Source organism: Canis aureus, chromosome 1 (genome assembly GCF_053574225.1).
Source record: "Canis aureus isolate CA01 chromosome 1, VMU_Caureus_v.1.0, whole genome shotgun sequence".
Classification (NCBI taxonomy): Eukaryota; Metazoa; Chordata; class Mammalia; order Carnivora; family Canidae; genus Canis; species Canis aureus.
Window position 1 is genome coordinate 3,204,971 of NC_135611.1, and position 121,896 is coordinate 3,326,866.

The window sequence follows — 121,896 nt, forward strand, 5'->3', positions numbered from 1 at the left end:
CCTGAATTCCTGTTCTTCTATTTCTTGAAAAGAGTTCCCAAATTTTATGAGCTTTGGGCCCCACGGAATTTGCACCCGTGAGTGTGAGAAAAGTTTAAATGAGAGACATTTACAGACCTTGAGAAGTATTTCCAGACAGGAATGCGGGCGGCTAGGGGCTCTTCTCTCCAGAAGGTTCCATCTGGGTTCACACAGGCTGTCCTTTCTCACATCCCGAAGAACGACTGTCTCCTGACTCCTCCAGCTGCCCCCTACCCCTTGTTGCTTTACCTCTTTAGCAAAGTTCCAGAAAGGAGGGTATGCAGGCACCGCCCCTGACACTATTTCCAGGGCACTCTGCCCAGGCTGTCACCCTGGCCCTGGTGAAAATGACCCACAGCGGCCACCTTCCTGGGATTCCCTGCCTGGATCCTCCTCCCACATGATCCTCCTCCCACCTGCTTATCTGGAATGTCAGGTGGTGCTCCTGCCAATGACTCCCCCGTGTTCCCATCAAACACACCGCACTCCATCTCCACCCGGACACCTAATAGGCATGTCTAAAAGAGAGCAACGCTCCTGACTTCTCCCTTGTCAGAGGCAAGGCCATTCCTCCAGCTGCCCAGACCCGCTGGGGTATGTCCGCAGGCCCGTCTCCCATTTCTTATTCTGAATGTGCTCCCTCTGCTTCTCTCTCCTCCAGCCACAGTGGGCTCTTAACGATTCCTGGACCACTTAGGTCTGCCCACCCCAGGACCTTTGCCCTTACCACCCCCATGTCCTGGAATGCGCGCCTCCACCCCCACCTCTGAGATATCTACACGGCTTGCTTCCATCAGCACCCACTATGCCCCTTCCCTGTCTTATTTTCCTCCTTGATTCTTCTTTATAAGCGGCAGGTGCTTATCTTCCCCAGGCAGCCTGCCAAGGACCCTCAGTCTAGCTGTGATCACAGCACTGGGATAATCCCTGAGACAATGGGGACACCAAAGAGAGGCAGACCCACCCTCTGGCCCCTGCATGGTGGAGGCATCCTTGTGCTGAGCACGCGGGGGAGGGGACCGTGTCAGAAACATTCTGCCAGGCTCTGGTCATCCACCTCCTAACACAGTGGGTTATCTGAGCACCCAGACTGCCCTTGAGGGCTCTCTCTCTCTCTCTCTGTCTCTCTCTCCATCAGGCCACCTGGGCAGAGCCTCCATATCAGTGAGACCACTTGTCTCCCTCAATGTACTCCCCCACCCTGCCTGTCCCAGCGGGCAGCGCCTTCCGCCACCCGCAGCAGAGGGACCGGCGTGGGTCAGCCACTAGCCTGCCTGTCACCAGATTCTGACTCTGGCCCCGCCAATAGACACAGCAAGTTCGATGCTCAGGCCTGCTAGGCCGGGCACCCTTCTGCCTGCTTAAAACACAGTGGTGACAGAGAGGCATGTCCCTGAGGACCGTCTGCCCCAGCTGTGCCCTTGCGTGGTCCCGACCCTGTGGGGCATGGGGAGCAGATCCCATCACGGCCTTGAGGACGCAGCTGATGCCTGGACAACCCTCAGTGCCCAAACCCACAAAGGCCCAAGCAGGACTTACTAAGTATTAAGGCCATATTCCTTCCAGGGTGCTCTCCGCTCTAGAGGGTGGAGATCACCAACTGGAAGCTTCCCAGGCCCCCTCCCCTTGGCAGGCTCCGGCTCTGGGAAACCCTGCAGCTCTGGGGTGGAGCTGGAGTCACTCTCCCCACTGCGCCTCCCCTGCTGCTGGCTCTGTCTCTCTCTTCTGCACTAGCTGTTCCCAAGCCCTGTGGTTCCTCAGCAGGTCAGGCCCCCAGAGCTTGTGGGGCTGGTGCCTGCCTGCCCCCTCCCTGTCTGGCCATGTGCCCTGGGGAGCACGTAGGGGGACCCTCAGGTCTTCTGCAGTCACTGCATTTCCAAGTTCCATGCAAACAGCTATGGGGCGGTGAATCTGAACAGGGGCTGTGTGAGCTTGGTGGGGGGCGGGGGCGGGGTGGGGGGGCACTCAGGTGCCTGGAGCTGCCGTGGAGGCTGCAGGTGAAAGGAGTCTAGGAGCACCGTGGGGGTGCCGTGGGCATGGGTGTGGTCTAGAGTCCTCAAGTGTTTCCTTGTTCACATGGGGGTTTTTGTTGCTTTTTGGGAGTTCATGCACCTAATTTACTGGTATTTGTGACCTGAGCAGAGTCTATCCAAGTACGAACCCGAACTTTTCTTTAAAGATTTTATTTACTTATTTATTTGAGAGAGAGACAGAGAGACAGAGAGCACAAGCAGGGGCAGCGGCAGAGGGAGAAGGAGGCTCCTCGATGAGCAGGGAGCCCCACACAGACGCGATCCCAGGACCCCGAGACCGCCACCCAAGCCAAAGGCAGACACCCAGCGGACTGGGCCATCCGGCGACCCTATTAACTGGAATTTATGGCGAAATAGTCAACCTTCAACCCTCTGCGGGTAAACTGCCTGCTTTGTGACTATCACCAGCAATTTGTTCATTACCAACCAGGGTGAAAATGAGGCTCAGTCAGTCCTCATCTGCGCGAAAACATAATTACAAAGCTTAGTCTGTTGATGAGGAAAATAAAGAAAACTCAAAATGCAAGTGGTCTGGTCGACTGGAAATCATTTAGGTTAATTTACCTACTTCCTTTAGCTCGGGTTAATCAGAAGTTTGGCTCCATTGAACAAAAATTACTGAGTGTGTACCATGCATAGCCTATTGTGTCACTTGCTGCAATGTGATGTGCCCAAGGGGCCTGCCCTCATTATCAAGTGTGCGAGTGTTGGACAGAAGGCCAATAGGACTTTTCTTAAAAATGTCAAAGAGACGAGTTTCGGCTCATTTACTCCTTACTTGTGAAAAGACCCCTTTCAATGTTATTCAGCAAAATGAATCTCTGTGTTTTGTGAAAGGGGTGTGGCCATCTCTACATGAGGTGTGACTCCCACAGCGAGGGACCCGCCACTGCCTCTGTTCCTTACTGAATAGTCTTCCTTACTCCCTTGCACACAGTTTCCTTGAAGAACTCATGACTAGGATTTTGGGGGCACCATGTCCCCGCACAATAGGCATAGTAGGATTTTATAAAGAGTCTTTAAAGAGAATTGTTGCTGGCAAGCCTGACATTTGCAGAGACGGCTGTTGGCATATGTGAAGTTTCTCGAAACCACGAAAGTCCTCCGAAACAGTGGGAAACAGCGTGGCCTGTGGGCCTCCCCACCGGCCAGCCTCCACTGAAGTCCACAGGGCAGGACCCCAGGCCCTCCGTGGCCCACTCACCCTGGGACATTTGTGGGGATGAGAAGCTGTTTGTGAGGCTGACATGGGCATCCAAATGGTGCCTGGTTTCTGGGTTGCCCTGGCCTGAACTTGAAGAAGTTTGGGGTGGGGGTGAGCTATGATGAATGGTTTGAGTCAGGGCCCTGGAAGCTTCCTGGGTTTGATTCACCACCCTGCGCACCCCTGCTGTGTGTCTGACTCCCTAACTCCCACTCTGTTTATTAACCATTTCTGAAATGGAGCCTGAATGCAAGAGAGAAAAGTTAGGAAGTTTGGCACAACCAGCAGCCCCTTCCCGCTGGCTGCCCCTGCTGACCTCACTTCCAAGTTGGGAATCCATGTTCTCCCCTCCCCCAGTGTTTTCTGAGGAAAAGCATCGCCTCAAACCCTTGAACACCGTGGACAGTTCCTCTTAGAATCAGCGGCATTGGCTGGAGGTGGAGATCCCTGGGGAATATGAGGGTGGGGTTGGGCGGGCAGCCCTGGAAGCAGCAGGCCCAGCCGAGGGTCAGGGGCTCGCTGCCTCTTGCCAAGCACCAGACTTCCCCCCACTCCTGACACGCTCCATGGGGTCCCCGCAGGCTCAGGGAATGTCAGATCCAATTCCTTGACCCAGAATCCAAGTCAGGAAGGAGCCAGGACCTTGGCACTCCCTCCTCCCTTCCTACTGCCGGGAGGAGGCCTAGGGGACCGGCCATCCGCCACCACATCTGTGCGTCCAGATGCCTAACGTCCAGGCCGGCACATGCCTGGGGGCAGCAGGACCGGGGCTCGGCCCCTCCTAGTTGGGCATTTTCTGGTCTGTTTACCTGTGCCCCTTGCCTGCCTCGCGGGGGGCGGGGGGAACGCGCCTTCTGGGGGCGCCTGTCAGCGACGCTCCTGTCCTGCAGCTCCCAAAGGCGGACCGCGGAGGGAGCACGCTGACCCGGGTCAGTGGGTGGATCCGGCAGTCCCCGGCGCTGCGGCGGGCGGGCACGGGGGAGATGTTCTCTCGGTGCCTCCCGGCGAGGTGGCGGGTGGGGCGGGTTCAGGGGCCCAGCCCCGGGAGAGGTCCGCAGGGCAGCGGGTCCAGCCGCGCCCCGCCCGCGCCCACTCTGCGCGGGGCCCCGGGCGGTCCGGGCGGCGCGGGGCGGCGCGGCAGGTGGGCGGGCGGCGCGGCAGGTGGGCGGGCTCCGCGGCGGCCGCGTTCACCTGGCCCGCAGGAAGCCGGCGGCGGGGGCGGGGGCGGGGTGCGCGCCGAGCAGGGAGCCGCCGTCAGTCGGCGCGGCGCGCCAGCGAGGACGAGCCTCCGGCCCTGGCGGCCCGCGTCTCCCGCCCCGGAAGGCGGCGCCGGCGGCGAGCTCCCGACCCGCTGCGCACCGGCGGGGCCCGGGCTGCGGAGACCCCTCGGCCTCGGAGCGGCGAGCGCGGTGGGTGAGCCTGCGGGGCGGGCGGCGCCCGGAGCGGGGACTGCGGGGACTGCGGGGACTGCGGGCACCGGGGCGCAGGTGGCGGGCAGGTGGCGGCCCGAGGCCTCCCTGCGAGGAGCGGGCGCTGGTGTGGACGCCGGCCTCGGGCGGCGGACGCTGGAATCGACGGGTTTCCAGGTGTGGCCTCCGGCCAGGCCCGGCGACCAGGTCGCAGCTAGAGCCGGAGGCCTGGGGTGGCGGCGAGGGCGGGGTTTAGGGGTGGGAGGTGACAAAGGTCAAAAGGGGCGGCTCCGGGCGGTGCAGACGGTACCGGTGTGGAACCGAAGGGGGCCGGGGGTCCCTCCAGCTCAGAGCGGGCTACCTGCAGGCTCAGCGCGCGGACGGCCCCGGCCCCGGCCCCGGCCCCGGCCCCGGCCCCGGGCGCAGCAAGTCTCTCTTCGATCAGCAGGGGGCGGCGACGGGAGACTCGCCTGGCTTCCGCCTTCGCTGGGCCTGTCCCAGCTGCCGCGCCGCTGCCTGCAGCCGCCTGCGCCCACCTGCAGCCCCCTGCGCCCACCTGCAGCTGCCTGCAAGCCTCCTGCAGCCCCTTGCAGCCCCCCGCACCCACCTGCAGCCCTCTGTGTCCCCTGCAGCCCCCTGTGCCCGCCTGCAGCCCCTTGCATCTACCTGCAGCCTCCTGAGCCCACCTGCAGACCCCTGCACCCACCTGCGCTCCTGGCACCTATGACCCAGCAGAGTTGGGCCCCCTCCTGGGCCCGACTCCTAGTGGTGGTGACGGCTCCAGTGTCTGTGCCTTCTGTGGTCACTGCACCGACGCCCAGGCGGCTCTGGGTCTGGTGGGATGCTGGTGGCGCCGCTTGACTTCTTTTGGGGTCTACTTTCACCTTTTGCTTCGGAAGGCAGAGTGGGGTTTGCAAAACGTTTCGGTTTCTTGGGGGGATCTCAGTAAGACTCTGGCAGGAAACAGGCGCGTTCTGGTTCCTGTTCTCTGTTTTCCCATCGCGACAATGTGAGAATCAACAACATGTGTGCCTACAGCTCTGCATCCGCGGCAGGCGTGTGAGGTAGCTAGGGTGTCTGCTGAGGGGTGTAGCCGTGGTCCAGGGGGCGTCTGGCTGACCTGGCAAGGGACACCCACACTGGGTTAGAGAGTTTTTCAGAGGAGCGGGAGCTTGGGGAGCACCCTGTCCCATACCTGTGCTTATTTGAGATTTTAACCCTCAGGGTCAGGGAGACATTGCACAGACTGTGGCCCCCACGTCAGGGACCAGCGCCATCTGGGTACCGCAGGCTCACTGGCCCCCTTACACACTACGGTCTGCACCACCTGGAGCGGAACAGCTGTCTTGGAGGGTGGGCCACGCCGCAACCTGACCCAGGCCATCGGCCTGATGGTGCGTTTCTACCAGACAAGGAAAAGTGCCCATCAGGAGTTTTATTTTTTTAAGTGGAATGAACAAGAACCCGGAGCGAAGGAATCTTGTTAAAAATTACCGTGCAGTGTCAGTTAGCAAGAGGAACCCGAGCAACAGGCAGCAGCCAGCTCTGTGATTTTTTCGGTTGCCACCTGAACTTTTATGTATTTATTTTTTTTAAGATTTTATTTATTTATTTGTGAGAGACCCAGAGAGAGAGGCAGAGAGAGACACAGGGAGAGGGAGAAGCTGGCTCCCTGCGGAGAGCCTGATGCAGGACTCAATCCCAGGACGCTCCACTGCCGAGCCCCTCAAATGGCCACCCGAACTTTTAAATGTTAGTTGAAGCATGTGGTCACCCAGGGTGCAGTCAGAGGTCCTGCCCCGGGTGCACACTGTCCTTTCAGCCGTGGCCCACGCCCTCCCATCCCCCTCCCGGAGCCTCCAGCACCACTCATCTTGGTCCCCAATTTCTATTATTTCGTCATTTCAAGAATGCTGTATAAACGGAGTCATACAATATGCAACCTTTTTCAATCAGCTCTTTTCACGCAGCACAGTTCTCTTGAGATCTTGCAAGTTGAGTACGTGTGCCACTCATTCTTCTTTATTCCTCAGTTGTGTTTCATGGTATGGATGCACCATTCTGGGGTGGTTTTTTGTTTGTTTGTTTTTGTTTTTTTTAGTTTTAACCATTCACTCTTTGAAGGGCACTTGGGTGGTTCCCAGTTTTTGGTTATTATGAATAAAATCGCCCTGAGCATCAAAGTACAGGTTACCCAGGCATGAGCATGGCTTTCATTTTTTTGGGAACAAATGCCTGGGAGTTCAGTTGCTAAGTTATATGGTGAGCACGTTTAATTTTATTAAAAAAAAAAAAACAAAAAATCCCCGCCACACTGTCTTCTGGAAGGGCTGCACCATTTTGCATCCCGCCAGCAAGGGTGGGAGTGACCCAGGATGTGCGCAACCTTGACAGCAGTTGGCAGCGTTGCCACCTTTTATTTTAGCTGCTCTATCATGAGATGTATGGTGACATCGTGATTTTAATTTGCATTTCCCTCACGGGGAATGACGTTGAAGATCTTCACGCGTGAATCCGCCATCTGTACATCCTTTCGGTGAACAGCCTGTTGGTGTCTCTGCCTGCATTCTAATTGGATGTTTGGTCTCGATAGTTCTTTCTATGTTCTAGACACTGGCCCCGGGGGTTGATGCTTAGATGCTGGTAGCTGTCTTTCATCTTCTCCACAGGGTTTTGATAGAGAGGAAATTTGTCATTTTGATGAGATTGGTTTATCAATCTTTCCTTTCATGGATTGGGATGGTGGGGGAGGGGAGGGTAAGAACTTGGCCTCTCTTGAGGCCCCGCGGATTTTTCCCGTTTTTTTTTTTTTTTTTTCTTTCTTTTTTCCCCTCTGCGTATTTCTGGTTTTGCTTCTTGCACATAACTCTCTTGTCCATTTTGGGTTAATTTCTGTAGGAAACATGAGGCGTAGGTTGAGGGCGTTTTGTTTTGCTTTGATTTGTTCTTGCCTAGGAGTGTCCTGTTGATGTGGGGCTATTGCAGAGCAGATCACCCCTCACTCAGGTTGCTTTGCTCCATTGTCAGAAATCATGTGTTTGTGTGGGTTGTGGTTCTGGGTTCTGGGTTCCATTCCAGCCATCCTCATGTCTGTCCCTTACCAGCAGCATGCTGGTGACCGCAGCGGAGTAGGAAACCTTAACATCGGGTAGAGTGAGTCCTCTTACTTTGCTCTTCGTTGTTGAAGCCGTGGCGGCCCCTCCAGGCCCGGCGTCTTCTGGCGCAGGGGTTCGAACAGGTTGTTCACGTCTGCGAGCTCTCGGTGGGATTTTGATTTCCTTTTAAATCAATTCACTTTCTTTGAGATTGAAAGTGTTAACATTTTCCAAAATAAAAGAAGGAAGATAAGGTTTATTTGTAACTGATTGAGCAAATTGCACGCTTAATGTTCTAGTAGAGACTCATGCTGGACACACACGGCAAGGCGCGTAACCAAGGGGAACGAGCGTGGAAACGTGGGCGGAGAGCACAGGACAGGAGACAGTCCTCAGTGTCTGAGAACTTGGGCCACGGTCCCCCTGACACACACCCCCTGACACACACACACCCTGACACACATGCACCCTGTCACACACACACCCTGACACACACACACACACACACACACCCGACACACAGCCCCTGGCACACACGCACCCTGACACACATGCACCCCCAACACACACTTACTCCCAGCACACACATACACTGACACACATACTCCTGACACATGCAACCCCTGGCACACATGCACCCTGACATACACACCCAGCACACACACACACACACACATACCAGGGCACATACTACAGCCCCACACTTCTATACACATACCCAACACACACACCCTGACACATACCTCCTGACACACACACACACACACACGCCAGACACATATTACAGCCCACACTTCTACACACACACCCTGACACACACTCATACCCTGACACATACCCCCTGACACACACATCCTGACACACACACCGTGGCACACACACACTCTGACACACACACCCAGACACACTGCAGCCCCACACTTCTACACACAGACCCTGTGACACACACACCCTGACACATACACACACACACTTGGACACACACACACACACCCAGGTATATACTACAGCCCACACTTCTACACACACACCCTGGCACACACACACGGGCACACACACATGGACACACACACCCAGACACATGCTATAGCCCCACACTTCTGCACGCAGACCCTGACACACACACACACTGACACATACCCCCTGACACACACACACACAGACACATACTACAGCCCACATTTGTACACACACACACCCTGACACACACACCCCACCTGCTTACACCTGGAATCAGTGTATATGCTATTGGGGCACTGCTCCTGGACACCTCTGTCCTCAGGAGAGTAAAGCAGCAGTCTGCACAGTAAGAGCTACCACTCTGTTCCCCAAATGTTATTTGTGTTATTTTTTTTATTGCTTTATTAAGTGGACTCCCCACCCAGCATGGAGCCCAGTGCAGGGCTTGAGCTCACGACCCTGAGATCAAGACCTGAGCTGAGATCAAGGGTGGGACACTTAACTGAAAGCCACCCACATGTCCCCAAATGCTATTTAAATAAAGTTTAATCCTCTGAACTTCTCAACCCAGGAGTTTATTTTTATGTGCCACTGTCTTCCACAATAGTATATTTCCAGGACACACACAGAGTCCGTTAAGAGGCCTGGCTAACCTGTCGCCCCCCCAGACAGATTGTTTTCTAAAAGGACACAAAGGGACCAATGGTACCCATGGGGCTCTGGAGGAAGGCAGCATGTCGGGCTCCCAGGCCCTCCCTCTGGAGGCCCAGTGTGTTCCTTCTCCATCCCTTGCTGACTGCAGCAGTGTCCTGGCCCCCCTTTACACACCAGCAGTGTCCTGGTCCCCATTTACTCACCAGCGGTGTCCTGACCCCAGTTTACACACCAGCAGTGTCCTGGCCCCTGTTTATACACATAAGAAACTTGAGTTTTCTAGGGGTAGCAGGCCTGTCGAGTGACATGTGTGAGGTCTCTGAACCCATGTCCCGAATCTCTGGTCCTTACAGCTCCACAGGACTGGCCTTCACAAGTCAGAGGCCCCTGGATCAGGGGATGTGACTGCCCTCCGCCCCTCCTGGCCACTCCCGAGGGTGCCACCAGGCACCTGGTCCCAGCAGGCCACGTGAGTCCAAAACTGGGGCCTTTGCAAAACAGTTCCTCTGGGAGGGAAAGTATTAGATAGGAAATAGATTTTTCCCCTGCAGGAACTCAGGAACATCTCTCTTGATGGCCACACAGCACACCACATCAAAACCAACACTGGCTTTGGAAAGGGGTCAGTGGCTCATAGATAGTGACAAGGAGGGTGACGCTTTCGCGTGTGAGGGGGTTTCTCGGAGGCCTGAAACCTCAGCCTTCTTACAGGAAGTGAGTTGCTACTCAGAGCCCCTTGGCTGTTTTTCTGAGGGTAAAGTGTTTCTCTTTAGTAGGTATTGCTAATTCAAAAACACACACAGTTACAAGAGCTGTTGAGAATATTTTATTAAATGCAGTGGTTCTTACTTAGCAGCACACAGATTTTGCTTATGCGTAATGATGGCTTGGATTTGCTTTAAATCTCCCCAATTTGAAAGCTGGCTAGCGAACCAAGTAGTGTTGATGTTTCGTTGGTGAGCAGACATGACTTGGTTGGACTTGCACACTGGGTTTGGTTGTGATCAGTGGTCAACATTCAGTGCCAACCATCCTGACATTTTGGTGACTGTGTGCACTCTGAGCACTCCGCTGCTGGGGCCCACGCTTGCTCATGGAGCTATAGCCGCCCTGTAGTGTGGGCCCCTGGGGACAGAGCCCCAGCCAAAAGCCACGCTGCCTGCTTGTGGACCCAGCTCCCAGTCTCCACCATCCCGCAGCAGCCCTGTCTCCATCACCCCACAGCTCCATCTCCACCACCCTGTGGCTCCCTGGCTCCTGGCTGGAAGCCAGCAGCACAGTGACTTCCTGTGAGTGGGGCTTGCTGAGACATGGGCCCTACTGGAGTGACACCCCTCCTTGCAGAGCAGTTTTCTGAAATTCATGTTTCAGAGAATGACTCCTCTTTACTGCAGTTATATTGGGTGGGGGGTTGGTTTTTGTCAGAGGGTGGGGAGCATGGCGACCCCACTTTTAAGTAGGGGGAGAGCTCCCGATGGCCTTGTCCACCTTGTCCACCGCCTGAGAGCCGCCCTGCCTCATGGGGTGACCTGCACCACCCAACCCCCGCTGCAGGGCGCCTGCCCCGGCCACGCCCTGCCCTCCCTTCTAGTGAGGAGCGTCTGTCAAAGCCCGCGGGAGCAAAAAGCCAAGTGCAAGCACAGCTCCACCAGCAAAGATTGTGTAGACACAGAGGCCACCTCCACATCAACCACCAGCCTAAACAGACAGACAGAAAGACTCACGGTCACTCTTCCTTATCCAGAGTCTGATCTGGAAACCTAGAGGCAAAGCACACACGGAACAGAGCTTCCCGCATCTGCTTAGCGGGCTGGTGGGGGGCAGTGCTGGCTTGGTGGCAGGCTAGCCCATGGCCCACCCAAGTGTTTGCCACGGCCATCTGGCCCGGCTCCGCGGGCTCTCTCGAGGCTGCAGGATGGGAGGGCTGGTGTCTGGTGCCCCTGGGTGCTCTGCCAACCACCTGCATCGTTTCCTCCAGAATTCTTACTAAATGCAGAGTTCTGGGCCCCCAATTCTGGGACACCACCCACATCCCTGGTGCCTGGGGGCAGGAATATGTATTTAATGAGCTCCCAAGTAAACTCCGAGGACTCCAGCTCTATGTGAAAGAGGTGATGGGTACCAGGTGTCGGAGCGTAGGTCACCTCTACACAGGGTTATCCGAGTGGACATGCACATGCTCACAAACATGCATTTTAATCAGGTCAACAAAACCTGTACATATCACTGATAAAAAATGGCTTCATGTTAGAAGGAGTGACTCATGGAAGATATGGTTCTCTACTTTTATACTTTTATTTGTATCGTTACATTTGCTACCCTGTCCACATTCAGAGACCAGCATCCCTGTCCTGCCCGGTAAGTGCTAGCACCTCCGGTGAGGAATGTTTGTGGATGCTCCTATTCTCTATCCAGATTCTCCCATGTAGTTGAAACCTCACAGTTTGGCGAAACTTGCTGCAAAAGCAAAGAGTACAGAGCTGTGTTGCAGGCATCCCAGATATGGCAAAATGCATGATTCATTTTTAAAATGCATTGACTGTGATGTGCAGACTGCTCTGCTCTGGGTTTCTAAGTCCAACAGGATAAAATGGGTGTAGGTCCTGCCCTGAGGGGCTTTTCTGTGTTATCAGGGGACTCAGAAGCACACAGATGGGTTTCCCACTGCAAACCGTCCGCTCAAGCCCCCGCATTGTGTGCAGACACCCCCACCACGGGGCTCCTGATGGGGGGGACCACCCGGTAGAGAGAAGGAGAGGGAGGTCGCCTCTCTGATGGGTCAGTACTGTGCAGTAGTGAGGTGGATCCTCCCTCCACCCAGTACCCCCTTTTCAGGCCCCCAGCCACCCCAGCAGCCCTATGCTGCTCCCCCGGCCTGGCTGCCTGCCCTGCAAGTCCCCTGCTTCCTGACAGGCCTGCTTGATCTCTGGGCTGGCCCCAGGATGCCCACCTTTCCTGCTCAGTGTTTAGCAACGCTGTGGTCTGCTAGCATTTTGCATGTAAGATGCTTAAATGCTGCATCATGCATATGCATCCAGGGACACAACATATAGGCACTTTGCCTGGTGTCATTGGCATCGCATGGGGGGCTCATATCTGTTGCACCCACGGATGGATGGGTTCTGCTCATCCTGAGCATCATCATACCACGGATGCATAGCAGGGTCTGGACTCTCACGAGACATGCACCTGGGTCTGTTCGTCACCACTCAGGTGTACGGGGGACGTGATTGCTTTGGCTTATGTGGTGCCTTATAAGACCAGATAAATTAAAGCAGGAATTTAATAAAGTAAATATGCTACTTATATTTTAGGAACTAGGTTTCTGCTTCTGTGTGTGTGTGTGTGTGTGTGTGTGTGTGCGCGCGCGCATGTGTGTGTGTGTGGCAGTAGGGGAGCTTTGGTGGCTTTTACTCTGGTTCTTTTGGTGTCTGAAAATGCAATAACCTCGGAGTAGCTGAGACCCAGGATTTATGAAGTGTGAGCAGCAGCTGCAGTTGTCTTCCCAGGAATATAAAGAGGATAAATCAAATGTCGGAGGCATGCAGAATGCGTCTATAGCTTCACTGCATCATGTTATATGGCTCTGTGAAAGGTGGTATCGTCCCAACGGGGAGATGATGGTTCTTTCATTCTGTCATTATTTCCATGTGTCAACACTTATTTTTAAAGAGAGAGGGATTTAAGGCAGCTCTTGAAAGCTGACCTTACTCATGTCAAACTGGTGGTTGGAAATTGTTCTATGAAGGGAGGTGGAAGTGTGCAGACCCAGCAGACAAACTTCCTAAAAGTGCAGTGAAATGTCACGGTTAAAGCCACATGAGGGGAAAAAAGCCACCTGAGGTAACAGCCCTAACACTAAATGTAAATATAAATATATATTTACAGAGGATTAGCAACATCAAAATAAAGTGTCCTGCATGGAAAGGATGTTTTAATGTGAAGGTAGATTAAAACCTGGACAAAATTGCAAAACATTCTAAACAACAACAATGACAACAACAACAAATTTGCTCATGAAGATGGAGAAGGTCCTGGGTGGTGGTCTCGTGACGGCCACGGGGACACCATCCACTCAGATCCTAAATCTCTGAGACTTAACTTCATTTGCTTTCAGGACATGGGCTGAGAGAGGAATCTGAAAAAAACATACCCTGGCCTCAGTGCCCAGCCAGGCTCATCCCTGACCTCCTGCAGTGGAGCAACTCTTCCTGACCGTGATGCCTGTCACCAGGTGGGAGCCGGGAGGCAGTTGCCCTGGGCTCTGAATCCCAGCGTCTCCCCATCCTCTCCTTAGGTTAAATGGGTCACTTGCTCTGGAGCCTCTGCACAGAGCCGACGTGGGGGTTTCCTGCCCAATCACAGAGGTTTGGTCATGCCTCGTGGAGGGAAGGGGACGTGACAGTGTTCAGAGGGGGAGCAGGATGTGTCTGTTCGTCCCTCAAAGCAGGTAAAGCCCAGGCCCTTCTGAAGGGCAGAGTCCCCGACCCTGCGCTGGATCCCCTCCCGGCCTCTCAGGAGTCTGTGTGGTTTGCCCTTGACTGTGGGCCCCTTCCCACCACGTGTGGGGGGAAAGCCGCTGCTTGGGGGCCTCCTGGGCCCGGCCTCAGGCTCCACGCCTATATGTGGGCGGCTGTGCCTTTTGCTACATCTGCGCCTCCTGATCCCTGTGCAGCCAGGTTTTGTTCTGGAGCTGAGAACAGGGAACCGTGACTCTGGCTCCCACCTGTGTGCTCTGCACCCCTGCCACCTGTGCTTCCCACACTTCCTGTCTGTGGGGTCCTGGGTTCTGTCTGGGCAAGGGCTTCCATTCTCAGGGTCTGTGCCCCTTGCTGGGCCTTTGGTGCCCCTGTATCCCATACCCCCCTTTTGGTGTACCTGCTCCATGGATCTCAGCTTCTCCCCCAGCTCTGCTAGTCCTCCTGGCCATGCCCACCCCTTGGGCTTCCTCACGGTTCACACGTTGCTCTGGTTGGGTGCGATGCTATAAATCGAGGATGGGTCTGCAAACACACATGTGCTGCCTCTGTGTGCCCTGTCTCACTCTATAAAGGGTTTGAGGCAAAAGTACGTTAGATTAGGTATAAGGAGCCCCCCGTACAGAGTGGCAGGCTGGAGAACACGGGTGGATGTCCCCCTAGCGTCCCAGACCTCAGAAGAGGCAGAGAGGAGTGTGCACGTGTGCCCGGCCGAGCATGGGCATGTGCACACTAGTGTGGGTGTGTCCGTGCCCACAGGCCTGAGGGAGTCCAGCTCTTTTTGCCCTGCTCCTTCCAGCACTGGGCACCAAGCAGATACTCTCATAGTGCATTTTCGTAGCATCTCATCCTGGATGTGGCCTCTGGCTTCAAGAGACCGGCAGTGGCTGTGTGACACAGTGTGGCCGGCTTTGTCTAAACCCTGTCAGGGAACGCTTGAAGCGTAAAGACACTGGGCATGCGAAGCGGGTGCAGGAGCCCGTGCCCACCGCTGGCAGACCCAGAGTGCTGCCACCGGCTGCCGGGCCCAAGCCACCCTCGTGCTTCCCCGGATGGGCGGCAGGTGGGGCGCCGAGGGGCCAGGGGACAGCAGATGGGCCTGGAACCCAGGTTTGCTGTCCAGGTTCCTCCACACCCCGCCCCCCGCCGTCACCCAGTCCATCGTGCCCTTTTCCTCTTTACAGTCGCTTCTGCTCTGCCTCTAGGAGTTACCACGCCTCACCAGGCTCTGCGAAGGAGGTCGAGCGGGAAACGCTGTGATAGTAAGGAGTATAAAGGGTGCAGGCGCTTTATTATAATATTATAGCTGGGCTTCAGGAAAGCCCTGGGTGTCCTTAGAGCACCATCCCTGACAGTCTTATTTTGGTGGAGCGAGAAAATCATAAGGCCTCAACCTAGAAGTACTAAATATTGGTCTTTTAAGATACCGTGTAGAACCCAAAGGTCACACAGAACCCGCTTGGAAAGCTTAAGTTCAAAATGCAAGCTTCCGGCAGTCAGTCTTGTGTTCATACTATGCTTGTACTCTCGGAGCTTGGTATTTATTCATTTAAATGCCTTTTTTCAGTCACAGGCTTTTTTTTTTTAAAGATTTTATTTATTTATTCATGAGAAACACACACACACACAGAGAGAGAGAGAGAGAGAGAGAGGCAGAGACACAGGCAGAGGGAGAAGCAGGCTCCATGCAGGGAGCCCGATGTGGGATCACTACCTGAGGCGAAGGCAGTCACTCAACCGCTGAGCCACCTGGGAGTCCCCTCAGTCAGTTTTGAAAGAGACTTCGTGGCATGATGTATCCCTGTAAAGCTTCATCATTTACTATTGCTCTGCGATGGTTTTCACCCAGAAGGGAATGAGGAGTGGAGGCTGGTGAAGTCGTCACGAATGTACTTTTACCAGGAGAGCAAAGGCTACGAGGTGTGAAGTGGAGGACGAGGTACCCCCTCTGACCTTTGGATGGAGCTCATTTCCTTAGTAAATCCAAGACTCGATGCATCAAGAAACCCTTTCTTAGAAGAAATTAAGTGCCTTGGTCACGGCCAAGTGAGAGCCGCAACTGTGGGGATGGCTTTCCGTGAGGTTGCCACGTGCATGCCTGGGGTCAGATCAAAGCCAGTCTGCCCTGCCAGGGCCTGCTGTGTGACTTGGGGTCCCCAACCTCTCTGTACCTCAGAGCTTCCCCATCTGTAAGGTGAGGAGCACAGCGTAGCCCCGTGCCTCAGTGTAGGGACAGCGGATGAAGAAGCCGTGCCCTGAAGTGTTCCTACTGTGTAGGAACCATGTGGTGTCGGCAGCTATCCACTTCCTGAGTCCAGACCCCTGGCCCCTGCCACCGTGTCCTGCTTTCCTGGACGCGTCTCCCTCTCTGTTGTGTAAATCTAACTCTCGCTCACCCACACCCTTTATCTTTCCATCATATCTCAAGAATTGCAGACCCACCCTGTAAAAGGTGGCATGCCCGGGTGAGCAGTGGGACCCGCTGGGGGCTGAGCCATGTCTCCGGCGGGGCTGATGACCATGCAGAGCATTCTTGTCCCGGATCGGAATCTGGGCGGTTCAGGGCTACGTGCCTGCGTGAAGACAAGGTGCCGGTGAGATCTGCTGTCTCCCACAGGACCACGTAGGGTTGGTGATTGGAATCTGGAGATTTTAGATCGATAATTCTAGGACTTAAATGTTTTATGCATCTTCAGAAAGAGACGCAGTTAGGACTCAGACCCTAGTCTTTTGGCCACAGGCCTGAGCTGACGCATTTCTTCTTCCCTGTGCGTAACTATCAGGACTTGTCACACCCGGTGTCAGGGAATTTATGAGCCATTCGGAGGTGGGCTGAGATATGCGGGAGTCGAAGAAACATTGTTCTGTCCTTTGATCACCAGCCCTGGCCCCGAGCGGCCCCCAGAGTGTTTGTGTGCGTCCTCATGGCCACGGACGGTGCCCTGGGTCACGTGACACACGTGGCCATATGGTCATGGCACAGGTGTCCCAGGCCATGTGGCTCACCTGGGCAGCCCTGTGACAGTCCCTGCCGGGGCCCAGCGAGGAGATGCCGAGGGAGAGGGCCGCGCCCCTACTGGCATTTGCTGTCCTCTGACCCATGGTCTCTATCTTTAGGTGCTTGTCAAAGATTAACAGCAGCTCCAGGAAGTCGCATTTACCATCCTGGCTTTACAGATAAGGAGGAACTGAGCCAGAAGCCTCTGGGCAAGGCGGGAGAGCGCCGGCAAGAGAGGGCCTGCCCAGGCTCCAGGCTTCCACGCCAAGCCCCGGCGCCCCGGCCCAGCGCGGCCCCCGGTCTGGCCGCCTGCGCCCCGCCTGCCGCTGCAGAGCGTCCCGGAGCCCGTGGGGCGCAGCACTGGTTCGCGGTTGGCGCCGCGCCCTGTGTGCCCCTGCCCCGAGCGGGTTTTCTCCCCACGTGTCAGGAAGGCCGGTCTCCACGTGACGTCGGCCCGGCGGGCCTGGCGGGCCCGGTGCTGGGAGCCAACTTCCTAGGACCTGTTTGCACACGGGAATGTTCCCTCTTCCCCCGTAAGAGCAACAAAATCTAAAAACCTCTCTCCCCGTCACAGAATCGTGAACGTGTGAGCAGAAGATTCTGAAAGCGAACCTCAGGGGATCCCTGGGTGGCGCAGCGGTTTGGCGCCTGCCTTTGGCCCAGGGCGCGATCCTGGAGACCCGGGATCGAATCCCATGTCAGGCTCCCGGTGCATGGAGCCTGCTTCTCCCTCTGCCTGTGTCTCTGCCTCTCTCTCTCTCTCTCTGTGTGACTGTCATAAATAAATTTAAAAAAAAAAAAAAAAAAAAAAATGAAAGCGAACCTCACGTACACATTACAAGCTTCGGCTCCTCTGCCTCTTTGCCCCCAACCAAGAGCCTGTGGGGTGAGGCCACTGCCCCGGCTGGGCTGCCCGCTGCTCGCGGCCCTGCTCTGATGGCGCTTCGCTCCAGCCGCCTGGCCCTGTGGGCGCACGCTCGGCGGGTGTCCTGCACACGCTTTGTCCGCGAGTCCCCGACGTCCCTTTCAGGTGCTTTGGACGACTTTGGGGCCGTGTCCTTTTGTGCTGGAAATCTGCTTGAATCTGTGAAGCCTGGCCTTTTCCCCCTACACGCGCCCCCCGCGGCCACATTCCCTGCATCTCCCGACACCTGATGGGGGGTCAGGCGGGTGCGTTTGCCCTCTTTACAAGGGGGAGCCCAGGCTGAGTTTAGGGAAGGTGCTCAAGGTCAGAAGAACAGGTCACGGCCTGCCTGGGGCCCAGTGGTACTTTCTTCCTAAACAAGCTTCTGAACTGGAGACAGCTGCCCCTTCCTCCCACCTCTTCTTTTGTGAAATGCCTCAAAACCTTTAAAATATTTTCCTGACTCTGAAGCCTTTAGACCTTTCTTTGGAAAAATCACAGTAGACACTCTTGGCTCTGGGTGAAATTCCGTCAGGCTGTGTGGCTTCACTGAGTTGCATGGGGCGGCTGGCGATTCTCTCTCCGTGCTCAGTGTGCCGTGTTGACGGACAGGTGGGTGGTGTGTGCCTGGGAAGTGTTGGGAGCACCGCACAGGTGTCTGAGGAGGAGTGTCGGGGGGCACGGTGTCCAGGAAGTTGGGGTCTCCTAGGTTAGCAGTCTTCCCTTGTGGGGGAAGAGCTCCCATGGAAGGATCAGCCAGCCAGCAGCTCCCCGGTGAGTTCCTTCTGTCTAGGGTTAGCATTTCCCAAAAAGGGAATAAGGATGCCCCTTTGGAAATTTCCCCACTTCCTGTTTTTTTTTTTTTTTCTTAAAGATTTTATTTATTTATTCATGAGAAACGCACAGAAAGAGGCAGAGACACAGGAAGAGGGAGAGGCAGGCTCCCTGTGGGGAGCCCGATGTGGGACTCGACCCCAGGACCCCGGGATCATGCCCTGAGCCAAAGGCAGATGCTCCACCGCTGAGCCACCCAGGTGTCCCACACTTCCTGTTTTATTACCTTTATCAGGTTACCTCATTCCTGAGATATCCTGACTACACTCTGTCAATCTGAATTCTAGAGCTTTTCCCTCAATATCCAACATTGCCACAATTCAGAGATCAGATAAACCTCTTCTTTGCAAATGCACGAATCCACCATCTTTCCCTTATGTTCCTCTAGAACATATAATTCCTCTAGAACGTATTGTTGAACCACCTCCAAAATACGACGAAATGCTCCTGACTGCCTGGTGGCTCCTCAGCCAATATGAGTGACCAATGCACGCCATTCCCAGGATCCCAATATCTGCCCCCCCCAGCATGTGTCTGCACAGCATTTCCTGGGTGCCACTAGGGACCCCAGTGACCAGGTGCTGGGGCCGTGAGGACCCAGGTGATGTGGGAACTGCAGTAGTGATAACAATCAACGCTGTTGACCTGTAAAGTCTAGTGAAAGGCAAATATTCCATTTATGGTTAATGGCAAAGGATGTTTAATTGATATTAAAAATTGAGAAAGCCAAAGTTACCCCTCTAGTGGGATTTTTAAATCCTGCTCCTGTAAGTATGTGTCAACACCCCTCTCTGCTGGAAATGACTCACAGATTCCAGCAGGTGGATTTTAGCAAGTTCTCTGTGGGCTTGGTGCTCGACCCACCGTGGTGCAAACCCCACCCCGTCCTTCCCAACCCCCAGCCAGTGGCCTCCCGTTGGGGTTCCTACTGGCCACGCCCACACTGTGGCAAGTGCACACAAAACAGGGGAAAACATTGCTCTGAATTAACATGTGTGGATCATGGCACCAGGGACCAATGACAGGGACAGATCATCCTCTGGCTCCCTACTGAGTACAGAGCAATTATTTATTTAAAATGTTATGAGAGCCTGGGTGGCTTGGAAGTTGGGTCTCTGCCTTTGGCTCAGATCATGATCCTGGGGTCCTGGGTTGGAGTTCCCTGCAGGGAGCCTGCTTCTCCCTCTGCCTGTCTCTCTCTCTCTCTCTCTCTCTTTTTCTCTCACATGAATAAATAAATAAATAAAATCTTTTTAAAAATGTTATTAGAAGACAGTCAAATGTTTCTGGTTACGATATGTGGAAGATTAGCTCTTTTGGGTCAGAATGAACTCCCTATTGGTCTCATTCTGAGTCTGGTGCCTTGTGTAACATACAAGCCATTCTCTAGGGAAGGGAAGACAGGGCAGCTGTGTCAGTGATGTGTGGTCAGGGCCTGTGGCCATCAGGTCCATCACCTTCCTGGACCCTGTGGTAGTACGATGTCCGTTTCTACAGAAGGGATTCTAGGAGCTGAGAAAAGTTTGATTTGCCAAGGATGATCTATGATGAACAGCTGCTGGCAGGCAGGGAATTAAAACCCAGATCAAAATGATGCACTTTCCACCGGTTGCTCCTGTAAGATACTTGGTAGAGAACTAAGGTCATCTCTGCTGTTCTCATTAGTGAGCTTGTTATCCCCATGCAAGTGTCTGTAAGAAGCAGGTTCTTACCGTTCGTGTGTTTTTTAAGGGTACTTGCTACAGTTAAGGTCTTATTTCTTTTTATTGTGCTAATTAATTATATAGAAACATATCACATCTCAGACCCACTATAATGTTTTTTTTTTTTCCACCTAAGACATATTGATAAAGTACTTTCCTAAAGGCCTGATACACTCAAAGCTAGATTCAGGCTTCTTCTTCTTTTTGATTGTATTTATTTATTCATGAGAGACCCAGAGAGAGAGGCAGAGACACAGGCAGAGGGAGAAGCAGGCTCCCTGTGGGAGCTTGATGCAGGACTTGATCCCAGGACCGTGAGATCATGACCTGAGTTGAAGGCAGACACTCAACCCCTGGCCACCCAGACATCCCTAGATTCAGGCTTCTAAACGGTACTCTCTTGGCTATGAAATGGGAATAGAGCTTACAGGCTATTCCTGTAATTGCATAACTTAGCAGGTGGTGGTTCTGAGCCCCCCTGCACCGTGAAGGTTGTAACATCCCCACCTGACCCCGCACCGCGGCCCCAGCCTCCCTGGCTTCCGGGTGCTCAGGGAAGTCCCTGTGCTCTGGACGATGTCTAGGAAGACCAGTAACAAGACCTTCTCTGTCTCACAATCGTTACCCCACTGCCTGTAAAAATGCCCTCGGCGGCACTTCACCAAGAGTGGATGGTGTCTTAGAATCTGAGGGCTCCTCTGAGGTTGGGGAACACTGTCTCCTGAGGCCCGGGCTGGGAGACTCATGCTCTCTCGCCGCCCCGTTCAGCACAATTGCCTCACTTCCTGTGTCGGGCTGGTCCCTGCAGGGCCTGAGCTCTGGTTTCCGGCTCCTTGTACGGTGTCATTCCTGGGCTTCTCGGGGGCACTGGTGTTCTCTCCCCTTCTCTGCCCTGGACCTTGTCGGTTTGAGTGGATGCCCCCGGAGAGGTCTGTGCATTCATTCCTACAGCTGCGTGCCTGCCCCTGTCCTCTCTTCCTGGGGTCACATGCACCTGCTGGGAGGGACCAGAGGATGGAAATGAGCAGCGCCCAGAGCTCACCCTCACCCTCACCAGCCCTACTGTGTGCTTCCTTCAGTGCAGGACAGCCAGAGGGCTTTTCTTCCTTCTGCCTTAAAGGCATCTGAGGCTCAGAGAGCTGGACCCGTGGCCCTTCGTCCCTAGCCCAAGCCTAGATTGGCACCCAACTCTGACTTGCCTTGTCTGCACTTTTAAAAGTTAGAACTCCAGTAGGATGTGGTTGGTTAAAGTACCTGGTGGCACTCTGTTTTCACCTCCGTGCCCCCAAGCACCCCAGCCCACGGGGCACCGGTACCCCCAGCCACCCATGGCAGGGGGTTGGCCTGTGCGGGCTCCCTCAGGATCTCCACCAAGGGACCAGCTGGGAGTCTTGCTCAGTATGGGTGAACTCTGAAACACAAAGTCTGCACCAGCAACGCTGGATTGCTACCTAGAATGGGATATGCCAAATTCTAGCCCCCTGGCTCGTAACAGTGTGGATGCTGACATATACGTGATGCTCATGTACATGTGACGGAAATTTCCAGTAACCGCGGGAGCCTGTTTAGGAGTCCCCTCTGGAACAGGCTGTTCCCCCTAAACAGTGTGTGGCAGCTCCTGCCAAACCAGAGGTCATTCTGCTTTGAGCTCCACCATCCTCCCTTCCCTTCCTCCATTTCCCCTTTTTATTATTTCACAAGAAACCTCTCGGATTACTCAAGACGCTTCAGAGTCAGCTGGCTTCCAAACAGCATTCCACAGGCTCAAAATCCTGCTGTCTCAATTCAATTAATCTCAGAAATGGAATGGAATAGGGGCGCCTGGCTGGCCGGGTCGGGAGAGCATGGGTCTCGAGGTCAGGGTCTCAGAGTTTCCAACCCCATGTTGGGTGTAGATTCCTTAAAAAATTAATCAGGAAACTTAAGAAAAAATGAAATGGGATAAAGATGACCTGCAAGCGTCCTGTTTGTTGGTCTGCAGCTGGTTCTTCTCAGCCTGCGGCCCCACCTGCTGGCTCCACATGCACAGTTAGACCCAGCAGAGCCAGTGCCCGCCGCTTGGATGATGATGGCCCCGATCGACGAGTATATGTTCCTCGTCACCTTGTATTTCTCATCTTTCTCTCCTGGCCAGTATGTACGTTGTGCGTTTAAGGTGAGAATCTGCCTGCGTGAAATGACACGTGTAAGATCTCTACTAATCTGAGAGGCCAGTCAGATCGAATTGCTTCTGTATGCATTCATAGAATATTTCATGGACTTTTGTTACTTCGAGCTATCTTGGGCTCGGTAGTCTTGAGTTTTCTAAGTAGTGATTAAATATTTCAGGAACAACCCTCCCAAGGATGACCTCAAGTTTTGCTTTAAAGTGTGATGAAGTTTTGATCAGGACTGAGCAGCTTGGAAGAAGCATTACCTTCTCCAAGGCGGGGGGGGGGGGGGGGGGGGGCGGGGGGGAGGTGTCTGTCATTGGATTCCAGCCTCAAACGCCCTTTGCTCAAAAATAGTTCTACTTTTGTCCACAAGCAGCCCCCAAATATTGACACACACCCCCACCCTCACACACACACACACACACACACAATTGTGATTTAGGTTAAATCCTTAGAGATGTGTTTTCTGGAAGGAGAGAACATTGCTCTGGGATTTGCCTAATACCAACCGAGAATGTAGCGAGGGGGTGTTGGACGCTGGTGGAAGTAGGGGTGCGGAGCAGCCAACGTTGGGCTGGAGTGCCGCCCGGGTGCAAACATTCGTCTTTATGCTCAGAGAGAAGAAACTCCCGAAAGTCCAAGTTGTTGGCTTTAGAAGGAGTTAACTCTTTTTGCCTGTGTTTCATTTTTTTTCCCCATCCCATTTAACCCACTCCCCCTGCTCGCCCACCTCCCCTGTGGTGACCATCAGTGTGTTCTCTGGCATTAAATGTTTCCTGGTTTGTCTCTCTCTCTTCTTTTCTCCTTGTTCACCTGTTTTGTTTCTTAAATTCCACATAGGACTGAGATCATATGGTATTTGTCTTTCTCGGATGACTAATTTCACTTTGTATAATAGTCTCTAGCTTTATCCAGGTTGTTGCAAATGGCAAGATTTCATTCCTTGTTTTTTTTTTTTTTTTTAGATTTTATTTAATTACTCATGAGAGACACACAGAGAGAGGCAGAGACACAGGCAGAGGGAGAAGCAGGCTCCCTGTAGGGAGCCTGATGTGGGACTCGATCCCAGGACCCCGGGATCACACCCTGAGCCAAAGGCAGATGCTCAACCACTGAGCCACCCAGGCATCTGATTTCATTCTTTTTGATGCCTGAGTAGTAGTCCATTGTATATATACCCCATCTTCTTTATCCACTCACCTGTCGATAGACACCTGGGCTGCTTCCATAATTTGGCTATTGTAGATAATGCTGCTGTAAACATTGAATTAGTATCTTGTATCTTTGGGTAAATACCTAGCAGTGAGATTACTGTATCATAGGGTAGCCCTATTTTTAATTCTTTGAGGAAACGCCACACTTTTCCGGTTTGCACCGGTTTGCATTCCCACCAACAGTGCAAGAGGGTTCCCCTTTGTCTACATCCACACCAACACCTCTTGTTTCTTGGGTTGTTGATTTTAGCTCTTCTGACAGGTGTGAAGTGATAGCTCATTGTGGCTTTAATTTGTATTTCCCTGGTGATGAGTGATATTGAGCATCTTTTCATGCACCCGTTGGCCATCTGAATGTCTTCTTTGGAAAAATGTCTACTCATCTGCCCATTTTGTAATTAGATTATTTGGTTTTTTTCAGTGTTGAGTTATATCAGTTCTTTATTTATTTTGGATACTAATCCTTTATCAGATATGTCATTTGCAAATGTCCTTAGGTTGTCTTTTAGTTTTGTTGATTGTTTCCTTCTCTGTGCAGAAGCTTTTTGTTTTGATGTAGTTCTAATTGTTTATTTTAGCTTTTCTTTCCCTCGCCATAGGAGATATATCAAGAAACATGTTTCTACAGCCAGTGTCAGAGGTATTACTGCCTGTAGCTCTCTTCTAGGTTTTTTTATGGTTTCAGGTCTCACATTTAGGTCTTTAATCCATTTTATTTTTGTGTATGGTGTAATAAAGTGGTCCAGTTTCATTCTTTTGCATGGAGCCAGCCAGTTTTCCCAACACCATTTGTTGAAGAGCCTGTGTTTTCCCCATTACATCTTCTTGTCAAGATTTGATTTGTCAAGATTAACTGATCATATAATCCTGGTTTTATTTCTGGGCTTTCTGTTCCATTTCCCCTTGATCTATGTGTCTGTTTCTGTGCCAGTAACCTACGGCTTTGATTATTATGGCTTTGTGGTTTATCTCAAAATCTGGGCTTGTGACGCCTCCAGTTTTGTTTTTCTTTTTCAAGGTTGCTTTGGCCATCCAGAGTCTTTTGTAGGTCCATACAAATTTTAGGATCATTTGTTCTAGTTCTGTGAAAAAGGCTATTTGTGTTTTGAGAGGGATTGCATTAAATCTATAGATTGCTCTGGGTACTATAGACATTCTAACAATATTTGTTATTACCCATGTTTAGTTTTGCATAACCAGTTGTTATCGCTAAAATGGAGGTAGGGGAGATCCACAGATGTTTACTGCATTGTTATTCTGTGTATCCTATACATCTTACAAGTCCTTGATATTTAGTTAAAACCTTACATGGCATCAAAGAGAGGGGCAGGTGTTCTAACCTCCATTCAGACCTGTGTCTCCTGGGAGAACACCCACACACTATCATGTGACCATTGTATAGACCCCAAGAGGACAAATACAAGTTCTCTCTTCCCCCTTCTATGCCATCAAGTAGAGCACCATGTGCACCCAAACCTCCATTTTTCCCGTGCGAGTTTTTGTGATGGCCACTTTAAATAAATTGGTAGATAGATGATAGAATCACATTGGAGGCTGAAATTATCTGCAAAGGTAGACTTGCATCTTTACAAGTGTACATTCTTAAACACTGGGGTTTTTTGGTCTCATGCATGAAACATGAGGAATTCACCGATTGTTCTGCTAGTGATGTTTCATCGCTCCTCGAGCTATGTCTTTGATTTTACCGGAACTCATTACTACTACTATCTTTCTCTTCCCAGGCTCTCACTGGACATGTGAGAAGGAAGGGAAGTCCCCTTCCCCGACTTCCATTTACAAATTTTGGGGAAGGAAGGGTGTTCTCTCCACATGTGGTTGGCTGTTCACGGTCTCCACTATGTAACTGCTCACGTACACACACACACCCTGGGAGGTGATGCTCGAAACTGTCATTGCTTCTTTCTCACCCATCCCACCATTGGTTGGAGTCCTCATGACCAGGATTATATGATCAGTTGATCTTGACAAATCAAAGGCAAAGGCATCCTTCACGGACACTCAGAGGTGCCTGGTGCTGTGGGAGACTGGAAAAATTCAGATTTGAAGTATTTCCCCTTTTCCTGAGGAGTGCCTCTTGGGGGGCAAGGCTTGCCTTTTATCCAGGCAAGTGTTATGTTTTAGAAATCCTCCCCATTTTTAGAAGACAATTCATTTTTTATCTTTCAAGGAAAGCTGTTTCATGTTCAGCACAGAGTTGGCTTTCACATGTTCTTTAAAAAGAGTTCCTCATGGACAATGATGCTTTGTAACTGTCCCTTAAGACTGGCACCTGAAGCCAGGCAATGGTCAATGGTGATGGAGTGAGTGGTCCTAGTGGTTCACACACATCCACGGATGAGAGTGGATAAGCGATTGGTGTAGAATGAGTTTGGCTAAATTCTCCTGTATTGTGCCTTTGGCAGGAGAAATCATGAATTTGCTGCTAAAGTTTATGTTAGAAAAAACAGATGAAGATCAGATGCTTTTTTAATCCAATTTTATCTTCCTTGCAAATTCTGCAGATTCCTGGGATACTTGTGAGATAAGCGGTCTCTAGTCTGCCCTTGCCATTTCTGTGTTCCCGAGATTCTCTGAACAGCAAGCCCAGTAGTCTGCCTTTCATTTTTAGGAGTGTCACCCTGTTGTGCCTCTCAGCACGCCTCACCACAGCTGGGGAGGTGGGAGGCCCCTGTGTGCGTGCCGTGGGGTGGACACTGTCCGCGAGAGTGCTGGACTCGGGCCCATTGTCCAGGATGAGGACACATGCGGAAGGGTCTTTGGTACTGAGCAGAGCGTGGGTACCGGCAGCAGTCCCGCCTGCTTGCGTTTGCTTGCAACTGGAAGCCAACAGGCCTGCGCTAAGAAGGCTTCTGATGTGTCTTGATTTGGAAGGTTTTGGTTTTCTCCTCTCAGAAATGAGCCAGTTGTTGTCACAGGACTATTGCTCTGATGGATGACAATGTAGAAAATTCTGAGAGTACTAGCTTTAAGGCCAATGCCTTCTGTTTTTCTTGCAGCTTCTGACGAGCTCGGCGGTCCAGGATGGGAAACCATGCAGGAAAGCGGGAGTTAAGTGCGGAGAAGAGCAACAAGGTAAGAAGTCAGCCTGGCTCAGAAACTCCCTCAGACACAATTCAGTTTTGTCATTGAACATAATCCTCCTGACATGTACTGTGGCTGCCAGGGTTTCCCGCTAAAATGATTGGGGTGTTACCTGCTGCCTCAGAAATGTCTAGAGTGGGCCTTGCACACAGACCACGACCTGTGTGCCTCAGCCCAGACCCCGGGCCACTACAGGCTTGCCGTGCTGGCCTGCTAGGGGCACCTGCCTCCTGTCCCTGCCCCCACCGTCACCACCGTTGCTCGCTCAACCTGTTTGGAAGGTACAGATAAGCCAAAGGGGAAAATGCACATAGAAACGGTCGGCATCCTTCCAGGGTTGTCAAAGTCGTCATCCTTATGTTTCCAGCATGGCATCCACCTCAGTTTTCAGCGCTCAGTTCCTTCTTGATGCAGGTTCTCTGCATAGCCCTAGATGCCCCTGGCAGCCTTTTCCTCCCCACCCACTCCAGGGGGGGCAACCTCAACGAGCCTGCCACTCACAGGCCCCCGGTTGCCTCATGCTCTGTCCAGGGCTTCCTCTACCACTAGGGGGTCATTTCAGATGATGAAAAAGCAGGGCTGACGTTGAATGTGCCCTGATCATGGGGACAGGGAAGGGAAATCACTCTGTGCCTTTGATACTTTACCTCAACTTCACCTTATGTGTGTCCCAGCTCAAGACGATGGTGCTGGCCCAGGGTGCTGCACTGAGGGTGGAGGACCTCCACCGCCACCTGTACATGGATGTGCTTCCATATGCAATTCATGGCACTGACTTGGCCATAGCCGTGACACCCCCTGAACCGTGGTCTGTGGTGTGGTTTTTATGAATAGCAATGACTTCAGCAGCCGTGGGTCCTTCTACTCGGTGCTTGGACTCTGTTTCTGTATCAGCCAAGGGGGGTGATTTGCCATAATTTGCTTTCAAGTCCTCCTTGTAAAGTAAACGTGTGAGGATACACTGTCCTTGGTCATATTTATCTCAGTTAGTTACAGTGTCATCTAGTTTCTTGACTAATGATTTCAGGCCCAAGATGAACTGGAAGGGATTTATCTGTTGATAATGTCGTGATTGGTTTGGATTCCCCCCTTCCTGCTAAAAGGGGGCTGATTTATGTATTTTGTAAGTACGTAAGCAACTCTAGTCAATGCTGAACAGGGGGATGACTTGTTAATTTTTAGAACTTCAGCCATACCACCGGTCACCTCATCGTCGTCACAATGGGCAGTAGCGTTGAGCTGTGTGTTCAGGTGCTGCGAAGCCCAGAAGTGTGGACGGCATCTCCACCAGAAGTGAAAGTGGAGATGGGCCCCTGGCAGGGAGTTCCCACCCGTCAGCACCAGGGGAGTGCAAGTCTTGTAAGGATGGATCTGAGGCTCCAGTTTTAAAAACTGCTCTGTGGCTTTCATGTCTTCCTTGTTGTCTGACGTTATAAAGCCATGAAACACACTTTTAATTTGTGTGATTCTCCCAAAATGAGATTGTTGAGCAGCAGGAAAGCCTATACTTGCTCTCCTGTTGTCCAAGAGCTGGTGGTTACCATTTGGATGATTTTAAAAGTTGGGAATTTAAGAACACTGGTTCCTGCAGATGGTTGTTATATGTAAAATCTCTTTAAATTTTGGGCTTTTTTTGTAACTGGATGGAAAAGGGTTTGACATGTTTCTGAGTGAGTGTCTGAGATGTTACCCGGCATTTAGGCATGCACCAGAGAAGAATAATATGGTGTGAGCTCCTGCCCGACTGTTGGCCATTCTGTATGTTTCTGCAGGCAGTTCCGTGATGCACACTTTGACTCGTGGGAAGGTCACAGGACAGCTGTTGTTGGTGTCGGGGCCAGGTCGGCCTGTTAATGGGGAGGGTAGATGCAGAGCAGAGTCACCTCCATTCCCCCACAACCCTGCCTCATGCACGAGCTGCTCCCCTGCCTTCCCACCCCTCGCCTCCTGCATCCCACCTGGGACCTGCAGCACCACTGGGTTGCCATGACTTCCTGCTCCAGCCCGGCTCCCAAGGGAAGGAGACACAGCCAGCTTTCTTCCTGTGACCCAGCACCTTGCAGTCTTCTCACTACTTTCCCTCTCCTCCTGAAGAAGACAGGTTAGGATGCAGGAGGCGGCGGCATCACGGAAGAGATAGCTTGGACAGAGAGAAGACCCCCTTTCCAACCTCGCACGGCTGGTTATAGGTGGAGCAGGATGCACGGCCAGGTAGCATGATGACTGATAGCCTGTTCCTGCAGCCCCAGCACAAAGCAGAGTATCCCAGGGGGAGCGGGAGCAAGAGAGACCCCAGCTATGAAAGGAGTCTGGTGACCTTCCTGTAAATCGTTCCCCTTCTTCAGACACAGAGAAACCTCTCACATGCCTCTGTGACCCTGTGTTCTTGAGTCCAGGGAGAGTTTGGTTGGCATTTAGTACTGGCTCAGTAGTTGCTCAGCACTTCATCAGCCAGGCCATGTTTACCTTGTGACTTGGCAGAGCCAGGAAGGATGCATCCCAGCTGCCCAGGCGGATCCAAAGGACACCTGTGCCTGCTGCCCAAGGCCCCAGGCTCTGGGCCCAGACTCACAGGGCTCTCAGCAGACTCCACCCGCAGAGTCTCCAGGAAGAAACCAGTTCCACAGGCTAAAAATAGACTCCCCTGCCTTTGGGGAGGCTATGTCTGGTGGATGGCACTTGGGAGCAAGGTAGGGAAGCCGGCACAGGGAGACAAGACACCTGAGACCTGGCTAGCATGGGGATTCGTTAGCTTTCCTCAGCTTGAATAAAAGGTGTTAGACCGACTGTCCCTCTGGAGAAACTGTCCATTTGCAGCAGGCCCTCGGAATAGGGTCCTTAACTGATGTGCCCACTGAGTAGGATCCGTTGGTGATGGGCCCCCAGGATAGGGTCCAAACTTGATGTGCCCACAGAATAAGATCCATGGGTGACAGGCCCCGGGGACACGGTCCACATGCAACAGGTGCTCAGGATAGAGACCACATATGTTACGTAGGCTGCCCTGGGTTTTTGTCTCATTCAGCATGGAACTTTGCATTTCCCTGCTCCCCAATTTCCTACCTACCTTAAGGAAGTAGGATTTCCAGTGCCCTTGAACTATTTCTTAATATCTGAATTCTCAACCTTGTTGGTTTTGGGTTTTTAATTTTTTTTTTTTTTTAATTTTAACACTGCCATCAGTTCTCTTGGGGATGAACTTAAAGTCTCATGATTTTTTTTTTCTCCTCTGAAAGCAGAGGGCATTGCTGGTTAGAATCATTACAAATAAAGACAACCCACAGTCCGTCCTGGCATACTTGCATGTTTTCCAAAACGAGTGACATCAAGCGACGAGTTACTTGAAATGTTGAAGACCTAGCAAACCACAGTCATCCTGAAAACCTGCCTTTCATCTATGGGTGGCCTGGGAAAGGCTCCTCCCTGGACTTCTCCCAGACCTCAGATCTGGCTCACAGGGTTCCCCACAGGTGCAAAATTTAGGTTCACATCCACATTTTACAGCGAGGAGTCGCTTTGTGATCTGGCATTTCAAATCAGACTGAGTTGTTATTCAGGCTGTTCTTCGGGGCCAAGTGTGCGCCAGGTGGGATCAAACACAAGCACATTTGCCGCCTCTCCAGAGTAATCCCACCCCTGAAGAAGTCATCCGTGGATTTAGTCATCATTAAAATCCACTGGCTTGATGAGACCCCCTAGATGATATTCGAATGATGGTCTGAGAAGTAAGGCATTAGTTTTTGAATATATCACAAAGGCATGGGAGTGATCGGCTCCTCTCATTACCACGTGGACCATCTTTCACTTTGTTGGGAGAATATGTTTCCTGTGCAGGTACTGACATCAGGTCTGTGGACGGTGCTGCCCTCATCTGACCACAGGGTGATCTCTCAAGGCCATTCCTCTGTGGGGTCCTAACTCCTGCGACTTGTCATCCCAGCTGTGGGTGCCCCCAGGGCACCTCACCCATTTAGAAAGCTCTGTTCCATCATACGATCCCCAAGAATGGGAAGTCATTCTGTTTGATGGCCATCATTAGCCGGAGCTGCTCCGTGCAGTCTCCCCTCTTCTCAGACAGAAATTACACTCACCGAGGGCCAGACTTGCAGCAGCTCTGCTCCTGGATGTGTCCCAGCATCCCCTCCACACACAGCCCAGCACACCCATCCCACCACCAGCCCCAGCCAGGTGACAGCTGGTGGGCCCCCTTGGGCAGGGTGCTGTCCAGCCCACCGCAGAGTAAGGGTGCCCCGGGACCGAGACCGGGCCCTGCAGGTCTCCAAACACACTGGCGCTGTTTTCTCCCGCTGCCACTCTTCCTCCTGCACTTCCTTGTTCAAGTGCCGACTGTCACCACGGCTGTTTCACAGAATGGGGGGAAGTGGGATTACTGAGAAAGCCACTTCCTGCAGTCACCCCAACCCCAGCCTGGAGCATCGTGCAAAGGGGCTCTGGTGCCATAGAGGCACTGAATTCACCCAGAAATACTGACCTTTCCAACACACTTGCTGTCAGTTGGCAGTTGTTGGACCCATATGTGTATAATTTCTATTTTCTTGGGCAAGTCGCATACAGGAATTCTTTTGAGAACTCAGCTAACTCTTCAGTAAATCATATAATGTGCCTTTAAAAGCTCAGGGAACTGAAAAATGGGAGGTATTTCCTCCCAAGCATGGAGCACATAGTCTGAGGGGTGGAAACACCTCGACGACGTGTAGTAAGCTCTTAGTGAGGTGTAGGCAGACTGCATTGTCTCTTGTCTTCTGCAGTTTCACAGTCCGTTCTGTCTCCCCTGGCCTCCTTCTGTATCTCTAGCTCACACACACATGCACATGCAGCTCCATGAAGATGTCCTCTTGACCCCTCACATGGAGCACTGAACTGTCTTCCAGACACATGCGGCTAAGGAGCCCGTGATACGTGGCCAGCATGCCTGAGGAACCAAATTTTAAATGTTTGTTTTTATTTTATTTTTTTAAGATTTTACTTATTTATTCATGAGAGAGGCAGAGACACAGGCAGAAGGGGAAGCAGGCTCCCTGTGGGGAGCCCGATGCGGGACTTGATCCCAGGACCCTGGAGTCACGTCCTGAGCCGAAGACAGATGCTCAACCACTGAGCCACCCAGGCTTCCCTAAATGTTTGACTTTAAATCCTTCAGACTTACATAGCCACGTGTTTGGAGGGGCAGCCTGGCCCACGGGGTGCTCCATCCATGTCTCAGGATACCTAAAACCCTCCTAAGTAAGCATCAGTACTTTTTTTTTTTTTTTTTTTTGTCAGGGAAACAAATTCTGGTCTCTGTCAAAGTTGTACAGTTTCACACAAAAGCTAATACTGGACACAGAGGGTGAAATCCTCTGAAGAGCACAAACACACGTACAAGTACCAGAAACGGCAGCGGAGGGAGTGGTGTGCTGTGGGAGCGCGTCCCGTCCTCGCACACGCAGCTCAGCCCGCTGCTCCGCATACCCCTAGCGCCAGGACAGAACTCAGACTCGCGCCTTTGAAACCGCATGCGCGCCTACAGGCTGCTTCAGAGCTCGATGCACCCCGGAGCCTGCTCTCCTGACTTGCTTCCAGAAGAACTTAAGCGAGCTCCTAAAAAAAAGAAATAAAATCATGCGGGAAAACGTGCCATTTGAGAGAAACCTTCCAAAATCTGCAAAATCATCAATAACCTTCTCATTACACTTCTGGAAGCCTCCGAGCGGATCTGTGTCTGGCTTGACAACACGCCAAGGAACGTAACGTGAAACATCTCCTTGCACTTGGGTCTTGTAGAGTCGTGTTTGCATTGGGAACCCAGAGCCGCCCCTGGAGGGGGAGCACGCTCCCAGCCCGCCGGGCAGGTTCCGGCCCCACGAGGAACAGCCGAAGCACCTGCCGGTGGGGACGTGGGTGCACCTTGTGTTCCAGAGGCAGAATCTTTTACTGACGTTAGGGAACAGTCTTTCTAAGCTTTTACTTTGTAGAAGATTCTAGACATGCGGAGTCATAGTCTCCAGTGCTTCTGCCTTTAGGATGGACTCAAAGAGGAAATCCCGCATCAGTTTTGTGTAGACGGGCCCTGGGGCCGATTCTGATGTGGGCATCTTGTTTCATCTGATAAACGTACAGCGCCCGTACCTCCGTAAGTCGGGCGGCAACACGTCTACAAACACAGGTAATTATTAAAGACATGAGTCGTAATTAGTAACAAAGCCACCCGTCAACAGCCCTTAATAAAAATGACGTCGGGCCGTCATGAAGAGGTGCCCCAAGGCAACACACACCTGCCTGCAGTCAGCAGGCCCCGCGGTGGCTCGGGAGCTCGGCCGCGGCCCCCACCGCCCCCTCGTGCACTGGACCACGCGCCACGCCGGGCGGGACCCTTCCCCTCCGCCAAGCCGCGGCCTTGGGATCTGGGGCTGAGGTCGAGGAGGGCTCGGGACCCGAGGGCTCCGGCCTCCGGTTCTGGGCTGGTGTCTCTTCTCTGACACCGCAAAGAGCTCCTGTTGAGGGTTCTTTCGAGCTACCAGAGGTTTTCTTAGGTCTGGAAGCTCATTGCAAAGTTAGTTTTTATCAGGAACTGTGACCCAATGTGCAAGCTGCTACCTTTGGACGACAGCAGTTGTTAGGCCTAAGTGATATATAGTAACGCTGCTTATTAAATATAAATGATGGGACAATAAAATAATTCTTTGGATAAAACCACAGAAGAGGCAGTATATGCACCACGTGTCGCCCGGCCCACACGCCTGGCTTCTCTCTCACACTGGCTGGTGCTGTGAGACCGGAGCCTGGTGATCCCACAGGACCGGCCTCTATCACCGTGGTTTTAGCTGCACACACAGGGCTTTCAACCACCTCTTACTGCACCGTGTAAAATTCCCTGGTTACTCTTCCCTGTGTCTGTGATACCCAGTTATTGTGTGAGAGCCGTCAGGGGAGGAAGGGGGGGTCCAAGGTCTTGCCCTTGTATCACAGCGTGGCCCAGAGTGAGTGGAAGCGGGACTCCTTTTATTCAGTGGGTTTTTTTTCAAGTTGACAGAGTCTTTGAGCTTTGACGGGTGTGCTTTATGTGAAATGGCTTTCAAGTTTGATTTTGGATTTACCTCTGGCGGAGAACGGAATCTCGGGTATGGCCGAGCAGAGAGTTATTCATGTACCATCAGTGACTCGGTGAGTGTTAAACGGGGTGCCCCCCCGCCCCCCCACCCAGGAAGATCGATGAGCCCTGGTTTACTGGAGTGGAAGTGCTTACGGGAGTGGAGGCGTGCGGTGCCCTCCCCCGACGGCCCAGGCTGGGGCTGGGGCTGGGGCTGGGTTGGGTGGTGAGCTGCTGTCATCACCAGCAGTGACTCAGCTGCCTGCCGATTTGGTTGCTCGCAGCATGCTGGTTGAACCCCGTTTTTCAGCCCACACCAGGTCAGCTCAGAAATGCCACTGAGTCACTTTATCTTTGAGGGCTTTACTTTAGATGCTGGCAGTGAAAAGCATGTCCCTTCATATGAAAACCCTGCACCTGTTTGTTATTAATGAAGAATTTCTTTATATATGTGATACAACCCTCTTAAATATTTTTAGTGACGCAAAACCTAAAAATCCTAATTTTCAAAAGTCATTTCCTATCTTTTCTCACTTATTATGTTTGGCACTGTGGTTTTCAAAGTTTAAATTTGGAAGCAAGAGATGTTGTATGCTGGAATGTCTGTGAAAAATTATCTTTCCGAGTGTGTGTGCACGTGCACACGTGTGTGTGTGTGTGTGTGTGTGTGTGGTGTTTCAAGCCTGCTAGCCCAAACCCTATAAAATGCAAATCAGCAGCTGCATGCTCACCTCTCCTGCTCAGTCTGCACCTAAGTGATTCTGACATGTCATCCTCCTAATTGGGACTTGGTGTCTGCGTTAATTTAATTATCCTGTAGTTAAACAGAAGCCTAGATAAAATTCATTTTCATGTTTCTGCGGCTTTTGGTGCTTGCAAAACAGAGTCTTATTAAGGCATCCTTAATTACACTTTAGCACAAGGCGTATGGAACCAAGCCCAAGTCGCAAGTGAGTAAGGCGCGCTGGTAACATTAATTACACATGGCGGTGGAGGGTTACAGCCACACGGGTGATTCACAGAGGTGTGTGCTGGCTCATAACTGCATTAAGACACTTAAGAAAATACCAACGTCCTCAAGAACAGAAGGAACGGCGAGCTCTGATGTTGTTCTTGCATGTGTTTGAGCAGAGGCCCTGGAGCACAGCTTGCGCGCTCTCGCCCTCGAGCTGGCTGTCCTCTCCTGCCCCCGACCCACACAGGCCACCCTGCACCTGCAGGCAGCCCCTTCCCTTCCTCTGCCCTCCCTGGCCCTGGCCTCCCCGCGGACCCCCGTGGGCAGCGACTCAGTCTTCAGTCCCTGTGCAGCACCCCAACCCACCCCCAAGGTCGGGTTATGCCCGAGGTTCCAGCGTCCGCCCTGAGCCAGTTTCCTGCCCCATGAGGGGTGCTGTGGGCGTGCAGCTGGTCCTGAGCTCCGAGCCACTGCGGATTTGGGCTTCTCACTTGTCGGGTTCCGCTGTCTCCCCGGCTCCACGCTAGGATTTAGGGATGCCATTTGCATGCAGAAAGTGGATTTAAGGAAGGCACTTCAGAATTCCTGAGCCCCGCATGCAAGTGGTCCCAGGTGAGGGCTCAGAGTCCCTGCGGCCGCAGGAGTGGCTTTGCTGGGACTTCCTGAGCACCCCCTCTGGGGGGCCCAGTGCTGCTAGCAGGAGGGACCTGGGGCCAGGGTTGGAGGGTCCCCTCCTCTGCCCTCGCCCTGCGCCCCCATTCCTTTCTCGTGAGGGGCGCCAGCTGGCTCTGCAGCCTGTCCCAGGCCTCCCTGTCCGGGTGCTTGAGGAGCATGGAAAGAGGCCAGCCTTGAGGCCAACACAGTGAAGCAGGGGCGCAGGGGGCCCTGCTCAGGGCCTTCTCAGAGAGGCTGGGGGGATCCCAGCCACGGGCAGCCTCAGACCCACCAGGTCCTGGGAGCCCTGGGCCTTGGGGGTGCAGAGGCCCTGGCCCAGGCTCATCTCTGGGAAGGAGGAAATGGGAGGAGATGCAGGAGCAAATGCACATGCAAAGCAAGGCTGTCATGAATGCGCATCTGAAGTGCCCCCGGTGAAGTCGGTCCATCCCGTGTGCTATCCTGGTCACTGTGCTCAAGACACCAAGAGGGCCATGGTTGGGCTGGGACTTAAGTCTTCCAGATCGAGTAGGAGGCATTCCTGGTTTCCATTTGCAATGGCAGTGGTTCTGGGTGTGCCTTGCATCCAGAATCATGGGTCCTAGGTGGGGTTTTTTTTGGTACTAAATTATTAAAAGGGCTATAGTGACTACCACTCATACATCAAATAAAATAAATTGAATGCAAAGCCTTTTTTGTTTTTGCCCTTCTCTTCTACTTTGTGACAATTTGAGTTTTTTTAAAAAGTGGTGTACTGCAGTGCATCGCAACATGAAATATGACGAGATATTTGTACGATATTCTAAGAGCTTATGACACTTTCCTTTGATGAGCCATTTTTAATACCCAGACTTTTCTCATTTCATTGTTGGGACACAGACTAGTTAGTTAGTTACTCCATTTAAGGAACATTATATTTCATGCCTTCTCAACTTTTCGGGGTTTAGAAGAAAACCCATCTTTGATTTTACATTTTTGTTCCTGATCATGTAACAGAGCTCTAAAGACAAGGAGACAGAGTGTGGGTTTTTTTAAGTCACAGTTCCCGCCGTGCTCAGAACAAAAGTATGAGCTTCGTGCACGACATAGAGAAACCCATCTGATCTGCGTGCTGGGTCACTCAGCCACCACCTGACCTGTAGGGATGAGTTACACGCCCCTTAAAGAGGTGTTTCTAAATAGTTTTATGACTCGTGTCATCACCTAACTACACTCTGACTTGATTTTACCTTCAGTTATGAAACAAGAGAAGGTCTGTGGCCTGAAAAACAAAATTTCTCCTAAATGCACCTTTGCAGAGGGCAGGACTGTTCAAACGCCTGATAAAATGAGGAATGGGGCTTCCTGCTCCTGGTGATCGGACCTGTCACCACGTGGATGCGTGAAAGTCTCTGAACGTATCTAATCTCATAATGGAGTCCAGGTGACTCATCCTGGTGCTGAATGGGGACAAGCTGAAGGCATCTTGATTTGTTCTCCAGCTCTGAGAGCACGTTGGGGCAGGTTTGCTACCTTGGCGGCCCTCCCCACTGATCACAGGCAGAGCACAATCCAGCTCTGAGGAAGAGCGGCTGCAGAGACAAGTGATCATTCCATTTGCAGCACGAGTCTGTTCCCTTAGAGCATGGGCACCAAAATGCCAGGTACAAACCCAGTTCTGGGGGAGATTTCTCTCGTTTTCTTTTTAATCTTACTGCATTAACGTGCTCGTTAAAACCTACCTTTTACTTAGAGCGATTTTACTTTCACCTTGTCTCCCATATGGAAAATCAATAAGGATTTGTAAAATAAGTGAGGATGGAAGATGACATGGACTGTGCCCTCGGAGGGCCAGACCCCAGGGCAGGCTTCCCTGGGGCGGGGCCCTGTGAGGTCGACCGTTATGACCTTGTGAGCAAGGGGGTTGCGAGGCTGGCGGGGCTGAGGGGTCCAGTCAGAAAAACACAGAAGCGTTAGACCTCCTTGCCCTTGGGCTGCATCTGCAGGATAACTGGCAGTTAGAGAACCGCCTGCCAGCACAGGGTCATATGTTTACAGAAATCAAATAGGACCCTTGGGTTTTTATGACCTGAAACTAAAGGAAGTGTATTCAGCTTCAATTTAAGAAGATCTGAGTTTTCCATCACCTTATTCTCTTTTCAGTAACATAGATTTTCCCTTTGAAAGGAAGGAATGTCCTCACCCAAATTACATGAGTGCATTTTAACTGAACTTGCAATTCCCCGCCAAACTCTGGGAGCCACCCTGCACGGCCCATCTCTCCCTCTCTCTGCCTGTCCCTCCCCCCACACCCTTCCGTTTGTGACCATCCTTCTTATTTAGGACGGGACCAGCTGATAGAGCAGTAGCTTCCAGGAATAAATGGCAAGATATTTGTGTCCCTAAAATAGATGTTAGTATGTCCGGTTACGCAACAGGCCTCGATAAACACTTTTACCATGACGCTAGTTAATACTTGTTTTGCTGTGACTCCTAAAAGTCAATGTTTAAATAAAACCTTGAGCTCATTCCTTTGCCTTCATTATTTGAAGAACTCTGCAATCCTAATTGCGCTGCAAAATGATCTCGGCGGAGACGGTGGTGTTGACATTGAGTCGTTGCAATAGCCACTTCCTCAGATCAGATAATAGTTCATAACGACCTCAGATTCGGAGTTCCAGACTCTCCCGCAGGGACTCCGGTGGGACCTTTCCCTGGGAACTGCCTGCACGCTGAGCTCCTAATGCTTCTTAGAAGCTCCTTTATTGAAATGTAATTCACGTGCATACAGTTCACCCATTTAAAGCATATGGTTCAGTGTTTTGTTTGTTTTTGTTTTGTTTTGTTTCTAGTATCTACACAGGTATGCAGGACAGTCCAACAATTTTAAAATATTGACCTCACTGCAGAAAGACACGGTGCTGTTGCCACTCTCAGCCTCCACCTCCAGCCCTCGGCAACTGTGAATTTTTCCTGTCTCTGGGTTTCCCAGGTCTGGACATTTCAAGTGAATGGAATCATACGCTGTGTGGTCTTTCCTCTGGGACTTCTCTCATGAGCAGATTGTGTCCACATCCATCCCTGCAGCACAGGCCACTGCTTCATCCTGTCTCCTGGCTGAATGATGTCTCTCAGCGCACGGACCACCTTCCTTCCGTGCACCCATTTATCCACTGATACGCGTTGGGGCTGCTTCCACCTGTTGGCACTTAAAAATACCACTGCTATGAACAAAAGCCCGTGTGCAAGTGTTTGTGTGGACATAGGTTTTCATTTCTCTTAATATGGTTTCTCAATGGAAAAACAAAACCTGGATTTTCATGTACTCTCGTTTTCAGAAATGCTTGCTGTGTTTCCTTTGATGCCATCCAAACAGGTCTAGAAAAGGAGCCCCGGCTTTGACATCTCACCTCCCGGAGATGTATAACATCATTGTTCCTTCTTTCTGGGGTCTGCAGGACTGAACAGGGAGCATTTTCCGTGCCTTAATCCTTAAATCCATTCAGGTTAATTGCCACCACCAGGTGGAGAGTTAACCAGCCTCGGAATTAGAGAGGATAAAGTCTCCCAAAATTTTAATTCCCCACATTTCAAAAACCAATCTGGAATCTTGATACTGAATCCTGTGCAGTCCCCAGCCAAGACTTCGGGTCCTGGCTATTAGGTACATGTTTATTGAGATAAATTTGCATACCATAAAATGTGCTCATCTAAAGTATACAATTCAGTACTTTTTAGTATATTCACAGGATTGTCCAGCCGCCACCACCAGTGTCTGATTTGTAACCTACTTGTCACCTCGAAAAGCGACTGGCTGCCACCAGCAGTCCTGCCCGACCCCCCACCCACCTCCACCAGCCCCCACCACTAAAGTGGTAGTGACTGCTGACCACTCTGAACGCCTCCTGGTGTAATCATGTACCACAGCGTTTGGCGGCCACCTTCCCTCATGCAGGACAGCGTTCTCAGGTTCATCCACGTGGCAGGTGTCCGTTATTAACAGATGCTATTCCACAGCAGGGATATACTGCAATGTCTTTATCTGTTCATTCACTGGTGGACCTTTGGGTTGCTTCCACTGTGTGTTGTTATGAATATGCTGCCATGATCACTCTCACACAAGTTCTTGTGTGGACATACATTTTCATGTCTCGTGGGCATATACCCAGGAGTGGATTCCATGAGTCCTATGCTGACCCATGATTAACTTTTTGAGGACCCATCAAACTATTTTTGCACAGTGGCTGCACCATTTTGTGAGCAATGTCTGGGAGTTTCAGCTTCTCCATACCCTGATCAACTACTGCTATGGTCAGCATTTTGGCTGTATCCATCCTCATGGATGTCAGGTGGTATCTCACATTGTTCTTTTGATTTGCATTTTCTTAATGCAGAATAATGTTGAGCATCTTTTCATGTGCTTGCTGGCAATCTGTATGTCTTCCTCAGAGAAATTATTCAGATTCTTTGCCCATTTAAAAAAAAATAAACTTGGGTGTTTTGTCTTTTGTTATTGAAGTATAGGAGCTCTTTACATATTCTGGATACTAGTTCCTCATCAGATAGATGATTCAAAGGTATTTTCTCTTCTTCTCTAGGTTGTTTTCCTTTCTTGATGGTATCAATTGCAGCACAGTTTTAAATTTTGATGAAGTCTAGTTTATCTTTTGTTGGCTGTTCTCTGGTGTCCTATCTAAGAGCCGTTGCCACAGGGGTGCTTGTTCTAAATTAAATCAGATTCTCACCTTTGGTCTCCAGTCTGATCATGCTGTCCCTCCTCTTGAATTAAACCCAAATTAAAAGAGTTTTGATGACTTACAAAGTATTTTTGTACAGAATTTACTGCCAGCAAGTCCACTAGTGGATGGATTTGTAGTTCTCTCTCCCTCTCTAATACTTTTCTTTGTCTAGACCAACGGCTCTCAACTAGGAGTGACTCCTGTCTCCCATCATCAGGGACATTTGTCAATGCCTGGGGACATTTCTTGTTGTTACAGGCACAGGGTACCATGAGCATCTGGTGGGTAGAGGCCAAAGATGCTGCAAAACATAGTCTGGTCCACAGGAAAGCCTTAGCCCATGATGTCGGTAATGCCACATCGAGGACTCCTTGTCTGCACTGTCCCAGGGGCCTGCCCTTTGCCTCCACATTCTGTTCTGATTCTGCGTAAGAGGGGACATGGCTTTAAGATGAGCCATGATTCTGGATTTCATTTTTCTTCATATTCTTTGCTTTGATTCTAAACGCTTGTAATGTTTTGCTAGTTACTTATCCAAACCCAGCCCGGAGCAAGAGTAACAATGATCCTCTTATTTTTAAGAAAGGGCTAAAAATGCTGAGTCATTAGTGCAAGGTTATAAGAACTATTTATATTACCCCACACACACAGATACACACAGAAACACACACACACATACACTCACACACACACACTCTCATAGAAGTTTTTCCTACACTGATTCCTCAGTACTTTTATGATTTCAAACAAAGTTTATTCTCACGTCTGAGTAACAAGAACGTACAGGAGGATGTTTGCACGCACATGACGCAGCCGCCATCTGGTCTTCACGCTGTGTGAGCTAGTTGGTGAAGAGAGATTCACCTGGGTTGAGCTGGCGGGTGGGACCTCTTCAGGTGCCTCCCCTGTGTCAGTGGCAGATGCATCTTTGAGGTGTGGTTGAAAGGCTGGGCTGTAGGAACTGAACGTGTACATAGCCAGCCCACATGGCGCCTGGATTGACTCTGAGTGTCCAAAGAACATTTTGCCTCTTAAAGAAAATAGAAGAGAGTGAGGGAGCGAGTTTCCCTTAAAGCGAGTCCACGGTTCTCCGCACATTCATGCTGTGCCCCCCCCTCCCCCCCACCCCCCGAGCCAAGAGTCGAATCACCCACAGCCTGGTCTCCCCATTCCAAGCACTTGTGCACGGAGCCAAGGATGGGGAATCGTCACACTGCCCCACACCTGCCCGGGCCATGTCCCCCCACTCCGTGTCCCCCCCATGCCATGTCCCCCCCACATCATGTCCCCCCCATGCTGTGTCGCCCCAGGCCATGTCCCCCCAGCCTTGTCCCCCCCCGGGCCATGTCCCCCCTGGGCCATGTCTCCCCTGGGCTGTGTCCCCCACCCCAGGCCATGTCCCAGTAGCCCTCCCTTCTCTGGAGGCCCCACCACCTGCCACTGCAGCAGCACAAGCCCCTGTGGGGCAGGGGCAGGGACAGGGATGACTGCTGTCTGCGATGTGCTCTCCTCACTGGCACATCCCAGGCCCTGGGAGCTCTGTCCATACATCCTTCTCCCCTACACTGAGCACGTGGGAACCATGCTACATCCTTCTGCCAACTCTGCAGCCTGGAGCCGAGCAGCACGGGCGTCCTTGGCAGAGGCGCACATGGGGAGAGATGCGGGCCACTGCTCCGTGACAGTCCCCTCACAGCTCCTCCAGCTCCAGCAGGCTCGCTCCATGCGGCCAGCGCCTTTCTCGGCTCCCAGAATCACTTTTCTGGGAAGCCGCTGAGCCAGGCGAGTCCTGGGCAGGTCCCAGGAAGTCCCAGGCAGGGTGGCTACTGACTTCTCCACATCAGGGGGCACAGACTTGGGTGTTCTGGGTGACAGAGCCATCCTAGCCCCAGGGAGGCTGTCTGGGCCGATGGAGGTTGTTGGCTGAGGGGGCTACATTCTAGCACGTGGACCAGAGCCCTAACCTACCCGCCAGGAATGCTCAGCTGCCCCTGACACCTCCCCTATGCCCTGGTGTCCAGAGCAGAGCCCCCCTTCCTGCACATCTGTCTCTAGCCTTCTATCTGGGCTCCAACCTAAGGACATGGTCAGTGAGCACTGGGCATCGGAGCTTCTGGCTCCAGTGACCTCAGTCAGAAAATGAGCTGGTTGAGTTGTCTCTGAAGTCCTCCTGAGTTGCTTTGTTGCCTTCAAAAGCATCTGAGAACAGCTGTCCTGGTGATTTTTTTTTTTTTTTTAGAGATTTTATTTACTTATTTGTGAGAGACAAAAGTAAATTGTGTGCTGAGCAGGTAGCCCAAGGTGGGGACTCGATCCCAGGACCCTGGGATCATGACCTGAGCCATTTGGGCGCCCTCAGCCCTGGTGAACTTTTAACTTGAGAATAAAACATGTCAATTTGGGTTGAACCGTGAACGGGTCAATACCAAGAGGGTGTGCGCCATCACGTAGCTGGAGAAGAGTTCCACAGGTCAGTTTCTAGCCCGCTGCCTGGTGTATGACCTGCATTCAGGAGGAGGCCCCAGGACTCTCTTGTGTTTCTAACATCCAGCAAGCAGAGTCTTGGATGATCTGTTCCAGAGTGTCTGCATAATGAGCAGCCCGAGCAGATGGAGATCGTGTCTCCCTCTGGAGCAGGCGGGTGGCAGGTGTATGTTCTCTTATAAAGGACACAGGTTCCCTTAAACCAAGGTCCCTCCCCTGTAGCACAACCACACATGCGCTGATGACCCTCTGGGCCCGATCCCATTGACCTATAAGAGCTGAGGCTTGGCTTCCATAGCCTCTGGGACCTGTAGGAACTTCATATCCAGACAATGAGAGGCTGGGACTGCTGTGAGCTCTACGCCAACCACCGTCTCTGACCCAGGAGTCTCCTGTCTCCTGTCAGCACCCATGGTGCTGGCAGGCCAGCTTGTTAGCCTGTGGAGGTAAGATCTCAGATTCTTCTGCTGTCAACACCAGCCTGGTGTCAGTCCTCTTCAGAAAAGTAGATAAGGCCAAACTTTCTATTTGATGAACCCATCATATACACTTATCTTGCAGAAGATCATAAGCATTGTAAATAGTTTACAGTGAATCACTGTGACTTTTCTTCTAGGGATCTCAGAAAAGGTAGATGTGATGTGTTTCCTACGCTACCTACACACTGTGGTGGGACTGAGCTTACGGACCCCACACTTTATTTGACTGAACACTGGTCTGATGTCAGTTGGCTTGATGGTTTTCTGATATTGTTTCTGAAGTGTCCGCTTTGTTTAACACTGTGAACTCCTCCAGGCAGCTCTCCATCTTGCTACACCCCCAGCACATTGTTTGAGTGGGAACCAGTGAGTGGTTAGGAATGTAATCAGGGAACTCAAACCAGATAATACTCCCTGAGTCTAAGCCCATGGTTCCCAACTCAAGTTTTACAGTTTTTTTTTTTTAAGGTACTGCAAACTTCTCAAAATCAGTTCTTCTTTTTTTTTTTTTCCTTTTTTAAGCAGCCTATGATAGGCCTTTCCTCAAAATCTCACAGTTTAAAATGGTCTTCCAGTTTTAAATGTCACTTTTAAAAAGTTCCAACATATTTCCTGTCCTGTTATGTATTTTTTAGTTTGAATCAGACCTTTGTAAATTTTATGACTTTTTAAAAATGTGGCTACAGGATTTTCCCCTCCCATAGACTTTTTAAATTATTTTTTTTCAGAAATTAGTACAATGATTAGACACTTGTCCTCTGAGCCATTCCTTCTAAAATTGTCACCTCCAGACCATCTGTCTTTCTAAATTTTGAGGCTGACTAAAAGCATATTTGTACTTACAATTTTGTGTATATGTACATAGCTATAACCTAAGAAAATCTTTTACAGTGACTGTGATACACTCAAATGGTGGGTTATGTCACCAGGAGGTTACTGGATAAGATGAATACTAAGTCACAATCAGCTGAGCAGACCAGCGCCTAAAAAACTGAAACCCAAATGCCTTTCACCAGCATTTTGGTTTGTAAATGGCTTTGGTAGGTTTTACTCAATTTCGTCCTTTCCTGCTCCACTTGGAGCAGTGCTGATGGGTGCAGCACTGATTCATACTTTCTGGGTGGTTGGAGAAGATGAACCCTATGAATTCCCAGGTCCCTCTTTCCTCACGTGGAGCCTAGTACAGAACCCTCACTGACCCCTAGGGATCACTTTGCAGCTTAAAGTTTAGAAGTCAAGGCCAGATGAGATGTTTTGTGTGTGTGTGTGTGTGTGTGTGTGTGTGTGTGTGTGTGTGTTTTATTCACAGAAAAAAAATGAGAATGATTCCTGGTTTGTACTAGGTTAGAGGACTGGGAATTCCTTACTACCAAAAATGCATTTTCTTTTCTTTCTCTTTTTCACCATTCAAGTCAACATCCAGAGCTGTTTGTACTATATATGGAGGGGTGTGTGTTCATTTCCTGTGGCTTCTGCAGTGAAGTTCCACAAACTGGTGCTAAAAACCCCAAGAATTTATTCTTTCACACTCCTGAAGACTGCAAGTCCAGAACACAGGTGTCAGCAGGGCTGGATCCTCCAAGGGAGACTGTGTTCCAGGCCTCTGTCCTAGAATCTGGTGGCTTCCCGTGGTCCTTGGCTTTCCTTGGTTGGGGTCACATCCCTCTGTTGGCACATGGCCCTCTTCCTGCGCCTCTGTATTCTGCATGTCAAAATTTTCTCTTATGAAGACACTTGTCACTGGGTTAGGGACCCACCCAGTGCAGGATGACCTCATCATAATGAATCACAACTGCAGTAACCTGATTCTAAACAGAGTCAATATTCCCAGATACCAAGGGCCAGAGTGTGGATGTATCTTTCTAAGGGGCACAGTTTAACTCCGAACAGGGAGTAAAGTTGGTGGCTGACTGTGGGATTTGAGGGGCTTGAGGACGTATGGAGCTTCCTCTACTCTCAGCCAAAGCATCAAGGTGGGACATCAAAGGTCACCCTACCAGAGGCCAGAGGCCCCTGAAATAAATATATTTTGTTTAAAAACAAAATAGCAAAGATTCCATGTCTCAGATAACATGATAAGTATGCAGACAGTTGATTGTATGATGTGAAACTGGGTGCTAAATTTGTGTCTTTTAGTATCTAAATAAGCAAAAACATGTCAAATACATACACGTAAAGGTAGCATTTGTAAATCGGTCTACACGGAGGATTTATATGGGTTCCCCCTATCCTAGCCCCAAGGTAATAGATGCCCAGGGAACCTCGCAGAGCTGACCCTCCCACACTGAGTGGTTATTCTCCTCTATCTCAGCCATGGGGGTCAGAGGGCATAGGTCAGGATCAGCAAATGAGCCGGTGCCAGATGGCAGAAATAGGATTGGAGAAGGACATTGCCTGTGCCTGGGACTACCGCCAACAACAGAGGGAATAGTGTGGTGGCCAGAGAAGATCAGAACCACCGGCACCCCCAGAGCAGGCTCATCTGGCTGCAGAGGTGGCCCAGCTGGGTTAGCATGGGAAACCCACAATTTCCCTGGACCAGAGCAGTGGGTGGTGGCTGGTCCCATGGCACACCTACTTGAGTGAGAACTGGTCAGATCATCTGGAATGTGCTCAGAGGACTACCTAGCTGAGTGCGGTCAGGGCATGGAGCGGGGGGATGCAATGCAGAGCTGGAGACCCCAGAGAGTTTTCTCCACTGGGAGAGAGAAGGGGCCACACAATAGGGCTTCAGTCAGAGGAGGGACAGGATTGCCTCCCAGGATGTGGGGAAGAATATCCCTTCCATATCCTGAGACCTGGGCATTTGCTGCCAGAGCCCCTCCTGGCCAGAAGCCCCACCTTCTCAGAGTGGGGAGCATCCCATGCTCCCCTGCCAACCCCTCTGGGTGGGTCTCCCCTCCCATGTCTGCCTCCTGTACCTGCTAAGAGATCCATGCGTCTGAGAGTCCCCAGGAGTTGCCCTACACCCCGACAGGTGTTTTCCTGAACTTATCTTCTTTCTGCCACTGTCAAGGAGAAGACCATGTTCGTGGTTCAAAAAGAAAAGCAAATCATGTCTTTGAGCCTTCAGACCATTATGGTTAAGACACAAAACAAAGTGTAAAAATAAAGTTCTTCAGCCAGTTGAAAACATTGTTCTATTCTACAAGCATTTTTGTTGCTCAGTTAAAAGAACATTTCTTGCAGAGCTAAGTATTTGTCATGTATTATAAGAATGGATGGTGCCCAGTGATAGAAACCACCCCTAGCACACCCCTGCATCAGTTTTAAGATCTACATTGCTCTTTCTCAGCTTGTCAATGCGAGACTGTCAGGGAATCTCAAAGCCACAGCAGCGAGAATTTCAAGTGATACCCAGGAATTCATAGCAGTTTGTGCTTTTTTTTTTATTGATGGCTCCCAAGCCTTGCAGTTTTCAGAGTTATAATAAGCCGTAGTCTCCCCACCACAACCAGAAGATGGCCAGGATTCTCCGACCCCACGCCACCACTTGTCTGGGGCAGACTTTTCTGTGTCCTTGTCCTTGCAAAGAGAAGAATCTGTCCCTCTGTCATGATGACTAGAGAGCCACAGGGCTGGCCTCTCAGCCACGTGCTGCCACCTTTGCCTCTTCTCCAGCCTTGCTGCCTTTTGGCTGGATACTTCTGGAATACTCAGGAAGTGGGGAGTAAGCAAACCTGCCGAGGGCCTGGTGTGGTGTGGCCAGGGGTTATGCTGGCGGCCATAGGTCTCCCTCCAGCCCCTGGGGCGTGAAGATCAAAGCCCATCCAGCTACGAGGAAGGGCTCCGACTGGGCATGGGCATGTGGACCCGACAGCCATGCCAAGGCATGTCCCCTGACCTCCTGCCTCCTAGGCAGGGGCCCTGGACTCCCCAGACCTTCTTAATTACACTGCATGCCCCACGAACAGTGCCAGACAGTTTAACTCCACTCCCCCCAACATTGACTGCTTCAGGTCCAGGTTGGGAGTCAAAGCAGCCGACCAAGCTACCCAGGCACTCCCATATTTCTATTTAAAGAGAATTTAAAAACCCTCCCAACACTAAAGTCTGTTCTATCCCTGGGTTTCCAATTCATGGTGGTCGCCCAGAACCAGAAAAGAGAATCAGGTGCTATCTGCTCTGCTGCTCCCAAGAGCAGCGTGGACGAGAGACTCAAGGCCCTGAGGAGAAAGGGTGGATAGAGTTGCACAGGCCCTGCTGCACTTCTGCATGAGGATGGGAGGGACCAGATGCCTGGTGGCGTTTGCATGGATGTGTTGCTCAGGGGCATCACCCAGGGAGCACAGGCCGGTTGGCTCGAAAGGAGGTTTTATAATCACACAGGAATGATGCCTGTCGAGTGACGAGATTAAGTACTTGATCTAAGAATGCAGCAAGTTGCTTGATTTATAATGAGTACTGTTTCAATGTTGTTGAATAAGAGATCTCATCTATATTTAGAAATATTTTTAAATTGACATTTATGTGAGTTTTGTCTTGTGTTTTCCCCTGAATTAATATGAAAAAGTCAGTGGATTCTTACATGAGTCAGCTCTCACATATTTAGGCTGCTGCAAGTGAAAATCAGTACCAATATTGTTAAGAAACCATAATCCATTGAAATCCTTTAGACACTTGGGAGTCACAGACATGATTTGAGAATCAGGACATGTTGGGGCAGTGACACTCTGGGTCCTGGGTCGTGGGGACTGACCCTCTTTGCATATCTTCATCTACAAGAAGCTTTTATTTCTTTACCCTGAAAATTCCGTTATGTTTGACACACATCATCTTGATTGTGTTTGTTTTGCTTATGGACATTTTGCTTATTGAAAATGTGTTATTCATGAGGATATATTTTCTATTCATGGAGAAGCAACAGCATCAGGTCTCAGAAGAATCTTTTTATTTGGACAGAAATGAGTCAGTAGATTTCCCGGGCTGCTGGGTACTTTCCACACACCATCCTGCACAGCCCGTGTGCTCCTTGCTCACTAGTCGGGTGGAGGTGAATAAAATGGCAGCTAAGTCATGTTTACTTCAGTACTTCTCCAGTAATACTTATTTTGTACTTAGTGAAGAGCAGGACACTGAGGTCAGCCTCAAAGAGAGATGTGAAACCAGTACACATGACACAAGGCTCCGGCTGAGGCACAGAGGATCCAGAAGGGCTTCCTGGGCCAAGCTTTATTCCATCTAGAATTAAAATGGTAGATCTGGAAAATCCATCCTAAACCACCTCCCACTGGAGCAGAAGTTACCTGTTGCAAACATAACAACTGAGCAGCTTTCTCTCCAGCACTTGGTGGGGGTGCCAGGCATGGGCGAGGTCTGTGGACAGAGAGGGTTATGGGGCAAGGATCTGTTCGCACTTTACAGTGTAAAGTGGGGAGAGGAGTGCACCCATGGGGAGTGGGAGCTGCCTGGCATGCAGAGGGGAGGAGCTCAGGCCCTCCCTGGGGAGGAGGAGGAGGAGGAGCTGAGGACCCAGGCAGGGAAGTGGCCGAAGGCTGGCAGGGTGAGGTCCTCCCTCCCACACACTCTGACCCACCTGGACCCTGAGGGCAGGAGGTTGGGAGGTGTCCAGGCCCAGGGACAGCTTGGTTTCTGTAACTCTGGGTCCCACACAAAGCCTGTGACGTTGCTCCCGTTCTCAGAGACCCCGATTCCTGATTCCCAGCAACACGAAATAGTTTCTTCCCCGGTGTTGTCCGTAGGATGGACAGCACCGTCTTGCTGCTTTGGCTCTACCTTTCTCAACTGCTCGCCAGGTGGAACCGCCCCAGCCTGGGATCTCCCGCGTTCACCTGCTCCCGCCTGCCCGGGACGGAGTAGAGACCCCACACTCATTCGGTGTGGAGGCTTCTGGCTTCCGGAGGGCACTGGGGACAGGGGCAGGGACAGAGGGCCCGCTGTGATCCACAGGACTGGCCTTGGCCTCCCCAGAGCCAGGAGGTCCCCTCCCCCTGGGCGTCGCCTTCTCTCCCACCTGCGGCTGCCTGCCTGTGCCTGTCCCTCCCTGGGAATCTGTCTTTCTGAATCAGACCTTCCGTTGATGTGATAGTAATTTATGGCTTCCTCACGGGAAAACACGTATTAGTCAAGATGGGTTTTGTTGCAAGTGGCAAACCTAGCTCCGAGCCCTGAGGCTCGGCGGGGAGGGGAAAGTGCAGAGACAGGATGTCTGGCTGGGTGGGTGGGCGCCCCCGGAAGCTTCTGCAGGGCTGCTGCCGACCTGGGGGCTGTGTGCCCACTCTCCAGAGCAAGGGAAGCTGGGCCTGGCAAACACGCCCCCAAGACATGGCATGGGGACGGAGCTAGGGAGAAGGCAGGTAGGTGCAGGAGCCACGGCAGGAGGGAGGATCTTCATCTTTTTTTTCCCCAGAGTTTCCATTTTTTTAACACTCAGTGCCTGTGTGCCTCCTAGGCTCAGAGCGCTTATAGATACTGACTTGATGAACCCTCATTTCAACCAGCACATGCAGCCACACAATACCAGTATTTCCATTCTTTTATAGCGAAGGAAACTAAAGCACAGACTTGTCCAAGGTCACGCAGCTCATAAATAAAAGCCAAGCCAGAGCATACTCCCAAGCCGTCTGGCTCTGGGGTTTAGTGTTGCTTACTGTGCCTGTCCACCCCCCTTCAGAAGAAGAGTATAAAGTGAGAACAGTACATATCTCTCAGCCATAGCTAGAGACTCAGGGAACGAGAGAGGTTAGGGTGGGGGAGTGATGCAGAGCAACGGTGGAGCCCAGAGTGAGGCCGCGGGGAGCACCTGGAAATGTCCCCTTGTGCCTGTGTCTCGCGAGGCAGCAAACCAGAGCCTGCACAGTGCGGGTTATAACCTGGAAAAATGCAAACCCAGTAAATGGTCCTGCGCAGGAGCCCGGAGGTGCTTGTGGGGGTAACTGAGGCGCAGGGCGAGCTGTGGGCCCCGGGGAAGCCACCGCCAGGGTTCCTTGTAGGGACAAAGGTGAGAAACAGAGCAGAGTACAGGGCTTGGCAGGGGTGCCGAGGTCGTGGGGGGATGCGAGGGGTGCTGGGGTGGTGAGAGGTGGGGAGATGTGGGGGCGGTGGGGCCTGCGGGGCGCACGGCAGGGGCAGGCCTTCCCACAGTGCTTGGGGCAGGGCCTCTGGCAGCTGCACTCCCCGTCACACTAATGAAACACAGTTGATTAAACAAATAGAAACTAAACCATATAGACTTTATGCCCTTCAAATTTTAAACTTAAAGAGAACGGGCACCCTGGTGCCGCGGGTGGAGGGCGGGCAGCTGGGTGCCACAGGTGGGGCTCAGGACAGAGCAGAGGGCCTGGGGGCGCCACCTGGCGTCGGCCAAAGCGCCCGCTCCCCCAGGGCGCCCCACTCCCCGGCGGCCAGGGCGGGAAGTCGGGAGGTCCGGGAGTCAGGCTCGGTGCCGGCTCCTCCTGCGCATGGCTTGCAGCCCACGGGCCTGGCAGGCGGGGGGTGGGGGGGCTCCTGGGACAGGCACGGGGTGCGACCTGGGGCGTTTTATCCCAGGTGCCTCCCCTGGAAGTAGAGGATGCTTGTGGGCCCGGGCGGAGCAAACAGGCCGGAACTGAGACTCCTCTGCAGAAACCGCCCTGAGCCCAGACACGGTCTTACCCCTGCGAGGTGAACGGGAATGGGACTGTCGCAAAGTTGAGACGCACCACACAGTGTCTAGCGACTACCTTGTTGATGAAGCACCACCTCTCACGACAGGGCCCTGTTTTGTTTTGTTTCCAGGCTGGAGGGACTCCCCCAGGAGGAGTGGACCGGAGGGGCGTCCGCCAGCTGGCCCGGGAGGCCTCGGAAGACAACGAGGTGTTCGGTACGTGACAGGGGAATGCGAGGGCGTAGCTTCAGGCGACAACCCTGTGCAGCTGCACTCACGTGGGGAAGGTTGTAATTTTTTAATTACGCGACTCGTCTATCAGTCTGTTCCCAGCATCGACAACGCAGACGCCGCAGAACCGTGGGGTAGGTGTCCTTGGCCGGCCTCCTGCTGGCGGTTCTCCCCGGTGGGGCCTGTCCCGAGCTGTCGCGTGCCTTGCACGGTCGCTGGACGCTCCCCAGAGGCGTCCCTACAGTGCGACACTTCTCCAGTCATCTCTGTGGCCATTCTTGGGTGGAAAACCTAACGGTGCCTCTACGACATGACTGACAGGGAAGTGAAGCTGTCCCAAAGCGCAGATAGCTCAACCACAAAGAATGACTCAGCGAGTATTGGAAAATAACTGTTTTCTATAAAAGTTTCCTTGTCTGTGGTGCCCTGCTGACAGTCATTGCTTTTACGTACGCGGTTCAGAGTCGTTTCTGTGCCCACTGGGGAGAATGAACGAATGCGTTTTCATTTGGTTTCAACATTAAAAAAAAAAAATCACCTTTCGCATGTGACTACGATGCTCAGTGACTTGCCCACGACCACACAGCGAGGCTAGACCCCATGCAGACGGGTCCCTGTGCCTCACTCTGTTCTCTTCTCCAAGAGTTCCCAAGGAGGCAGGAACAGGGGGGCAGCAGGGCACCTGCCCAGACCAAAAATCCCTTCTGTTTCTGTGATTCTGTCCTGGGTAAACACCCGTCATTCCAGAAGTACCACTGCCCACTATCTCAGTATCTTAAACTGTCCTGAAATGTAACTCGAGGGCCCCGAGACTGGAAACAACCAGGTGAGTTTAATGGAAACCAGTGGGGTCAGCGCAAGAAGAATCCACAGCCCCGCTCATACTGCAGCATGTTGGTCCCTGTGGGAGCTGGGATCGGGCGGGGGGTGGGCTGCCAGAGCATAGTCACTGCCTTCCATAGCGGGGGAGGGGGGGGGCCCATTCCTCGGCGGCAGAGGTGCTGGAGGGACCAGGGGCAGCACATGAGGCCAGGCATCCACGCAGGCCTCCCAAATGCAGACAGAAGGCAGTCTGCGGGCCCGAATGGAGCATCTGAGTGTCGATTTCAAGAATCAATCCGCCTGTGAGCCTGTAAAATAAAGGCTCCTCTAGACGGCTTTCTACTCCCATAATCCAGATGATGAACATAAACACATCAAAGAACGACAGAATAAAAATGTCCAGTTTCAGGTTTTCCATATGACAAGAGTACCTTCTAGAATGATTTTGGCTAAGCTTACTTATTTTTGTAGCAAACATCATCTCACGATTCCCCAGGTGAAATGCTGTCAGGATAGTTCATAACGATGCCCGTCATTCTCCTCATCAGACAAACATGTACACGCTGCACATGTGTGCAATGGGAGAAGGGTCTTGTATCATGAGCGTTTCCTTCAATCGGCGTGAGCACCATGTGATCTCTGAAGCTTGTTCAAAGGCAGCTTCAGTACAAATAGATACTCAGTTTGCAGATGGATTTCTGTAGTTGGTGAAAACCAGGGGGCAGGTGCCCATTTCTGTTATGTCACAAACTTAGGTTTGTCTTCTTTTTTTTATATAAATTTATTTTTTATTGGTGTTCAATTTGTCAACATATAGAATAACACCCAGTGCTCATCCCATCAAGTGCCCACCGCAGTGCCCATCACCCAGTCACCTCCACCCCCCGCCCACCTCCCCTTCCACCACCCCTAGTTCATTTCCCAGAGTTAGGAGTCTCTCATGTTCTTCTAATGGAAAGAAATGGGGGACACAAGCAGACTCTGCCTGTTGTGTCTACTGTGATGGAGATGCTCGCGTGCGCCCTTGCGTGCAGCCCACGTGGGGTCAGGAAATGACTAGTCATCCACTTCACAGCATGTGCCACAGACACTGAGCCCAGGCTGAGTCACAGCAGAGGGCGGGTGTGAGGAGCCGTGCCAGCTGACCGCATCCAACCTATGGGGAGGCCGGCCAGGGGGGCCTCGTGGCTCCCACTGTTCTGTGCTCAGCAGGCCTGACTAATACAAACCCAGAGGCCCCCGCTGAGCTGCCTGGCATCTGCTTTTTGAGCTTATGGTCATCTCCCCCTCCTGCATCAGCAGGAAGAGCAGGGGAAAGTCTGCAACCCCATCCTTACCAAGCTGTACCAGGGTGCAGGAGGCATGCCAGGAGGAATGCCTGGAGGCTCCCCTGGTGGTGGAGCTCCTCCCTCTGGTGGTGCCTCCTCTGGGCCTACCATCGAAGAGGTTGATTAAGCTAACCTGACATTAATTAGGTCTAGTTGTTCCACACAACATTTGAAGGACCCAAATTTGTAGCAAATTCCACAGCAGTTGTAAAGTCAAGTGCTACAGTAAATATCCTGGGCATTCCTGATACTTGAATACAGAATATGTGCACAGAGAAAGGAAATAAACATTGCACTTTATAAACACTGTATTGTTAAGTGGAAAATGCAATGTCTTAAATGAAACTATTTAAATTTAGTATTTAAAATTAGCTAAAAAAAAAAAATTCCTTCTTGGAATCCAGAGAAACCCCAGAGTGATGAGGGGAGAAGCAGCTACATGGATCTTGACTGTCGATCTTGACAGTCTAATCTCAGAAAATATATCTGAGCATTCCTTTTCAGTTATGAAGTGTTCTACAAATGTCACTCCACATGGAGCCAGCAGCTGCCTCCCACTTTTCCTGACTACACAATAGTTCCCCGAGTGCGATGAAAAACACCATGCTTTCGCAATTCTCTGAACACCCGTGTAGCGACCGTCTCCCAGCTCCTAGCCATCACGCTGCCCTTGGGTCAGAAGCATGGCCCTGTCTCCTTCATCCGACATGTATGAGTCTGCAAGGTTTCCATGAAAGTCAGGAGAAAAGCTGTCATGCCTCAGCTGGTCAGAGTCCAGGCTTAGGGACAGAAGTGGAGGGGCCGGGAAGGCTGCATGGTGGGGGACAGACTATGGGAGGCTTCCTCCCTGAGGGCTGGAGCCAGTCCTTTCCCAGCAGCACATGGGAGACTTTGACCTACCTTTTCATTTCATGGGAAAATCCCAGGGAAGGACTGTTCTTAATCTAAGCAAATCACTGGTTAGAGCACACTCGCAAATCTCTTTGTGTAATGTTTTTTCCGACGGTGTGTGATTATGCTTAGGACGGTTTGCCTGGTTACCCAGAAAGGAAGAAAACACGGTAGCCCAGGGAACCACGTATCGTCAGAGCTTTGGGGAACCGGGTTATTTTGTGGTAGTCCGGTGAGCGAGCTTTTTTTGAGCCATGCACCCACACATATGTCATACGTGATCCTCATCATTTGAAAAGAGTCAGCAAGGAAGGCAGCTCATTCGTCCCCACGCCCTCCCTCCAGAGTTCACTGGCAACGGAGCTAACGCAAGGGCAGGCCAGGTGGTTGAGGTGAGCGGAAGCCTTGGGTCTCCCTAAATTGTAGTGACAAAGGAGCAAAATCCCCCAAAGAGGGCAGCCCTGCTCTTTCCAGAATAGTGTGGTTCCTTCCAGATGGGACCCACATCTCCAGAGTCAGAGCAGAAGAGATGAGTGCCCCGCACATCAGGTGAGCTCCAGCACAGCTCTGCAGGATTGCAGGGTCGCGAGAACATAGCCTCCCTGCCTCAGTGCATGATTTGCGCATGGCTCGTGCATGGCAAGGTGAGGTGCACGTGGCTAAGTGAGGTGCACCCTGCCTCGGTGTGTGACACATGCATGGCTAAGTGTGGTGCACCCGGCAGGTGGGGACAGACTCCTATGGAGAACCATGGGGGGAATCCCTCACTACTCAAACACTGCAGGGAGAATTATCGATGTATACTGTTCCGCAAGAAAGTATTCACCCTGGGAACATTTCAGTTTATACGAGTACGACATGTTAAGTACATATGTGTGTGTGTGTGTTTCACAATGCTTGAGTTAGCTCACAATAAGAAAATACACAGGGGAACAAAATAGAAAGAGCATGAAGTCGAGGTCAAGTCAAGTAAGACCATGCAAGTCAACTGAATGGCGGTTGTGAATATGTTGAACCTGGAAATTCCCAGCTGCCCAAATGGAAAATGAGACCCTGTCCTTTTTTTTTTTTTTTTTTAATTTCTTATTTTACGTAAGAGGTAATGCCACTGCACCACCTATTAGCTGTGCCATTTCTTGCCCATGTGCTCATCTTCATGGGCCTTGGTTTCCTCCCAGGTCAGCAGGGGAGATGAGAGAATCCACCCACGGCTCATGAGCAAGCCGACCTACGTCCACCTGGAGGGCACCCTGTCCCTCCGCGGTGACCGTCAGCGGGAAGTCTGTGTGCATCCCTCAAAGGATGCAGCTGTGTTTAGCCCGTTGTAAGAACTTTTCTCCTACTTAAATTTTTATCACCAATAATCACGTGGCCATGGACCACCACAGGGTATTTTCAGAGCAAACGTAGTGATTAGTTTCATAGGTGGGTTATCATTATAACCTACTGGTTAATGACTTCCTCCAACCTGGGCACACAGTTTAAGGCACATGTCCTGCTTATGACCTGGCCTTGTCGGTGTCATGTGTGGCTTGTGCACACCCTACCAGGACCTCCAGGGCATGGGCTGGAAAATACTCTCTGCCACAGACATATGTTCTGTGAAAAGTTTAAAAACTCATTTTTGTTTGTTTGTTTCCAAGACGCTTCCATGAGGAAATCTTGTTGAGATACTATTTCAAGAAATATTTATATTTGGTCAGTCCTGATTACTAGACGAAGCCACCAAACTAGAAGAAGCAGTCATGACTGATGCAAAGTTCTATCTCAAGGCGGTAATGACCGAAGGCCGGGGACGCGCTCCGTGGCTCCTATGGACCCCTGGTTCACGGACCCTCCGCATGGTCATCAGTGCCCTCCAAGAGTGGCTAGTGGGCAGCCTGCTCCTGAGAATCGTGGACGCTGACTTTCCTTTATTGCTAATCACGGTTTGATTGTGCTGCCTGAGCCTGTTATTCATCCCTGGGCCAGCAACGCAATCAATATTGAGCGTGTCATTGGGGCAAATATAAATCTTAGAGTCAGAGCCACAGATCGAAAAGGAACTTTTGACTCCCCAGTCATAGAGGTGAGCATGTGCCGGCCAGGACAGAGCCCCAGAGGCCACAGAGACAAGGCCACAGCTCCTGCTCTGGCCCTGCCCTGAGCCCCACCAGGGCACAAAGGCTGATCCCGGGGCACCCAAGGGGAACAGAGGCCGCTTTCATTCTGCATTTGGTGGGTGTGTTAAAGCAGCAACACAACAGGAGACGTATTATTCCATGCATTTGCCTGCCTGTGAGTGGTGCTTTGTAGCTTGGGACCCACGTGCACCTGCCTCCCAGTTCCCAGGCAGCCCTGGGGGTCCACCCTGTTTGTATACTGGGGCTTATGTATTTCCAGCCAACACCCGCTCCTGGGTAGCTCTGGAGCAGGGGATGCCCCAGGGCCCTTGCGGTCAGCGTGGGGCTCAGGCCTGGGGAAGCCTCTACTTGGCAGCCCTGCCACAGTCTCTTGGACAAACAGCGTCACCAACTGACTCGGAGTTTGGGACCAGGCCTCTGGTAGGACTCACAGCCCCGGGTGCCCCTAAAGCTGACCTCTAGGTTGTTGTGAGGGACAAATGGCATCAAGAAAAGTAGCCCCAGGGGAGCATATGAGGGAGGAGGCAGGGGCCATGTGCAGGGCTGCCACTGACCAGCGGTAGGTGGCACTGCCACCCACTGTCTCCACCCAGGGCACATCCCGGAAGCCTGGCCTCCAGATGAAACCCCCCGCACTTCCAGTAGCCTGCCCACTTGATTGTACGTGTGGTATTTGAATGTAGAAGTGTGGATGCGCGTGTGCCCCCTTCCCTGAATCTTCTACCCTGAGGCTCATTTTGCAGACAGGCCATCTAAGGAAGGCTGTGGGGGGTGGGGGACAGTAAAGGCCAGTGCCCGGAGGAGACTGACCCATGCTCAGGACCCGGAGCATCTCCCCTTGGCCACGTGGCAGCAGGGGGAAGTGTTGCTGGTGCTCCTCAGCTGGCAGCACTGGTCTCTAACGCTCCCGGGACCCCCAGGCTTGTCTGGCTCATGGACTAGGCAGTCACCACTGACCCCTGCACCGCAGTGTCCGGCCCACCGTCAGCACTCCCCTGGAAGATTCCAGGAGCCCACCTGGCTGCCGCTTCTGTCTGGACCCCCACCCTCGCTCCCAGCCAGCCTCTTCTCAAGACCTTCATGGAGCGCATGGCCCAGGGCATGCACTCCCTGCCCAGAGCCCCAGCACCCTTACCACAGTCTGTGGCCCCCGTGGGTGCCAGGAGCCTCTACAGCTCCCCCTACACTCCCCTGCCTCCCTCACCCACCTTATCTCTGTTCCTGGAGCACAAGGCCTTTGCACAGCTGTGCCCTCCCTCTGGAACACTCTTCCCCAACATCTGGGTGACGAGCTCCCCACCCCTTCCGGTCTGTCCCCCAGACATCTCCTTAGTGAGGCCTCCTCTGACTAGCCTACGTAGAAGAGAGCTGCATTAGGACAGGGGGCCGAGCTGCCCTGGGACAGGGAGGGAGGGCCCAGCCGCGTTAGGGCGGGGGTGGGGGGACCTAAGCCACGCTGGGTCGAGAGTGGGGGGTGGCAAGCTGAATTAGGACGGGGGCTGCCGAGCTGTGCTGGGCCGGTGGGGGGGGCGGCGAGCCGCACTGGGACCAGGGGGTCCCAAGCTGCATTATTAGGATGGGGGGGAGCGGGGGGCCGCGCCAGCCTACCGAACACTAGAATCTCAGAGCTCCACGTCATCTTCCCTGAGTCAGAGCCCAGCGAGGCCAGCAGTGACTCAGATACCCAAGCTGCTTCCACGGGCGACGTGGGGAGCCAGAGGGGGGCACATCTGCAGGGAGACAGCGTCCATCATGTCCACTGAGGCTCTGTGGGTCACAAGTAGTCCCATGGCCCCAGCACCAGCACACAAGCCCATCTCAGGGCCCTGTCTGGTCAAGAGGATGGGAGCCAGGATCGAGTGACACTGCCTCTTGCTGGGGCCTGTGTCGTCGTCTGCCCCCCAGTGCCCCTGGGAGGTGGGCTCCCCATGGCAGACACAGGGCCGTCCGTCTCCTTGCCGAGGGCCTGGCCCTGGTGGCTTAGGGTTTGGTGTTAACACAGGGATCTGCAGGACCCCGCCCCACCCCCTGCACTGTCCTCTCCTCTCCCTGAGACAGACTTACAAATTGCTGTGTTCTGAGGACACTGCCATTCAGACAACTCGACCTACACTTGAGCTTTTTGCTCTTGAGAATTTCTGCCTCTGGCTGCTGCTGAGCAAATGATGTGCCTAGAACAGGTGCGTGCACCTGCTCCCGTGTGCACGTGGGTGCATGGACACATGCCCGTGCAAGTACACGTTCTTCCCACTGAAAAAATATGCCTGATACTCTGAGAGCTGCTTTTTTTCTTTGAAATTATAAATGCTACAACTATCTTCATTCCGGTATTTTCATAAAAACAGCTGTCCATAGATACGGTTTGTGGTTTTGGGTCTAGTTGATCTAACGTGTTCCATGGAAATCCCCCATAACGGTGAAGCCCCTGTGGGAGAGTGGCTGCCCCCACCTTCTGAGGCACCCTGCAGAGATCACCCCCTGCAGGACACCCCTGACTGCACAGAGGCTGAGAGCCCCTGCAGACACAGGTGTGTGGGGCTGGGCATCTCCTGGCCATCAGGGCTTGTCCACTCCGAGGCCACACCGACCTGTCACAGCAGAGACTAGTGTGGGTGGCTTCCTTACCTTGTCTAAATTTAGGAAATGCAGAGTACCCCCTCACCCCCATCACATTCTAGGGAGGGTCAAGGGAGGCTCCTCCAGGGTGGGCATGGGCTTGAACAGGTTCTCGACACCTCCTCGCACCATCTGTAGGTGAGGTCAGGTGAGGAGGGAAGGAGGCTAGGAGGCGGCCCGCTGCACCTGAGTCAGCAGAGCAAGTCCAGCGGAGGCTCGCTCCGAGAGGGAAGGCCGCTCCTGTTCCTGGACGGCCTGACAGTGGCTGCCCCAAGCACTCAGCCCCACTGGTCCTGGCCTTCACTGTAGAAGGGGCGGCTGGGAGTCACTTGAGGCCATCAGAGCCACAATAGGATGCCTGAAAGCCTTCCAGAACAAAGAGGGGACACAGACTTCACAAATGCACAAATAGCAGCTGCAATGGGCTGCAGCCAGGGGCAAGCGGCAGGTCCCACTAGAGACCCAGGGACGTGTGGCCCTCCCGGCCCCTCTCTGTGGAACCCCACATCTCACCTGCTACTGTGCACCTGATGCACAAGCCTCGGGTCTCGGGCTTCCAATCTGAAAGCGCCCATGGTGGCCCCTGTCAGTAAGGGTTACTGTGTCCCATTCCCACCTCATACCTGAGCGTGCAGAGTAGACTGTGCTCCCAAAGCCTCGGCCACCGAGAGCACATCCAGGAGCCCGGGGCCAGCAGACAGGACCCGCTGGCAGGCCAGACGGCACTCACACACACCCCTCCCAGCTGCCATGACTCAGGAGGTGCCACAAACCTCTCATCCTTCTCTCCCGCTAAGGCAAGGGGCATCGGGTGTCCCCTCCGTGAACCTCTATGGGGTGAGCCTCCCCACTTGCTCACCTCTACCAGGAGCGTTACTGTCAGTATTTTTTAAATTGAAGAAATGAAGTGTTTAGAAAGGAAAATAAAACAGCTCTGGATTTAGCAGCACTGTAGGCCAAACACAGCCAGACTCACGCTGTCCTTACCCATCACGCCGACTAACCCTGCTCCTGGCCACACCACGGCCCTGCAGAGTTCCACCTACAGAATGCAGTTGCATTCTGACCAGTTTTCCCTTGAGCTGTGGTGCATGATGTGCCAGGAAAGTTGTTAGTGGTCCTGACTCCTCGCTGTCCCTCCTGGGGCTCCCTGGCTCGCAGGCACTAAAGGGTCGAGTGAAAGGCAGGTCCTTGCTTCAACCCAGGCTTCCTCCTCTGAGTGGAGCATCACCACCCTCCATCAGCAGTGCTGCTGGGCTCCCAACCTCCCCCTGCACATCTGAATCCGGAGAAGCAGCCCCACATCTGTCTGGCAGGTGACCTCTTGTACCTGTGATGGTGGTGGCAGGTGGGCTTCTAATAGATGTGATAAATGTGGCATGGTGCCAGCTGATTTGAGGTTATTGTTTGGAAGGTCAGAGGCAGGTAAAGATACTCATGTTTGGGAGGTCAGGAGCAGTTAGAGATGCTCGTGTACAGGTGGTCAGGGGCAGTAGAGATGCTCATGTTCAGGTGGTCATGGACAGTTAGAGATGCTCGTGTTCAGGAGGTCAGGGGCAGTTAGAGACGTTTGTGTTTGGGAGGTCAGGGGCAGTAGAGATGCTCCTAGACAGGAGGTCGGGGCAGTAGAGATGCTTGTGTACAGGTGGTCACAGGCTGTTGGAGATGCTCATGTTCGGGAGGTCAGGGGCAGTTAGAGATGCTCATGTTCAGGAGGTCGAGGGCAGTAGTGATGATCATGTTTAGGTGGTCAGCGGCAGTTAGAGATGCTCGTGTTCAGGAGGTCAGGGGCACACATGCTCACGTCCTTCGCCAGCAAGTAAAGTCCAGGTAAACTGATGTAATTTAGGCACATCCTAATTGGAATGTTTTGTTAGGGGGACATGGTGCATTCAGGCCATTCTTATTTCAGGACTTTCCAAATTCTGTGAAGTGTACACAGGAAGGCACTCCTACCTTTCTCCCTTCTTTCTAACACCAAGGGGGGCTTACCTTCCTGCCTCTAGCTGAAACTTTTAAAATTTAAGTTACTTCAAAACATGATGTCTAAAAGCTCAATATATTTTTCCCCAGAAACTTTTTAAGAGGCAAAGACATGAGCAAGTGTTACAACCAGTGGTCCCACAACTGGAACATGACACTGTATCAAAATCCAGCATGCCACAGGTGGAGGAGTGAGGGCAGTGGGGCACCTGCCTCGAGGTGGTAACATTGTGATGTGAACACAACAGAGACTCCTAGAATGCTGTGTGATCCCAGGGGTCAGGGGGAGATCATGGGATAAGATTTGTCCATCTTTGGGGAAGACAGATGCAGCCCCAACCATAGTGGCGTGGAGTTTGATGCACACCCTCATTCACATATGCACAGGTGCTCAGGCTCACGCACAGAGAGAGGGAGGGAGGGTGGAGGCTGTCGTCCCCTCGAGCTGGTTTCCTTTTGGGAAGGTCTGTCTTTCTGTCTATCCTTGTGGCTCCATGTGTGAAGAGCAAGGGCTTTGGTACTTCAGTGAGATCAGGATGGTGGGTCCGGATCTGAGGGGTCTGGATCTGAGGGTCTGCTAAGCTGGCGCACACTGTCGCAGCTGCTGTTGCTGGGAAGTGATGGGCAGGACGCTTCCCCTGCAGGACTTGGGAGTTCCCTTGGGCGTTTCCCTCTTACGTGGCAGGTTCTGGTTCTGGCTTTTCCTGTTCACAGGAATCCTCCTCATTGTGTCGGGGGTGCTGCGCGGTCCCCAAGTCATGCTTACTCACGTTCATTAAAATTGAATTAGAGAAAGAAATACCAGAGTGATGTAGGGGTGGAGAGCCACTGTCGGGGGAGCAACCCAGGAGAACAAAGGGAAAGTTGGGGAACTCTAGGCCTTCCTGCAGGTCGGGAGGGTGGGAGCCCAAGGGGAACACAGTCATGACTTATACATAGGCTCCTTGGGTTCCAGTAAATGATCCTTCAAGGTTTAGAGGCCTGAGACAATCAGAAGGACTTTGACGGACTCAAACAGAGTTATTCCACCCCACATAAAGTCTTCAGAGGTGGGGGTTCCTAACCTGCTGACACAGAACCTTCTGCTGAGCAGTGTGAAGCTGGGTTCCCATCACCGAGGGCGCAGAGGACAACCTGGTCGCAAGCTGTCGGCTCCAGCAAAGCTTATAGAGCAGGGAAAGGATGTCATTTGACATTTAAAATATAAGTAGAATGCTATTTTTGTGTTTCAGAACCCTATTTTCAAAAGTTATGTGAGTTTTCACGTCTTTATTTTTGCAACTGCTTCTCTCTCCAGCCAGACACTTGAGCCAGGAGGGAAGTGTTCTTTGCCAGCTATGTCCTGATGAGTCAGCAGTTCACAAGTCTGGAGCTGCTTCCGTGGAGCGGTAGTGCTCTGGGGGCAATTAGCTCCTCCAGGTCACAAGAGGACAGGAACATGGGAGCAGAACTGCTCCTTGCAAACGTGTCCATTTTGTTGTTGCTGCTGTCACCCTGTCAAGGCTATCGGCAGCGACAGTATCCACACTCAGCAAAACCCCAAACAGCACTCGTTTCCATGGCTATGGGAGGGGGCGTCCTCTGGGCAGCCAGAGGTGGTCATTGGGTGTCTGGTGGCAAGTATGTAAGCACACCTGCCTGCAACCAGAAATAATGGCCCGCAGAGGCATGCGTGGACAGCAGCAGTCACCAAACCCGAGCTCCGACGTCCTCAGATGAGCAAGATGCCGCTTTGGAACCATTGCCCCACAGGAACTTCCCCCTGCAGCTCAGATCCTACCCTCCCGGGAACTTGGAAGACAAGGAACAGACCAGTGTTTTCTTGGTCAGGGTTTGCATGGGGACCAGACAAGGATGCTCACCCCATAGACGACGGCATCTTCCTTCTGCATCTCGTGTGAGTGCCGGGGTCCAGCTGTGAGCCAAACCACTGACACCCTGCCCTCCTGAGGACAACGGGCCTCGAATCCTGACTCTCTCTTAATAAATGCACGTTTTCTGTTTTGACCTGTTCGGGCCTCCCTGTTGACATCTATACGATGAGGACTGTCATACCCACAAGGGCAGCGATTTGGGGGGAACGACACAGTGGTCTCGGTATGATAGCATTGGCTTTTCCTGCCATCTCGTGTTCCCTCCCCACATCCTTAGGTGCGGGTCACAGCAAGTTTGCTGTGATATGCTCCTGCCTTTTCTCCACTACCCTGTAATCTCCGGAAGGCTCCGGAGGCAGGGTCACAAAACACTCCCAGGTGGAGGACACCACCTAACGGTTGAGCGCCCAGGGCCACCTCTCACCCGCTCCTTGTTGAGCACGTGCATCCCTGCATGGCCACTTTGGGTGGAAGGAATGTGCTCCCGAGTGGAGACGAAGCAGTTCAAAGGAGAGAAGCCAGGATAGATGGGGGTTACTTGGATCTTTAATTCTCAAACTGACAGCATCCTTCTTACCAGCACCATGTGGTCACATTTTAGAAAATTAGATTTCTAGACTTTGAGTTGTTTTTAGTAGTTTTGTGATTATAATTTTTGCTTAGAATTTTCTGACGAGTAACTATTTCATTGTGTGACACAGAGGTATTCTGATAGATACATAAGCGCCAATTAATTTGCTGGCATTCGGAATTAAGTACTCAACATGTTTCGGCTTCTTGCCCTAAAACCCTGAGTGTGTCCCCTTTCATCTTCTGGTTTCTTTTCAGTTTTCTTAAAAAGTTATATTGAAGCAACACAACAGTAAAATGGAGACACCCTTCATTGTTTCCATTTTTAAGAGATTTATTGAGATACCATTTCTATGCCATGAAGCTCACCTGTTTTAATTGGACCAATTAATGGTTTTAGTATATTTGTAGAGTTGCGCCGTGTCTGCTCTAATCTAATTTAGAACATTGTTGTCACCCCAGAGGAAACATCTCCGGCTGGCAGCTCTCCATCCTCCCCGCCACCTGCATATCCTGAAACCACTAATCCACGTTCTGTATGTGGCTTTGCTGACTCGACACCCGTGGCCCTTGTAAGGGGCTTCTCACACCTCACACAGTGTGAAGTGTGAGAAGGCCCATCCCCCGCAGTGGCGAGTGTCAGTGCTTCGCCCCTTCTTTCTGACACTCTCGATTGGGTGCTTCCCCCCTCAGTGGGCGAAGGCGAGGGCTGCTTGCTCACCCCACCTGTCCCGCCCATGCTGCCCACAGCTTTGCTGCTCACAGTCTCGGTGGCGGTGGCGGCGGCGGTGGTGGTGGTGGTGGTGGTGGGGTGCAGGTGCTCCCTTCTCATGGGCAGACGCCTACCGTGATGGCTTTACTTCGTCTGTAAGTTGAGCTGCAGAGGGCTGGGCTGTCTGCACACTTTCACTTTTTGGTCTGCCATTTGCATGTGGGTGCTTATCAAGCATCATTCCTCCACCACAGCGGAAAAGTGCCTTTCAGTGCCTGATTCACTAATCCATGAAGATGTCAGGCTTGTAGGCAACTGAGGAATGGAGGGGCCCCAGATACTTTGTTGCAACAGGGATTTCTTCCCCCACCTCCACGAATGGTGGTCATCGTTGGAGGATTGATCACCTCCGCATGCAGTTTCTCTGAGCCGATACTTAGCCACACTGCAGACCTCTCCCCTGCATCTTCCAGAGCTGACTCTCCCTCTACCCATGGAACAAGAGGGTCATTCAGAGTCCCTGGGGACCGAGATCTGTCACATGCCCCCCAGGTGCCCCCCTAGACATGCCGAGTGGGTCGGCCCACCCCAGACTCACAGTCAGGAGGCCGGCTGGTGCTAGAGGGAGGGGCTGGCGTGTGACCCGCACATGCTCTGACCACTGTCCCCCGGGCCCGTCCTGAAGCTTGCCCTCACCTCACCTCAAGAAAGCTATGCTGCTGTGTTTCATGGGGGTGAGTTGTTTGCTTAGAGTGGGGGAGAGTGGGCCGGTGATCGAAGGCACTCCAGCGAGATTGGGGATTTTGCTCATGGTGCGGTAAGTTCCCATGTCTGTGAATGTCCCAAAATAGGCAGACAGCCTCAGATGTAAATATCTGTGACGTTCCAGGGACAGGAAGTGGCTGCAGGCCTTCCCATCACCACTAGGAAAAAGATGACATATAAAAATGAACGCCCGTGCCTACCGTGCAGTTTGGCCCAGCCCTGCAAATGTGTGGATTATGAAGTTTCTTGTATGTGCAGCTGATAGTTTGCATGAATGAAAAATGAAACATTCTCCTCCGGGTGTTTCCCTAACAGACGTCTGGGCCACTCCAGGCTGGCCGCCAAGCCACGCTTCCACTTACGGCGGAATTTTCACGCAGCGCCTTAGCCCCTGTCAGCAGCCCGTCCTGAGAGGCGGGCCCTTGGATCCACCTGTGGTCCGCTTCTTATCCACTACAGCCCATGGAGGGCTTCCTTCTCCTTCGTCCTGCGTCAGGACACGCTAACCAGCTAGGCAAGCCCACTGTCCACTGGCACTTTTTCTAATAGAAAAAAGACGATGAAATAAATTCATGACACTTGCTCTAATCCTGGGAAGGCTTTTGCTATGGGAGGTCGAGATACTGAGTGCTGCGGGATTCCATAATAGTCCGTGTAGGTCGTGACCCCTGCCCTCCGGATTCCCAGGCGGGCCTGAGTGGTTCCCAGACAGTACCCACAGGCTGCAAGGCCATCGGTCACACACGTCTCTGCAGGTGGCTGCCTCACATATCGCCGACCTGCTTTGTCCGGCACTGACGCAGGCAGCAGTCAGTTCTCTCATCTGTGGGCTGTGGTATTTTCCTGGAGGTTACAGGGGCCGGGCTGTGCACCTGCCGTTCGCTGTTCTGAGACCACATTGGGTCCCCCTGTCGCCTGCACTTCCCAGAACACAGTGTTCCTGATCCAACGGGAAAGAATAAGTGGACTGACTCTGGGAACGTGAGTGGATTACTTAGAAGAGCAAGCCTTGCTCACAATCTATATGAAGATCAGAGACACCCACTTATCAACGTATCTGGACGTACCTTGTCCAGTCTCCAGTCACACACATACACACACACACACACATACACACTTGTACACATGTGTGCACACAATACAACACAGAAACCTACCTCCATCCTCAGAATTGTCTTCAAGGGGACAGATACATCCATTTCCTAGAAGTAAATGTATTTAAACAGAAAAAATGTATGGCCGTTGCTTAATGAATGCTTTTTTTTCCTCTTATGAGTTGGGCTTAATTTGATTTTCAGCGTTTCAGATGTGATTTTGTTCTGTTCCCAGAGCAGACAGTTACTGGGTGCTTCACGATGTAACCACAGAGCGCCTCCATCGGGAGGAGCATGCTCAGGGGGCACCAGGCAGGAGACCCGGGCCCAGAGGGGCGCGGTGCCCTCCGGGATGGCCTCGGGCCAGGGCCAGCCTCCGCCAGGGGGATCCGCGAGACCTGGGGCCAGAGTGGCCTCTAGGCTGACCCCAGCGTGTGTGGACAGTGCAGCAGCTCATGGGCTGCCAGCAGGGGAGCCCGGGGAGACAAGGGAGCACGTGGGAGGACAGGGCGGCTCTGCCACACGCAGGACGGTCACAAGAGGGTTTTGCTGGCGGTTCTCGGAGTGCAGTCTTGGTGCGTCAGTGGTGGGTGAGTGCAAGGGGCCCTGAGAGACCAGGCTGCAGGGAAGCGGCGTGGTGGCTACGCATCCAGGGTGAGGCTGCAGAGCAGATGCTGAGACGGGACCGCAGGCCTGCAGAGGGGAGGCAGGAGGGCAGCGCAGCAGGATCAGTCCTCGGCTCCTCAAATTTGCCTTTCCAAACATTTCCCCGTGTCATTCTCGGGCCACACAGCGCCACCCCAGGGACCTGCCCTGCCCGCTGTGCTGTGTTCACTGGCCGCCCTGGTGGGTCCGTGTGGCCCTGGGTCCTCAGCAGAATAGGCTTCTTGCCCCCGGGCGGTCGCAAGCAGGTCATCAGGGTTATTACATGGAGCACTCTGTCGCCTGAACGTGAACCTGGGTGGCCTGCCAGGTACAGCCGTCGTGGCCAGATCAGCCCAGGCCACCAGCATCCAGAGAACGGATGCACATCCTGTGGGGGGCAGGGGGTTCGCACGGCATGGAGGGTGAGGGCAGAGGTGATCAGGACGCAGGCCCATGCACATGACATGGGGGCTGGGGGCAGAGCCTGTAGTGGGAGTCTGGGTAAGCAAAGGGCAAAAAGAGCATCTGAGGCCTTGAATGCCGAGCGAGTCCATGTGGGAGATCCCTGCCCCAAGTGCTCCGACGTAGGAGTGGCATCCGGTAAAATGGTGTTCCCAGCAGATGTGGAAAGATGGGCTTTGATGCGTGTCCGTGTCTGTCCTCTGTGGACTCTGGGCCCACGTGGCAAGCAGGAGGAGAAGGTAATGCGCTCCCATCACAAGACAGCATGAAATTGCTCGGTCCATTACAAGGCAGGGGGCGTTCATGGAGATTAAAAGCTCTGTCTCCGATGAACCACTTTCTAAGGACGACGTTTGGGGTCCTGCGGAGATAAAGACCAAGGGGCCTCTGGAGCACCCCCAACCCTGCTGTGAGTGATGTTGGCCTTCGATGATCATGGTGAGTGGCGACTGCCACCCGCCAGGTTACATCACACAATGGAGCCTTAGACACTCCAGGACCAGCAACCAGGACCCCTGAAATGACCCAAGACAGGTGGGAAACGTCACCACATTGTCTCTGTGATGAAGATTCAGATGTTATTTCCCTTAGAGAACTTGGTAACACACGCCTACATCTGAAGATAGATGTGAGCTTCTTTTCATGACATGGAAATGCTGACTTTCTACTTAGGATAATTTTCTTATGAAATGATCAGTTTGTTCAGGATTCATGCAACAAAACATAAAAATAGATGATCCTAAGTACCCCTGGTGGTCAATTTTGAATTTTCATAAGTAAATCTTTAAAAGTATCTTCTTCCCCTGGATGAGAAGTTAGGGGATATTTTTGGTTTCTTGGGCTGGATACTCTAGGAAATTAAATGGTCATCTGACTGTAGGAGCATGATAAATGGTCTTGAAATGATTTCCAAAAAACAAAATAAACCCCTCAAAGAGTGTATCAGTATGCACTGTGCTCTAACAACATGCATCTAAGCAGCAAGTGAGTTGACAAGAGTTCACCTGAGGCCATTTTTATAAATATCTTAGAATGTCTTATTTTCTCCCCATTATCTGGCACGGAGTCACTTTTTCTCACTCTAAATAGTTGTATTTTATTGCTTGAGTTTTTTTAAAGTATTTCACTGAATATTTCTTAACCTGAAGAGTCTTCAAGTTATTTTTATCCTTAAAAGCTCGCAGCAGCTATCACGAGCTGGTACGAGGCTGGCACGGCGCAGGCATTTTCTGGGTGCCGGATCGCCAGTTGTGAAAAGCAGACATTGTGCGAAGAGCCCCCATCTCTGCTGCGCCAGACATTTGACACCATTGTTCCTTGGCTTCCAGGGACAGAAAGTGCTACCGTACAGATCTGCGACTGTCCCCAAGAAAAGGCCTAAAAATAACCCTCTCATTTACTGAAGTGTAAATGTATCGATTATTTCTGTCCTGCCCAATGGAGCAACTATACAAGGTTATCCTTTCTGACCAGATTTTTCTGGGTCAGGAAGGATGAAAGTATTCTCTGAGTACTGACAAAACAGCACTAATGTTTCTAGGTGGGACAGTTAAACTGAAGTTGTGTTTCAGCTGAGAGAAGGGATTGCCAGTCAAAACAGTTAAATCCTGGACTCCTGCTTCCTCCTTCCTCTGTTCCCGGCAAACACCATGCAAGGCGGTCCCATCCATGCCAAGTGTCAGATCTTTCTGGAAGACTGAGGACACAGTTTCTGAAACAGGTGTCTTTGGCTGAAACCACGAGAAGGCAAGCCGCTTTCTACGCACCTACTCCCTCCGTCCTCTGCGGGTATTTGATGTTGGATATTTGTGCATTCAACAAGCAAAAGCTCCAAAAAGATCACAGGAAGTGATAGTTATTTCCATTTTATTGTGGATGCATGTTCCTTCATCTCTACATCAGAGAGTTCCAGGTCATATATATATATATATATATATATATATATATATATATATATATATAAATAGTGCTATGATTAGTAGAAACTTCACATCTTTTCACTGGTTTCAAATAGAGAACGTAGGCTGGGCCACTCTAGGCTCCTGTGTTCTACAGGCCTTTTGTCGGTAATTCTTCCAAAATAAGCAGTCTTATGTCAGCCAATTAGTTAGGAAACAAACTTGAGAATTGAAAGGGAAGAGAAAAGGAGCTGAGAAGGTTATAACATTCAGTTTGTTTTTTTAAGATTCTATTTATTCATTTATTTAGAGAGAGGAGCAAGGGGAGGAGCAGAGAGAGAGAAAAACAAGCTCAAGCAGATTCTGCACTGAGCACAGAGCCCGACACAGGCTCCATCTCAAGACCCTGAGATCGTGACCTGATCCGAAACCAAGAGTCAAATGCTCAACGGACAGAGCCACCCAAGCACCCCTAATGTTCAGTTCTTACAGATGAACAGCACACACGTGAATGGCCAGCTAGATGCGGACTCAGACACGTAACTGGAATTTCATCACTTATAATGTGATTTTGTATAGAACGTTCCTCAGTGACCAGAGAAGTTCCGCTGTACTAAGAACAGGGGCAGTGACGTCCAGGCGCAGGCAAGCAAGGCACAGGTGCCAGGACATCCTCTTAACTCAGAAGTCCCATGCGAGACGTTGGTGCCACAGCACAACTGGTGCTGTAGACGTGCCCGCGTGCTCCCTTCCTGCCCTCGTCTCCTCCGCTTACAGGTGACGAGGGCTCACCGCCCTTTTCCTCCTGCCCAATCAGCGCACAGCTCCTGCCTGAGGGGGTGTTTATTTGTCTCAGAAACAGCTTTCATGTTACACCCAGGCCAGGCAGGTCTGGTGGTGCATTCTTTCCCTGCGCCTCCTGCGTCTGGATTATTGTTCTCTGTGTCCCGGGTCCCTGCGGAGGTTCCAGAGTGGCTCTGGGGTGTGAACTGAAAGTAGCTGACTCCAGAGAGCCGACGTCCTTTTGGCAGGCATACACATTCAGCTTCTTTGAAGACAGTCATTAATTCTGTTCGTTATATTAAAACCAAATCCATTTTTTAAAATGTCTCATGAGTCAAGCTACAAAAGCTTCAACAGTGCAAGGAAGGAGTTAAACAAACTCTGGTCCTCCAGGCTCATGGTGCATTGACTTCTCCTCAGTTTGTCTGATATTTAGCTGTTTTGTGTCCTATGCCGGGTGCATGACTGAAACTCCTGTTCTCAGAGCTGGAAATGCTATTGCAGATCACCGAGGTCAACAAACTCTCTGTAACAAGGGGCAGATAGTAAATATTTCAGGCTCTGCCGGCCAGATGGTCCCCTTGGTGCTCACTCAGCTCTATCTTTGGAGCATGGAAGCGGCACCAATGATTTTCTCAGTAAAGGAGCGTGACTGGGTTCCAGTAAAGCTTTATTTATGGACCCTGAAATGTGAATTTTATATCTTCCATGTGTCATGAAATACTATTTTTTAAAAACTATTTAAGAACGTAAAAAAAAAAAAAAAGTCTTAGCTCACAGGCTGTACAAAAACAGGAGGCGGGCCAGATTTGGTGGTGGGCATTGTTTGCCAACACCTTTTGCATCATCGATGATGCGAATGCCTTGCTAACTCAATGAAACCATGTTGATTTCTGCTCAGTACGGAATAGAAACAAAAAATCTCTGCTTTGTAAGCCAGTTGTAAAATTTCTTGCACCTTAGAAATATTACATGAAAAGCTAATAGTAGCACCCATCATGTGAATTAACTGCTGAATGAATAATTCCTTCATTAAGGAGGGGGTATATCCAGTCCCACTTCCTGGGTGCGTCCGTACGTATATTCGCACAAATGCCCACATGCGCACATCCATCCATGCACAGCGACTCCTCTCTTCCAAGCCCTGGGGAGGTGAGACTGTAAGACAATACGGAACAGACACAGCCATGGATCTAGGACCTTACAATCTTGTCTAATTCCCAGGACTAGTTACCATGTGGTATGAAAAATGCAGTATGATATCAGAAAACTTGGGTTGGCACTTCTGCTCGCTGTGTGCTAGGGGGTCAGACTGTCTGGGCCTGACGGCCTCACTTGAAAAATTGGAGTAGAGACGTGTGCTCTCTGTGGTCCTGGCACCCAAATGTGGGGATGTGTCAGCACGTCTGTATGCTTCAGATCTCATCGCCTTCGTTCTTGGGGAGGCTGCGTCTCCTCTGCTTCTGAGCTGTTGTTTTGGATTTTGCCCCCTGTCCTGTTATTGGCCACCATGCTTCTTTTCCTTTAAACTGAGCTCGCATTCCTAAACCTCCATTCGAGTAACAGCATTAGCTTTCCAGCCAGGCACCCCCAGTCTCCCCCTCCTGTCCTGTCCCCCCAGCACACGTGCACACACGTACATGGACACACATGCACTCCCATGCATGTGTGCACACATGCACGGGAGGACAGAGAGACTATGGGAATCAGGAGCAGCAGAAAGGTGCCATCTCCAAAGTCCACATGGTGCCCACATGGTAACCAGTGTCACATGTCCCTCTGCACCCACTGTCCCCCAGCAGGTGACCATCTTCCCACAGTCCCACAGCAAGCCAAGCCCAGGGCAGCACCCAGAGGGGACTCACTCCGAAGCCTCCTACCAGCAGGATGCACCTGCCCTCCATCTCCTTGGACCGTTGCACTCGGTGCTGGGAGATGCTGCCCGCAGCTGCCCTCCGCCCCCCAACCCATCTGTAGCAGTCCTGCCACATTGCCTCTGGGAAAAGACATCTCCTGTGCTTTCACGATGCTTTCCTCCATCCCCCACGGTTACTGTGGCTGTGGCATTGTGCGGACTCAGCCTCGCTCCTGGTGCACATTCATGGCCCTCTCAGTGAAGCCTCTGCACGTCGGCCTGATGCGTCCCCTGCCCCGATTGCTGCCCCCACAGGTGCCACTTAGACAAGTTGGTGCAAATGTGAGAGGGCAGGTTGTCTAGGCATGCTTGCACTCTGCTCCACGGCACCTCTTCTATCTCGTGAAGGAAGGAAGAGGCTGTGCATGTCTCCCAGGTCCCCAGGACAGACGGGGAGCAGGGCGCCTGGTTGAGGATGGACCTGGGCCCGCCCAGAGCCAGGCCAGGGGCTCCACTACCCTGTAGGGTACCCTGGACGGGTTTCTTGGCTCAGGAGGACCCCAAGCCACACTGGGACACAAGCCTGAGCTGAGCTGACCATCCTATGAGGTTTCAGGATGCGATAACTCACATCAGACAAGGTAGTGATTTTCACACAAATCAGAGATGCGGTCACAGCTTCTTCGCCTTGCATAATGAGAAACGCTGCAGGTCACAGCCCACGGCTGGGGGATCTCGGGCCGGGTTGGAGGGACAGCAGGGATGAAGGGCTGAAGTGGGTCACAGCAAAGGAAGTGACCTGGGGGATGCGGGGTCAGGGCCAGCGGGCTGGGCCAGGAAAGGAGGGCTACTTCTCTGTGGCTGCTGCTGATGGTCACGAACTAGGGGCAGACCGCCTCTCTCAGGAAAAGGCCTTCAGCCCCCCAAGGCCGTCTGCACAGAGCTTGACCATTGTGTACACCCTGGAACTCTGGCGTCGAAGTCCCTGTTTTGGATAAAGGTAACCAAGACAGGTTTAAGGGCGACACTCTTAAGGGGCATCACGCTGCTTTGGTGTTCTGAGGTCTTTCCACTTTTCTTTCATTTTGCTGCAATGCTGGTAGCTCCTCAACACCTTGCACCTTGTTACCTTCCTATTTATTTCCAGGCATCGAACTTTGGGGGTGGAGGGACATACAGGAACCTTGAAGAGACTGGCCCCACATTTGCCCCCACGGCTTCTGTTGACATACAGACACACACATTAAAATCACTGCAGGAACCAACCTGATGCCCGCACCCCTCCTCAGTCGGCCAGGCTGGCATGGGCTTCAGCACAGGCTGGTCTGATGTTCCCCGGGGTAGAGGACAGCCTGGGCACTCCTTCAGTGACACCCAGACACCTGCCACCTGGCTGGCCCTGTGGCCCCGTAGGCAGCCTCTAAGGTACCCTCACCCACCTGGATTTGTGTGGACTCAGTCTGGGGGGCAGTGCGTCCAGGGGCTTGAACGTGCAGCCTGGATCGAGAGCCTCTGTTACAGCCTCGCAGGGGCTTTTTTTATCTGGCAGACATTCATCCGTATGCTGGAGCGGTGCTGGCCCACTCGAGGTGCCCTGCGGTCAGAGTCCCCGCAGGGCTTGTCACCACACAGACTGAGGGCCCCACCCCAGTTTCTCGTCAGCGGGTCTGGCACGGAGCCAGAGAATTTGCACTTCTGGCAAGTTCCCAGGTGATGCTGATGCTGCTTGGAAGCTGGTCATGACCCCTCTCTCCTCCTCCATCCCCAGAGCTTTGCCAAAACCAGGCCTTTTTATCCCCCCAGCCTTCGGATCTGCACTCTCCAGCTCCAACACCCTGACCCCAGCCCAGGCCACCGTCGTCCCTTGCCCAGGAGGCCCCACAGCCTCTCTACTGATCGCTGCCACTGGCTTTTTTCCTCAGTGGAACCAGAAGGACTTTCTGAGAATGTACATTTGATTATGTTGCTTCCTGGTTAAAAAGCTCTTCTGGGTGTTATTCTGTATGTTGGCAAATTGAACACCAAAAAAAATAAATTTATTATTTAAAAAAAAAAAAAAAAAAAAAGCTCTTCTGGGGCTTCTCGTGCATTTAGAATAAAGAGCAAAGAGCACACCACATGGCCTTCAGCACCCAGTGCGCACGCTCAGCCTGCTGGGACCACGTTCCCCTTGGCGTCCAGGCCCCGTCCCACCTCCGGCTTTGGTGCCTGCCGCCTCCTCTGCCCAGGGCCCCCCACCGGCGGCCCCTGGTATCTGGCGAACCCTTTCCCACCAACAACTTCCCTGACCCCGAGGCCCTCCCACTGACCCTCTTTCCTTTGTGTAAAGCTGCGTGTATTTATCTGTGAGCTTGTTTTGGTAATTCCTGTCTCCTGATCTGCAAGCACGTGAGGGCAGGAGCTCTGTTTTGTTCCAGCTCCTTTCCCGGACGCACAGCAGCCATGTGTCTGTTTGCTGCTGCTGCGTCCCCGATTACTACACACTTAGCGGCGTAAAACAATGCATCTGGAGCTCCTGGCCTGTGGCGAGAAGTCCAGGCTGGCTCCAGCGGGTTCTCCGCTCAGTGTCCCCCAAGGCTGATGTCAAGGTGTCTCTGCCAGGTCGGACACTTATGGGGGCTCAGAGGGGAGCGTCCGTCCTGGCTCATGCACGTTGTCGGCAGAATCCAGTTCCGTGTAGTTGTTGGGATCAGGTGTCCAGGTCTTTGGGGACTGTCATCTTGGGTCACCCTCAGCAACTAGAGCCCCGCCTCTGGACCCTGCAGGTAAACCATCCATCTCTGCAGCCTACGGTGCTGCTTCCCATCGTTCGGTGCTTGCATGAGAGTCTCTCTGCTCTCACCTCTGCTATCAGCTGGGGAAACTCTCTGCCTTCAAAAGGCTAATGTGATTGGATTCAACAGTCCCATGTGACATAATCACAAGGGATACCTCATCATCTTTACAGGCTTTTAAGGATTATACACGGGTGAGAATTATTGGGGCCATTCTTAGAATTCTGCCTAACGTGGGAATGAAATGACTATTGGGTGGGTGGATGGATGCATGGATGGCTGGGTGGATGGATAGATGGACAAGTGGTTGGGTGAGTGGGTGGTGGATTGATGGATGTGTGATAGGTGAGTGGGTAGAGAGAGGGAGGGATGAATGGATGAGTGGATGGATCGAAGGAGGGAGGGAGGGATGGGTAAGTGGATGAGCGGATGGATGGAGGGATGTGTGGCTGCATGGATGGGTGGTGGGTGAGTGGGTGGACAGGTGGATGGACAGGGGGATGGAAATGCATAGGATCTTATCACTGTGCAAAGTATTCCTGGGGTCGTTTTTCAAACAGTCTAACAGCCACAGTAACAAAAGCCCTGATGGATGGCTGGTCACTGAACCAGTGCTAAGAGCCTGTATCACATGCACCTCGGCAGTACTGGAGGGAGCCCCAACAATATGCTCCACTCTGCAGCTGAGACACCTAGGACTTGAAAAGATGAACTCACGTGCTCAAGGCCACAGAGTAGGTGGTAGAACCAAGAACCAAAGTCAACTGGATTTGACTCACCCAACCTTGAGTCTCCCAGTCTGAATTCTGTGTGATTCTAGCAGCGTCTGCTGAGCCCCACTGTGTAAAATAGATGTAGAAGCAGGAATACTTTTCTTTCAGCTGATTTACTCCCCAGTGAAAAGCAGCTCTGTGTTCCTGTGATGCCACTTCCTTGGGAGAAATCTCGTAGCCTCTCCGGGCCTGGTCATGGCCGGTACAGAGCTACCGTGACGATGGGCAGAAGCTGCTCATGGCACAGGACCTACGTGGAAAGTGGGCTTTTTTCGTGATCTCTCATCGTGTCTCCAGCTGTGTTTGGGAAGCGGGCTTCTGACAACGTGGGTGTCTACGAAGTGCAGACTCCCAGGGGAGCCCGGCCCAGCCCTCGCGGGTGGTTCACCGCACACACAGGCTGCCTGTCCCGTGACCTGCTCCTGCTGTGGGAGGGCTCGACGGGTGAGCTATTTAGAGCAGATAAAAACTATATGTTCTCGGTACACAAAGGAGGCATTCGTGCGAGATGGGTGGGTTGATAAGATTCGTTGGTGGAAAAGTTTGAAAGAAATCTGTGCGGGTAGCCTGGAGGGCGGCTGCATGCCTCTCATAGATGCAGAATTTCTGCCATAGCACATCCACAGCCACAACCATGGCCTTTTTGTTTCCTTCGCCCTCCCCGGTGACCCCAAGCACAGTGAGCCAGGGACAGAAGTGCTCCACAAACAAGGAGGGTCCTCTTCAGCCCTAGCCTACACTCGCAAATTCCATGGCTCCGCCCGCCCTGGCCACCCCCCACCATCCCCCCGGGTCCTCTGCAGAGAGGGGCCCAGCCACCAGGTCAGGGACGTGCAGGGACTCCCAGTGCCCCTTCCTTAAGCCGACGGTCAGCCAAAGCATGGGCATGGGGCTCCTGCCCCGCCCTTTACTCCTTTGGATGGCATGCTTGTCACGGTCTGTTTATCTTATTTTCTATTTTTTAAAATATTTTATTTATTTATTTGAGAGAGAAAGAACATGAGCAGGGGGAAGGGGCAGGGGGACAAGCAGGCTGCAAAGTGAGGAGAGGCCCTGATGCAGGAATTGATCCAGGACCCTGAGTCATGACCTGACCCGAAGGCAGATGCTTAACTGACCGAGCCACCCTGGTGCCCCATGTCACCGTCTTCTTCCAATGAGGTTCTGTCCAAGCCTGGTTTGGGGCGTGGGGATACAAGGCACCCCCTCGCAGGAAGGGGGCCCCCACCTGTCTCCATCTCTAAAATTGGAGTTGGGGACACGGGCAGAGGCACTGGTTCCCAGGTGGCTATCCCTGCAACAGAGCCTACAGGCCCCTCCCTGCTGCCTGCCCTTGGCTTCTCCATGGGGGCGCTTGACTCGAGTTCAGTCAGAGCCTGACAGAGCCACACACTTGGTGGCCAGTGTGGCACCTCCGGCCCCCGCCATGATGGGCACTGGTTGATGGGTCACACACGCACCTGGCAAGATGCTGCTTCTTCTTCTGGGATGTATCTTATTAGTGGGACAGGATGCTTTTCTGTCAAATGACACATCTGCAAGCCCAGTGTTAAGAACTTCACTTAGAAAGTGGGGTGCTGGGATCCCTGGGTGGCTCAGAGGTTTAGTGCCTGCTTTCCGCCCAGGGCATGATCCTGGAGTCCCAGGATTGAGTCCCACATCAGGATCCCTGCAGGGAACCTGCTTCTCCCTCTGCCTGTGTCTCTGCCTCTCTCCCTCTCTCTGTGTCTTTCATGAATAAATAATAAAATAAAATTAAAAAAGAAAGAAAGAAAGTAAGGTGCTTCTGGCCAGAGATGGAGACAGAGGCACTTTGCCTGCACCTCCTTGTTCCCACGCCACCCCCTGCATCCGCAGCTCATGTTTTCAGACCTTAGGTGAGGGAGCAGGGCCCCCCCTTCCCCTGGCGGCCTGGTCCTGCTTGGAGGTGGTTCAGGGTGGGCCAGGCAGCCAGGCCTGCAGTTGTTATCTCCAGTGTCTGCTGTGAAGCACACCCCCCCATTAAGAATTGCATTCCCTTTGCACACTGGCTGGTTTTTATTTTTGCACTTGGTTATAGCAGGTCTGAGGAGCTTTAATTATGCTTCTCTACTGTCAGAATGCTTTTATCTTAAACAGTCCTCAGAAAGACTCCCAGGAGAGTCTATAATCTAGACTCTGGTGGTGGGACCCGGGGTGGGGGTGGGGGTCCCTGCCCCCACTGCAGAGGCCCCCGCACCTTCAGGCCCAGAGTGACGAGGCAAAAAAAAAAATTAAAAACAAGCAACAACAATAAAAAAAAAGAAAAGCCTCCCTTACAGAAAAGCACACTGGACCTTTTGTTCCGATAGTATGTGACTAATTTAATACCTTTAGGGAAAATGAGAATCTGGCCCAGCCTCAGGTCTAAACAAAGGTAACAGGCTCTGCCTCCTGTTTCTTGGGGTCTCCTGGAATCTCTGCGCCGGGGAATCGAGCGTGTTCCTGCCGAAGGAGCTGGCGCAGGTGGGCAGCCCCGGGGAGGACCGGCTCGGAGGCCGGAGGCCCGAGTCCGCGGCAGGTGCGCAGGCACGCTCTGGGGGTCGCGTGCTCACCGGCAGAGCTGCCTCCCGTAAACCCTGAAGGGCAGACCGCACCATCGGCCCTCTGGCAGAAGCGACTTGAGAATCAGAATTTAGGAAGACTTCGGGGTGGGGGGTGGAGAGTTCATGTTCTCTTATTTCAGTTTCGAGCCCTGGGCTGCAGGAGACGGTACCACCTTCTGGCGGCGGTTCGGTTCGGCAGTGGGAGCCGAGGGCCTGAAGCGTCAGGGGACTTTCCTTGGGCTCTTGCAGCCCTGTCCGCATCTCAAGATCTTCCTGACTCTAGAGAACGGCGCGGGGCTCCGGCTCGCTCGCCCATGGGACGGGAGCTGCGGTGTGCACGGCCTTGCCTGACCACGTCCACCTGTCCCGGTGAGAGAGGGCCCGAGATAGGGCCAGTCGTGGTATTCTAGATGGTACCATGGCTCCAGTGTCTTGGTAATCTTGAAGATACCACAAGATGAAAATATATGGGGGGGTGGGGGTGGGAAATGTAAGTTAGAGCGTGAGTTAAAAAACAACCAAAGACCAAATAATTGAAGATTTCCTCCATTTTGTGGATTCATGCTGCTTGCTGCCTTGAGTTAGAAGCTAAGGATGAATCTGAACAATTAGGAAAAACAGGGTACACTGGTGCCTTGGGATATCTGGGCTTATTTTTGGATAATACTTCCTAAAGGGACTGTAAGCTAGAAAAACCGGATTGCAGATCGCTCAGGAGAAAACGGTTCAGCGCACCAGGACAACAGCGCTTACAGCTCCTCTGAATTGTGCCATTGTACATTTAGATGAAAGTCACCAAGTGTCCCAGCGCCAGCATCCCCATCACTGTGCGGATGCCCCGTCCAGCCCAGGGAGGTGACTGACTGCCCCGTCTAGGACTTTGTCCGTGCACGGTCCCTTCTGCCGCCAGCACCAGACAATGCTGCAAGTGGGGGTCCCCGAGGTGCACGATCCAGGGGGAGACAGGGCGGGGCTGCGAGCCGTTTGTGAGCCTCTGGCTGGTGCCTGGGCACCTAGGAACACTCATTTCTAGCCGCTTGTACTTTAGCTCTCAGAGCCCCACCATTTCCTTATACAGTCGTCTACACCGTGGGCCCTAGACAATATTCAGAGGCAGTGATTCTGGGGGTCTCCTATGGGGCCTCGGAGATTGTGTCCGGGTCTGTGGTATATGAGGCCCATCACAAGGAAGTGGCATGGATGGTAAGCTGGGAAACCATGTTTTTGAACCAGGAAAAATCCTAGTTCCTTGGGTGAAAAATCCCAATGATAGAGGACAGACTCATCAAATCAGTTCCGTTGGGACTTTGTGGGGTTCAGGGCCATTGATGGGATCTTGAAACAACTCAAACAAACTAGATTTGTACTCTAGGTTTTGAACCCAACTAGATGTGCCCCTGGAATAGATGCTGTGAAAGCCAAGATTTTGATGAGTGACACCAGTCTGATCCCTCAAAATGAAGAACAAATTTTTATTTTCTGCCCAAGGATTTGAGGATGTCACATAGAAAGAATATATGTGGAAAGGGGTTCACAAAAATCCCTCTGTGGGGGTATTTTAGTAGCTGGCAGCAGAATGACAATGATGAGTCCAAAGTAGAAGCGGTGCCATGTGTGGGGTTTGGAGCCTTTGCAGGGGCAGGAGGAGCTGGATCGGAGTCTCAGGCATGTTCAAGACCCAGGGCCTCCTCATGCTTTCCCAGCCTTGACCTCGCCAGGAGGTCCCTCAGCAGAGCTGGACATCAGGGCCTCCATTTGGGGTGGGCCTGGGACACACAGGAGTGCCAAGAAGTGACCCAAAGGCATTCCACAGCCCCTTCTTCTGAGATGACACCTTTCTTGTTCTCTTGATACCAAATCCCTTTTCTTTCTTTAGTGAAATTGTGAGCTCGTTATACTGTGGGTGTGTGTTTTCTCTTAATATGCCAGCAAGGTAACAACTTGCCCAAGTCCCAAGACCGAAATGTGAAGGCCCATTCCTTCCGCCCATAGCGTTCACTATTTCCCCGGCCCGTGAAGTGTGGACACCCATTGAGACGGGAATAGCGCATGTGAATAAATTAAACCAACAGCGATGACTTGGGTGGGCTAAGTGTCTGCTGCACGTGTTTAGGTGTAATATTGGCAAAACCCCTAATTGGCTGAGTGATGTTCATTTTTCATTGTTTCCATCTCATTGGAGATTTGACCGGCCGTGAATTTGAAATTTTATTAAATGGCCTGGGTGAATCGCTGATCCCTTTGGTGTAGCGTTTTGAGATTTCCACTCATAGAAGAAAACATTATAGAGTTTGCACTGTCCCATCTTATCAGTAGAAGATTCTTATTTAATTAAATATAATAGAATGACTTGCATTCACACAGGTGATTTCTGGATCATGCTTTATTCTGCTTTGGTGAGCAGTGTAGTCATGCTCTGAGTAACTAAATAAATACTATTATTTGTGTTGACCTGAGAGCCTCTGGCATTGGAAGAAAAGCGCAGACCCAGGGGGCAAGCCGAGGCCGTGCCCACAACGACCTCACCCACAGACTCAGCACACTATACAGCAGCATCTCAAGTCCACCCAGAGAGGCAGAAAGTGCTGGGTCCCAGTCCCAGCAACGACATTTCCACAGGCAAGAAGCAGACCCGCACTGCAGCGGGCTCAGGATGCTCTGGGTCTTCCAGGTTGGGCTCTCCTCCCAGTGACCATGCATGGTGAGTGGAGGTGAGGGGGAACAGTGCACGCAGTGCTGTCGTGAAGAGGTGAACCTAGCTATCTGGACAGAGACCAACTCACTCCACTGACCTGTTTTAAAAAAAGCAGAACCAGGTGCTAGGTGCTATCCTCTGCATTCTTATTTATTGGGTCTGGACTGTGGCTTGACATCCATATTTTTCTCATGGACAAGCACACATACACACGCACACACACAGAGGTGATTTTGATGGAAGTTATTCATGAAATTTGAGTTCCATGGGTGTAGTGGCCTAGAGCAAAAGATATATGCTCTACATTAAAAGTAGTAATAAAGGGGCCCCCAGGTGGCTCCAGTGGTGGAGCGTCTGCCTTCAGCTCAGGTCATGACCTCAGGGTCCTGGGATCGAGCCCCACATTGGGCTCCCTGCTCAGCGGAGTGTCTGCTTCTCCCTCTCCCTCTGCCCCTCCCTCCCCCTGATGGAGATCTCTCTCTCTCTCTCTCTCTCTCTCACTCACTCCTTCAAATAAATAAAATATTAAAAAAAAATAAATAAAAATAAAAAGTAGTAATATTTAAATATAGAACAGTCATCACTTTGTCATGACATTATTTGAGACAATCTTAGGAGTATTTGGGGTGTGTCATATTCTGGGTACAGGTTGGGGAGTTTTCTGAACAAGCATAGAGACTACATTCTGGGCTTCTAAACCCTCAGGGGTGATACTTCTTGCCAGAGTGGCAATACAGTGTTCAGGATTCCTGAACTCAACTTTTTTGGGGTGTTTAACAGTCATTACCATGTTCTGCAGGTGTGGGTGAGCGGGGGCACGTGTGTAAGGACACAGCCCCTCCCACCTGCAGAGCACCTGGGCCCATGGGCACATCTTGGTCTCTTGATTGCAAGTGCAGGTCCTGGCTGAACTCTGGGCTCAGGGCAGGCGGCTTTTTCCTCATCAGTCCCTCTCTGTTAAGCAGCTGTGATCCACACGTGGTGTAGCCGCCAATTATCTGCAGTGAAATTTTACCCTTGGATGCAAATGCCTAGCTGCAGCTAAAGCCAGTCAGGGCAGGAGAAGACGGGCCACGAGGCACCCAGAGCTGCGATGTGCCGATTGCAGACCTGGACTGACATCAACTCCTCCGTTGATTCCTATTTAACTTTTCTATATCAGTTTCCTCTGTATGAACAGAGGGGCTCCTAGAATGATCCGCTTCTAGGGTTGTCGATAATGCATGCAGAGCACCCAGCATGCAGGCAGCAAGGGCCTCTGCTCCGGGCTCTGTGTGGCCAGCTGTGGGACGGGGTGGGGGCACTGAGTAGGAGCTCAGCCTGCCATATCCTAGCACGTGCCGCTGAGAGGGGCCTTGCGAGATTTAAGGCAAGAACGTGGCTGCGTCTCCCCGTGCCGGGGCAGACACTCCAGTCAGGGACCTGCCTAGGGCCGCCAGCTAGTTAGAGACCAGTTCAGACTGGTCTCTGGGGCTCCTCTCTGCTGTGCCTCGCAGACCTCTGACCGTCCTTGGCTCTGACTCTGGATGCAGCTGGTCAGGTGCCCCTCAGCGGTCAGTTGCCCTCCAGCGGTAAGGTGCTCTCCCCGAGGTCAGGTGCTCCCCCTGAGGTCAGGTGCTCTCCCTGAGGTAGGTGCCCTCCCCGAGGTCAGGTGCTCCCCCTGAGGTCGGGTGCTCTCCCCGAGGTCAGGTGCCCCTCAGCGGTCAGTTGCCCTCCAGCGGTAAGGTGCTCTCCCCGAGGTCAAGTGCTCCCCCTGAGGTCAGGTGCTCTCCCTGAGGTAGGTGCCCTCCCCGAGGTCAGGTGCTCTCCCTGAGGTCAGGTGCCCTCCCCGAGGTCAGGTGCTCTCCCTGAGGTCAGGTGCTCTCCAATGGATCACAGAGCACAAGTGGACAACATGGCTTGTCAGGTCAGTCCCACTCAACGAGCTGCAGTCATTATGAGCACCCAGGCCTAACACTTGAACTTGGACTTGGAGTTTGTGAAAGAACAAGCAGGGAGACTCCATTGTGTATTCTGGTAGCTCAGAGCCATGTCAACTGATTAAATCTAGAATATTACAAAATGTCTCATAACCAGAAAGAATTTGATTATCCGACTGAAATCCGTTTCTAAGCCAGAGCTCCTTAGACCTGATGTAGAGCCCTCCAGGACTGAAGGGAAGTCTTCACTTAAAAATAAGAATATCAAAAGCAATTTAACAGCTGCCATGCCAACAGCTAAGTTCTTCTAGCAAAGAAGGGGCAGGAGGGCAGGCGGAGACCGGGCGTCTACTGTGTCCCTCTGGAGGAATGGCCCAGCCGACATCGGCGTGTCAGTGATCGGACGGTTGTGCCGGGCGCCTGTGCAGACTCACTGTGGGGTGAGGTAGAGGCCAAGCTCGGCTGGACCCCTCAGACTCACGGCCGCGCTGTGCCGCTGACCACCCTGGAGCTGCGTCCCAGAAGCTCAGCGCAGGTGCCCAGCACAGGCCTGCGGGTTAGGACATGGACCAGGGGGGCCGGCAAGCCCGTCCTGGGTGTGCATGGCACTGAGGCCCGGACTGGGGGCCTGGACTGTGCCCGCCCTTCCAGCAGCAGTGGGTAAATGGAATCCCAAGAGAGGAGCTGGGCTCTACAGGACCAGCAATGGCGATGTAGCAAGACCCCAGCACAAAGTGGCCAAAAAAGAAAAGAAAAAGGAAGAAGGTGGTTGTGGTTGGTCACATAAGAAAGACTCCCAGGGGCAAAGCCACAGGCATTGGGACACCCCGCCTGCCGGGGACCGAGTGGGTGGGAAGGGGCCTGACTCCCAGGGGTAGGATGGGGGACCGCCTGGCTTAGGTCTGCATCTGTGAGCTCCCTCAACAGTAGACATGGTGCCCCCCAGTGTCATCCTCTGATTTGGGGGTGTCTCTGCCCCAGGAGCCACTCTCGAGGGAATGACGTCTCTGTTCCGCAGAGATGTCCCAGGAAGCCATTCCGCGATTTCCACAGCATCGTTTTCAGAAGTTCAGCTTATTTCCCACCAAAGTTCTCTAGAGGTTGTTCTAGCAATTAGATGGAGGTGAGCCTTTCTTTTTTTTTTTTTTTTAAGAAGTTTTATCACAAATTCCTGTAGAATTTGAACCATAACCGAGCATTATAAGTGCATGTTCTGGCCAGAACCAGGTCCATGCCTCACAAATTGTGTGCTGAATGCTATGCTCCACAATTACTGTCTAAATAGAAACTCCACATTGGGCTTTAATTTGGTGAAAGCTGATATTAATTGACAAATTAAAACTGCGCTTGTCGCTACCAAAAAGGCTGCACATTCACAGATTCCGACCTCTCCCCATGCCCCTGTGTGCTCAGAGGAGCTACTTTCAGGACACGGATGCCCTTCTCCCTGTCTCACAAACAGCCCTATTCAAGGACACAAAGCCCAACTGTTATACAAATATTAGTATTCAGATGCGCTTGTGTTTTGTTAATGCGTTTAATTTTGTACAATATAGCTTGTGTTTCTCTTCCACATTTGCATTAATTGATATTAGCCACAGAATATAAAGCACAGCTAGAAAATCAGCCTCTATTTCTTTGTCAACGTATAAATTAGCAGCACATCCCTGCAAAAATCCACGGTTTTCTGCTGGCCATGGTGTTCTTCACATTGCATCTTCCTGTCGCCCCGATGCCGTGAGACATTTGGTAGACACACTCTAAGTAATGTGTTCTTAAGGAGTTGGATTCCGTCAGCGGTCAGGGAGGACGTGCCACGCGCTAAGTGATGTATTCCTAAAGCATTAGGCGTAGCCACCAACTGCTGTCTCCTCGGGGCCTAAATGAGGTCACGGTGACCCCGGGTGCCAGGTGTCCCTGCCATGCACTTTGTCCCTGGCGGGCACTGAGGACATATGCTGGAGTGACTCACTCCACCTTGGAGACGCAAGTGAAGGTGCTGTCTGCCTAAAGAGTGTCATTCGGGGGGCAGCCTCCTGACCACTGCGGTTCCATCAAAAGAGCATGAAGTCTTTGGCCCTTTGCTCCTGACGTGTTAGCAAAAGCGTGTGTTGTAGAGACATGCACTTCGAGAACACGTGTGACACCCGCCGCACCGCAGCTCTGTGGCCTCACCTCTCTCTCCCGTGGCCTGCAGCCCCACCCACCTGGGTCCACCTGCAGGTCTCTCCTGGGCGCCCTTCCTGGGCTCTGAGGCCTGTGCCATGTTGACCGGGCCCCTGGGCCTCCCTGGCCTCTCGTTCCCCCCACCCCTGTCCCCGCTGCTGACCTCACACTGGCCTCTCCTTCACACCAGGCCCTCCAGCTCCAGACCTTTCTACTTCTCCCTGCCAGACCCGCGCTGGGTGCCCGCCCCTTGGCAGAGGCCCTCAGCTCCGCCCCAGTGTGTACGTTGACCCCTCACGCCATCCCTCAGGGGCCCCTGAAGCCCCTTATCCTGCTCTGTTGTCTTTTCTATCACAGGTTGATAGGAAATTATACATAGTAGTTGTGTCCTGTGGCTGCAACTACAAAGTACCACAACCTGGGTGATTTAAAACAACAGGAATTTCTTCTCTCAAAGTCTGGAGGCCGGGAATCTGAAACCAAGGTGTCAGCAGGGCTGTGCTCTCGCCACCAGCTCTAGGGGAGGACCTGTGCCCTGTCTCTTACCTTCGGGTGTTCCCACGTCACTCCCGTCCCTGCCACCATCCCAAGGTCCCTTCCCTGTGTGTCTGCGTCTGTATCTTTTTATATCCCTTTTGTTTTTTTTTTTTTTAATTTTTTTTATTTATTTATGATAGTCACAGAGAGAGAGAGAGAGGCACAGAGACACAGGCAGAGGGAGAAGCAGGCTCCATGCACCGGGAGCCCGACGTGGGATTCGATCCCGGGTCTCCAGGATTGCGCCCTGGGCCAAAGGCAGGCGCCAAACCGCTGCGCCACCCAGGGATCCCTTTATATCCCTTTTGTATCTCCCTCTTTTTATACAGACACCAGCCAGTCACTTGGTTAGGCCCACCCTCAGCCAGGACGACCTCATCTTACCTGGATTATATCCACAAAAGATCCTATTTCCAAATAAGTTTACATTCACAGGGACTGAGACTTAGGATGGGGACCTGCCTTTTTGGGGGATACTTCATTTCCTAATATTCATTTCCATTAATGTTTATGAGACAAGGACCACATCTTTTTCATCACTGCAGCCCAAACATTTAGCTCAGTATATGATGGTTATTAAGTGCTCCATAAATAATGAATGGGTGGCCAGGTGGATGGATGGGTGGCTGAGTTGGTGGTTGGGTGTGTGAGTGGATGGTTGGGTGGGTGGATGGATGGTTGGACTGTTGGGTGGGTGGTTGGCTGGGGGTGGGTGGATAGATGATTGGACAGCTGGGTGAGTGGGTAGTTGGGCAGGTGGATGGATGGTTGGGGGGCTGGGTGGGTGGGCGGGCAGATGGATGGGTGATTGGGTGGGTAGGTGGAAAGATGTGCAGCTGACTGGGTGGAGGGTTAGCTGGGTGGACAGGTCAGTGACTGGATCAGTAGCTGGATTGGTAGGTAGGTGGCTCAGCAGATAAATGGGCAAGTGGGTGCTGTTGCTGGTAAATGTCAGTGAACAGATTGGTGCTGGTTGGGTGGATGGATGGATGGATGGATGGATGATATTAGAGGAAAGCATGAGTAAACCCACATTTTCTATAGATATGTAATGAAGGGGGGAGTGAAGTAGGGTGGACATACCCTCAAACCTAACTTGTAACTTGAGAGCAAAATGGGTGTGTTGCCATTCTGGAAGGAAATGCGGTATTTTCCCGTACATGTGTGAAAGCTGGGAGAAGGTCATATGGCTCACAGAATACGCCATTCCCACTTCACACTTTGTAACTGGGGCTGCTTGCAGAAGAAAAGCCAAATTAAAATACCCTGAATAAGCAATTCTCTAATGCAAGAGGCCTCTTGTGGAATCTGGAAACTCAAGGATTCTAAATGCCCCATTTCTTTAGGGCATGAATTGCAAAAAGATGTGGGAAGTTCCATTTTTATCGAGAACACTGAAAATACCTTTGATCAAACCACTGCTCCCAACGCGCTTAGCTTGTGCACCAGTGGAGTTGGAGGGATTCGATGTCCCACAGAGGCGCCTGCAGCCCTGGCCCCTCCACGCCCAGCAGCAGCAGCGGCGGCGCCCAGGGGTGACTGCTGTGTCTGCTTGGGCCTCCTCAGCAGGAAGCTGGGGTACGCTTTATCTAGGGCACCAGGTGTCGAGTAACTGAGGCAGCCCCTGGGGTTCCCCGAGACAAGACCTGCAAGTAGGACTCTCAGTCCAGGTTGGGTCCCACCACGAGTGATCTGGGGCTACCAGGTAGCTTGACGGCCCCGGGCGCGCATGCATTCTGTGGGTTCGGTAGGACACAAGCAGGTCCCCAGCCCTGGAAGAAAGCCGCATTGTCCCTCGCTCTGCTTTGCACGGCCCGTGTTCATATCTCACTGTTGTTTGCAGGGGAGGCAGATGTGGAGCAGAACAATGGGACCCCCTCTCAGGACACAGCGGTGACAGACTCCAAGCGCACAGCGGACCCAAAGAATGCCTGGCAGGACGCCAACCCAGCTGACCCAGGGGGCCGCCCCCACTTGATCCGCCTCTTTTCCCGAGATGCCCCGGGGAGGGAGGACAACACCTTCAAAGACAGGCCCTCGGAGTCAGACGAGCTCCAGACCATCCAAGAGGACAGCGCAGCCACTCCCGAGGGCCTGGATGTGATGGCGTCACAGAAAAGACCCTCCCAGAGGCACGGATCCAAGTACCTGGCCTCAGCAAGCGCCATGGATCACGCCAGGCATGGCTTCCTCCCGAGGCACAGAGACACGGGCATCCTTGACTCCCTCGGGCGCTTCTTTGGCGGTGACAGGGGTGTGCCCAAGCGGGGCTCAGGCAAGGTGAGCTCTGAGGAGTAACTAGGGGCGCACACCGCGTGTGTCCACTTTAGTTGACAAGGAAAAGGAAGGAGAGTGAGCAGGTGAGCTAAGCCCCAGCGGGGATGCTGTCCCGCTACTGTCCGTCCTCGCTGGCGACGCTCACGGGCCACAGGCGCGGGCGGGGGGCGGGGGGCCGGGTTGCTGCTTTGCCGCATTTCCACACAGCTCAGCCTCTCTCCCCTCCTCACAGGGGATGCAGGGACATCCTGAATTCCGCATCCGTAGGGGGGCCCGGCACGGGCACCGCGTTCTCGGGTCACCGGCATCTCACGCTTGGGGGCTTGGGGGCTGATTCGCTTCTGCGCCCGCGCTTTTGGGTTCGACGTCGCGTTGTGCTCACTTTTCTTGGTGTCAGCGCTGCTAGCTTCGCGTTGTCTTGTAGCTTCGCGTTGTCTCGGAACAATCATGCGATTGAGGACTTTGGAACAAACTCAAGATTGAAATTCGCCTTGAGCAGATATGTCTTTTATCTGAGTTATTGAGGGGCAAGGGGTGGAGGGATCCTTGAGAGTGCCTATGAATCAAACCTGTATTACTTTGTTATTCCATTAATTTGAATAGAGAATCTGTGAGCTCTCATTATGTAATTATGTAAATGTTCTGTAGATAAAAATTGTATTGCAAGGGAAAAAGCTCCCATTGTTCCCGAGTTTCCAGCAGTGGCTCCCGGAGTCGGTGTGAATGGGGCATCTGTGGTGACATCCCATCAGGGAGCTGAGTCCCGAGTGGCTTTGCCGTAGCAAGCACATAGAGTGCTGTATGCCTTTTCCGGGTGTTGCCTGGCTGGGTCATTGTGGAAGCAGAGGGTCTTTTGGGGAAAGCCTGGGTTTATTGGCTGTGCTCACAAAACACCTAAGTTGTCACTTTTCCTCTGGCTGCGTGCGTATCATGCTGACTCTGAAAGTCTTGGGAATGTAAAGAGGCTTCTGACCTGTGGTTTCTAAAGGGGTCTCTAAAACTTGCTCAGTCTCTAACTACAGAATTTAGAATTACTGCTGATTGTGAAATCGTTGAGCGATTTGTGTTTAAACAAAGGCAGTTTTGCCACGTTGGAATTAGGGGACATGGCGGCACAGGAGCTGGGGATGTCGCAGGTGCTGGTCGTGAGGTCCCCAGCATCTGCCCCCAGGTGCCATCACTCACATGTCACTGGTCATGCCTTCTCGTGACTAACATTTGGCGCGTCTTAAGTGCTGACAGCGTTCACCTTCTGCTTGGTCCTTTCAGTGTCTGTGTTTGTAGACATTTGCTTTTCCTTTTGGGCAGTCTTGTGTCACCCCAAAATGTCGGGCATCTGACCTATTTCCAATGTTGATTTCAGTCCGAGGTGCTTTTTCAGAGCACGGCTATCAAGCCACACCAGACCCTGGCTGCCTGTTGAGTCTTGCTGTTACTCTAAGTGCTCCACATGCATGCAGCACCACCAGTCCGAAAGCTTAAGCTACTCTGCGTAACTCAAGGAACAGGAAAAATAGAATTACACTGGGCAGAAAAGATTAAATTGCTGTATAGCACATATTACAAAACAGGCTTCATTTCAGTGGTGATGCTCTAAGTCAAAATAAAATTGCGAATGCATTTATATCAATCATTGTGACTTTATATCAGAATGGACACATATACATGGATATGTACGTGCATACGTGGCTTTTTTTCCCTTGGTATAGAATTACAACCTTTGTTACTCTAAGGCTCTTCTACTCTTTCATGCTTTCAAAGAAAAGATTCATCACAGAAGTAGGCATCAACTTTGTAAAATACTGTTGCCAGATTATCAAGGATCCAGAGAAATCAAAATATTTTCACAGGATTTTTAAAAATGAAAACAATGTCTAAACAAGTTGTTTTAGAACTTTTTGAAGTTTCAATTCTGTTCACTATCGAATGTTGAATAAAGAAGATTTAAAAATGAACAGCCTTGCCTTTTGATACCAGAGAAGTTTGCACATGTGGTCACGTAAGTTGCCGTCATGGGTCGCGTCTTTGCTGAACGTGCTGCGTTTTATTTTATTTTATTATGGATTCTTTGCTCTTAAACACTGGAAATGTGAGCTAAAAACCCTCTCCGCCCAGGCACGCGTTCAGCTCAGCCCCAGGGCTCTGGGGTGTTCACTCTGTGGGCTGCTGAGGGCTTCCTGTTTCGTGTTGGTTTGGTACTTGCTGTGCGCTGTGTGTAAACCCACAGAGCCCTCGTCTCATATAGAAAGATCTCCGGAGCGAAGCTGGAGAAAAGAAGAGAAGCAGAAGGCCCTGATGATCCTCCCTAAAAACCCATTTGCTGTTTCCACAGTTTGTCATTCCCGAGACATTTGTCTCGGGATTATAGGACCCTAAAGGGCACCCCCAGGCCTGCACGACCTTGAAAGGTGGGTGGCAGGGAGCAGCGGCTCTGCTTGTCTGTCTGGAGTATGTTTCTCCTGGTGGAATTGCGCCGGGCTGAATGCAGGGCCCCTGGGGGAGGGGACTGTGGGTCCCCGGGCCGTCTGCTGCGCCCCAACACCCCCCACCCCATTCCCCCAAGGCGGCATGGGGCTCCCCACCCCCAGGTCGGCAGCACCCCCCACCCATCCTCGGAATGCACTGATGACACCCACCCCTGTGCGGCCGGGGCACTGACATTCAAGCAAAGCGCATTATGAATTCCTTGAGGACGCATGTTCTGTGAGAGCCCTAAATGCAGAGTGTGTTCCTGGAGAACATGCTCCTTGGTGGCAGGAGGAAACAGGGCTGTGTTGTTGCTTCCAGAACAGGTTTCCCAGTGCCCTGGAATGTGGGGCCTCAGTGGGAACGGGCAGCCCTGACCGGGAAGGGTAAAATGCATGTGCACTTTGGGGACCGGGGGGTCCACCAGCTGCTGCCAGCCACCCCACCCACTCCCTGTCAGACCCCACGGCCCACCGTGACCGAGCCCACACAGCTGCAGTTGCCCAAACCCTGAGCCCTTTGGAGACCACCCTTGTTCCTTTTTATCTGGAAGGAGTGAGGCTTTATGAGGTAACCAAGCTGGACACAGTGATGCACGCCAGGCTGGCCCCAAGGAAGAAGGCCTCGAGAACTCACCCCTCGCGGATTGCTCCAGGCCAGGGTAGTTTAAAGGCTATTTTCTGGTCAAGCCAGTCCCCCCGATGCCCGCACCTATCTGTACCGACTCTCCAGCCTTGCTCCATTTGTAACCTGCTGTTCTCCGTATCCCATCATCAGCACTCAGGATCATTTCTGTGCCTCTGATTTTGATTGTACGGGATGAAAACCGTTTGTCATTGACTGCCACGGGGTAATACTTGTAAATTAATCACCATAATCCGTTCCCTGGGTTTTCCCCCTCCACTGCCTTTTAACTTCATCTAATGCATTTTAGTCCTACCATCCCTTAATTCTTCATTGTCACCCAGTAGCCCAGTTTCATAGCTGTATTCTGTAATCTTGGGGAGTGTAGCATTCAGAGGCGGCGGCAGGGAGGGTCGCGGCAGGAAGCGTGGGGGGCGGGCCATGTGGCGCCTGTGGGCCCCGAGTCCCAGGCTTGCAGACCCCCGGACACCCACTCAGTAGAGAGTTTCGGCCCCCAGGGGCACAGCCGTGCACACGAACCCAACCCCAATCTCTGTGCAAGTCCAAGAGGTAGTGATGTGACCACCCGATGCATCCATTTGGGGCCACAGCTCTTTCTAGAGAACCTGCAACCAGGGCAGGTATATTTCAAACACTACTTTTTGAGCTTTCCCACAGGAATTTCTTCATGAAGTGTTTTTACTCTGATAGATTCTCACCAGTAGCTTTGTCTGCCGGGCCACTGGCAGTTTGCTGTGCCCTCGCACTGTCCCCGGGCCCTCGGCCTCCAGGGTGCGGTGGCTGCAGGAGGCAGGAGCTGTTAGGGCGTGTGGCCCTGCACTGGGAGGTCCCTCCACGTCCTCTGCGTGAGCGACACGTCCGTGCTTTATGTCACCGTGTTTGACAGGACTGCCTTCTGGTGAGCATCTGCCTCTTTGGTTTCGTGATGCACTTTTGGTCCGTGTACATTTCTTCCTTCCGCACCCGTTAGACATTGTCACAGACCAAGGGTGCTGTGCTGACTGCACCGGAATTTCGAACTTGCCTTCTCTGGGGTCCGTCCTCCATCCCTCCCCTATGAAATGCGTTTCTTGCTGGTGTTCTCGCGGGCTCCTGATATGACAGCCAGCAGGCGAGTGTGAGGCCCGAGCGCCTGCTACCACAACACACACAGGTCTGTGTCTCACTCGGGTGCTTCTGCATGAAGACACTGAGGTGTTCCTCTCCATGGGCAGCTCGGCGTCCTGGCCTTTCTGTTCTGGCTGTTCTCGTCCTGCTCCATGTGTTAAGTCTCTGGGGGTGCCATCCCGTGCTGGCAGGGACACCTGTGCACGGCGTGGACTCTGCTGTGTCTCTGTGTGTGCGCATGTGCACATGTGTGGTGGGGATGCGGCCTGCTCAGCACAGGGAGGCCCACCCCGCCTGGGCGCCCTGCTGAGGCTGCGTCCCAGGGAGCCCGGGAAACCCCCAGGGAATGTGGATGTGGAGGTGGCCCAGCTTGTCCCACAGATGCTGGTGAGCATGAAGGTCATAGATAAGGTTGGGTCGAGGATGAACTAGAAATAAAAGCGAACACAGGATTAATGGATGTGGTCACCTGCCCAGTGTGTTGTCAGGAGATGCTGGTCCTCGCTCACCTCCTGCCATGTCTGTTCATGCACATAGAGTGACAAGCGTCGCTGATTTTCTTTTTGGTAGAAGGATTAGGCGTTTGGTGACAGGCGAGGCTGCCTGGATGGTGGGGAGCAGGGCCTGATGCGGAGGGCTGTGTCCCAGGAGGGGAGACGCCCCAGAGCTCCCGTGAGCCTCTAAGTACCATAGACATCTGTCCTTAAGCTCTGGCTTCATGTGGGAAGAGCCTCTCCATAGGTCTACACTCCACTCTCAACTGCCCCGAAGTCCAGCTTTGGAGGACACAGTATAAAGTTGGGGAGGGTCGCAGAAGCAGGGACTCTGCTGAGGAAGCCCCATGAACGAGGGCTCCTCCGAGGGGCACTTCTTGCCTCTATCCCCTGGCCCCCGTGGGCACGCCCAGTCACGGCACCTGTACGGGAGGTCAGGTGAGCGCAGCCACTGGGTGACTCGTCCCTCTGCCTTTGGTCCCTCTGCCATCACCCTTAGGGAAGACACGCGTCTCCCCTCACCTTCCCCTACCAGGTTGGGCGGCCTGCCTTCCTGGCCACCCCTCCCCGAGCTGCATGGCCAACAGCCTGTGGAGCAGCCTGGCTCGGGGGCAGCTTGACCCAGGCCCTGGGGCTCCTGGAAACACCTCCAGGAGCTGGTCCCCTCTGTGAGGACGGACAGTGTCTCAAGCAGGGAAGACATAAATTAGAAAATCCTTCCTTGCCTTTGGCCAGGGTATAACACGGACTCAGCAACCATTGTGGGGGTGTCACACCCGCAGAGAAGACCAGGCCTTAGCAGAGCCAGGGCCACCGCAGGCTTGCCCACCAGATGCCCTTTGCACACAAATACACAGTCACCGTGCTCCTCTGGTACCTGCCTCGGACTGAGGTCACTGCTGCTTCTTGCAGGTGTAGAAGCCGCCCCTTCATGTGGGGGACCAAGTATGGGAGGGACAGCCATGCCGGACCCCCCACGTCTGCCTCTGGAGACCCTGTGTTTACAGTGATTTTCCTTGGCCCACTCACATCCTTCTGTGTCTTTACCACCATCACTCCACACTGAACCAGCCGGGGATCTGGGCTTAAGAAATCCACATCATCTGCAGCCACCCTGAGACAGCTCTTGAAATCCTTTACATTGATTTTGTCTCTTGACCGCTGTAGGTACCCCCCCCATCTCTATCTCTCTCAGTCTCTGTCTCCCTCCCTTTCTCTCTCTCTGTCTCTCTCTACCCCCCATGCACCCCCCGCCCTGCTGCACACAATCAGACAACAGGGACTTCCTGCAGGCCCCTTATGCTGGCCCCAGAGTGAAGCTCTCTCAGCCACACCACTCAGGGTGATACCTGGGTGATACCAGGTACTACCTTACAGCGAACGATTCGGAAAGATGCCACACTAGGAGCAAACACTACAGGGGCATGTAGTAGGCTCAGCGTTTGAGTGTCTGCCTTCGGCTCAGGCTGTGACCCTGGGGTTCTGGGATTGAGTCCTGCATCAGGCTCCCCGCAGGGAGCCTGCTTCTCCCTCTGCCTGTGTCTCTGCATTTCTGTGTCTCTCTCATGAATAAATACATAAAATCTCTTTAAAATGTTTTTTAAAAACCTAAGAAGGAGCAGACATCACTTAGGAAGCTGTACAGCAGAACTCAGGGTCACGGTGAACGCACGCTCACCTGTAGGGGTATTAAGTTGATATTAGTGTTGAAATCCCTGAATCTCACCAAGAGCAGGAGCAGTGTGAGACCGTGTAACCCCGAGGGGCTGCCTGGCGTGACCTTGGCCACGGGTGGCTCCTAGAGCCGATTCCTGGCGCACTGTTGGTGGCTGGGAAGGCCCGAGGGACACAGCACCGTGACCCCTGCAGAACGGACAGGGCTCCTCCTGGGGATCCCTACAGAGGCTCCCACAGCTGCACTGAGAAAAGGGAGTCTCCTCAGGGGGAATGTCCAGCTCATCCACCCCAGTGTGGACCCTGGGGGCCTCCAGCAGGTGTCATCGTCCTGGAAGGTGCTGCTTCCACTTGCTCCTCCCAAAACCCCACAGGTCCTGTGTCCGCTACAACCTTAAGAGAATCTGGCCACATCTCTGGGTCCAGGGCTCCAGAAGGTTTCCCTAGATCTGTCTCCTCGTTCCTGTCTTCTTCCATCCTCCCCCACAGCGCTGGGGGCCCCATGCCCTCTTGTCCTTCCTCTGTGCCTTCCGTGGTCGCCGTCCACCACCCTCACGCCCTCACCCTCTGACCTCTGTCCCCGTTCCCCCTCCTTGCCGCGTGGGGGCTCACCAAGCCCGCTCAGGAGGGGACGTTTCTGGAGGACTTGGGGGCTCTGCTGGTGGTGCCGCACAGACTCAATGGCCACTCTGTGTCCCCTGGCAGGTGCCCTGGCTCAAGCAGAGAAGGAGCCCTGTGCCCTCTCATGCCCGCAGCCAGCCCGGGCTGTGCAACATGTACCAGGTAAGATGTGCGCCGACCCCGCCAGGCCCCTCCCGTCCTCGGCCAGCGGGGGCCACCCCCGGGCACGCTCCTGCCCGCCGGCAGCAGCAGGTGTTACGTGCATGGGGAAGGCACATTTGCCAACTCGAGCGGGGCCGCTCCTGAGGGGAGACAGGCAAGGGACAAGGTATGAAGACGGGGAGCTCTTGTTCAAGAGCCTGTGAGTGCTCAGGTAGGACCCTGCACAGATGAACCGCATGGGGCCGGCTGTGGGGTCAGGCGGTGGACCGGCCCACAGGGCCAGCGGGACCTTGTTGGTTCCAGAGGCACCGGAGCATGGAGTTGGTGGCAGCCGTGGCATTGACCTGCCCTTGAAGGCCGTGCCTGACATACACTGGCCACCGCTCATTGAATTAAATTGTCACATGACGTGTGTCTATGGGAAATGTAGCAGCAGGTGCTGTCCCCCCGCTCCCCAGGCTTGGCAGAACCTGCGTGGGGACAGAAGATGAGCCATCACCTGCCCTCATGTCCTGCTGCTCAGAGCACAAAGGTCCCACAGGGTGTCTGGATGGTGGGCAGGGGGAGTCCGGAAAGGTGTCACCTCCCCAGAGGAGGTACTGAGTCAGCCGGGAGCCATGCCGCTCCCTACACACAGTGACGGCCACGGGCATAGGCTTCCAGGTGACCGCGGGCGCAGGATGCAGGCACCTGAGAGTTTAACCTGGGAAGATGCAGAAGGTCCACCAGCCGTGCCTGAAGATGACGGGCAGCCTGGTAAATGTGCTGTCCCGACACGCTGTGGAGAGTCCCCTCCTGAGGCGTCAGCCCGACTGGCTGTGTCCCCGTTCCCGGGGACACTCACTCTCTGAAGGCCTCTCTCAGCAGCTCGTTGATCACCGCCAACCCCCCACCCAGGAGGCCTGTGCTCCCCGACACTCAGGGAGGCCCCCAGAGCGCCTGGGCCACAGCAGTGTGTGGTACATGTGATGAGACAGCAACGGGCCCCACGCCTGGGTTTGGAGCTCCGAAATGGGGCAGGTTTGCCCCCTGCACCCTGGAACCACTGTATGCTCTGGCCCCAGTATCTCTTCCACCGGCCAAGACAGTTGCCATCAGAAGCGGGCCCCCCTTGGCGAAGAGGCAGAGACTTTGCCAGAGCTCCTGAGATGTAAAGTAGAGGAAGGCAGGGCTGTGCTATTCGGGTCACTTAAGAAACTGTCAACAGAATGTTGATTATTTTTTTTACAAAACCACTTGGCAGAGAAAAAGCAACACCTGTCGCCCCCACCTCTTCACCCCAGACAGACGTTTGCACGTGCGTTAAAATAACCCGGCCTAAGAGACACAGATACTCCACAGGGCACCATCTTTGTGTGGCCACCAGTGGACACACTGCAAGGTTCAGTGGACACGCTGCGGGTGTCTGGTAATAGGTTCTTGGCATTTCTGATGTGTTCATTTATGGTTACCCTATAAATACTTGGAACCGCCTCCCCTCCTCTGTGGTTCGGGAACTCCAAAAGTATCAACGAGTGATGCCGAGCAGTTCTGTACCCTGACCTTCCCAAACACTACTCCTCCTCCTCTCTGTCGGCCTCTGTCTGCAGATCCAGCGGGGAGCTGGGGACCCCTGGCCACCGTGACATCAGGGTAACCCATCAAAGGATGGACGGCTTCCGGTGCTGTCCACGGTGTTCACGAACCGACTCCCCAGCATGAAGTCTTTGATTCCAGGAGGTTCCATATAGGTCCTAGAATGACCAGAGTACGACTTCTCCAGGGACGGAATGGGATGACTGCAGGTGGGGAGAGGGGACCCACAGACAGGTGGCATCGTGTTTGGGAACCCAAGCACACGTTGGAGAGGCAAGAGTTCCAAGGGAGAAACAGGGAGCAAAGCGATGCAAGGCAGTCCCCTAGGAAAAAGTCAGATCTCCGTTCTTGCCTGTCCTGCTCCACACAGCCGGGCATGTCACCCAGCATGGGGCCCCCATCCGGACATCATGGCCTGAAGCACGGGTCCAGCCCTCTGCATGTGGTTTCCACAGGAGCCCTGGGGGCAGGCGGGGAGCAGCGAGGCTGCAGCGTCCACCCTTGACTGCTCTCTGGCTCCTGTGCCTTGGAGTCTGCAGGCCCTATGGCTGGAGACGGCCCTGGGCAGCCACCTCGCACACCAGAGTTTAAGGAGCCGAAGACACTTTGTACTGTGGAGAGGTGACGGGAGGAACCAGGAACACGGGCTGTGGCTCTGCATGGACCATGGGCTCCCGTCCTCACCTGAGAGCAGGGTGCGTGCTGCCTGCAGCCTGCAGGGCCCACGCTGCTGCAGAGGAGTAGAGAGGCACACGCGCTGCCCCTGCCCCAGCACCCTCGGCTGTGCAGTGCTCAGCAACTGGAAGGACAGCCAGTGGCCCTGGGAGCCGTGGGCCCCCCTCCACCTCCACCGGCTCCCCCACCACCAGGCCATTGCATTTCTGCTCTCAGACCTCAGCTTCTCAGCCATAAAATAAACGTGTGGGATGAACGACTGCAAGTATTTCTTTGAAGACAGTGGTGCGGAGGTGTTCAGGGGACATCTGTAAGTGCACACCGAGCTTGCCACCCTCGCGGCGACTGTGTCCTGCGCACTAGGCTTCTTAGAGCTTGTAATTGCTCCCATGGGGGGGCCTCCGGAGACCACCCTCACTCTCCGCCTTGTCCCATCAGATTTCCTCATCACTGCCCAGCTCTGGCTCTGCCTGGATGTGAGTCTGGCAGCCACACACTTGGTGGGCGCCCTAGGTCTGGCCGTGGAGACCCAGAGCGCACCAAGCTCCCCGGGGAGTGTGCCAGCGGGATGGGAGGCCGCCGCTGCGCTGGGCCCAGCCTCTCCCGGAGCAGGGCCGGCGGCCTGTTCCGCCCCCTGACAGCCACTTCCCGCCACTGCTGAGGCAGGGGCCTGCCGCCCACCTGCTGGAAAACCCGTGGCAACGTGCCTTTTCCTCCCGGAGAGAATCTTCCAGACCCTGCCCCCCCACCCCTGAAACTGCTTGTCTGCGTTCTGTGCAGAGACAATGGATTCCAAGCCGGGAAGGAACACTGGGGTCATGTTTGGGGTTAAGGCTCTGCTCTGCTGTGATGTTAGCTTGACAATTATGCCAAGGGAGCCTTCTGTATGCGTCACACAACTGGGGCCTTTGAAAATCAGTACCCGGATGGACGGAGAAAGATCAGAGCGGTGCAGCCTGCGTCCAGCCCTGCTTCCCGCCGTTCTGGGCAGACGGCAAGGCAGCGTCGGGAAGCTGCGGGGCACGAGCCCCACTCCAGCCCCGCTGTGGGTGCAGCTGCCTCGACTCTGGGGGGCGAACTTCCCCACGGGGAGGACCCGCGAGCTCGGCCTGTTTCCGAGGGAAAGGGCGGGGACGCTGGGGGCTCTGGGGGGCACTCAGGTGGTGGTAGCCGCGCTCCTGCTCCCACGGGGATGCCTCTGCAGAAGGGCCGGGTCGGAGCTGGGCACCAAGTCCCCATGGAGGAGAAGGGAGAGCTGCCGGCCAGAAAGCACAGCACCATCCCGACGGTGTTTGCGCCCACCTGAGAGCCACTTCCAGCTCTGGTAGGTGCCCGGCACCCCTCCGCACCCCTCTGCCCGCCGCGCCCACTTCCCAGGATGATAGAGCTGGACACGGGGCACCGGCTGCGACACTGGGCTCGCTGTGTCCTTCTGTACCCGCGGTGACAGCCTCGGGCTCGCATTTCCTTTGTCATTGCCCAGACCTCTGACCGGGACTCCATCGTGGCCACTGAGGGGGGCAGAGCCATCCCTTAGGGGATGGAGGTGGTCAGGTTCCCGATTTCCCAGAAGAAGCCGGGATGCACTGCTCCCCCTCTGCCCCCAGACAGCAGCTGTTGTCTCCACCCCAGCTTCATGGTTGGCTGACAGCAAGCAAAGCCCTGGACGTGGAGCCGGTCCCTGTGATCACAAGACCAGGGCACGGTCCCTGCTGAGCTGGACGTCAGCAACAAGAGCACAATCGCAATCCACCCACAGGTTGCACCCCACAACCCGCCGTGCCCACAGGCTGCACCCTGCAAACCGCCATGCCTGCAGGCTGCACCCACAAGCCACCATGCCCACAGGCCGCACCCCACAAGCCACCGAGCCTGCAGGCTGCGTCCTGCTGGCTGTCTCACCCTCCGGGACCCCAGAAGAAATCTCCTATCAGGACAGGCACCGGGTAACCTAAAATTGCCCTCTACATCAAAGGTCTGCCTGCAGATTCCTCCAGAAATAGACAAGACTGCTGTTAACTCCGCTTTCTGTCAAGAAGCTCTAATCAGACTTGCCCAAGTCAACATTTCAGGAACAAATATATTGTTCAACTTGCAAAGAACAAAAGCACACGACCAACTGCACGTGTCATCTAGACAGAGAAGAATTCTCTCCCGTCAGTGAGAGTGAGACTGTCTTGACTTTGCCCCCCCCCAAAAAAAAACCCCATACTAACCAACCCTCTCCGTCCAGAGGCACATTGGAAGTCAGAGCAAGACCGGTGCGACGGCTTCCCCCGAAAAGCACAGGGGGCGGAAGTGGGAGTGTGGCCCCGAGGCAGCGGGAGCGCCTGGCCTGCCTCCTTGGCTTCCAGGAGCGCGGGGTGCAGGGTGCGGTGGCAGCCCCGCCCCGGCTCTCTCCTCGACACACCCGCACCCGCTCCACAAGGGCCCGAGGCCACAGCTCAGACCCCTCCCTCGCGGTCAGGCGGCTCACTTTACCCAGACGCGTGGGCCTTGGTCACACGTCAGGGGCATCTCCTTGGCACCTGGGGGGCGGGGTTACGGCTGGAGGTCGGTGCGGCCCGCAGGGTGTAAGGAAGTGTCTTGGGGGAAAGAAGGAAGCCTTGCGAGCCCCGGACTCTTTCAGGAGGAGGAACCGTCGAAACAAGATCACTCCTGGACACGAGGGGTTTCTAGAAGCCGCAGAAGACGTGAGGCGCCACTGAGAGGCGGAGCAGTGTCTGGGTTTCATCGTGCGCTGCGTTCCTGGTCCGTCGATACAAAGAGCACAAGAACCATACACGACAACGTATTTGGGCCAATTACCACTTTGATGGGAGAAAAACATTTCAGTGACCCCCAGTCTTGCTCGGGTTTTTCAAACAGACACAGAGGTCACAGGCATGGCTCCTGGACCGGAGTCTCTCTAGAGAGGATGCCACAAAATCAAAGATATTTTGGGGGCAAGAAAAGGCAAATGCAAATCCCTTGATGCCATCAAGGCCCCTGGTGAAACCCTCCGAGCACACAGCAAGTGTCCCCATCACCGCTCTGTGGCCACGCGCAATCTCCGGTGGCGATAAGCCTGCCTGGTGCAGGAGTAAGGACCCAAGATGTGTGTGCCAGGTGCATGGCTGGGGGTCTGGACGGGGACCGTCACACAAACAGAGTGGAATGACGCCGACCGTGTGGTCTGCGTGTCCGCAAGGAGCCCCAGCTGCTCCGTGCTCAGTGGGAGTGGACGGGCCCCTAGCTCTCACGACATACAACTGCATCCTGCAGAATGCTAACTGCTCTCGCATTTGCTGTCCCAACGATCCGTGTTCACCCGAGTGGGAGGGACTGATTTTCTAGAGGAGAGCAGCAGCCACATGTACCCAGCCCTCCAGGCGTTAACATACACCTGGAGCTGACTCCATCCACAGACATTCGTTTCTCCTTATACACGGGAACATTTTTGTTTCTAGCTCGTCACACATGCACAAGTCAATGGAAGGTAAGTCTACAAATGAAAAATAAAATAAAATAAAATAAGCCCTACTCTTTAAAAACAAACAAACAAAAAAACCATTCTTCCTTCTTACCTTTCTCTTCTGTCGTACGGCTTGCCCGTGATTTCTCCATCTACTGCCCCATGTTAGGTTTGGAACATCAGCCCGTGTCCCACACGGAGCCCACACGAATGTGGCGTGGTGCAGTGGCCCACTGCATTGGGCCCCAGATTGAAAGTCAGGACACCCGACCTGCACACCCTTGTATCCCCTCTCGAGGAATGGTTGCCGCACCTGTTAAAGGGAGTGGTTGCTTCAGAGTGTGCAGAGCAACATTTCTTGTTCTCCAAATGGTGAGGGCGAGCCTAAGAATCATACACCCCGTGTTTTAAAAGCAAATAGAATCACTCTCTTCATTCCCTTTGTCAATGGAATCTTCTGGGTGCACAGGGAGACGTTTCTAGAACTTGGATGACTTGGCTAAATAGGACCGCACTGGTCAGGAAACCATCACTGTGGTTCGCACCAGCCGTCCCGTGTGTGGACCCGTCGGAGGGCAACAGGTGACACCTGGCGTGTCTCTGCTCGGAAGGGGTGTCAGGGGCCACAGCACAGAGAGAGGCTGGCTGCCTGTAGCCTCAGGATCCTGTTCACGGGAGCAGAGGTTTGTGGAGGACCAGAGACCAGGCTGCTGGGCCAGGGCAGGAGCGCGCCGGAGAGCGCTGCAGTAGTAAAGCCGGCTGTGAGGAGCACCCACCTTGGGGACCTCCATGGCGAGCCTCGCTTTCAAGCCTGAGGAAGGGCAGGGGTTCTCCTGTAGCCCCTCCACCCGAGCTCCTGTCTTCGTCCATTGTGTGGAAACTCGGGGGACAGGCGGGGGCAGGCCAGTTTCCCCCGAGCTAGCGTACCGTGGAGGGAAGGTCGGGGAGCACGAAGCGCCTTAGGTTCATACACCTGTTGGGAAGGAAGCCGGGGCAGTTTGCTAGGCCTTGAAAAAACGGTTCCAACGCTGTAACACACCCCCGGGGCATCACTCCGTTGTGAGGACTCAGCCTTGGAGGCAGCAGCCCAGATGCACAGGAGTGTGAAGTTTGGGTTTAAAGCACCAGAAAGTATTGGTCCTAAGGCGGGCTTCTGGGCTCCTGGGAGACTGCTCTGAGCTGTGGGTCTACACTCGGCCAGGCTTCTAGCAGCCTTCCTTAGTGCCTGCATATGAAGTGAGTCATCCCTGCCCTCTCGGCACCTCCTCGCCATCCACTCAGGAGAGAAAAGTGGCAAACGAGGGCTGGGCTGTGGGAGGGGAGGGGGCCCAGGTCTCGTTGGGCTGTGTCTTGTGCAACAGGGAGCACACTCATGCATCTCGGGGCCTAGCCCCCAGAGTGGCGGGCACACAGAGGATGGGGATGCATCCAGGAGCCAGGGAGTCACTAGGATTTCATTCACTGACATTCCAACGGTTGATTCCGGATAAGGTAAGAAAGTAAGAGCTAGAGATTTTTTTCCCCCAACCACAAAACCCCAGGCACAGTGAATATTAATTTTTTTCCAGATACGGCATTTTCTTCTGAGAGGGAATGACCCCGTCAATTTGTCTCTGATCGAATCCAAATGCAAACGTGCTGCCAAATGCTCCTTATTTTCATGAAACAGCCATCAGGCTCAAAGGAATGAGTCTTTACCCAAAGTGATGACCATTGATCTGCAGGCGTGGCAGGTGAAAACTAATCTGCTAGTCCTTGCAGGTTTAAGAACTCCCAGCTCTCTGGTAAATTGGAAAACTTAAAAATCCCCTTCTGAGGTGTGAATGGGGACGGGGAGGTGGCCTGGAAGCCGGTGCACGGGCTCCCCCTGCCGGGGTCGGACATTATCTCAAGTGGAGGGAAAATAATCCCTATTTTTCAAAAGCAACACCATGACATAGGTCATTGGAAAAAACAGTTTACCCTAAAACTTAATGAAATGGTTGCCCTTTGTGCCATGGCTTCCCGCCTATGGTGGTTAAGTCTCAGCATGATGGTACCTGCCATCCAGGATTTGTTGTTTTATTAATCACGATGCAAAAAAAAAAAAAAAAAAAAAGTGACAACAGTGCCACATAACATCGTGCAAACTGTGATCACATCTGCACGTTTCTCCGCGTGTCTGCGAGAGCCAGGCCTGAACGCTGTCTCGCCAAACTGAGAAAGAAGGGTTGTCCTTATGCAGTAGAATTTCTTCTACAACCTTTCTTTCCAATTTTGACTTTTTCATATAATTTTTCTTGTTAGTCCAAAAGCTTTCATTAAGAAGTCAGTAGATTATTTTTTTCAAATCTCGCTTGTCCAAAACGTTCAGCTGCACATGTTTTGGAGATGCTGTGTCAAGACGGCCTGGCTGCAGGTGTAGATGAGGGGTGGGGGGGACGCGGTGGGGTTCCAGGGCCTCTGCCTCCCCGGCCCTGACTGCTCTCAGCCCTGCCCACAGCTGCCGCCCTACCCCTCGTCCCAGTTCATCCCAGTTGGTCCCAGCCACCCCGAAGAGGCCCCGGTGCCTCTCCACCTCCCACAGAGGAACGAGCTGCTGAGAATGGGGTGGACTCGGGCAAGGACACACCAATCTTGAGAAACACAGTAAAATGTTATAACCATTTTGCCTCTTTTTTTTTAATTCAACCTTAATGGACACAGAAGTGCATCATCAGAGAATAACTGTTTATCTTAAAAACTAAGTTTTGGGGCGCCGGCAGGTGTTCAGTGGGTTGAGCGTCCAACTCGATCTCTGCTCAGGCCTTGATCTCAGGGTTGTGGGATCAAGCCCTGCATCGTGCCCCTTACTGGGCATGGAGACTACAGACAGAACAAAATACAACTAAAACTAAGTGCCAAAAATCCTTCCTTTGTCAGGAAACCCCAGCTCAGTGGGCTGCCTGGCAGGGGATGCCATCCACCCCAGGTGCTTGTGCAGCAGAGGTTGAGGACCAGGAGGGCCTCGGGGCAGAAATGAGATGCAGAGGGCTGCAGCAGGGGATGCCCCTCGGCCCCCACCTGGCCCCCGGTCTACAGGCCGATGGGTCACCCTCAGGCCCTCGGCCCTGACCCGCCTTCCCTCCTGCCAGCGTCCTCCCCATCTCTCCTGTCCCAGCACACGGGTCCCCTTACTCTCACTGGGGTATGAGAACAGGGTAAAAAGACCCACGTCCCATAAACTGTAAAATATAACAAATAACCAAAACCCCAGTATCTTTAAAGGGGTTCCTCAGGCCTGCTGGGGGCTCCTGCTGCTGCCAGGGCAGGCCCAGAGACTCCCCTGGAGGAGAGCCGGAGCAGGGCTTCAGCTTTTCCTCGCAGCCACCCCACACTCCTCGCCACCCAACAGCGTCCCTTCGAGCTGTTGAGGGAGAGTGGGGGTCCGGGTGTCTCTTCTGCCTGGTGTCAGAGGCCATGGAAACGTGACCAGGCCTGCGCAGGCCAGGGATGCAGTACAGGAGCCGAAAGGTGGGAACAACCCCAAGTGTCCCTCAGAGGATGAACGGATACACAGAAGGTGGTGGAAGGTGGTGTGTCCATGCTCCAGAACCTCATCCAGCCGTACAAATCTGGGAAGGAAATCTTGGCATCTGCTACAACATGGATGAGCCGTGAGGGCCTGAAGCCGATGGAAAGGAGCCGGACACAGCAGGACAAGTCCTGAACCGCTCGCTCCTATGGAGTGCCTGGAGCAGTCCCACCCGGGAGACAGCAAGTCGATGGTGGGCGAGCTGCGCTCCTGCAAAAGCTCCTTAAGTGATCCACAAATAAATAGGTTAAAGATGCGGTCTAGATTCTGAGAAATGCCCTGAGACGTAAACCTCACTGGAGAGTTACTCTCACCCCTTGGCTGCTCCTCGGTGGCCTCGTGGGGCTGGTCTGCAGTGGAACGTTGTCCCAGGGCCTCTCCATCTGCGCTGCTCCCAGGTGAGCGGACAGACGCCCCAGCAGCCCACACCGCGTCCCCCGATCACACCGGCCCCGGTGTGAGGCCCGGGCCTCCCTGCTCCCCGCGGGGTGCTCTCGTCGAGGCCACGGTACAAAGCAGATTTCTTGATGCCTTTGTCCACTTAGTACTTGCTGACCTGCACTGAGTCCCAGCGCCAGGAGCTCTGGGGGTCGTCGCATGGAGGTTATTCCTCTTTCCAGAAACATACTGAAATTAGCCAAAGAGGGAAGATGCTTCTGGGGGAAGGACAGTCTGATGCCGCATGAGGTGTTCCAGCCTCGAGGCGCCACATTGTTAGGAAAGTGGACACATTTGGAAGGTGGAGATGTTCCAAGCAAGGGCAACTGCGCGAGCCAGCGTCCAGAGAGGGATGGGAGACACCATATTGTCGACGGACGGCCGGACTCACGGACACAGGCCTCCCGCCGGGAAGTCCGGGTGATGACACCATGTCTCCATGGACACTCAGCTCCATAAAGGCAGAGCCCGCTAGAGGCCGTGGGCCACTTGAGATATCAGCCTCCAGGGAGCCGGACTGGTTCTCGGTGTGCAATGGCCTGAATTGTAACACATGTGGCCTTTGGTGTAGCTGCCACCACCGGAGGACGCTTCACCGCAGAGCCATCCCCCTACCACGTTCCGGTTGCACGCCCACCACAGGCTCCCCTTGCCCATCCCCACGCCCTGGCGACCGCCGCTCTGCTCGCCCTCACTATGCTTTAATCGTCAGGAAAACGTCCCATGAGTGAGATGGCACGGTAGGAAACTTCAGTGCAGCATCCTTTGGAGATGCCTCTGCATCGTTGTCTGTGTCAAAAGTTTGTTCCGTCCTATTGCTGAGCCATATTCCGCTGTACGGGCACATGGTTTCTTTTATCTCTTCTCCCACGGTGAATGTTTGGGTTGTTGGCCAATTTCGTGATTAGGAATTGGGCTCCTGACAAACCTTCACAGACAGGTGTTTTTTTCCCTTTTCTTTTCTTTTCCTTTTTAAGGGAATATTTATAAAAAATAAATATTTTATTTATTTATTCATGAGAGACACAGAGAGAGAGAGAGACAGAGAGAGAAGCAGGCTCCATCCAACGAGCCCAATGCGAGACTCGATCCCGGGATCCCAGGATCACACCCTGGGCCAAAGGCAGTGCTAAACCGCTGAGCCATCCAGGGATCCCCAAACAGAAGTTTTCATTTAAGATTTAAATTACTTTTTTCTTCAAAGAATTGGTGACCAATATATTCATTACAAAAAAAGGACTTTCAAAAATATCTTTTTTCTTTTACGATTCAAAGCAGGAAGTAGGATCCCAGGGTCCTATGGAAAGTAGACAGCTAACAAAGAAACCACTGAAGTGTTTTGCAGAGTGTACCATGTTGCATTCCCACCTGCGACGCAAGAGAGTTCCTGGTGGTGCACATCCTCACCAATACTTAGTATTGTCAGTATTTTTAGTTTTATCCATTGTAATGTGTGTGTAGTGGTATCTTCCTGGGGCTTTGTGTTGCATTTTCCTACTGGCTAATGATGTTGGGCATCTTTTCATGTGCATGTTGGCCCCCGGCCTGACCTGTTTCATGCAGCATTGATTCCGTGTTTGGTCCGTTATTTTTAACTGGGTTTTTAAAAAATATTTTATTTACTATTTATTTGAGAGATAGAGCACACAATCAGGGAGACGGAGAGGGAGAAGCAGACTCTTGGCTGAACAGGGACTCGGGGTCAGATCCTAGAGACCCCAGGACAACCTGGGGATCATGACCCGAGCTGAAGGCATGACACTTAACTGACCGACCACCCAGCTGCCCCATAACTGGGTTGTTTTTTTATTAACTATTGAGTTTTGAGAGCTTTTCACACATTCTGTGAATGCACTGGATTTCGAGCTCATTTCATCATTTCAGACCATTAGCATGACATCTCATAAATAACCACCTGGTAGACGTATCAGACACTTAGGAGGTATTTGTCTTAAAGTAAGTAATTTAAATCATTTCCTGGCTCATCTATTTTGCTTCTTAGTCCTTAATCCTTATGCTCACTCCTTCACCGGAGGAAAGCATACAAGGCTGGTGCGCTGATTGAAGGGGATTGGCCAGTGAAGCCCGACAGTTGGAAATTCAGTGAAAGACAAGAATGTGGAGGAAAAAGCAGATTATGCAGGTCCCTGCAGCATCGGCAGTGAGTGAGTGACAAGGAGGCTCGGGGGTTCCCCAGTAACGGAACCCCTGGCTCCCTCCCACCACCCACCGGTCCAGGCAGCAGCACTTGAAGGGTGAGCTGGGCACAGAAAGTCCCACGGAAGCAGGAGCCGAGTTGCACCGAGGCTGGCAGGGCACAGGTGACCTCATCCCCAACACAGGGAGGGGCCACGCCACTCAGGGCAAACATGTGGCAAGTAGTATAGACCTGAGTGGGCAGTGGGTTCTCCGTGGGCTGTCAGCTGGAGCAATGGCGTCCATTTGGTGAAACAGAAGCAGCAGTGGTTGGTGGTTGGTGGCTGGTGGCCAGTGGCCGGTGGTCAGTGGCCAGAGGGAAGAAGGAAGAGGTCACCCACGTTTGCACATGTGTCTGGACTCAGAGAAGGAGCTCACCCAGCTTTGGTTTTAATGTCGGTCGCAGAGAGGGGAACGGATACACTGATGTGTGTCAAAGACAGAAAATTCGTTCATCAAAGCAACAGTGATGGCTGGGTCTCAGGCCTGGGGGTTTGAGGCAGGACCGTGGGCATTTGGGGACAGCCATAAATGCCACCCACTGGGTGCAAGACACCTGTCACTCCAACCACAGTCCAGCCGAGGCTGGAGCTATCTCAGGTGACGTGAGGCCCACCGAAGGCGCTCACCTCTGCAGAAGCACCCTTCAGACTTCTTGGTGGCCAAGTGTCTCCTGAAGAAGGGCTTCCTCTGGCACAACACGCACAGAGCTGCTAGTGGACAGGAGCCAGGGAGGGCCGTCAGTGCAGGTGACTGATCCGCTCTAACAGAAAGGGCCCTCTGACCTTCGGGAACCTTGACTCACATTCCTGCCCGCTTGTGTCACTGGGCGAGCAGGAGGAAAGCCCCAGGGTCAGCTCCACAAGCTCTCACCAGGCCCTGGTGCCTTTGCTTGGAAGGCTCTTCGGAGTGGACCCCATCTCCATGGAGGCTGCTCGGGGTGCCTGTCCCCAGTGGTCAGACTCCTGTGTGGGTGACAGTTGGCCCACGGGGGTGGGGGCCATGGAGGCCGCTGCTCTGTGAACCTCACTCTTGCCCACCACATTCCATGTCATCTCCACAGCTGGGAGGCGCCAGGCCCCAAACCCCTCCCCCGTCCTTCCCCCCTGCTCACGATGTGGGAGTGGTCATCCCAACTGGGCAGACACCACTGCCACTGTGACCTGGGATGCTGATTTTGAGACACAGAGGCTAGCTCACGTGTTGAACCCTCCAAAGCTCATGGCAGGTTTTTTTGGACTTTTTTTTGCTATTATGTTTTACATGTAATTCCTAAGTATTTTCCTTCATTCACAGCAGAAGCTCAGGAAAATAACAGCTTTCTCTCACTGCTTACTGACCCTGCGCCCGGCTTAGGTGGGCTCACCCTTGAATTCCCTTCTCTCCCCCTGTGCTGTTGCTTACGGGACTTGGAAGCAGCCCGATGCTGGCTCCAGGGTGGAGATGCTTCCAATGCATCGCAGCTTCACCCCCAGATGTGCTGCCCCAGGAATGTCCTGAGTCATGTCCGCCATGTCCCAGCATAAATCCTGATCCAAAAGAATCCAGATCCCCAGGACAGAAGACAGGCAGCTTCCCCAGGGAGGCCAGAGCAGAGGATAGGAGGCCTAAGGTCATCGCGCCCTCTCTTCCAGGATGGACATCACGCAGCGAGAACTGCCCACTATGGCTCCCTGCCCCAGAAGTCCCAGCATGGCCGGCCCCAAGACGAAAACCCCGTAGTGCATTTCTTCAAGAACATTGTAAGTGCTCCCATCCCCCTGTGAGCACCGGGCAGCAGGGAGAATCAAGACTGCAGGGGTCAGGGGCTGCCTGGCCACTGCCTCATCCACTGGGGAGCTAAGTCTATCCCCATGACCCTGTCTCTATCCACAGGGGGGCCTGAGTCTATCCCCAGATGACCCTGAACACTAACGATGAGGGACCTGAATCTATCCCCAGATGACCCTGAGCTCTAATCTATGGGGACCTGAGTCTATCCTCAGATGACCCTGAGCTCTAACCATGAGGGACCTGAGTCTATCCCCAGGTGATCCTGAACTCTAATCTATGGGGACCTGAGTCTATCCCCAGATGACCCTGAACACTAACGATGAGGGACCTGAATCTATCTCCAGATGACCCTGAGCTCTAATCCATGGGGAGCTAAGTCTATCCCCAGATGACCCTGAGTCTAATCCATGGGGACCTGAGTCTATCCCCAGATGATCCTGACTCTAACCCATGAAGGACCTGAGTCTAAGGATTGTCAAAGACAGAAGATTCATTCATTGAAGCAACAGTGATGGCTGGGTCTCAGGCCTGGGGGTTTGAGGCAGGACTGTGGGCATTTGGGGACAGCCATAAATGCCACCCATCTGTGGGAGCCGGGTGCAAGGCACCTGTCACTCCAACCACAGCCCAGCCGAGGCTGGAGCTACCTCAGGTGACATGAGGCCCACCGAAGGCCCTCATCTCTGCAGAAGTACCCTTCAGACTTCTTGGTGGCCAAGTGTCTCCTGAAGAAGGGGACACTTCTTGTTCCTCTGGCACAACACGCACAGAACTGCTGTTAGGAGTCAGGGAGGGACCTGAGTCTATCCCCAGATGATCCTGAGCACTAACCATGAGGGACCTGAATCTATCCCCAGGTGATCCTGAGCTCTAATCCACGGGGACCTGTGTCTATCCCAGATGATCTGACTCTCACCCATGAGGGACCTGAGTCTATCCCAGATGATCCTGACTCTAGGCAATGGGGAGCTGAGTCTATCCCCAGATGATCCTGAGCTCTAACCCATGAGGGACCTGAGTCTGTCCCCAGATGACCCTGACTCTAACCCATGAGGGACCTAAGTCTGTCCCCAGATGACCCTGAGCTCTAATCAGTGAGGACCTGAGTCTATCCCCAACGATGCGTCCCTCCTGCTCAGGGTGAGGTTGGTCATGGGAGCTCAACTCTAGCACCTGGTCACAAGGTCCACACTGCATCTGCCACTTGCTGAATTTTATGTTCTAGCAAAGAACTCACTCCTTTGAGACTAAAGTACTATGAGGTGCTTAGTTTAAAAATGCAGGCTTTGCAAAACTATGGATACAAAAACATCAAAGAGATAAAAAGTTTAGTGGTTGTCAGAGTTTAGGGGCAGAGGAGATGAAAGGCAGAGCACAGAGGGATTTTCAGTCAGGGAAGGACTCTGCGATACTGAGCTGGTGGACACATGTCATTGCACATGTGTCCAAACCCACAGAACGCACAACGTGAGAGGGAACCTTACCGTGCCTGATGAGCTTCACCTAATACACCCATGTTGGTTTGGGTTCATGGTCTGTAACAGAGGAGCCAGGCTGATGCCAGGCTGTAGTAAGTAGGGAACAGTGTGCAGGACGAGAGCATGCATGGGGACTCTCTCATTTTCAGGCATTTTTTCTAGAAACCTAAAACTGCTCTAAAAAATAAGGATTTAAAGCAAAAGCAGGACCACAAGCTTCCGATCATAAGCTTTTTGTGCAGCAGGCATTTCAGACAGTATACTGCATGCTGATAAATGAGTTTTAGGAGCCACAGACCTGAGAGTGTCAGGGGGCACTTTACCTCTGACCCCTAGTGAGGGCCATGGCCCCATCCATGTACAGGGTGTGCCCAGAACCCCCGGAAGGAAGCAGTTCCTCCTTATGGGGCCTGCTGATGTGTCCCTTCTCCGAAATGCTTTCTGAGTGTTCTGGAAACTCTGCCTGGTACTGGATCATCAGGGCCTATATTCTCACTGAACGAGGACAGGAATGGGGAGGCTGGGTGGAGAGGGGTGATCCTTGGGCCCTCGGGTTCCCAGTAGATGGAGCAGGGAGGTGAGGGCACGAGTCCATGAGCTCACCTGTCTCTGTGTGTCTTTGTAGGTGACACCACGCACACCTCCTCCATCGCAAGGAAAGGTAAGACCTCTGAACGTTGTTACTGATGGTCCTTCCATTTGTAGCACTTCCCTGAAATCCCTAAATATACCAAAAGAAGGGCTGGCCTCGCAGCAACCTGACCTGGTCCCAAAATGTTTGCTACGTGGACCCCAAGTAGAACAGGCTAAGAAACGCACCCGAGCAGACAGCGCTGCTGGCTCCCGGCTGGCTCTCCTCTGGACCCTGGTCCCAAATCCTCCCCGAGCCGCCCCCGTGGCCACCGCCAGCCCTGGGACATAGCCAACGTGAACACCCTTCACCGTCTCAGCACGATCCTGATCACTGTTTCTTGTTTATTAAAAGGCTTTTTTCCTCCTGCCTTGATCACAATGTCACTGTTTCTCTCTCTTTCTCACACAGGGGCGAGGACTGTCCCTCAGCAGATTTAGCTGGGTAGGTGACACTCCCGTGTCTACGCGGCTCCCTCTCCCTTCTGCTCTTCACAGCTGCCCAGCTTCCATGCTCTGCCCCGTTGGGCCACCTGATGGTCCCATTTCATCCCCGTCAAGCCTGCTTGCCCACGCCATCAGAGGCCGCCTTCCCGTCTTGGGAGGACCCGGGGGCCACTGCTCCTGACCCTGCAGCAGGGCACAGGCGCCTGCCTCCATGCCCAGGAAGGGGCCTCTCCATGCTCAAGAATATTCCTGACTTCCTTCCTATGCAAGAGCTGGAGGGAAGTCCCCATGGCACAGTCAGCGGGAGGCCCTGTGGCCAGTGGACCCACCAAATAACCAGCCCTGCCCCAGGTTGACACTTGGTTGAGGAAACACAATGCCACCAGCATGTGGGAAGGATGTTGCCTTCAGTCACATGATCCAAGGAGGCTCCAAGCTCTGGGGTTTGACGATGGTGTAGTGAAAACCACAGCTTAGATATCGGGCCATCCAGGAAAGCCTCTTGAGGAATTTCAGGCTTTTGAAAACCAAGGGCGAAGTGTCCATCCAGGTTTTAAATGGCCAGCTTGTCCACTTTCTAGACACCAGTGACATTTGGTGTCTGAACCAGTCTAAAGGCCTATGGGTGTATCGTAACCAAACCCATCGGCTTCAGTTAGATGCTAGATGTGGTTCCTACTTCTCTAAAGCTGTCACTGCAGAGCAAAATGGAAGAGCAACCAGTGGCCTATAGGAACCCCGTGTGCCCTACGAGCACCTGACCCTGTGCAGAGCATGCACATACCTGGTGCTCAATTAACGAGCGCCATGTAAATGGATGGCTAGGGTTCAAAAGAAAGAGGAAGGAAGAAAGGGAGAGCAGTAGGGGGAGGGGCGGGAGGAGGGCAAGACCCACAGAGAAGAGCAGGGTGTTCCATGAAGCCCTTGGACGGCCCTGGTGCCTTCTTACAGGGAGTTTGCTGGAACACTCGATGCAAATGCATTTGAGCCTCTTCTGAAGCCCATGAATTTGCAAGAAAGTGCCAAGCATGTAGGAAACACGTGGGTGGGGCCTCACAGCCAGTTAATTCCTGACTTTCTGTGCCAGCAGGAGACAGATGACATGCAGGACGACCTCTCGTGCTGGCAACCCGGGTCTGCCTCTCTAGGCGTGCACTCTGGGGCACGAAGCAGCGTCGGCGGGGGACGCAGGCTGGGCGCCACCACCTCCCCCCCTCGAGCAGGGACGGCCCGCCCCCGCCGGCAGCTAACCGGAAAGACCTCGGCTTCCCTCTGCGTCTCTGTTTTGGGGCCAACTAATCTTTATTCTTTTTCTCTTTTTTTCCAAAGCAACATCCTTCTCTGCATCTCGTTTGTCTGTTTTCTCAAACCACAGGACTGTCTTTCTTCCTTGGAGCTTCTTAAAGTCCCTCTGCCCCCCACCCCCCCATCTTTTTCTAAACCATGTTGAACATTTATTTCTTGGCAAGTTCTAGGTTGTCCAAAGATAGGAGTGACCAAGAACTTGGAAGGAGGAAAAGTCAAGCAGATGATTTAATCTGAAAAACCTATCCTTGAATCTTGTTCTCAGAAGCTCCTGTTGTTGAGGAGAGCAGTAGAGACGGGAGGATTTCGCACGGTGTGCGAGCTGTGGTTTGTCCACATCACGTGTCTGCCTTCAGCACTGCACACGTCGGCCGTGGCCCGTCCCCCTCCCGCCCCTGTGTGCTGTCTGGAGCGCATCCGCGGAACCAGGGCAGCAGGGCTCCAGGGCAGCCCGGCCCCACCTGCCAGCCCCCCCACCCCCGATGCTGTGTCTCCAGCGCCTTCAGATAGGGCATGGACTGCACGGCGTCCCCAATCCCCACAGCCCAAAACAAACGTGTGGGCTTGAAATCACCGTAGGCTGAGGCCGGGGATTGGGGCTCCCCCCGAGGACGCGATTATTCGGTTGACTAGGTCGTTAGGAGCAGACCACAGAGAGCTCCCCACGCCGTGCTGGCAGGATCCGAAATCCCAGGCCCTGCGCACTGAAGACGGCTCGCGGGGCAGAGGGACCTCACCCAAGGCCCCTACGGCCTGCTTGGCCCCCCCGAGGCGGAGCCCCCTGTCCTGCAAACGCTACCTTCTCTGCGTCTGCATGGCCTGATCCCCCGACACCTCCCTCCCATCCACAGGAGATGCTCCCGTTTGCAAGTAAAGCATATTGGAAGATAGACTGGTCCTAGGGCGTGGGTGTCCCACATTCCCACAATCACCTGCCATCGCTCTGTGACACGCAGGAGATTTCCTCCTCCCACAAGTGTGAGGGCTCGGCCTCTCCTGTAACAACAGCAGGCACAGGCCTGGAGCATCCAGGAGCTTGCGGTCCCCTCCCCAACCACCCCGGAAGGAGGGGCCATTTTATCCCCATTTTATAGAAGAGGAACCTGAGGCTCAGAGTGTCTTGGCCGCCTGCCCGAGGTCCCACAGCCAGGGACCTGAGAGCCGGGACTCCATGCAGGCTGCTGGGTACCTGGGGCTGTTCCCTGGTGTGTGGCAGCAGGGACATGGCTTGCTGGCCGCCCCGATCCTGGGCCCCCAGGAGGGTCCCACAGCAGCTCTCAGGGCACCCACGCTGTGGCCATGGGAGCTGGCCGTGGACATCCCAGGGAAGCCTCCTCCAGGCCAGAGAATTTGAACCTTGTCTTTCTCCTTTGGAAACATACGGGCCTCAAAATTGTGCAAAGTGCAAAGCTTGCACCCTGTAGACGTGCAGCAGAGGAGGGATGAGAGGCATGTGTGTGAAAAAGCAGGCAGGGATCCCCACACAGGCGCCTGGCCCCCCGCAGCCACCCACCCGGGGAAGCTCCCCTCCGGGCCCAGAGCCGCCCCTGCGCCCTGGTCCTGCACCCCTGTGGGCACACGGCGTTCAGCTGCTCTTGCTCGACGCACCGCACTTCTCTTGGAGCTACCTGGCCAAGTGCATGAGTCTGGTCCTGCAGTGGGAGCCTCTGGGCGCATGTCTCGTGGAGCCTGGCCCTTGCCCCCACCCCACCCCACCCCAGAGGCCCACGGGTGCCACCCTGAGAGCTGTCTGGTCTCTTGCAGGGAGCCGAGGGCCAGAAGCCGGGATTTGGCTACGGAGGCCGCGCTCCAGCTCACAAGGGGCTCAAGGGCACCGACGCCCAGGGCACGCTTTCCAAAATCTTCAAACTGGTAATGTAACCCTTCTTAACATCCAGGGTACTCCGAGGTCACTGGTCGGGGCTGCTGGGGAGAGGCCTCCGGCCATCCCACACTGGGCTCCCCGGGGTTCACCTGCCAGCCCACCTGGTTCGGGGACGTTCTTGGGGGCCCATTTGGCTGCCCTGCTCCAGGCTCCCTTGGGGAGCTCGAGGACACGCGAGGGGCCCCACACAAGGCTCCACCGTGCCCTGGGGGGGCCTGGGGTGGCCTTGGGCACAGGTGTGTGAGTTCCAGAGAAAGGAGCGGGAGCCGAGTCACTGGGCAGGCAGGCAGGGGTCCCAGAGGCCATGCGGGGGACACCTGGTGTCGACCCTGGGGTCCTAGACCCAGGCCACTAACCATCAGTGAGTGACCATGGCAGGGCCAGGCACCCAACAGGACTGGAGGAGACAGGACGCCCTCCAGCCTCAGCCTGGGCACCTAGAGAGCCCCACTGCCACCCATCCTCAGCTCTAACCAGCCCTAGGCGGGCTGCCAGGGGTTGGGAGGGGCCCATTCGGCCTCCGTTCATGCCCACCACCACCACCCTCGTGACCCCCCAGAGCAGCTCACAGCAGTTTCCAGGGCTCACCCACGGCTCCATGCTCAGGCATGAGGGAAAGCGGCGGTGGCCAGCTGGCCTGCTGGAGGCTGGACATCCGAGAGCCTCGGGCATGACCTCCCGGCAGCCACATGCGGTGGGCAGAGGCCCGGATGAGCACAGTGACAGGCGCCACCCCCCCTCCGCGGGTTGTCCCCAGCGCTAGGCTGGCTAGGAGCCCACACTGGCCGTGCCCACAGTCAGGGGCCAGAGGCTGTCCAGGCGCCCTGTCTGTCTGCGACCATGCGGTTCTGCTCATTCCACAGGCAGATGCCCTTGGAGGGCTGGGGATGTTCCCCCAGCTTCAGGAATCCACAGCCCCGTGAAGAGCATATTCTTGCATGAGGGACACAGAGTGGTTGGAATTGTGCCACCAGGAGGACACAGGGCAGAGTCTGGAGGGAGCACCTGCCTCCGGCTCCAGGGAGGGGGCCACACGAGGAGGCCTCGCTGGGCCGGGGACCGAAGAGCCGCCACACACCCAGGGAAAGCTCCCGGCTGGAGGAAGCCCAGGCCCTGAGGAGCCGGGCACAGGGGAACAGGGTTCCCCACACAGAGGGCCGCACCCCTCCCCAGGGCCCTGCCCCCCAGGGCCCCTGACTCCCCCGGCTTAGCTGTGCACAGTGAAAGGCCAGCCATGCATCTCTGGATGAGACCCGCACACATGGGGCTGGGGTTTCTGCAGCCACCCGTCCAGGGGCCTGGAGCAGAGCCAGGGGCCCAGCAGCAGCCAGCGCGCCAGGGCTCCCAGCTGGAGGGGACGGGGAGGACCCCACCCCAGCAGGAACGTATCACACCTTCCGTGCAGCCTGACTCAGGGCTTGGGGAGCGGTGCTCATCCCTGGGTGAGCACGGGGAGCAGGTGCCCGGGGGGCAGACGGTCTGGCAGCTCCACTGTGAGTCCATGTTCCCACATGCTCTCTCATTAGAACAGCCGAGCTACTGCTCCCACTTACTCTGAATCCACACGAGGCCGCCCATTTGCTGGCTCGACGTCCTGGGAGCCGACGCTAATAGTCCTAATAATTCACAAGGTGCCCCCCTCAGCTCGCATTCTGACCCAAAGAACTATAATCAGGAAGGCAGATGGCAGCGTGGAGGAGACAGGGTTCCTGCGTTACAGCAGGAAGGGCACACAGAGGGCGTAAACCCCACGATGCTCATGGCACGCTGTAGAGAAAACAAATCATGAAAGATTTCACTTTCCTCTTTCTTGGGTGAAAGGCTGGCATGGCCATCCCCAGAGGAAAGGCCTGGTGGCCCTGGTAAAATGGGAGGTCAGGCTGGTCTTAGTCCCCAGATGGCACCCCCACGCCCCGCGGCCAGCGGCCAGCGTCCAGGCACCGCAGACTCACCTGGATCCTTACTCCACGTGAAAGCTCCGTCACCCTGCATCATGGGGCCGGAGGTCACATTCTTGGGAAGGCATGCATTTCCATGGAAACTGCTCATTCTAGGTGCTCTGAGTGGTGGATGAGAGCGGGAGCACCTCTGCTCCACCTGTCCCTGGACCACCCGTGTGGTCACAGTGGGCAGCTTCACTTAATGTGAAAAGACTGTGCTGTGCAAGGCCTGGTGGCATCGCACCCTGAGACCCGGCCCCAGGCCACCCCGGTTGAGGCTGGCCCTCCGCCAGCCGGCCCGAGGCCTCTCGACCCCAATCACGGTGATACGAGGGCTCTCACCTGCGTGACTAGGCTTTCTAATTGGCTAACATGTCACAGTTTTACAGTTTGTGGGGGAATAATTGGGTCTGTAACCCAAAGAGTCATCACGCAGTCGTGCGTGTGGCGCATCCCGTGGTCGGGATGCACGGTGGGGTCAGCTTAGCGAGGACATGCGTGGGGAGCCCCCCACCCCAAGTGTAGATTCAGTGGGTGCAGGGCCCGCCTCCAGGTGCCGGGAAGGTCCCGCTATCCCAGACAGGGCTTCTGTGTGTGACATGCATGCTCATGTCATGTGAGACGTGCCGACTTGTTCCACGTCAGCTCAAAAGCAGGCAGGATCCCCTCCTCCATGTTAAATCCTAAAGCAAATCTGAGTAAGGAGACAAATTCTACCCCACGTCCAAGTCACCGAGGTCATCATGACACGTCTGCTAAATTCTGGGCCGTGGCCACGAGGAGCCCAGACCTGCACTCAGCATAGCAATGTCTCCCAAGCGGTCTCCTGCCTGTGACTCACCTGCGATGCCCAGACCACTCCTGGGCTCCCCCCAGGGCTTCCTGCACCAGAAAGGCCCGGTGGGAACCCGCTGTGTCCCTCTTGCCTGGGAGTCGCAGGTGTGTCCCATTGCAGGTGAGCAATCCCTGAGCTAGCTGGCATAGTGCCCGCCTGTCCCCTGAAGGAGTGGCCAGGTGACACGGCAACCCTGGGGAAGGTGCCTGTGGCCTCGGTGGTACAGACACAGGCCTGGCTCCCGGCCAGGGTCGGGTGCTCACAGGCGGAGCTGGCCGGCACAGCCCTGTCTTGGCCCAGGATGTTCATGGTGTGTAACCAACACAAGGGTACAAGGCCCATGTATCTTTAATAGGTTCGATATTTTCCTGAATTTCTGTTTGTACCAAGCAGTTTAGAAATTTTAAAGCTTCTGAGAGTTCAAGAGAAGCTTCGATCTGTCAAAGTAAAGTGAATTTTAATTCGTGTGGCTCTCATTAGATTTTACTATGAGAAGTGTCCACACACTGGCCAACCAGGGTCATCGGGCTGGGTGAGTCCACCCGGTGCAGCTACAGTGGATGGAAAACAACCGCTGAGAGGCCACAGGGGCTGGAAAGAGGCGCGTGGGGACGTGGCGCCTCCCAGTGTTTAACGGGCACCATTCCCCTGGCCTTTCTGCCCCTGTTGGTTGGAAACTGGGTGGAGAGCCCTGCATTTCTCCCAGTCAGGGAACCGTTTCGAGATATAATCAGTGTCTCATTTCCAATTGCACGGCTGAGGTAGTTTCCCACGGTGGTGCAGAGCAGGGCCTCCACCTTCCCGCAGCTCCCATCCCTACCCTACCCCAGATGCAGCTTCGGGCCAACCTCCTCCCGCCACGTGCTCCAGGTCAACCCACTCAAAACGTGGGAGACCCACAGGGCAGAGGTGCTGGTGTGACCCCTGACTCTGCCCTGGGCCGACTGGCTTTGGGGAAGTGACTCGACATGTCGGCTCCTCCGACAGCAAAGCGGGGATGCCACGGATGCTAAGGATTCCCGCCTCCGGGACGGGCTTTCTCTTTCGATCACGGAGGTACTTGCTAGTTGTAGGTCCGATCATGGAAAATCAAACCCAATGCCCAGCATTGTTTTCCTTTCCGAGGGAGCCGTCAGGAAATTGAAATGCTGCCTCACAGGAGCTGTCCTGCAAAGGGGTGGTGGGGCCGTCGCCTGAGTCACCCTGGATGCGCTTCGTTCTCGGGAGCAGTGCATCTGCCGCTTTTCAGGACTAGATCACGCTTTACAGGGAGCCGCGCAGATGAAGTTCCCGGGAACTCGGAAGGCAGGGGAGACAGGTGCAGACTTGCTCTGGGCTCCTCAGAGGGCAGCACCCAGGTCGGCAGGCGAGGAGGGGGGCCCTCCCGTGGCGGGGCCGCTCCCCTAGGGCCCTGCAGGTCCTCCGGAGGCTGGGAGTCCGTGAATGTTCTCATTTAGGAAAATAAGATCCCACAGAGGAGTCGTCTGACGACACAGAGATTCCATTGGAAAACGTAGGACCCCAACAAATCACGACCATCACCCCCTCCGGTGACTGTGCCGCGAGGCTCTCTGGCTTTGGGCTGCGGGTACTGATGTTACTGTGTAGCGGGGCAGACGTAACTAGAGTAGGTCGCGTCGGCCCAGGGCACGCGGGTCACCCGGTGAATAGTGCATATTCCGTACGTATGTCACTTTCTGGGGCCCACAGGCCCAGGGAGATCCCTGATCCGATGACCTTTTCACTCACGACCTAAGAAGAAAGAGCCTAAAACTTGAATAAAAATACGAGTGCCAAAAGCAAGGGGCGTCCCCCCACCGTCCCCCTGAAGGATGTGCGGACTCACGCTCCCTGTCGTGTCCTCAGAGCCGCCGCCGCGCACCTGTGCTCCCCCTCCACGACCGCCAACTCTGCTCTTGACTTCAAATCGTGTCTGTGCAGGACACATGTCCATTCGCAGGGTCAAGACCCCCGAGCCCAGGTTCGAGGGCGTGGGGGCCGCGGCTGCCCCTGCAGATGGCCTGACTCTGTGTTTCCTTTCCTCAGGGAGGAAGAGATAGTCGTTCCGGGTCACCCATGGCTAGACGCTGAAGCCCGCCTCGTGGCCGCAGAACCCTGTCCTCAGCTTCTTAATATCACCGCCTTCGACGTTAACACCGCCCCGTACCTCCCCACCCGTAGCGAGCACCCTCCTGCCTAACGCCCGTCCAGTTGTGCACGCAGCAGGGTCAGGCGCGCCCAGGCCCACCGGCGGTTTCCGGCCACGAGCTTCGATGGAGGAGACACAGACCGGGCATTCCACAGCCACGCTGAGCCTGGAGACGACGCGTCCCCGGGGCCTCAGCCCCCGGCAGCGCAGCCCCGGCCCGACGCGCGCCCCCGTCCTCCGACCGGCTTCGCTGAGCCGCATCCCTCGGCTTCGCAGGCGCTGCCGTGGCCCCGCCGCGGACACAGAGACGTGTGCAGGGCGCTGAGGACCGCTGGTCCAGGCTTACTTTGGTTTCCTGCCCCGCCCCTTGCTCACCCCTAACACACTCACTCTCCCTCCAGGCCGGGCGGTCGGCAGCGGCACAGGGCGCTTTTGGTATGTGAAGGGCGGGCGGGCAGCTGTGAAGAGTCCGTGTGGTGGGCGCGGAGGGGCGCCTGCGGGCGGCGGCCCACCACACCGTAGCGGAATTCAGGCGGCAGAGAGGGGACAGGGAGGCGAGGTCGGGCTGGGCCACGGCCCCAGCGGGAAACAGGAGCTTCTCGGAAATTAGGCGACGGCAGAGCGGGAGCCTGGGTGGCCTCCACGAACCACCTGTTTCCCCCCAGAGCCCAGCAGGAGGGGCCAGGGAGACGCTTGTCTCAGAGCGGGACTGGAGGAGTTTTCTGGGTGGCCTCGCAGTGTCACCCTGTCACGCATCCCACGGCAGTGCACATTGCAGATACTAACCCTTGGTGGACGGATGACCCGCCGTCCGCTGGCATCCTAGACGCCGACGTGTGTAGAGAACAGGCTTCGGAGCGCCTTCTTCCCGCCCCGCTGACCCAGAGGCAGGGGCCGGGCCTGGGCAGCCCTGGGAGCCGAGACAGGGGCTCCTCCGAATCGTGCCTTTTCTAACTGGAACTGACATTCCCTGCACTTCCCTCGTAACGTACTGATCCCCCCTTTTGATTTTAGCGTGTCTCTTAGAGGCCTTCCATGGAGCCCACACTGGCATCGTCCCCCTTAGCACGAACACGAGGAGTAGCCTGCGTATCGACATAATCCCATCCTAATTCCGATGTCCAGTGTGGGTTTAATATAATGTCTATTAATCTATAGCCTCAATGATGAGAGGGTTACAGGGGAACAAGGAACAAGATTTCAGAAACAAAACCTCCAGTTGCGTCTCACACACACACACACACACACACACACTCTCTCTCTCTCTCTCTCTCTACATCCTTGAGCCAACCGTGGGCCGAGCAAGCTCCCCTCGCAGCTACACCCAGACAGCATGTGCTGTGACGGTGGCTCTCGTGGAGTACACACTGTTCTTGAATATTGAAATAAAATAATAAACTTTTAATGATATTTGTATGGGCGTCTTCTTTTGTCTCTGTTCTGGTGTGTAGGCCATGAGCCCCGGCCAAGCAGAGGTTGTGTGTCCGGGTATCGCGTGTGCGGACTGTGCTTTTGCAGGGATGGGCGGCCCTTGCGTGCTGTCCTCTGATGGCTTCCGCGTTAATTAGAGGACATGGAATAGAGGTCACGGCTGGGCACTGACTGATTCACCAACTCACAGGGGAAAGAACCTCCGAGGTACTTTCAAACAATCTTTTAGACTATTTTCACATTTCATTATCTTAACCAGAGTAAACAGCTGCTGACGGGAGCTAAAGAAGCTGTGAGAAACTACATCTGCCATGCACAGAAAGCCACAACAAGGAGGGATTCGGAAATTTTGTGTGTCGTTGCCTTTGGTGACAAGAGTTCCGTTTCAAAAACGATAAACCAAATCGTTGTTTTGTCTGGCTTTTCCTGGCTCCCTGGGTCTCGGCAGCAGCTGGTGAGCGCTCCCGCGGGCAGGCCCCGCCGGCCTGGTGGGACCACACGAGGCTCTCATCGGGGAGCCCCAGCGCGGGGGGTGCCTGCCCTGCTGCGGGCGCCCGCCCTGCCCTCCTCTGGGCCACCCAGACCCTTCCCACCGACCCAGGAATCTGGGAAATCACGCGGAGTCACGTCTTTATGACGGTGGTTGGTCAGCAGCCTCTTACTGTCACGGGTCCGGGAAGCACCTTAAATGTAAACCGCGTCAATCCTAGGGTCACACAGCGACTCTCACCGTCATGCACCCACCACTCGGACGCATATTTCGAGATCAAACAAGGCAGGACGGGAGCCCAGCTGGAAGGTGCCTTCTCCCCACCCGCGCAGGTCTGCACAGGGCCCCCAGAGGGGCACCCAGGCCCCAGGCCCCCTGAGCTTGGGGACCCCAGCCCCAGGCAGAGCCCAGAGATGTCACGAGGGGCACGTGAGCCACCGGAGGGACTCCCGGTCGGCACCAGAGCCCGTGCCCACGCTCTCTCCAGCCCCCATGGGGCTGTGCCGCCCCCCAGGTGGGTGGACCCCGCGGCAGAGCACGCAGGTGGGGGGCAGGGGGTCTGGCGGAGGGTGCAGACCCGGAGTGCGGAGCCAGCGTGGATGGGAGACCAGGCGCCGCAGGACCCCGCTCCGAAGTCAGGGTGGGCCCCTGCCCTTGGGGTTGCGGGGAGGGCGAGGGGCCATTCTCTGGTGGAAGGACGGCCCCGGCCCCCAGCTCCCGCGATCAGGGCGGGGCTGCGCGGGGCGGGGGGCTCGGCTTCTCCCTCCTCCCAGAGAGGAAGGACGACTCCAGGCCTTTTCGCACATCTTGTGTGTGGTTTCTCTGCTGTCAACAATCAACAGGGTGACAGAAGGCGGAGCTGGCCCCGCGCAGCCCTGAAGGCGGTGTCCTGGGAGGAGCCGCTCCCCCCGCCCCTCCCGTCCCCCACCAGTCCCCGCCCCCTCCCCCTGCCGTCCCCGTCCCCTCCCCCTCCCGTCCCCCTCCCCCTCCCGTCCCCCCGCCCCCTCCCGTCCCCCCGCCCCCTCCCGTCCCCCCGCCCCTCCCGTCCCCCGCCCCTCCCCCTCCCCCGCCCCTCCCGTCCCCCTCCCCCTCCCGTCCCCCGGGGTGCGGGGAGGACCCTCGCCCCCAGGACGGCGAGCCCCGCCCACACCTGCCGCGCGACCCGCTCCCCGGAAAGCCCGGCGCCTGCGCGGGGAGGACTCGCACCCCGCTCCGGGGCCCAGCTCCCGCCTGCGTCCCCAGCCGCGGGCCCCCAGCTCGGCCTCCCGGGGACTCTTCTCCTGTAAGCGGGGGAGCGAGTCCAGGCTGTCGGCGGGGCAGCGGGGCGCGGGGCAGCGGGGCGCGGGGCAGCGGGGCGCGGGGCAGCGG

General features: G+C 53.7%; 1 protein-coding gene across 5 annotated transcripts; it reads left to right on the forward strand.

The window, feature by feature from the left end:
- Positions 1 to 26,687: 26,687 nt before the first annotated feature.
- Positions 26,688 to 120,017, forward strand: MBP (myelin basic protein). Of its 5 annotated transcripts, none has more exons than XM_077876121.1 (8): positions 26,688 to 26,753; positions 50,880 to 50,964; positions 86,672 to 87,108; positions 107,800 to 107,907; positions 110,042 to 110,077; positions 110,459 to 110,491; positions 113,563 to 113,670; positions 118,505 to 120,017. In XM_077876121.1, the coding sequence occupies exons 1-8, from the start codon at positions 26,703 to 26,705 to the stop codon at positions 118,547 to 118,549; spliced, it is 903 nt and encodes a 300-aa protein (XP_077732247.1). In that variant the 5' UTR covers positions 26,688 to 26,702; the 3' UTR covers positions 118,550 to 120,017. The 5 variants fall into 5 exon arrangements, 4 of the variants coding, with proteins under 4 accessions (XP_077732247.1, XP_077732206.1, XP_077732125.1 ...); XM_077876080.1 differs by lacking the exon at positions 110,459 to 110,491 and adding an exon at positions 94,197 to 94,274 and having other exon boundaries at positions 26,737 to 26,753; XM_077875999.1 differs by lacking the exon at positions 26,688 to 26,753 and adding an exon at positions 94,197 to 94,274 and having other exon boundaries at positions 50,885 to 50,964.
- The last annotated feature ends 1,879 nt before the right edge of the window (positions 120,018 to 121,896 follow it).

Bases quoted from the DNA above. Each gene is read 5' to 3' on its own strand.
- MBP (XM_077876121.1), top strand. From the start codon at position 26,703: ATGGGAAACCATGCAGGAAAGCGGGAGTTAAGTGCGGAGAAGAGCAAC. The intron at 50,965-86,671 runs GTACGTGACAGG...TGTTGTTTGCAG, and splicing joins GGAAGACAACGAGGTGTTCG to GGGAGGCAGATGTGGAGCAG. The intron at 113,671-118,504 runs GTAATGTAACCC...TCCTTTCCTCAG, and splicing joins TTTCCAAAATCTTCAAACTG to GGAGGAAGAGATAGTCGTTC.